General features: G+C 36.6%; 5 protein-coding genes across 5 annotated transcripts; all 5 read right to left on the bottom strand.

Moving 5' to 3' along the window:
• Positions 1 to 42,330: 42,330 nt before the first annotated feature.
• On the bottom strand, positions 42,331 to 48,978 carry LOC120413801 (regucalcin-like). Its single transcript, XM_039574751.2, has 6 exons — positions 48,946 to 48,978; positions 48,668 to 48,742; positions 43,348 to 43,455; positions 42,856 to 43,281; positions 42,661 to 42,799; positions 42,331 to 42,592 (listed from the first exon to the last, which is right to left on the bottom strand). Exons 2-6 carry the CDS (start codon positions 48,720 to 48,722, stop codon positions 42,391 to 42,393), a joined length of 930 nt encoding a protein of 309 aa, XP_039430685.1. The 5' UTR covers positions 48,723 to 48,742; positions 48,946 to 48,978; the 3' UTR covers positions 42,331 to 42,390.
• A 15,529-nt stretch (positions 48,979 to 64,507) lies between these two features.
• Positions 64,508 to 72,267, bottom strand: LOC120413773 (beta carbonic anhydrase 1). The gene is made up of 4 exons (XM_052710567.1): positions 71,789 to 72,267; positions 71,481 to 71,714; positions 65,072 to 65,344; positions 64,508 to 65,012 (listed from the first exon to the last, which is right to left on the bottom strand). Exons 2-4 carry the CDS (start codon positions 71,571 to 71,573, stop codon positions 64,611 to 64,613), a joined length of 768 nt encoding a protein of 255 aa, XP_052566527.1. The 5' UTR covers positions 71,574 to 71,714; positions 71,789 to 72,267; the 3' UTR covers positions 64,508 to 64,610.
• Positions 72,268 to 75,264: 2,997 nt separating this feature from the next.
• LOC120413772 (ras-related GTP-binding protein A) lies at positions 75,265 to 86,776 on the bottom strand. Its single transcript, XM_039574708.2, has 3 exons — positions 86,404 to 86,776; positions 86,148 to 86,247; positions 75,265 to 76,792 (listed from the first exon to the last, which is right to left on the bottom strand). Exons 1-3 carry the CDS (start codon positions 86,413 to 86,415, stop codon positions 75,822 to 75,824), a joined length of 1,083 nt encoding a protein of 360 aa, XP_039430642.1. The 5' UTR covers positions 86,416 to 86,776; the 3' UTR covers positions 75,265 to 75,821.
• A 3,292-nt stretch (positions 86,777 to 90,068) lies between these two features.
• LOC120413748 (GILT-like protein 1) lies at positions 90,069 to 102,261 on the bottom strand. Its single transcript, XM_039574680.1, has 4 exons — positions 102,106 to 102,261; positions 101,904 to 102,035; positions 90,251 to 90,556; positions 90,069 to 90,191 (listed from the first exon to the last, which is right to left on the bottom strand). Exons 1-4 carry the CDS (start codon positions 102,187 to 102,189, stop codon positions 90,102 to 90,104), a joined length of 612 nt encoding a protein of 203 aa, XP_039430614.1. The 5' UTR covers positions 102,190 to 102,261; the 3' UTR covers positions 90,069 to 90,101.
• Positions 102,262 to 102,547: 286 nt separating this feature from the next.
• On the bottom strand, positions 102,548 to 107,869 carry LOC120413786 (GILT-like protein 1). The gene is made up of 5 exons (XM_039574735.2): positions 107,637 to 107,869; positions 107,401 to 107,532; positions 103,089 to 103,250; positions 102,820 to 102,960; positions 102,548 to 102,760 (listed from the first exon to the last, which is right to left on the bottom strand). The coding sequence occupies exons 1-5, from the start codon at positions 107,718 to 107,720 to the stop codon at positions 102,671 to 102,673; spliced, it is 609 nt and encodes a 202-aa protein (XP_039430669.1). The 5' UTR covers positions 107,721 to 107,869; the 3' UTR covers positions 102,548 to 102,670.
• Positions 107,870 to 109,185: the final 1,316 nt, after the last annotated feature.

Genomic DNA, 109,185 nt, shown 5'->3' with positions numbered 1-109,185 from the left:
CTCTTAGACTGTAAGTGTTTTTTTCCAACCCCCTCCCTTCCACCCCGCTTTTTTCCGTAATTCTCTACAGCTGTCCAACTTGAATCATTCCTTTTTGTATTGTGACAAAAGTGTTGATGTATTTATCGTGTAAGCATGTAGTTGTGTAAATATATTAGCTCGTAAGTTGACCTAGGTAATCGAAAACTCAAACTGTAAACACTCCTTAAAGATTCTGTGTATTTTTTAAAAATATCTGGAAAATTACTCATTTCGTGTAGTGGTAAGAAATCAAAACCAGCGACAGCTAAAACTGCCCCTTATCCCAAATTTGGGAGAAAAAAACTGTTTCGTTACTCTGTTCAAGTGTCCTCTTTTCTCGACTTCTTGCAATTCAACAAAAATAAAAACCCTCGTTCCACAGTGTATAGAAAGTAATAAAGCACACACAATTAAAAAAAAAAAGATTAAATCAAGAAATAGTGTAATTGTAGAAAATGTACTCCACAATGACTGGTCTCAGCAAATATGATTTTAATTTATTTTTTTCAACGCGATCTTTTCTCAAATCGAAACAGAACATGTTGGACGAAAGCGAGAGAGCGAGCGAGCGAGCGAGAGAGAATGGAAAAAAATATCGAAAAAGCAGTCTATCTCCATTGATAGGAAATAAAGTTTATGATAAAATGTTGAACAAAAAGGTGGATTGTGTTTTGACTTGTTGACCGCAGTTTGAAGAAGCTCCAGTGCTGTCCGAAAAAGAAGATGATGTTACAAGACTTAGTGGAACAATTCTCTAAGATTTCGGTCAATCATTTTTTTGTGTTGTTTAATCCGGCTAAAACTTTTTTGGTGCCTTCGGTTTGCCCAAAGAAGCCATTTTGCATCATTAGTTTGTCCATATAATTTTCCATACAAATTTGGCAGCTGTCCATACAAAAATTATTTATGGAAATTCAAAAATCTGTATCTTTTGAAGGAATATTTTGATCGATTAGGCGTCTTGGGCAAATCTGAGGGTATGGATAAGGACTACACTGAAAAAAATATCACGGTAATTTTTTTTTTGTGATTTTCAATATTGCGGCTGTAAAGATAAATTGTCATTCTGCTGCGAGCGTATCCCGCAGCTGCGAATATCGCAACGGCCCCTTAGTAGGCCTTTCAGTGCATTATTTAGCTCATGTCAGTTTGTCTTCTATCAACATCTGGTAGGTAGTTTGCTCTAGTTTTGTTTTTTGTAGAGTTTTCAATATAATATTTTAATTTTAGTGGAAAAATGTCCGAGAATTGCACTGCCGTTTTCAAGCAACACGTCTCAATAAGGTGTATCACAACAATTGCGAACTAGATACAAGCGGGATGGCGTTTTCATCCGTACAGACAGGGAAAAGTGTTCTTTTGGTTCAGCCTAGTGCCAATTTGAACCGTATCCAGCGCACCCCAAGGATCAATTCCGTGTGGGTTTTAGATAGTGCTAGCATTCATAGCTTATGGGTTTTTCGACCCAAACAAAGGTCTATACCAAAAATTCGAGGAATTAGGATTTAAGCGTGTTTGATTATTGAAATAAAGAAATCATTGTAAACTGGTTGATTTTTTTATTCGCAGAAAAAAATTGTTTATCTTCACCAGACTTTCCTTTTGACGGGTGCGACAACGGTTTGCTATGATACCGGTTTTTCAATGCGCACCATTTCTCGTCACGAAAAAAACCCGACACAGCTCGGTAGCTTGATCGGTGCACCGAAACCAAAGTTTGGTGTGACGGCGGTGTGGATCGGGTACACAAAACTGACTTGGTTTCTGCGCCTACCACACGGGAGAAGTTTAGAACTCTTGATGCCTAGCAAGCCATCTGAAATCAACACTTCTTAATGGTGTGGTTGTCAAAGGCACTGCATTAGTATTTTAAAGGTTCTTGGTTCGAATCTCAACAGTTATTATTTTATTTTTTTGAATGTTTTTATTTATTCAGAATAATTCTTTAGGAATAGAATTTCGTAGTGTCATGAAATATAAACTCTAACTTCTAGTGCATATAATCCTGAAATAGGCATTTTCTGCCTGCATAATACAGAACGTTTTCTCTATTCCACTACAAAAATCCATTCATTTTTTTAACCCTTTGACTAGAGCGTCGCAGGCTCGAAGAAGTTTTTTTTAAATGTATATAATCACTAATTTTGATAATAAAAATTGAAAAAAAAAACCCTCAAAAATATTTAAGTCAAGATTGAACCAGGAACCTCGTGATTAAAAGACGGAGTTAACAACCGCCAGGCCACCCCGAAGATGTGAATGATGGCTGACAAACCTCAATCAAAACAATGTCGCCTCCGGTTTACTTAGATCAACCATTCTGTTGAGTTGCATCTTGGTATACAGTTGGGTGCACCGGTGGTGTACCAAGGTGCTTTCGGTACAGTTGCTATGGTGTGACAATAAACAGCTCGGTTTGGGTTCTAGAGTGACACGAAAACCGCACCACGGCGCACCCGATCTTGGTGTTCAGTGAAGCCTGATCTTCACATTCCGGCTCCTTTTTGCCCTACGTGGCTTCGTATGCGTTTTGTCCATATCACCCTAGAGAACAAACTGGATGCAATGATCTCAAACAGAACGCAAAATGTCATCAACGTAGTTTCCACCAATTTTCAAGGATCCACGTTTTTTGCTGGACTTTTGGCCTTTGAAGTTCTTCTCCAGAACCGATACTTCAAGTCTAAACAGGGCTTCATCCTCCTCCAGGTCACCTTCAATGTTGTACTCGATAGGCACGTCAGACGTAGGCCTTTTAGTGCGCTGAAAATTTCAAAAGTGGGTAATTAATTTTCTGCTTTGTTCTAACTTTATTGTATTATTACCTGACGGGATTCTTCGTCTCCTGAATCGCTAGAATCCGACGTAACGGATGCATTCCGTTTTGGAGTTGATTCCATTTTCTGAAGTGTTTGAAACTTGAACAATTTTTGCAGTTTTTGAAACTGCGCGATTTAGTCGCCGCTTGGTCGCCGCCGCCTACAGTTCAGACCAGACGACCGCACTTGGCGCAGTAGCCAGAACCGCAAAATGTTAAATTATCTCACCAAGCATAATACCACTTTTTTTTCTGTTATGTTTCAGAAGACATAATACAACTTTTCTGAAATTTCCAGAAAGTCCAAAAAATATTTGACCGAGTTATAAATTTTTGAACCAATACTGATTTAAAAAATCGAAATACAGGTCACAATTTTTTTTCAAATTCATTTAACGATGTAATTTTGAATTTACAATCAAAGAGTACTGCAGTGAAGCTTTGATAAAGTGTACAGTTTTCAAATTTTAGCTTTTATTTTTTAAATGTTAAGAAAATTCTTTATATTTTGCATTTTTGAACTTTGTTGATACATTTTTTTTCTGTTTTTAAATCATTGCAATATCTCAGCAACTGAAAGGTCGTATCAACAAAGTTCATAAAGCAAAATGTAAAGAATTTTCTTAGCCATTAAAAGGTATTTTTCAACAGTGGGCAAACATTTGCACTAATTTGAACAAAATGAATAATTGCGACCTAAAATGGCTATAACTTGAAAACGGTGCACTTTATCAAAATTTCACTTCAGTACTATTTGATTGCAAATTCAATATTACATCGAAACATGAAATTAAAACATTTTTGCGATCAAAATTTCGTTTTTTTTTTAATCAGTATTGATTCAAAAATTCATAACTCGGTTAAATATTTTTTGGAAATTCTGAAATTTTCTGAAAAGTTGGCAATTGGTGTCCCCGAAAACATATCAGAAAAATAGTGTATTTTTGCAAATCAAGTTTTAAAAACAAAAAAAGAAATTAAAAATCACCATTTGTTTTACCGTGTATCGTTTTTTTAGTGTATTCTTATCCATACCTACAACTTTACCGAAGACACCTAATGGCAAAATGGCTTCTTTGGGCATACCGAAGGAACCACAAAATTTTCAGCTGGATTAAAAAATATCAAAATTAATTGTCGTACTAACTTGTCGTACGTGCATTTTGGGCCAAATTGAGTTAAGAACGTCATTTTGTGCACCTCACAATGCCTCACCTTTTGACCTTCACATATCTCCGAAATTCGATTTAAATCCTGAGATGTTCAATAAAAACCGAAAAAAAACTCCGAGCGTTTTTGTCACTTTTCATATAAAAGAAGTTATAATCTCGTCGTGCTATCTTGACACAGCTTGAAAACTGCTGTAAGTGCGACAACTGGCCAAAGGGATTTCAGGTCAGAACGCGTTTGACACACGTACAAGCCCGACTACCGTAAACGTTTGTTATTATAACTCTGGACTCCGGCAACCAAATTGAGTCAAACTTCGGGACGAACCACAGAATGTTCAACCAAACAAAACATGTTTGTTATTGTTTACATTGCGTGCACTCGTTTTTGTTTATTCAAGGTCAAACATTGTCTTCATCGATTAATTCCGCTCGGATTGGGTATATTTGTCCATTATTTTGGTTGGTGTGTTTGGTGTCAAAATAACCAGATACTCCAGAAAACCGCCGCTCTTTGAATCACTAAATTCCACCGAATTCCTTAAGTGAAAATCTAAGTAGAAGTCTATTGACCGGCCAACACTCATTCAACAATAACAACATTTGGAAACATTTCATTTTACAGCGAAAACAAAAAAAAAATGTCTAAAAGTTTTAAAATACTTTAGAAAGAATCATAATCAAAAGATAGTCTTTGAACATTCTTCAAGAGAAAAAATCCGAAGGGAACATGGCTCTCCCCTCTTGCGCACAAAAATCCGGTAAAAGGAATCGAAAAAAACTTTGTTACTTTAATTTTTAAGCAAATTGAAAAATTGGTATTGAATTGAAATTGTATATAGAGCAATTCCAGCCCAAAACAGGAATTTTTTAGGTACTTTTTTCTTGACCCACTCCGATTTCAATGAAACTTTGTAGACATGTTATCCTAGGCATATATAAGCCATTTTTGTGTATATGGAGCCAGTTACACGCGGTAATGACATTTGAGAAGAGCGTAAGTGTTTAAAATATTTTTGTATTTCGTAATTTAAATATTTCTGTATCTCGAAGCCGTTGCATCGTATCAAAATGTGGTCAAAGACAAACTTGTAGGAAATTTGACGGGCTTTCCGAAAAAAATACACTGAAAGAAAAATACACGCCACTTTTATGAGATTTTTTGATTTTTAAGTATAAAAGTCAAATTTGAAGGTGAGCCCACGATTTTTTTTTCGTTCAAAATTTTTGTGGAAATAGCCTAAGATGTTACAAAAATACTCACGAAAAATGCAGGATGGAGCAATTCACCTAAAAAATTAAAAAATCATTTACTGAAACTGTTTTTTTTTTAAGTGCTCTAAACGTCATAATTTTCAAAAACCGAACTCGAGAATCGATTCTCCAGACAATTTTACATAAAAGTCTCCATATTGACCATGGCCCTTAGTCCAATCCTTGTGAAGTTACAGCGGTTTTAAAAATAAAAATGTTGAAAAAATAGGTTTTTTGATGGTTTTTGGCAATTTCTATAGGACAGACTTGATTTTTCAGTCTCGAAAGTATTTTTACCAGAAAGCTCGTCCAATTTCCCATAAGTTTGTCTTTGGCCACATTTCAATTGGATGTATAGGCTTACAGATATAAGCTAATTACATTGCTCATAACTGAAAACATAATATTTTTTCAGTGTAGTATAGTAACCTGGATAGTTAATTAGTGATAAAGTACATTAAATTTCCCATAAAATGACATGTTCCAAAATTTTTTACAGTGAAGTAACGGAAAATGGGAGAATTTTTAAAACTTTTTTAGTGTTTTTTTTTTTTTTTGATGAAAAATACGTTTTATCGGAATTCTGAGTACGCCATCAAATCGGGCGTCTAATTTTACATAAAAGTCCCTTTGACACCAAATTTCTATCTCATCACCGTTTCAGGCTGCAAATTATTGAACAACACATCTTTTTTCGCATGTTCAAAAATGGAAGGGGTCGTACCGCCCCTCCATCACGAGATGGGTAATTCTCCGCCAACTCACACAGCAGTTGCCCCGACCCCTCTTCGATTTGCGTGAAACTTTGTCCTAAGGGGTAACTTTTGTCCCTGATCATGAATCCGAGGTCCGTTTTTTGATATCTCGTGACGGAGGGGCGGCACGACCCCTTCCATTTTTGAACATGCGAAAAAAGAGGTGTTTTTCAATAATTTGCAGCCTACCGTTTCAAAGATAGAAATTTGGTGTCAAAGGGACTTTTATGTAAAATCAGACGCCCGATTTGATGGCGTACTCAGAATTCCGAAAAAAAGTATTTTTCGTCGAAAAAAACACTAAAAACGTTTTAAAAATACTCCCATTTTCCGTTACTCGACTGTAAAAAATTTAGGAACATGTCATTTTATGGGAAATTTAATGTACTTTTCGAATCTACATTGACCCAGAAGGGTCATTTTTTCATTTAGAACAAAATTTATCATTTTAAAATTTCTTGTTTTTTCTAACTTTACAGGGTTATTTTTTAGAGTGTAACAATGTTCTACAAAGTTGTAGAGCAGACAATTATAAAAAAATTGATAAAAAGACATAAGGGGTTTGCTTATAAACATCACGAGTTATCGCGATTTCACGAAAAAAAGTTTTAAAAAAGTTGGTCGTCATCGATCATGGCCGTTAATGGTCACCCGCGACAGACACGGACGACGAAACAAAGAGAAACGCAAAAAGTAACTTTTTCAAAACTTTTTTTCGTAAAATCGCAATAACTCGTGATGTTTATGAGCAAACCCCTTATGTCTATATATCAAAATTTTTATAATTGTCTGTTCTACAACTTTGTAGAACATTGTTACACTCTAAAAAATAACCCTGCAAAGTTAGAAAAAACACGAAATTTTAAAATGAAAAATTTTGCTCTAAATGAAAAAAATGACCCTTCTGGGTCAATGTAGATTCAAAAAGAACATTAAATTTCCCATAATATGACATGTTCCAAAATTTTTTACAGTCGAGTAATGGAAAATGGGAGAATTTTTAAAACTTTTTTAGTGTTTTTTCGGAATTCTGAGTTCGCCATCAAATTGGGCGTCTAATTTTACATAAAAGTCCCTTTGACACCAAATTTCTATCTCATCACCGTTTCAGGCTGCAAATTATTGAACAACACATCTTTTTTCACATGTTCATAAATGGAAGGGGTCGTACCGCCCCTCCGTCACGAGATATCAAAAAACGGACCTCGGATTCGTGATCAAGAACAAAAGTTACCCCTTAAGACAAAGTTTCACGCAAATCGAAGAGGAGTCGGGGCAAATTTTCCCGATTTCGTGTGAGTTGGTAGAGAATTACCCAATAGAAATAGTGAACAATGCATTATATAAGTTTATTCAGTGAAATTGTTTTTAACAATTATTTTTTGCTTCTTAATATTTCGTAAAAATATATAAGGGAGGAGACAAAAACTTTAAAAAAAGGTCTACTATTTTCAAAGAATTTATTCAAATCTCCTTCTATCCACATTCTAATGATATCATTTCGTAAGCTCTTCAACCGCGAATGAACGGTCTGAACTGCTGTCCACGACTGAAAAAAAATCTAACACGTTATTAGAAACAAATTATAACCATTACCATTTTTTCTTGGGAAAGTTTCGCTAATTGCAACTACACCTGGTAGTGCAGTATAGTAGAGAAGCATGATCTACTACACAGGTTCAAAGTTTCTTGAACCACAGAGTGGAGTGACGGTGCGGTTCAGCGGGCCCTTTATTGTGACGGTTGGGTTGTCACACTACGAGACCGTTTGAAAAATCTACATTCGTCGCCAATGTGCTAATCAATATCGGTCAAACCAAGTCCAGCTCGACAGTTAAAACACTGTTATAAAAGTTTGAAAATGAACTCTGCAAAGGTTAGTCCGATTTGGTTCCAAAACTTAATTCTTCTCACTAGGTAATTGAAATATTGATTTTAGAAAATTGTTCTAAATTGAGATGAAAATTGGGTCCATTTTTACTGTGCCGACCAACCCAACAGAATCAGAGATGTCGATCATGGTGATGTCGAAAGTGATTGACAAATTAACGACATCACCGACATCAGAAGAGCGAGGGGAGGGCTCCCACAGCGTTGATTTGTAGAGCACACGAGCAAACTAGACAACAATATCGTGCGACGGCGATATCCGTACTATCGGCTCATCGATGCGAACCGCCAGGGAGCGAAGAAAGTCCCCAAAACTGGGTCAATTTCTAAATTTGTATTCAGCTTCAGTGAAGACGAACCCGATCGGAATCATTGAGTTGCCTTGTGGAGGAATAGTTTGCTATTTTTTTGTTGCAGTTATAAAAAATAGTACATATCTTAAGAATTAAACCAAATTCTTTTAATTAACCAACGACTTCAACCGCAACGTTAGTAAAGCGACGAACCTTCAAATTTTCACAACCCCCCCCTCGGGTGGAGCAACAACAGTGCTGTGACTGTTCTCGCACCACCGTCGTCGTGTGGAGAAAGAGACTTCAACGCCGTTGCCACTGCTCAAGCGACAAACCGCGCTTGCCCAAGTGCCCTCGTGCGCGCTTAGTAGCCAAAATGATTTCGCCAGTAGTATAACTAAATTAACCGACGACGATCGCTGGCTCATTTTCCGACTCGCCGAAGAGAATGATTCGATTTTCCAAGTGTTGGCGCGAACTTCATTGGACTGTGCCGAAAATTGCACCATTTTAAGCGGCTCGCTGTTGGACGCTTTGTGTGCACTAAATACGATCGAAAAAAAAACTCTCAAAAAGTAAATGACGAAGCCAATACTAAACAAATGGCTTCGACAGGTGGCCTCAGAGAGCGCTAATACAATTTAGAGAGACGGTTGATGTGAACGGTGTTTCTTTATGGAGTTAAACGAAAAAAAATAATAAAAGACAAAGGGTTTCTAGAAGCGTTAATTACTTGCCAGTCTGCCAATCAATTACTCAAGTTACTGGTCCGAAATGATTAATTACATAAATTACTTGATTAATTTTCAATATGATAAAAAAACAATTAAGTTTAATTTTAAATCAATTAAAGTATTTATTTAACAATAGTTCTAAACTAAAATATTTATAAATAGCTCATTCGATTGCTCTTTTAAAAATAAAATTAAATAAAAAAACACTCAATATCAGGCAAAGGATAGACAGTACTTTTGGACAGGACTTTTGGACTCGACCTTCACCGATTTGGACCAAATTTGGAGGAAACGTTCATCTATCGATAACTAGTAAAAATCCCAAGTTTGGTGCTGATCTGATCATCCCTCTATTTTTGGCACCGCTCTCTTTTTTGACGATTTTCTAAAAAACTTTTTTTTCTTTTAATCATAACTTTGCAAATACTTGAGCAAAAGACTTTCTACAGGTTGCATTTTATACAAAATTGTCCAGAAATTTGATAAAAATAAAATTTTAACCTTTAAATGCCCACTAGTATTATATTTTAACGTTTTAAGAATTTAAATTCAATTTTAGCCTGTTCCTTATATTTTTATTTGATTTATTTTATCACCATCGTGTTCTCCAGACAATTTTACATTAAAATCAATGTAGACCTCAAACTAAAATGAACTATTGGCGAGATACAGCGATTATACTGAAAAAAGTATGATTTTGCGCAGCGTACTTTTCAACAAAAAGGGTTGAATCCCGCGTAGTTCGGATTTTATATGTGAGAAACTTATTTCGGATTTGAATTCATAGGACAGAGTACAGCGCAAAATCATACTTTTTCCAGTAAAATCGCTGTATCTCGCCAATAGTTCATTTTAGTTTGAGGTCTACATTGATTATTATGTAAAATTGTCTGGGGAACACAATGGTGATAAAATAAAACAAATTAAAATATAAGCAATTAGTCAAAACTGATTTTTAATACTTAAAACGTAAAAAAATATAATATTAGTGGGCATTTAAGAGTTAACATTTTATTTTTATCGAATTCCTTGGACATTTTTTTATAAAATGCAACCTGTAGAAAGTCTTTTGCTCAAATAGTTGCAAAATTATGACTAAAGAAAAAAAAATAGAAAATCGTCAAAAAAGAGAGCGGTGCCGAAAGTAAAGGGTTGATCTAATCAGCACCAAACTTGGGATTTCTGTTAACTATCGATAGATGAACGTTCCCTCCATGTTTAGTCCAAATCGGTGAAGGTCGAGTCCAAAAATGTACCCAATTGGCCTGGAATGACCCATATGTTTGTTAAAAGTATTAAATTGCAGAATATTTCACAAAAGTTAAATATACACATTGAAAATCGCCTCCAAGCTGGCGATCAACATCAAAATTGCCCCCACTAAAGGGCGCTGAAACTTGGGGTGAAGTTTACAAAATAACCTACACAGCAAAAAATCCGATGGTAAAACCTTCGTCAAAATAAACACTTAATATTACACACTGCATGTACAATTTTTGCAAATACAAAAAAAAGTTGCAGCCGACGGGATTCAAACCCAGCACCAATAGTAAGGACTGGCGCCTTAACCCACTCGGCCATCAGACCGAGGAAAAGCTGTAAGGATAAACGCATATATGAACTTGACATTTCGGTCAAGTAGGTTTCCCATAATGATGGGCTACATATTTCAGGGTGTAAAATCACATAACATTGCATAAAATAATGCAATATTTATTTTACACCCAGGCCTTTTACACGCAGCTGGATTACTACTTTTTTAGCTGTGTACAGGGAATAAATTGGTTTGAAATTGATTTGTTTTATTATCATATTAGTATTTAATTATGCCGTTTTCAGGGGGAAGAAATAAGTAGCTCAATTGGAATGAACCAGAATAATTGTTTTGTGGCTAAGTTAACCTGTTCATTATCTGATTCTAAATTCTATTATGTTTCACGTTTCAACCAACCAAACCCTAATCAATCACTTGCAAAAGAAGATTTTTTAAGTTGACTTATGTTTTTTCAAGTCGTATGTATCATAAAAGCAAACAAAAATGGAAAGCGTAGCTTTAAAACAAATGGCAGGCTTATTTTCCCTTAATATGTTGTATTATTTTATTTCGCCACAAAATATTTTTTTCTGTACTGTTCTACTTCAATATATGAAAAAATATTAAATTAATTAATTTTAAAATGTTTTTAGTTTATTGCAAGTCGGATGCCATTAAAATATTGAAGTTGTTTGAAAAGAGGCTGATTCATTTTTCGAGCCAAACATATTTGCAGCGGCTCTTTATGAAAACTGTGAAATTCATCAAAATAACATTAGGTTTTATAGTGTTTTCCAGACATTGGTTTGACTTTTTTTTATTTGTTTTTATTTTGTCAAGCATATTAAAAAAAATAGTTACCAAAAATACGGATAATGTGAATTGTAACATTTACATTGGATTTAACTTTTGCATCTAAATATTAGTCGATCCTGATTTCACTGAGTTTGATTTTAAGCATTGAAACATTTGTCTCAAAAATATTTGGAAGTCCTATTTCAGAGAAAATTCTCAGCTCTTAAAAAAAGAGATATTGCAGGACCTTTTTTATTTTAATTGATTTGAAATGGCGATCTCTTGAAAACTTTGCTTTTATCAATGATAACTAAGTTCATTTTGGTTTTAAATATTTGATCCACATAAACTTCAAATAATTTTGACTGCCTGTTACAAAGAAAAGCATAAAAATTAATCAGTTCTAATGTCATTCTTGCAAAAAGTTACATATTTTTACATTTATTTAATAAAATTGGCATTGCCTTTTGTTGTGAATCAGCTTCGCTAAATAACATGTTAAACATAAATTTTAGGAAATTTTTAGGAGAAGTCTATGCTATGGTGAATAAGGCCTTCTACATACATAACCAGTCTTTTTTTTAATTTTTGTCTTTATTTAATCTTTTTGTGACACACTTGGGCCGATGCAAATATTTAAAAAAGTGTTTGTCCCTCGGCCCTGGCCGTGGTAAAGGGGGGGGGAGGGGGAGGGCAAAAAAATAAAAAAATATAAAAATTTAAATAACAAGCCAAAGTCTTCACATTTAAATAAAAAAAAGTGTTTTAAAATGCATTTTACACTAGTTCAGTTGTTTTGCAATCATTAGTTTTCAAAAAATCTAAGATCTGACAAAAACAAAAATTGTATCGAAAAAAAAAGATTTTGCATCGAAAATTTTCAAAAAGTCTTAAGATTTTTTAATAAACCCAAACATGCTAAAAATGATTTTAAACGCAGAAGAATGTATTTTAATTTGATTTCAGCTGGTTTCACTTGAATTTTCATTGAAATTTTGAAGTTTATTGTAAAAATATTTTTTTGCCCCCTGATTTTTCGGGCCAATTTTGAAGGGGGGGGGGGGTGACAAAAACTTTTAAAAATATTTGTACCAGCCTTATTTGAAATTAAAAATATACTGTTATAATACAATATTTATAGAAATAAAAAAGTTTCGATAAAGAAGTACACTTTAAATAAAATAGCTTACTTACTAAAAAATTACTACAATTATCAATTAATTAATTTAAATTACCCTAATTAGCAGCTTAAAATCAAAGTAATTATTAACTACTTGAGGCCTTGCTGGAAACCCTTATCAAAAGGCACAAGTACAAGGTAATTTCTGGGTTCTTACTCTATTAAAGCAATATATGTTAATCTTAGTAAAGTGATAAAACAATCTACTAACCTTATAAATCTACCCGACAAAACACCGCGTCCGCTGGAAAATCTTTCAACACGTATTGTGGTCCGCATGGAAAACAGATCCTACAGCGCTAGGGACGGTGGCACGCGCGATTTAGGCTCGCGCTGAAATTGATTTTCGCCCTCCTCACTAGACAGGTGGGAAACCGCCCTCCTTCCCTCCCGCAATCGCCAGTGGCGGACGGAAAAAAATGTTTCATTTTCGATTAGCTTGGTTTCAATTTCCCCCCCCCCCCCCCCTCTTTTCGCAGCCCACAAGATCTTTGGGGTTTGCTCGAGCGCGCGCCAGTTTCACGCGCCGCGGTCAGATTGCGATTATTATGGTTATTGCTCAGTTTTTATGAGCTTTTTTATGTATACGTACATCGGTGCGGGTCTGACCCACCTCACCTCACAGCTTCCAGGGAGGCAACTTTGAAATGGTGCCCAAATCTCGCAAATGAGTCCCGGAGTGGGGCAATAATCTGTTTTTTTTTTCTCTATTTCTCGAATTAATGAAAGAAGCTAATCAGCACTAATTTTTCCACAATTTTAAATGATTATCATTTCCTCCTGGTCCATTATACGGGTTGGTGGTGGTGGAGAGTTTTGGGGCCGCCACGAATCCCCCTTCCGTGGATGAGGGTAAATTTTTATTGGCACTTGGCGGTGTGGCCCCGGCCGGTGGCCTCCAGGGAGACAGATCAATTCATGACGATTGTCCGATGTGCTAATTCGGGTTGGGGGGCTATAAAAGTCCAGGTTCTGGGTCCAGGTTTTTGGGAGGGACTCTTTCTGGAGCAATAAAGTGTCGCTGGCGATGCACCAGAAAGATTGTCGGGAGTAACTGTTGGAAACCGGAAACATTTTGCCTAATGGAGACATTTTAAAGCTTCTTGTGGCATAGCCATCGAGATCCTGGTGGAGGATTGCAAAATGTTGAAATAAAATCCGACAAACTTTGTTTGCTTAAAGTTTTTATAACGTTGACTCTATTTATTACATTGGGAGAATTTAGCCTTCATCGAATTCAAATTTAAGTGTAATTCAGCATGGGAAATGTAACTTTCAAAAAATGACACAATTTTCATCAACCTTTCGAAAAAAATATGATTTTGTAGTGAGCAATTTTCTACCAGAACCGGAAATAGATTTTATTTGTATTTTTTGATTTGGTTCAAACTTTGCGGGGGCCTTCCCCATGACCAAATAAACTATATTGTGTGATTGGTTCATCCATACAATTCTCCATACAATTTTGGCTGCTGTCCATACAAAAATTGTATGTAAATATTCAAATAGCTGTAACTTTTGAGTGAATTTTCTGATGAATTCGGTGTCTTCGGCAAAGTTGTAGGTATTGTTGAGGACTTTTGAGAAAAAAATAGGAACATGGAAAAAAAATTTGCAGATTTTTTATCAACTTTTTTTTCACTAAAACTCAATTTCTCAAAATATGTTTTTTTGATTTTCGAGATTTTTTGATATGTTTTAGGGGCAACTTTTGAGCCATAGAGAAACATGGTCAATAAATCTGCCGCCGAGTTATGCATTTTTGAAAAAATCGTATTTTTTGAAAAAAATCGATGTTTTATGCAAAAAGAAGTTTGACATTATTTTTTAATGCAAAATTGAATTTGCAATCGAAAAGTACTCTACAGATTTTTTGGTAATGGGCTCCGTTTTCAAGATATAGCCACCGAAAGTTTGATTTTAGCGAAATATTTGCAGTTTTTCAATTTTTAAAAATAGTGACCATGATTGACCGTTTCTAAAAATATTTTTTTGAAAAGTTCAGAAAATTTGCTATAAAGTTATCTAAGAGACATTGAAGATTGGATCTCGGGTTGCTGAGATAGAGCCGCTTTATGAAAAAGAAACACGAAAATTGAAGTTTTCTAAGTCTCACCAAAATAACCCACCATTTTCTAATGACGATATCTCAGCAAATAATGGTTCGATTTTCAATGTTAAAAACTGAAAAATTCGTGAAATTTTTCGATCTTTTCGAAAAAAATATTTTGAAATTTTTAAAATCAAGACTAGCATTTTAAATGGGCGTAATATTCAATGTTTGTCCCTTTTAAAATGTTAGTCTTGATTTAAAATATTTCAAAATATTTTTTTCGAGAAGATAGAAAAATTTCACGAATGTTTCATGTAATAACATTGAAAATCGGACCATTAGTTGCTGAGATATCGTCATTAGAAAATGGTGGGTTATTTTGTTTCTCTATGGCTCAAAAAATAGGGATTTTTGTCCCCTAACACATATCAAAAAATCTCGAAAAATCTCGAAAATCAAAAAATACGTATTTTGGGAAATTGAGTTTAAGTGAAAAAAAGTTGATAAAAAAACTGCAATTTTTTTCCCTGTACCTATGTTTTTCTCAAAAGTCCTCAACAATACCTACAACTTTGCCGAAGACACCAAATTGATCAGAAAATTCACTCAAAAGTTACAGCTGTTTGAATATTTACATACCATTTTTGTATGGACAGCAGCCAAAATTGTATGAAGACTTGTATGGGTGAACCAATGACGCAAAATAGCTAATTTGGTCATAGGGAAGGCCCCCACAAAGTTTAAGTCAAATAAAAAAATACAAAAAATGAAAATGGTCGAAATTGGCCGATTTCGTAGAGAGTTGCTCAGTACTAAAGGTGGTTAATTTAAAATACATTTCTTCGTCATGGTGCTTACGTCACAAAGTCAAATCAATGAAAACTATAGATTTTGCTTGTAAATTAATGTTATAAATTAATGCAAAAGGTTTGGAAACATATAAAATGCTGGTAGTAGCTTAAACAGTGCTGTAAATGACAAAATTGAGTTTTCATATGGATTTTTTGAAAATTCGTCGTCACTGAGGGTGACTATGGGTCTAACAACGATACAACTGTCGTAATTTTTTAATAACAAAAAAAAATAACATCAAAAAACTTTTAAAGAAGAATTGTACTTAGATAGCTTACTATCATTTTCCCAAAATATTGTGGATATCAACCTTAAATGCCAATGGTTTGAAAATTGACCCAATCTCACCTCTTAAATGGGGTGACATTAGGCCAAATGAAACTAAAATGATGATACAAAGATACGGTAAAACAAGTCATCCAACAGTGTTTCTTGTTCGAGGGAATAGTATTGAGATTTTTAAACAATTTGGTACTTTTCAAGCTGTTTAAAAAAAAATATTGAAAGGTCATTTTTTGGCAAAAAACGTACCTCAACATTAGACAGCTTTTTGACGGTTTTTGACAGTTGAGAAACGAAAAAAGGCAGTGTTTATGAATCTACTATTTGAGTACTATTTTAGGTGAAAAATGCGATTTTTCAAAATTTTGATTGGGCGTCTTATTTTAAATAAAAGTCGTTTGACATCAAATTTCTATCTCACCACTGTTTTGAGCTGCAGTTTACTAAAAAATCATGTCTTTTTTCGAATGCTCAAAAAACAAAAGGGGTCGTACATAACGAATTCGAAGTCCCTTTTGAATAGCTGGTGACGGAAAGGCGGCACGACCCCCTTCTTTTTTGAACATTCTGAAATAGAACTGTTTCAGCCTTAAATATTTTTTTATTTAATAAAAAATACCGTCAAATGAGACGAATCGGAACTAAAGTTTAAAGAGGGACAGCCGTTTTTGAAGCATTTCAAAGCATCAAATTAGGAAATCGATGTACTAATATAATTGATCTGCATCTGTTCTAATCAAAAACAATCAAAAATATCTAAATATTGTGCAAGAACTTGGCTAAAACAACTGTCGCACCATGTGTTCCGATTTACCCCAGAAGGGCCCCGAGGCGTGATGGTTAGCGACTTCGGCTGCAGATTCCTAAGTTGCAAGGTTGAAAGAAAATCATTTCTAGCGAATATGATTGCCTAAAGAAAGACCCTCTGAGTATGCTTTGATCTCGTTTTTCCTGACGGCTTGCCGAATGACAACTAGTCGTGGCAATTTCAGAATCAAATATTGACATTTATTTAGTAATATTTTGTTTTTATTTTAAAAAAAGCGCAACTGTTACTATGTATAAGGCACTTTGTGATACTATTTGTTTCCAAATTTTGAAAATTAGGCTTGACATTTAAAAATTAAAAAGCAAGCAAAATTTAAAAAAAAATAACTTTTTTTCTATTGTTTCGGAACAAGGGCTGCTTTAGGGAACCACTCAGGATATCTCAATTCTGGTTATAACAAACATATCATTTGTTAAAAAAAAAAGAAGTTAAACAAAAACATTGCCAGCTAGAAAATATAATCTTTTAAAACTTGTATGAATTATTAAAAAAAAATCTTAAAAATTCAATATCACTTTTGAACTCAACCAATGTTTTGCACTTGAACTCCACCCCGTTGGATTGCTCCTCAGAAACAAACACAACATTCGAATTCGCCCCACCCTGCAACAAGGTTTCCGCCGCGTCACTTCACTAGGTCAAAGAGATTTAATGGCTTTTCCGCGGTGTCTGTTTACTGTTGGGTCGTGCTAAAACATACCAAACATACATGCGAATTACCATAAAAGTTGCATTGACCCTACGACGACGACGACGACGTGTTAGGGGGCGCTAGGAGTTTCTCTCTCTCTGTCGGAAGGTGTGTTTGAATAATTCAGCATACGGTTTGGCGGTTTGTTTGGCTTGCAGAAACCATAAAAAAGGTTTGTTTGTTTTCCCCTGGGCCAAGTTTGCTAATAGTTTGTTGAGCTTAGATACCTGTTGGAATATTGATTTTACATCGAAGGAATTTGTATAAAATAAGAAAGCATTAAATTTTCTTTTTTTTTCTTTATTTTATCTCACTTGGCAAGGAAACTCCATTCAAACAAGATATGAATTTTATTATTACAAAATGATAAATTGCTTTCGGTCATCACTCTTAAACATCATGAAAACTTTTTTCTCTGGCTTCTAATAAATTAACCTTTAAGTGCAAGATGAAAGCAACGAATCTCAAAATTTTAAACAATTCAAAAAATATGTTGAAAGACTTGAAAAATAAATAAGCATTAATCAACATTACACTTTTTTAAACTCAATTTCAACATTCAAGTGCACCTCCAAGTGCTAGAGAACCTTAAGCAAATCAGACAAGCACACACTGGCAGACACGAAATGTGTCACTTGGGTTTACTGCTAATGGTGGAATCATGCGCGAAATTGCATGGTTCACCCTCGCCGTACTCTACACACTGTTGTATCTGGGCTGCTTAAGACACTGCACTCTGTGTCGTGCTCAAAGTTGCTTTTATTACCCAAGGGTGAACTGGTGGTTAGTTGACCTATGTTGGATTGGCCATGTCTTTTGATTTTTTCTGCGTTTATTCTTGAAAAATTAATTCACCTGTTTTAAAAAATCTTAATGAAACAAATCAAGTGTAATTTACATTAAAATAGCAATATTACCTCAATCTATAAGTTCCTCTGCTAATTCAACTAAAATTGAAATAATTGTTGTTAATTCATTTTCATACAAAGTAGTTAGTAAACTTTATATTCAATCCAAATCTTTTTTTTATAATCAGTCAAGGATGCCTATTTGGAGTTGAGAAACTGGATTTATGGTGATTTGTCAACAAATAACATTATTTATGTTAATTTTTCGAAAGGTGTACAAACTTTTTTTTGCACCTTTTTTTATTTTTGTAGTAGTATTTGTTATATAACTTTTTATAGAATGTCTTTTCATGCGCTTTTTGTAGCAAAATGTTCGGCATGAGTTTCTGAACAAAACATAGTACTAGGTTTCTGTCAAACTTTAAATTGTTTACATTTCATCACAAAATGTGCATAGTGCACAAGGGTTGTAAATACTTTTTTTACTTACTGTATTTTCGAAAAAAAACTCAAAAAAATTTTTTTTACTATATAAATATCAGTCGATCGGTTTTTTTTTAATACATTTCGAAAGATGTAACATTTTTTTTTTTGAAAATACTCAAATTTTTCACAAAATTACGTATTTTCGCAAAAATGCTAAAAATTTTAGTTGTTCACAATATGCATATCAAATGATCGAGATATTTTAATCAATTTCGAAAGCTGAAAGCTTTTTTGAAAATACTCAAAATTTTCATCAAACTACGTATTTTCTAAAAAATAATCAAAATTTCAAAATTTATTACTTATTATTAAATTTGAGTATTGTTAAAGAAAAAAAAAATTCGAGTTATCGCAGTTTTAGTCAAAATAGTTGATTTTTTGCCAATTTCGTCAATCTCCTGTCTTCTCGCGCGGCGCGTCGAAAAACCCGGATTTTATTTTCAAAAAATCATATCTCTGAATTCTGTGAATAAACCCCGTCCAATTTTTGAAATGTTATGTAAAATTGTCCGAGGAATCCGTTAAAAATATTTTCAGATATAGGCTCTTCGGTCCAGACACCGTCAAAATGGCATTTGATGTTTTCATAAGACTTTTTTAAATATTATGCTAGATTTTTGAATCTCCACATTATTTTTTTCTTGAAAGTCAAACATATTATCTTTTATTTGCGCCCAAGATAGCTAAAATCGGTTGAAATGGAGCAAAGTTATGATTAAAAAAAGTGGTTGTTGTGAAAATCGACGAAAATGGCAATTATCGGACCACCCTAACACGGCGTAGGCCACCCTAATGGCCAAACAAACAAATGTAAAATGTTGAGCCAAATAGAAGCACTTTTTTTTTTTTTTCTTATGGAACTGCTGTGTTACATTCGAAATTTCGATTATTTGGTACCCGTATTGTGAAAATTTGAAATATTTAGTATTTTTTCGAAAATACGTAGTTTTGTGGAATTTTTGAGTATTTCCAAAAAATGTTGTTTTTACATTCGAAGTGTATGAAAAAAATCCAAATCATTTGATACCATTATTCGAAAAAAGTGAAATTTTGATTTTTTCGATAATTCGTACTTTTGTGAAAATTTTTAGTATTTTCAAAAAAACTGTATTTCATTCAAAATGTATGACAAAAACACTATCATTTGATGCTCATATTACAATAACAAATATTTTGAGGTTTTTTAGATTTTCAAAATACAGGAAAAAAAAGTATCCTTGTTAAAATTTTCATGTAACAATGGATAGCTTCCATCATCCTTATTGCAACATAATGTAACTTTTTGACGTTTGCATGAGTTTTCATTCAATTATAGCAAATGTCTCCCATATAGCTAAAAATCCATAAGTTCTGTGTTTCAGTTATGCACGCCTCGGTTTTGCATCCCTCATAGGCGGTGCTTAACCGAGGCATGACTGTTAACATTTTTTACTGAGTTCCACGGATTTTGAAAACACAAACGTGCAACTTTCTCTACATTTTTAAAAATAATCAAAGATTTACAAAACTTAAACACGTCAAACATGATGTATGGTAAAAATCGTCGTTATCGTGCTAACTTGTCGCACGTGCATTTTGGGTCAAACTGAGTTTGGAATGCCATTTTGAGCAGCTCTCAATGCCTCACTTTTTGACCTTCACAGATCCTAATGACACGATTTCAATCCTGAGATATTCAATAAAAATCACTATTCATATGAAAGAAATTTCATCCTTGCCGACTATCTTGACACACCCTGCAAATTGTTGTGCGACAACTGGCCAAAGGATTTCAGGTCAGAACGTGTTTGACACAAGTACAAGCCCGTAAACGGAGTCGGAGTCAGAGTCCCGAGCTCCGACAACCAAATTCAGCCAAATTTTGGGACAGAATGGTCAACCAAACACAACATGTTTGTTATTGTTTACATTGCGTGCTAATTTTTTTGTCGATCGAAGGTCAAACATTAGAACGCGGTTTTCTCGGAACGTCAAAAAGTGACGTGCTTGTAGCACGATAACATCAAAATGTTGAAAGTTTCCATTTAGACAGTCTTTTTTTATTTTTTTTTCTTTTCAAAGCAGTAATCTGGCTTTCACTTTGAATGATTTTTTTTCCATTTGTATAAATTTGTTTCTATTCATTTCATTTGTTAAAAGAAGCAATTTGCATATTTTGACATTCCATATAAATCAAAGTTGTTGGTCAGGATTATTCAAAAAATAATTCCGAAATTCAAATACATTTTGATGATAGGCTAAATTTTTAAACATAGTTTGCTTAAAATTGTGCATTTTTCTTACACTATTGATCCAACCTAATACAGGAAAAAAAATCAAGTGTGTTTGTTCAAGTTTAACACATTTTGCTCACATGGTTAATCTTAGAAGGAAATAATTAAGTTTAAAATTTTCAAATTGAACCATTTGATGGTTTGAAAACTGACCAATCCAATCTATTTGGTCATCCAAAATGTCGAAGAAATCCAGCAAAAATTATAACATGCTCCGCAAAAATGTTCGGTCAGTTTTACAAAATCTGAAAATATTTTTATCGAAAATATCAGAAAATTTGATGTTGATATAAAAATGAAACACAAATTTTGAGCCAACATAAATATGTCAAACATCCAAGTCTCCCCCCTTTTGAAACCAAATACAAATTCACACTTGCTCCGCAAGCACCATTCAATACCCAGGAAAAGTGCACATGAAAAGCACTCCTCAGTGCATCTCTATTGGCATCGACTTGGCCACGAGACGACACAAGAAGACACAATGCCACGGACTCACCGTAATGGAAATGGCCGTGATAATGAATTTTGCTGTTAAGGTGATGACGGTGGCGGTTCGATTCGAATCTCTGTTGATGAGGTCGCCACCGCCAACGCCGCCACCTCGGAACGGGCGCGCGGATGATGATGATAGGCTTTGTGTGCCTCACTTTGGCTCTTTGGAGAGTGCGAGTGAGAGAAGGTGACCGTAATATATTGAACCGGGGCGTATGATTTTTCATTGCCAATGTTGCCACTCTACTTAACGGTAGCTCAAGGGGACCATCTGTCTGTCCTCTCCCCGCAGCAGTGAGGAAAGGTGAGCGGAATCGGAAAATGGGTACACCTTGGACGAGATTCGTTTTTTTTGTTGTTGTTTTCGTGGTCAGCTGGAAAGGCATTCCAATTCCGTGGTGATTGCTGAGTGGGTAATCCAATTTAATGTGTACGAAGAAATGAGCTTTTGGGTCGTAGTTTGATTTTTTATGGTTTTCAGAATAACGTAATCAGCCTAATCTGATGCATCGTTGTTATCGTGCAGTTGTGTTGCACGAGCATTTGACTATCACAGATCCCCAACTCGATTTCAACACTGAAAAAAATCAAATCAAATTGTTCGCTCTACAGCGATTGCGAGATATCTACTCGAAACAAGGTGTCCGAGGACCTGATTGTTGAGGCAATTGCAAACCTCTTTTACACCGGGATCGGGACCGGGTGTAGGGGTAAGCATGGTTGCCTCTCACCCAGTCGGCTTGGGTTCGATCCCAGACGGTCCCGGTGGCATTTTTCGAGACGAGATTTGTCTGACCACGCATTCCGTCGGATGGGGAAGTAAATTTTGGCCCCGGTCTAACCTAGAGGGTTAGGTCGTTAGCTCAATCCAGGTTTAGGAGTCGACTCCCTGGGTCCTGCCTCGGTGGAGTCGCTGGTGACAGTTGGACTAACAATCCAAAGGTCGTCAGTTCGAATCCCGGGGTGGATGGAAGCTACTTAGGTGTAAAAAGAGGTTTGCAATTGCCTCAACAATCAAGCCTTTGGACACCTAGTTTCGAGTAGGAATCTCGCAATGGAGAACGCCAAGGCAATGCTGTAGAGCGAATAATTTGATTTTACACCTAACCTTCCTGTTTTCAATATCCGCAAAATTGATCGACGCCACCAACATCGTTAGCACAACCGACAACAGTTATCCAAACGGCGAACAAAGCTAAACTTCATTTAATGCTTAATAAGCAAAACCTCAGTAACGTCCTGGTCGAATTCAAGGACGCTTCGAAACCCGGACACCTAATCTTGTTTTACCAATTATTTGGATATAAGTTCGCATAATTACTGTCAAAACTGTGTTATTTGATGAATTTTAACATCAACTTTCATTTCAAATATGTTGGATAATAATAATTAATAAAGTTTTAGTTAATAGTAAACGCGTGCATTAATTAGTCCGAGTCCGTACACTTCAACTTGGCGACGAGGATAAACGAAGTGAGTCGTAAGTAAGTTTTGATTATTTTGGTTGTCGCGTGTGCAAAAAGTGATAAAACGTCCGGCAAGTGAACACGTGGTGCGGTGAACATAACCTAGAAACATGCCGCCGAAAGAGGAACCAACAGCTGAAGGTAGCCAAGCCCCGGTCATCCGGACTGGTATGTTTGGACAGATCGAACAGTTTGTGGTTGGTGAAGACTGGGACGAGTACCAGAACCGTCTGGAGATGTTTTTCTTGGTCAATGAAACTTCGGAAGAGTTAAAAGTGCCAGTGATGTTTACGGTTGCCAGTCCAAGTCTGTACACTTTGGCCACAAGGTTGTGTGCTCCCGATAATCCCCGTAAGAAGACGTACAGTGCGTTAGTTGAACTGTTCAAGGCGCACCTAGCACCGACGACAAACGTGGTTTCGGAGCGATACGCCTTCGGGAAGTGTGAACAGCTCGCGTCCCAAACAATCGCGGAGTTCGTGGTTAACCTCAAAGCTAAAGCACAGTCGTGTGAGTTCGGGACTTTCCTGTCCGATGCTCTGCGGGATCAGTTCGTCGTGGGGGTCTACGACGAGAGCCTGCGGAAGAAGCTGCTGACGGAGTTCGGCTTGACCTTCGACAAGGCTTGCAGCATTGCTCGGAGCTACGAGGCCGCCCTGAACCAGAACAAGGAAATGTCGATCCAGTCCAAGGTAAGGTTTGCAAAAGTTCAGAAGGTAAGTGGTCAACAGTCTACGGGCGGAAGGAGAGGCGATGGTCAGGTGAGTAACAGTCGTTGTTTCGGACCATGTTTCCGGTGTGGACGCCATCATAACCCAGCAACGTGTCCAGCGCGTGACTGGAAATGCTACACGTGTGGAAGGAAAGGCCACATCTCTACATACTGCGAAGGTGAGTCTGAGCAATCTGGTTCGGAAACTGATGACCGCCGAAACGAGGATCGCCGCGTTGCAGAGTTGTCAGAAAGCGTGGAAGTACTTCGTCTGAACATGTGCTCGGAAGGAAGTGAGTCGAAGAAGAAGCAATAGTCTTAGTTTCAAAAGAAATTCAAGGTCGAGTCGTCAGTAGTAGTCGTCAAGAGTCGTCAGTAGCAGTCGTCAGTAATAGTCGTCAAAGTCAAGTCGTCGTCAAAATGCTAGCAAGAAAAAAATAACCAGATCTGGAGTCAAATGAAACGTTTCATAATGTCGTCAGTAGTCACTTAAAAAGTTATCCGGAAACTTTGGTGAGTCTTAGTTTGTCGTGGGAGAGATGTAGTATCCCTCGTTTACTATAAAAGTAGTGCCAGTAGAAGAAACCTAATTGTCAGTAGGTAGTGATATTTCAGGTACTTACAATAGCTTTTATAGCACAAGGCCTGGAGAGCACGAGCAGATCTCGAGTCGATCTCTTTCCTTGCCGACCGTCGTCGTGTAAAGTCGAATTTGTAAACCCTTCTTATAATTAATAAAGTTTTAGTTAATAGTAAACGCGTGCATTAATAAGTCCGAGTCCGTACACTTCAACAATCAATGCAAAAAAATAAATAAGCTTAAACAGCTGCCTTAATTCTTTATTTTTGTTCTAATTTGCTCCAGATGCCGTTTTTTGATGAAAAATTATTTTTTTTTTTTAATAATTTTTTTTTTCAAGTTTAAAATCATAAATATACGTGATATAATACTCACGTCTTTTTTAAATAAATAAAATTTATTAGAAAAATTTGCTAAAATTGATGCGGAATCCGTCAACAGTGAAATACCATAAATCGAGTATCTGGTCTTTTTGTATATCGAAAATAGCAATTCCCGAGCACACGGAAATAACTTGGGAAGGTCAGTTTTTGATATTGTGAGAAGAACGAAATATATTATTGGGATGATCGGATTAGTTGTTAAAATAACAAAAATCATTAACAAAGATTTTTTCGAAGAATAACTTAAACTGAAGGAATCATGAAGGAATAACAAGATTTGTTATTTTGTGCGGAGAGGTGGAGCAGCATAATAACAAAAAATGTTATTGAAATAGTATGTCTCCATAACAAAAAAAGTTATTGTTTTGGTTTATTTGTAATTTGCAAATAAACCTGCAGTTGCCATAACTCCTCTGTACTAGTCAGGGCTGCAGAGTCGGGTACCTCGAAGCGACTTTGAATCCATACTTTGAAAACAACTCCGACTCTGGATGCAGGATAAAATGAAAAGTGAAATAAATGACCGCGATGAAATTGGTCAAAACTATTTCATAGTTCTAGCCAATTTTAGTAAAATCCCTTAGGGGGTATATCAAATAATTTAAAAAATCAACGTTCAAAATTTCAACTTTTTAGAATAATTTTGGCTTAAGGACCCCATTTCATGGCCAAAATAATAAGGGAATGGTAGAAAGAGAAGAATCACAAATCCGTATAAATAATTTCAAGATTTTTCAGGTGTAAACCGAAAACGCGATCAAAAATTAAAGTGGAAGAATAAGGCTTTTAACTGCTAATTCAATTGTCGGTGTACAGGACGCCGCACAGTTTAATCATTTTCTGATGTCCATTCAATTTTTCAGTCCAAACCCAGTCATTGAATTGGAAAAATAAAATCTTTTTCAAATTTTCTTTTGTTGATTTGTGTGCACCTACGTCGAAGACCAAGATTATTTACTTTTTGCTCTTTGGTCTGACAGTCTTGGTCTGACAGATTTGGTCTGTCAGCTTTATCATGGATTTTGGTCTGGTCTGGTCTAGGCGAGGGATAGGACACAGCACCTTCCTGCAAAATAATGACTCTGACAAAATTGGTCAAAATTATCCCTAAGTCCTAGCCAATTTTAGCAAATTCCCTTAGGGGGTATATCAAATAATTAAAAAAATCAACTTCCAAAATTTCAACTTTTTAAAATAATTTTAGCTTAAGGACCCCATTTCATGGCCAAAATAATGACCCTGACGAAATTGGTCAAAATTATCCTAAAGATCTAAACATATTTAATAAAAAAAAATGATTGTGTTATGGATACTTAGAAACTTTTCCATTTGTGCGATTTATGGTAATTTTATTTCTAAGTCAGTATACCGAACGAATAAAAAATTTTGTTATTAGGAGAGTTTTTGAAATGTATTTCCTCTTATTAGCTTGTTATTAAACATTTTCAATATAATATCACTTCAATACCAAATTTTGTTATTTTATCAGAAACTGTTATTATTTTTTCTTCTTGAAGTTGCACTTCAGGATAAAATAATAACAATTTTTGTTATTTTAACAGGATTTGTTATTGAAATATTATTAATTTTGTTATTACCGTCTGCCCGGGTTAATTTTAAATCATATGCTTATATTCTTAATTTATTTTCCCCACACTTTTCAAATGAATTGACAAATGCAAATGCAAATTTCATTTTAGTTATTTGAACCCCACCCCCTCACCTTCAAAATGTTTTCAAAATAATCACGTGGGGAATTCCTGTATAGATAGGTGAGCATTTCTTATAAAAAAATGGATGATTGGATCTTAAGTAAAGTTTTCCAAATACAATGTTGTTCGCAAAAAACTCATAAAAAAAACTTGAGTCAAAAGGATGGTTTAGTAATTGAAATTGATTAAAGTTTCAATCGCTACCATGAAAGCTAAAAAGCATTACCTTAACCATCTATCATTTACCACTCCAGAGAAGAGACACAGGAATAAAAAAAAAACGATTGATCATCTCCCCAAAGAGCTATCACCAGATGGCATGGACTTCGTCTCTCATGATGGGCAAAGAGAGCAGAGATGAAAAAAAAGAGTCTCGACTTTTGATCGAAACGAGCGAGGAAAATTACAGGTCTTTGAACGTGGACCAAATCTGATACGGTTGGTTCATATTTGTTTGCAGTAAATTGATTTGATGAGCCATCAACAAGCATCGGGCCCACCCGATATGGGGGGGTTGGACCTGGCCCACTCTGGAACATGAACCGCGATAGTCTTGGGCAGACTGGTTTTTCTGATATCATGAATAAGGTTGAGAGTAATGTTTGTTTGGTTTTATTGACCTACAATAAAAAGTTATTAATTGATTACTTCAATTAAAGCTGTATATAATAATGGTGATTACATAATTCAACATCATACAAATTGATTAAAAGATGTAAATGGTCAATATTTTGAGTAACGGTCTAAAGAGATTGAATCCCTTGTTGTTGATAAACATTAAAAACGGTCTTGTTGACCATGTCATATTTCCAGCCATTGTTGAATCAACAACAATTATTCACAGAAGAGTTCCCAAAATCCCCCGTAACGCCCCTCTCTCTCTCTTCATCGTAACACGGCACATCAATCAGGTCCGACTAAAGAGCCAAGTGCCGCGGCATCAGCTTTGTCCCCACGACGCCAACGAGGTTCCCCAAGACCCATATGACAAACCCTGGACAACTCTGAATCCAACCTCAACTCCCCCGAGGCAAGACAACATTTGACCTCTTTCTCATCATCATCGCCGTCGCCGACGTCGTCGGTCGTCTCTTGTCGTCAACTTCTAATTCCCTCCCGTGATCTCTTGACACAGTCTCCGCCGGGTCCATGTGCGTCACTATTGTTGGTCTAGGCCCGCCGCGGGCCTGGAACTGGCCTGGGATGAATCTCGTCGGCGGAACAGGTTTAACTCTGAAGGGGAGTGTGTTTTATTTTCCCTCTCTTATTTGGGAGTTTTGAAGAATGGAATGGCGTTTAGTGGGAAAATTACCCACGTAATAGGTGTTGATGGAATCGACGCGGCGGAGTCTGTGAAGCGGGGTCGATGTGAACCACACCGGTAAGTAGGGTGGGGAGGAAATCCGTGGATTAACTAGGTTTAATGAATACGAGGAAATCTATTAATTTGATTGCTTTGCCAAATATGGGAAACAAGGCATTTATCATAAAAACTAAATTATGACTTATTCGATGTTATTAATCTTTTCCATTAAAATATATGAATTGTGTTTATTTTAAACAAATTGTCCAACAAACGCCTTTTGAATGGAATTCCAAGTGTTAAATTTAAAATTAAAAAAATAAAATTTCACTTATTGATAGTTATGAAAAGTTCAACTTTCACAAAAAAAAACTTTTGCAAAAAAACATATTTTAAAACAATCTTTAAGTTATTGCTTATTGCGAGATAAATTCACGATTCTCCTTTATTGTCAGTTACAGGAGATTATTGCCGCCTAAATACCGCAGTGTAAAAATCAACTGATTGAACTTGAACTGATGTGATGACTAGTTAGATATCTCAATCTTTTAAAAATAGCATAGCATAGCATAGCATTGGTGTCTACCCGTAGCTGCTACTTCGTTATTGACCAGGACCCCTAAACATTGCTCCGTGGACCACAGATGAAAAGTAGGAACCAATCATCACCCCTTCGCAATTTTCAAAGGTCCCTATCGTGCTGATCAATACCGACGCCGGCCACGACCAAAGGTAAGACACGGGGAAGTGGACGGGAATGTTAGCCGATACTTGAGTGATGGGACCGCTAAATCAGCTGCGTCTCCGACAAGGTATCACATGAGTTTTGAGGGGTTAGTAAGATGGGTATGAGGTCAGGATTCACTGTGGTAGGTGATGCGACCATGAGCAATTTGTTTATCGGTTGAAATTTTAAAAATCTTAGGCAGCCGGCTGCGGAAAGATACCTATCTAGGGATTTAAATATAGTATTAATTCGACCGCGATTCTCTAGAAATTCTCCGTCGGCGTGCCTTCCGATCAACGGTGATGTAGGAAGGACAAAAATCGGATCGTTTCTATCGAAAACTATACAAAGAGAACAAAAATAAAATTCATCGGCCAACGAACGCGCGAACTAAAAATAAATGAAAAAAGAAGATGAAGAAATCCGATCACCCCATGCACTCGAACAGCGACACAAAAGAGATGGAAAATAACACGAAAAAACAGGACTGCGCGTCCCCACAGGCACCGCACTACTGATGCCATTGTTTAATTATAATGACCAATCACCCCTGCACTCGAACAGCGACATAAAAGAGATGGAAAATAACACGAAAAAACAGGATTGCGCGTCCCACAAGCACCGCACTACTCTCAAAAGGATTTATCGAAAATAGTACGGAAAACTCTTCTTCTTTACCTTCTCTTGAAGGACTTTGCTCTTGCTATAAACTGTAGACTTTCTTGTGCATTATACCCTTAAACTGGGGAAAAAAAACACATAATATAACATCGACAAATAAATAACACGTTAAAATAAAACTTGAACAAATCATGCTTGCTTGACTAAGACACTGTGACTAGATATTTTCTTGCATGCTGATAACAAACAAAAGTTTATGTACTCGTTAAATCCATTTTTAGCATAAATTATTCTAGACTAGCTGGAAAGAACTTCAGCAAAAAGTTTCAAACTAGATTTTATTTCACTCTTGCACATATTATACGAAATCAATTTTCCTTGTTTATCATTCTCATTATTTATATCAGTAGTTCACCAGAACAACAAAAACTGGGACTAGAATCATGCAATAAATCTCTTAAATGTAGTTGTGATTCGGGTAAAGGAACTCACACTACGATCTGTTTACAAATTTCCTTTTCATTGTATTTGTTTACTACCACAAAATAGTCCTGAATTTGCTCTATAATCTCGTTGCAGACCGCTTAACTCAGTGGTCATTAAAACTCACCTTGCGTCTTCATTCATGCACACTCTTATTCTAGTAACTCGCTCTGCTAACTAATTGTTAAAACATGTTTTTGAGGTAATTTGCTTTAGAAAAAAAAACCAAAAACGCTTTAGAACCCTCATGCAAACATCATGCTGCTCTCAGCCATGCAACTTTTTTTCTTGGCAAATGATTTATCACAGATTTCATCAAATAGAAGGTGTGTCTCAACACCATGTTGAAGTCTTGGTGCAAGAATAACACAAAAATAAAACTTTTCATATCACAAATATTAGCACAATTTCAAATCACGACTACAGATTAAAATAATATTCTCTTTCCAATACTTCTCTCGCTACTAAACGATTACTATCGTATTTTTAGACGAATAATGCGAGCAAAACAAACTCAACTTCTTTATCATGCAATCTATTGTTCACTATGGTATCAACCAAAACGTTCTCAGATATCTCAATCTTTTAAAAATATATAAAATCAAATAGGAAATATTTGAAGCGCTAGGCATTTTGCAGATAGGTACCGTCAACTGGGGCGAATTGAGACAGCAGTTTTAACCATTTTAGAGCATAATATTTTTATTTTTCTGGTTGGTTTCGGATAGAACAGACTCAGACCAACAAAATGTGTACATCAATTTCCAAATTTAAAACCTTTAAGTGCTCTAAACACTGCTGTCCCTATTCAGACTGTAGTCCCGCTTCACCCCAGATGACGGTAAACTAAAATTTTAAAAGTTTTCCCTAATACACTAAATATGCTGCTGATACATGCCGACTACAAATTATAATGATTTAAAATTACTATCGATTATGAGGTGTTCAACTGTTCATATATTTCTACTACCAAATCATCTATTTTAGACCACAATTTGTTTTTTTTTATTTCGGGAATTCCCGGAACAAATAAAAAAAAATGGGATTCAGGAATTCCCAGTTTTGGAAAAATCACGAGAATTCCCGGGATGGACGCACTAGAATTGCTGTATCATTATATAATTATAATTTTCAAATGATTTTGTGAAAGTTTTCATAGAAACTTGCTTGCTCAGTGCCCGTTAAATAGTTTATTGCTTTATAGGAGCTTTTTGGAAGCAGGAATCGTCCGCCGAAGTGCTGGTATGCCAACATAAGGTACACGATGAAAATACATGGGTAATTCTCCGCCAACTCACACAGCAGTTGCCCCGACCCCTCTTCGATTTGCGTGAAACTTTGCCCTAAGGGGTAACTTTTGTCCCTGATCACGAATCTGAGGTCCGTTTTTTGATATCTCGTGACGGAGGGGCGGTACGACCCCTTTCATTTTTGAACATGCGAAAAAACAGGTGTTTTTCAATAATTTGCAGCCTGAAACGGTGATGGGATAGAAATTTGGTGTCAAAGGAACTTTTGTGTAAAATTAGACGCCCAATTTGATGGCGTGCTCAGAATTTCGACAAAAACTAACTTAATTTACCTATGTGGTTGGAGCCTTCCTCACAACAATGGCTGTACACAAGTTTCATCTATTTTTTAGATCTGGCTTCCAAAAAGTACATCGATATCACTTAAGTGGCCATATCTCGAGATAGGGTTGCCAGATCTTCAATGTTTTGGACTCGTTGGAAAGGTCTTTTGATAACCTAATCAACAATGCGTCGGATGGTGGATCCGGACATAGTTTACATACATTTAAGTGAGATCCGGCTTCAGAAAAGTACATAAATGTCACTTAAGTGGCCATATCTCGAGACAGGGTTGCCAGATCTTCAATGTTTTGGACTCGTTGGAAAGGTCTTTTGATAACCTAACCAACGATGGGTCGGATGATGGTCCCGGACATAGTTTACATACATTTAGGTGAGATCCGGCTTCAAAAAAGTACATCAATATCACTTAAGTGGCCATATCTCGAGACAGGGTTGCCAGATCTTCAATGTTTTAGGCTCGTTGGAAAGGTATATTGATAACCTAACCAACAATGGGTCGGATGGTGGACCCGGACATAGTTTACATACAGTTAAGTGAGATCCCAATATATGTGAAAACACATTTTTATACATAACTTTTGAACTACTTATCGAAACTTCAATCTGTATAAAACTCGATCTATGGGACCCTAAACCAAGTCGAATGCAACAAGTTCGGGTCAAATCGGTTCAGCCAGTGCCGAGAAACATGAGCTAGTTTGTTGGTCACATACATACATACACACACACATACACACAGACATTTGTTCAGTTTTCGATTCTGAGTCGATATGTATACTTTTTGCGTTTCTCTTTGTTTCGTCGTCCGTGTCTGTCGCGGGTGACCATGAACGGCCATGATCGATGACGACCAACTTTTTCAAAACTTTTTTTCGTAAAATCGCGATAACTCGAGATGTTTATAAGCAAACCCCTTATGTCTATATATGAAAATTTTTGTAATTGTCTGCTCTACAACTTTGTAGAACATTGTTACACTCTAAAAAATAATCCTGCATAGTTAGAAAAAACACGAAATTTTAAAATGAAAAATTTTGTTCTAAATGAAAAAATGAGGTCAATATAGATTCGAAAAGTGCATTAAATTTCCCATAAAATGACATGTTCCAAAAAATTTTACAGTCAAGTAACGGAAAATGGGAGAATTTTTAAAACTTTTTTAGTGTATTTTTCGATGAAAAATACGTTTTATTCGGAATTCTGAGTACGCCATCAAATTGGGCGTCTAATTTTACATAAAAGTCCGTTTGACACCAAATTTCTATCTCATCACCGTTTCAGGCTGCAAATTATTGAAAAAAAACCTCTTTTTTCGCATGTTCAAAAATGAAAGGGGTCGTACCGCCCCTCCGTCACGAGATATCAAAAAACGGACCTCGGATTCGTGATCAGGGACAAAAGTTACCCCTTAGGGCAAAGTTTCACGCAAATCGAAGAGGGGTCGGGGCAACTGCTATGTGAGTTGACGGAGAATTACCCACACTGATATGGCATTAATTTTACACAAATTTGTAACTTTGATTTGTTGTTATAAAACATGTTAAAACAATTTTTTTAAATCAATTTTAGCAAACAATTATGCGCAGTTAAATTTTGATAAATTTCTTTCTTGTGCCAGGAGAATTGAGTACAAAAATTTAATCCAGTTTCTTCCCCAATATTAACTCTTTCACCAGACCGACCGTTGGTCGCTTTTTTATCGCCACTTTACAGGACCAGCTCGTGGTCCTCGATAACCACTTTTGGGGAAGTTGCTCCAATTAAGTCACTCTGGGGCGGCTAATCGGCTTAACTGATACCGTCGCACCCCAAACCAGAAATCTCATTATGAGAACGAAACACCACCAACAAAAAAAATCAATCCTGTCGCGACCGAGGAAGAACCGTTAAGGCTGTCAGCAACGTGGACTTAACGAACCCAACACGCGTAGCCAAATTGAACGGTCATGCCACACCGTTCCACCCGTGGTCACCGTGGTTTTGGGTCAGGTGCGTGCGAGCATGCGCCCGAAATTGGGGTGTTATGATTTGATGATTGATTAGCGTCGTTGCTTGTAAGAATGTCGATTTATGGAGATTGGATTATGTGATATTGGCTCAATTAAAATTAGGGTTTCTTTCAAAACAAACGAATTGTTTGGAATGAATGAATTTCTTCTTAATCATGAGTCGTTCTCAAATTTTCAAAATTCCGTTTCAGGCAGCAAATTATTGAAAAACAGGCTTAATTCGAATGTTCCAAAATCTACAGGTCAAAGCGTCCAACCGTCACAAGAAATCGAAACATGGACCTCGGATTCGTAATTTATGACCTAAAATTACCCCTTATGACAAAGTTTCATGCAAATCGAAAAGGGTTCGGGCAACTTTTTCGGATTTCGTGTGAATTGGGACTATTTTTTGAATATAATTATTTTTCTTCAAATTATCTTAACTACAGCTTAGCAATACAAAAATCAAATCCAAAATGTCATTTTTGCTTTTTAAGTCTTCTAAACTCAGGATTCCGCAAAATATTTTGAATGTTTAATTTGATTCTGTTAGAAAAGAGTAAGATTTGTTCCATTTTTTTATACAGGGCTGCAAGGTTCACTTAAAATAATCACATTGTAGACCAAATTCACAATAATAATTCTTTTTAAATTTACTTATGTTTTTTTTAAACAGCATTAAATCTTAAATTGCCAACTTTTATTTAAATACATATTTTTTTTGTTTAGTTATTATGATTGTGAAACTTAGCGATTCTGTAACAAGTGCTTATTTTTTTATTTGATTTATATGCAAAAAAAAACAACATTGTACAAAAGATAACATTGAAACAATTTATGTTTACATTGGATTTGTACTGCCGAACCCGTTGCCAAACTTAGCATGAAAGCATTTCCAGGGCGCACACACACACACACACTTTTATTTGCCACATCAACATTAATACATCAATTATTGTGGTCTCGTGCGATCGAACGCCGCTGGCTGGCAAGTCCCAACACAGCTCCTCAAGCCAACCAGCCCCCCAACTTGGTATGCGCGAGTGAGCCAAACGAGTTTAGTCAGTCTCAGTGTGTGTTCGTGTGTGTGTGTGTGCTCCTACTCGGATTGTAGTTCCAAGGAAATAAGTGTGTCGCAACCTAGATTTTTCTTCTTCCCGCTGGTTTTGGCCCCGCGCGCGAGTTTCGTTGCTTCGCGGTTGTTGGGTTTCCTTCATTTTCCATTTCTTCGTCGACGTCGTCGTGTGCAGCAACCGCGGCAACACTAAACTATCTTCGCCTCTTGGTGGCTGGGGCTACACGGGAAGGGTCTTCCATAAAAAATATTGAAAATTTAATTGAATTATTTTTTTTTGATACTGGGATTAAAGCTCGGAAATAGACTTATCACATACGTTAAAACATGATTTAATTGATTCATTTATATTAAGAATTTTTAGACAAAAGCATAACTGAAACATTTAAAATTTAGTTTTTTTTTTTTCAACATCAACGAGTTGAAAATAGAAGTTCCAAAGCAAGCTTCTTATGAAAAATTACACATTTTTTCGGACTCGTTATATGTGAAGAATGATTTAGGAATAATTACGAAAGAAGGTACAGTCATCCCACATATTCGGAACGGTTTCCAGATCGGCCAATGTTCAAAAAATCATAGCAAATCGATAATTGAACTTAATGATTCGCTTTTGCCTTCATTTGAAAGCTTTTCTTGTGATCTTTCGAATGCTGTATCGAACATCTGCAAATTTTAACTTTTATATGAAGTTTTTGAGTAATTACTTAGACCCTTGAAATCCACAAATTCGGAACACTTTTTTCTTACGAATGTAAACAAACTTTGGATCTCTCCAGGAGTACATATTTATTACCAAATAATGACTTCACACACTGAAACCAATGAAACAAAAGCTAAGTTATGTTTTATACATGGTTTGATAACTTTTTTGTGAAAATATCAATTAAATTCAGGTGTTCCACAATTGTGGGAGGCACAATAACATCCCACAATTATGAATCAGGCCATTTGGAGGCAGTGTTTTGCTGCTCTGGACAAAATAGTCTTGGAATGAAGTTTTTTGTTCAAAAAAACTACTTTTACCAGTGAAATAGCAAGATAATGCCCAAATGAAGGTTCTAAAAATAGTAAGGTCGACAGAAAAGCTACTTTTGGCATGCTATTGACAAATTATCATAAAAGTGTTCCGAATTTGTGGGTGTTCCGAATATGTGGGATGACTGTACATTTAGGATACAATATTTTCTTTTGTGAAACAATTTCTTACAAAAGATTCAACCCTCTAATGCCCAATTTTATCGCAACTTTTTTATTTTCCCTTTTGTTCTATGAAAATCTATGCTTCTCATGTTTCATGTTTTCTTCATTCGTTTTGCCTTCCTCACTGAGGTAAGGCTATAATCCTGCTCTAAAAATGAACTTCGTATAAAAACGTCGTAGACCCACCTTCATGTATACATATCGACTCAGAATCGAAAACTGAACAAATGTCTGTGTGTATGTGTGTGTGTATGTGTGTGTGTATGTGTGTGTGTATGTATGTATGTGACCAACAAACTAGCTCATGTTTCTCGGCACTGGCTGAACCGATTTGACCCGAACTTGTTGCATTCGACTTGGTTTAGGGTCCCATAGATCGAGTTTTATACAGATTGAAGTTTCGATAAGTAGTTCAAAAGTTATGTATAAAAATGTGTTTTCACATATATTTGGATCTCACTTAACTGTATGTAAACTATGTCCAGGTCCATCATCCGACCCATCGTTGGTTAGGTTATCAAAAGACCTTTCCAACGAGTCCAAAACATTGAAGATCTGGCAACCCTGTCTCGAGATATGGCCACTTAAGTGATATTGATGTACTTTTTTGAAGCCGGATCTCACTTAAATGTATGTAAACTATGTCCGGGTCCATCATCCGACCCATCGTTGGTTAGATTATCAAAAGACCTTTCCAACGAGTCCAAAACATTGAAGATTTGGCAGCCCTGTCTCGAGATATGGCCACTTAAGTGATATTGATGTACTTTTTTGAAGCCGGATCTCACTTAAATGTATGTAAACTATGTCCGGATCCACCATCCGACCCATCGTTGGTTAGATTATCAAAAAACCTTTCCAACGAGTCCAAAACATTGAAGATCTGGCAGCCCTGTCTCGAGATATGGCCACTTAAGTGATATTGATGTACTTTTTTGAAGCCGGATCTCACTTAAATGTATGTAAACTATGTCCGGGTCCATCATCCGACCCATCGTTGGTTAGGTTATCAAAATACCTTTCCAACGAGTCTAAAACATTGAAGATCTGGCAACCCTGTCTCGAGATATGGCCTCTTAAGTGATATTGATGTACTTTTTTAAAGCCGGATCTCACTTAAATGTATGTAAACTATGTCCGGATCCACTATCCAACCTATTGTTGGTTAGATTATCAAAAGACCTTTCCAACGAGTCCAAAACATTGAAGATCTGGCAACCCTGTCTCGAGATATGGCCACTTAAGTGATATTGATGTACTTTTTTGAAGCCGGATCTCACTTAAATGTATGTAAACTATGTCCGGATCCACCATCCGACCCATCGTTGGTTAGATTATCAAAAAACCTTTCCAACGAGTCCAAAACATTGAAGATCTGGCAGCCCTGTCTCGAGATATGGCCACTTAAGTGATATTGATGTACTTTTTTGAAGCCGGATCTCACTTAAATGTATGTAAACTATGTCCGGGTCCATCATCCGACCCATCGTTGGTTAGATTATCAAAAGACCTTTCCAACGAGTCCAAAACATTGAAGATTTGGCAGCCCTGTCTCGAGATATGGCCACTTAAGTGATATTGATGTACTTTTTTGAAGCCGGATCTCACTTAAATGTATGTAAACTATGTCCGGATCCACCATCCGTCCCATTGTTGGTTAGGTTATCAAAATACCTTTCCAACGAGTCCAAAACATTGAAGATCTGGCAACCCTGTCTCGAGATATGGCCTCTTAAGTGATATTGATGTACTTTTTTAAAGCCGGATCTCACTTAAATGTATGTAAACTATGTCCGGATCCACTATCCGACCTATTGTTGGTTAGATTATCAAAAGACCTTTCCAACGAGTCCAAAACATTGAAGATCTGGCAACCCTGTCTCGAGATATGGCCACTTAAGTGATATTGATGTACTTTTTTGAAGCCGGATCTCACTTAAATGTATGTAAACTATGTCCGGATCCACCATCCGACCCATTGTTGGTTAGGTTATCAAAATACCTTTCCAACGAGTCTAAAACATTGAAGATCTGGCAGCCCTGTCTCGAGATATGGCCACTTAAGTGATATTGATGTACTTTTTTGAAGCCGGATCTCACTTAAATGTATGTAAACTATGTCCGGATCCACCATCCAACCCAACGTTGGTTAGGTTATCAAAAGACCTTTCCAACCAGTCCAAAACATTGAAGATCTGGCAACCCTGTCTCGAGATATGGCCACTTAAGTGATATTGATGTACTTTTTTGAAGCCGGATCTCACTTAAATGTATGTAAACTATGTCCGGCTCCACTATACGACCACACGTTGGTTAGGTTATCAAAAGACCTTTCCAACGAGTCCAAAACATTGAAGATCTGGCAACCCTGTCTCGAGATATGGCCCCTTAAGTGATATTGATGTACTTTTTTGAAGCCGGATCTCACTTAAATGTATGTAAACTATGTCCGGATCCACCATCCGTCCCATTGTTGGTTAGGTTATCAAAAGACCTTTCCAACGAGTCTAAAACATTGAAGATCTGGCAGCCCTGTCTCGAGATATGGCCACTTAAGTGATATTGATGTACTTTTTTGAAGCCGGATCTCACTTAAATGTATGTAAACTATGTCCGGATCCACCATCCAACCCAACGTTGGTTAGGTTATCAAAAGACCTTTCCAACCAGTCCAAAACATTGAAGATCTGGCAACCCTGTCTCGAGATATGGCCACTTAAGTGATATTGATGTACTTTTATGAAGCCGGATCTCACTTAAATGTATGTAAACTATGTCCGGATCCACTATCCGACCCATTGTTGGTTAGGTTATCAAAAGACCTTTCCAACGAGTCCAAAACATTGAAGATCTGGCAACCCTGTCTCGAGACATGGCCACTTAAGTGATATCGATGTACTTTTTGGAAGCCGGATATAAAAAATAGATGAAACTTGTGTACAGCCATTGTTGTGAGGAAGGCTCCAACCACATAGGTGGATTAAGTTAGTTTTTAGTATTAGTACAACCAGTTATTCTGATAAGTTTTAGATTTTTATTCAGGGCTGGGCAGTCGGGCCATATTTTTCATTCGACATCGATTCCGACTCCGACTCCGGTTTTTTTGAGTTTAGCCAACTCCGGCTCCAGCTTTCAGCTCCAACTCCAACTCGGCCAACCAACTCCGACTCGACTCCTATTCGACTCTAAACCCTGAAAATATCTACACAGAAAAAAATATGTGAATTTACTCGACACGGAAAAAATGAATCACATGTAAACTCAGTTGATGTAAACTTGAGATTCAACGTAAACGGTTGAATCACACGTAAAATCATGTTTTTACGTATAATTTGTTGCAAATTTACATCAAATTGAATTTAAATTTAAATGTTTAATGACGTGCAAAAGTGTTACATCATAAATGATGTAACATTCGGAAATATTTTTTTGTGTGTATGAATGAAACATTACAATTTGTTTTCATTACATCACCCACATGTTCAGCTCACACTTGCACTTATACTGTAAACCGTGGTGAAATTAATATGTAGATTGAAGATGTTTGTTTTGCAAAATAATCAAAACGAATTTAATACCAACGGAATATTACGCAAACGAGCAGTTTTCGGAGTTCCTCAAGAAGTAGTTTTGACCCATTTTTTTAATGTTTCAAAAGTTAAAAATTATGAATATAATGATAAATAGGACTTTTTGAAAACTCTTCAAGCGTTATGTTTTCTTCTCAGTTAAAATGAGTTCGATTCGCAACACTGACTGCATTATCGGATTCTTTGGACAATTTCACACTTAGAACAGCAAAATTTAGTTTATATGTTAAAAGTTTTCAGCGTAATTGAAACGAACATCACAAATATCTTCAGATTTAAAGACATTTTGAATAACAATTTTCTCAGTTACTTTGGATTTTGTTTTTTGAATCATTGGAACTTTTTATTTACTTAACCGCAAAATACATTCAATTTATTAAATGTAAACAAACTATCGCAATGATGATTTCAAAATTAGTTGCAAACTTATTTTTAATATTAATTAATTATTTACATACAAAATGCACATTAGACTGGCTCGTCGTTACATGGAAATTTAAAAAAAAAATCTAATTAAACCAGAACAAAGTTTTGTTGATGCGTTTCGCGCCTCAAAACAACCCCCTAAAATTTGAGAGCGATTAATTGCGTCCCAACTTTGCGTATTGCATTTCAATTTTGTATGGGAATTAGTATGGAAATAGCTTTCTTCGGGAAAGTTTAAGAGAATTTTCTCAATAAAAATCACAATGTGAAAAAGAAGCCCAAAAAATTAAATGCAATGCGCAAAGTGTGGACGCAACCAATCGCTCCCAAATTCTAGGGGGTTCTGAAAAATCGACCATCTCGAGCCATCCTAATGCACACGTTCCGCATGTTTCCAAAAACAGCGATTATAATTTTATTTTTTTCATATTTTTTGTATACCTCAGAACTTGTTTCTAGGATCTACATACCTCCAAGACATGCACTATCTGGCTAAAAAATGAATGAGTGTGTACTTTTTTTTAGAAAAAGTTTGATAAATGTTGGCCAAACAAGCAAAAATTGGTCTAGAATCAAGAATCAATTGAACATTAAAAAAAATACTACACAACCACAATTGTTTACTATTCTATAAGTAAACCTTCCTAGGTGTAATTCCATGAAGTTTGATATGTCGAACGATAGGACTTTACCAAAATAGCAATCTGGCCACTTCCAGGGTATCCGGAACCGGTTCCAGAGTGGCCAGATATGGTTCAATTGTCTTTTGGCTGGTTCCAGTGTCCATGGCATGTAATTCCATGAAGTTTGATATGTCGCACGATAGGCTTTTACCAAAATAGCAATCTTTCCACTTCCAGGGTATCCGGAACCAGTTCCAGAGTGGCCAGGTATGATCCAAATGGCATGCAACCTGTTCCGGAGCGTATGACTCGTATTTTTAGAGATTTTTTATAGTTTATTATGCATTAATCCATAGCTAAATCTAATAAAACTTATGAAAACCGGTTTGCCGGAAAATTTGTTCCTTTGGAATCGATTCCCAGGAACCAAAGTGGCCAAATCGGGCCCGCATAGCACAGGTGCCTTTTTAGACATCCATACCTTCCATTTGCGTCCAAAAGAACGAAAATCGGTTGCAAAATGGATTTTTGCCAGCATTTACAATTCAGGGGTCATATAGACCCCTTAACACCTTTAACGCAAGTTTTTTTTTAACATCCTAGGAAGGTTAAGATTAGTCTCCATCATAAAAAAAAATCTGAACAATAAAAACTTTCAATTTTTTTTGTTGAATTTTAGATAACTACGCCTCCGACTACGGGCTTATCAGGAACTTTTAACTCCAGCCCCAGTACATACAATTTAGCTGACTCCGACTCCGACTCCGACTCCGACTCCAGGTCCCAAAAAGACTCGACTCCACCGATTCCGGTTCCGACTCCGACTCCGCAGCACTGGTTATTAATGCTATAGTCATGATCATTTGCCAATTTGATGTTTTTCACATTTTTCAGCCACTTTTTCGATTTTCAATTCAGTGTTAAGTTTTAGATAAAAGTGATATTTGAGGCACTTTTAGAGCTCTGAAAAACGATCATTTTTATTTTTTTTCAGCGTTTGTAGTGCTAGATCTCCTCTTTCAAATGCAACCTGGCGCCTAAAATTTGGCTTGCTCCTTTTTGAGATATTTAGGTTTTATATTTGCATCTTTTTAGCTTAAAATTGCTGTTTCTTTTGACCCTTAAGTCCAAATTGACATGTCAATAAATAAAAATGTTCGTTTTTCAGAGCTCTAAAAGTGCCCCCAGTATCACTTTTCCTAAAAACTTAACCCTGAAATGACACGTTCAAAACACTGATTTTTGAAAGTTTGCCCAGATGCTTTCTATAAATTAGGTCGTAGAAGGCGTAGGTTACGAGATACAATTTGGGTGGCTTTGACAAAGTTGCAAGCAACAACAACTTTTCAGAAGACGAAAATATCCCAAAATTATTCCTGACAAGTTAGATTTTCAAAATCACCCTAATCGTGAACCACCCTAATTTTCAACCAAACCAAAAGTTGCCCACTTTTCATTTGCAACAACTTTTCTGAAGACACCCTGCGATTTGGACCACTGTGCAATGTGAATAAAAAAAAATAATGCATGCATTAACTTTGATATAAAAATAAAGGAAAATAAGTTTCTAAATCGACAAAAGATTGTTGTAGAAAACACTTATTTTTTTCAAAATATTGGCAAATCACACGAAACAAGTAAATCATCAAACTCCTAGGGTTCTCCCTTTCAATGTTATTTGCACGTTGAAAAGTAAAAAGCTTTGAACTTTGTTGCAGTTAGATTAATTTGAGTTATTTTGTTCACAGTAAGACAAATGGTTATTTTACATCAGTCAATATTAAATATAAAGTTTTGAAAAATATATTTTTTTAAATTAAATCTTTTTGTTCTGCTTACATAAATGCAATTTTTGACTTCTTTGAACAATGATTCCTGGCAAAAATATAACAGATTTATAATATTATGCTGAAATATCTTTTAATAAATTGTAATGTAAATTTTCTTATCGATTATCTGTAAAGAATCTGTAAATAGGTTTAAAAAATAAATATTTGGATCGGTTTTGATCTATTTTTATTTTATACAAGCTTTTCAAAAGTACAAAAAATAAATCTTTCAGTGCACCAACTTCAAAACAACATCAACCGAGCAAAGAAAGCTCCACTCGATCCATGGTGGACTTGTTTTGGAGAGCAAGAGAGAGAAAAAAAACAACCCCACAAGAGGAGTTGGGTTGGGAAAGAGGAGGGTTTGCACAGTCAGTGGAAGTACCCACTTGGCCGTAGAGGGTAGCTCGCCTGTTTTTTTTTTTGCTTATTCAAGACGTGGCGCGTCGTATACCGATCAGGTTCAGGTTCATGTTCACTTCGACGTGTCTGCTGCTGGGGGTCTCTGGGCCAATAGGTTTCAACGTGTTTAGAGGCTGCGACTAAGACAGGGTGGTGGTTTGGGAGTTAGAGTAGAGGAGATGAATCTGCTGATTTCGTTTTCTTGGGGAGGTCTTTTGCTGGGAGATGCTAATGTCTGCATGGTCTGGCATAACTTAGATGATAAGGTGAGCTTTTGAATACTTTGTTGTTTAGTATCGATTCTTCAGATCAATGAAATTTTTAAAGGGATTTTTCTTTCTGAGAATTTGGTAACAATTTTGTGAACAGATACGAATTTATTTAACCAAAATGTGTCATGAAGTTGGAACAAAATATTTACAACTCAACGTCGAACATTGGAGTTCCAACGGCTCCCAGCCCAGTCACTCTGAACAGGGCTCCGGCCGGTGGCGGTTGGGGCGACTTGAATTCCTTCGCTGCCGTCGTAACGAACAGCTCATCCAGCTGGGGTCCTCCAAAGGCCACTGAGGTGACCTGCTCGGCTGGGATCTTGATCTCCAGGACCACTTTGCCGGTGCTAGGTTTGAGATTAGAAAATATGTTAATTTCAGTTTGAATCATGATTGAGATGTTTAAAACACCAACCTTGGATCGATCTTGTAAACTGTAGATCCTCCAAAGGTAGCAACATAAATGCATCCAGCCTGGTCAATCGTCATGCCATCAGGAACAAATGGGGGTCGTTCGCCGTTAAGGCTGAAGTCGTATACAACTCGTTCCTTGGCTAAAATAAAGTGCAATTTTGACACAATTCCAGTTAAATTTTCAAAAACCACTTACACAAATTTCCCTCAGCATCCACGTGGTACTCCTTCACGTCCAAATCACACGAGTCAATGTAGTAGAACAGATTGCCCTCCTTGTTCCAGCACAGCCCATTAGACACGCCAATCTTCTCCTTCAGCACTACAAAGTTCTTGTTCTTGGCATCGTACCGATAGAAGGTACCGAGCCGCGCCTCGAAAATGTCACCCTTTTCCTCCAGACGCATGGTTCCTCCGTAGAAGCGTCCCTTAGAGTCGGTTTTGGCGTCGTTAAACCGGTTATCCAGCAGATCGAACTCGACCTCGCCAACGGTCTCCACAAAGCTGGCCTTCGACGCCTTTCCGTCCCACTCGACGAGCGTAATCTTGCGGCCCGTGCCGATGATGAACCGAGTTGGGTTGTTTTTCACCGGGATGATGAAGGAAATGACTGGGTAGCCATCTGAAAATTATTTTTAAAAAATCTCAAATTGAAGATTTTTGCTTGATTTGTAATTTTGTGTCTTACCAACACTTGCGGTATAAGTCTTATTTTCGGCATAATCGTAACGATGGATAGTTCCTCCGTAAATGTCATTGTAGTACAGACTCTGCCTTTGGATGCACCAGTGAGGACCTTAAACGAAAACAAAGGGAAGGAAATGAATTAAATCTCTTTTATGTTGGATAAATATCAATATAAAAAATATATGACATTGCAAGCAGATTTCAATAAGAACAGTAGTTAAAACGCTAAACTTTGGTAATCGATGCACTAATTTGGTTGTTTCTTGGCATTCTAAACAGAAATCAACCAAAAGCAATAAAATATTGTGGTGCTTTTGAAGTTTTTATGAACATAGTCCTTAAGAAAAAAATTTGGTAAATTGTGCGTTTTCAAATTTAATTTAAAATTTTGTTCTTCGGCTCTGATCGAGGTCAAGAGGAGAGTCAAAAAACTAAATTTCAAGCATTTGCATTTTTTTTGGGCGAAAAGAATCTCAAAATGCATATACAGTTATGCCTCGGTTTAGCACCACATATGGGAGATGCAAAACTGAGGCGTGCATAACTGAAGCACAGAGCTTATGGGAGACACTGGCTATAATCCAATGAAAAATCATGCAAACATCAAAAAATTATAATGTTTTGGAATCTTAATGATGGCAGCTATCCATTGTATTAATAGTTGCATGAAATTTTTCACAAAAATGCGTATTTCTCATGTATTTTGAAAATACATGTTTTTACTTTTAAAAAAGAATCAAAAAATATGTTTATTGCCATATGGGTATCAAATGATCCTGTTTTTGTCATAAATTTCGAATGTCATTTATTTTTTTTTTTTTTTTTTGAAAATACTGAAAAATTTCACAAAACTACGTATATTGATAAAAATACTCAACAATTCAGGTTTTTGCAATATTGCTATCAAATGAGTGGGATTTTTTCATACATTTCGAAGAAAATAATAACATTTTTTGAAAATACTCAACATTTACATAAAACTACATTTTTCGAAAAAAAAAACTACTCAAAATTTCAGTTTTTCACAGTATGGGTATCAAATGATCAGAATTTTTTCAAACATTTCGAATGTAATAAACTTTGAAACATTGAAATTTTGATTTTTTTTCAGAAAATACGTAGTTTTGTGAAAGTTTTAAATTTTTTTCCAAAAAAGGTTGTTATTACATTCGAAATGTATGAAAAAATTCCGATCATTTCATACCCATATTGTGAAAAACTGAAATTTTGAGCATTCTTTCGAAAATATGTAGTTTTGAAAAAAATAGTATTTTCAAAAAATTGTGTTACAACTTTGGGAATGTATAGGAAATCCCGATCGTTTGATATTGATATTGTTAAAGACTGAAATTTTGAGTTTTTTTGCGAAAATATGTAGTTTTGTGAAAATTTTTAGTAGAAATTTAAAAAATTGATACTATATTCGAACCGAGGCAGCGAATCAAAACCGATGCAGTGCAAAACTGAGGCGTGCAAAACCGGGGCATGACTGTACATCATCACAATGATGAAACTATAAAAAAAATGCAAAATATCATTGAATTTATAAACATATGTTTTTAAGCTTTTATGACTATAATCGATCAATGGTCCCAACATAAAAAATAATAATAAATAGCCTTATATAGTGTTAATTTGATACGCAAATTAACAAAATACAATGAATTTTGAATAGTTTTCAATCTATTTTAATTTTTTTTTCAATTAAAATTTAAATTAAAGTAAATAATTTTCTATTACCCCCTCAGTTTGAAGAAGAGCAATTCTCTACCAACACCGGAAATGGATTTTATTTGTATTTTTTTATTTGGCTCAAACTTTGTGGGGGCCTTCCCTATACCCAAATATGCTATTTTGTGTCATTGGTTCACTCATACAAGTCTCCATACAATTTTGGCAGCTGTCCATACAAAAATGGTATGTAAATATTCAAACAGCTGTAACTTTTGAGTGAATTTTTTGATCAATTTGGTGTCTTCGGCAAAGTTGTAGGTTTGTTGAGGACTTTTGAGGAAAAAATAGGTACACGGAAAAAAAATTTGCAGATTTTTTTATCAACATTTTTTTTACTAAAACTCAATTTCCCAAAATACGTATTTTTTGATTTTCGAGATTTTTTGATATGTTTTAGGGCACAAAAATCCGCAACTATTGAGCCATAGAGAAACATGGTCAAAAAATCTGCCGCCGAGTTATAAATTTTTGAAAAAATAGTGATTTTTGGAAAAAATTAAGTTTTATACAAAAACAAGTTTGACATTACTTTTTAATGCAAAATTGAATTTGCAATCGAAAAGTACTTTACAGATTTTTTGATAAAGGGCTCCGTTTTCAAGATATAGCCACCGAAAGTTTGATTTTAGCGAAATATTTGCAGTTTTTTCAATTTTTAAAAATAGTGACCATGAGTGACCATTTCTAAAAATTTTTTTTTTGAAAAGTTTAGAAAATTTGCTATAAAATTGTCTAAGAGACATTGAAGATTGGACCTTTGGTTGCTGAGATACAGCGGCTTAAAGAAAAAGAAACACGAAAATTGAAGTTTTCTAAGTCTCACCCAAACAGCCCACCATTAAAAAATTTTCATTTCATTTCAGCCCACCATAAAAATTTTCATAGTATTTTTTTCGAAAAGATCGGAAAATTTCACGAATGTTTCATGTATTAACATTGAAAATCGGACCATTAGTTGTTAAGATATCGTCATTAGAAAATGGTGGGCTGTTTGGGTGAGACTTAGAAAACTTCAATTGTCGTGTTTCTTTTTCTTTAAGCCGCTGTATCTCAGCAACCAAAGGTCCAATCTTCAATGTATCTTAGACCATTTTATAGCAAATTTTCTGAACTTTTCAAAAAATATATTTTTAGAAATGGTCACTCATGGTCACTATTTTTAAAAATTGAAAAACTGCAAATATTTCGTTAAATCAAACTTTCGGTGGCTATATCTAGAAAACGGAGCCCTTTATCAAAAAATATGTAAAGTACTTTTCGATTGTAAATTCAATTTTGCATTAAAAAATAATGTCAAACTTGTTTTTGCATGAAACTTCCATTTTTTCCAAAAATCACTATTTTTTCAAAAATTCATAACTCGGCGGCAGATTTTTTGACCATGTTTCTCTATGGCTCAAAAGTTGCGGATTTTTGTGCCCTAAAACATATAAAAAAATCTCGAAAATCAAAAAATACGTATTTTGGGAAATTGAATTTTAGTGAAAAAAAAATTGATAAAAAAATCCTCAAATTTTTTTTTCCGTGTACCTATTTTTTTCTCAATAGTCCTCAACAATACCTACAACTTTGCCGAAGACACCAAATTGATCAGAAAATTCACTCAAAAGTTACAGCTGTTTGAATATTTACATACCATTTTTGTATGGACAGCAGCTTAAATTGTATGGAGACTTGTATGGGTGAACCAATGACACAAAATAGCATAGTTGGTCATAGGGAAGGCCCCCACAAAGTTTAAGTCAAATAAAAAAATACAAAAAATAAAAATGGTCGAAATCGGCCGATTTCGTAGAGAGTTGCTCAGGAGAACTTTAAAGGGAGGAAATTTATATGGCCTGAAAAGACTGAGCAAATTGATTTATTTGACCTTCAGGGTCCAATAAAAAAATAAAAAAAATATTGTTGACTTTAAATTCCAAAGATATTCTGGTTTTAAAAGTAATTACGCAATAATTGTTAAAATCATTTTTTTTATAATTAAAATTAAGAGGCAGTATTTGTAGATTCTGCTCGGTTTGTTCTAGAGGTCGTATCGAGGTGCTCCGATTTGGATGAAACTTTCAGGGTTTGTTTGTCTATACATGAGATGAACTCATGCCAAATATGAGCCCTCTACGACAAAGGGAAGTGGGGTAAAACAGACATTGAAATTTGAGGTCCAAAAAACATGAAAAATCTTAAAATTGCTCGCATTTCCGTAAAACTTCATCAATTCCAGCTCTCTTAGATGCATTCGAATGGTCTTTTGAAGCCCTTCAAAATGTGCTATAGACATCCAGGATTGGTTTTACTTTTTCTCATAGCTTTTGCAAATTACTGTTAAAAATGGATTTTTTTAAAACCTTAATAACTTTTCCCAACAGCCTCCAACACCCATACTCCCATAGGTCAAAAGTTAGGGAATTTCATGGACTATAAGCCTACGGTACTAACTTTTTGGCCAATCGCAGTTTTTCTCATAGTTTTACGGGTTTTCTAGAACAAACATTTTACAACGTTAGTTTTTGCCCTGTAGACCGAGAAGACGGCACTTTTTGGTCTCAATTTTGTCATATTCGGAATCCTCGGACAAATTCACGTAAGTTAGAAGTATTGGAGTTGTAATATTTCTTTAAAAAATAATTAAATAAAACATTTTTGAAAAAAGAAATAGATCTTATTAACCCTATGACCAATACGTCAAATGCTGTATCAAGTAGGCGAAAACCTGTTTTACCCCCAATCCAACAAATTGTTAAAAAATATTTTAATTCATTCTAAACGGCAATTTTTCCAATCAAATTTACAACTCCAATACTTCTAACTACGTGAAATTGTCCGAGGATTCCGAATATGACAAAATTGAGACCAAAAAATGCCACTATGGCGGCCTACAGGGCAAAAACTAACGTTGTAAAATGTTTGTTCTAGAAAAATCGTCAAACTATGAGAAAAACTGCGATTGGCCAAAAAGTTAATACCGTAGGCTTATAGTCCATGAAATTCCCTAACTTTTGACCTATGGGAGTATGGGTGTTGGAGGCTGTTGGGAAAAGTTATTAAGGTTATAAAAAAATCCATTTTTAACAGTAATTTGCAAAAGCTATGAGAAAAAGTAAAACCAATCCTGGATGTCTATAGCACATTTTGAAGGGCTTCAAAAGACCATTCGAATGCATCTAAGAGAGTTGGAATTGATGAAGTTTTACGGAAATGCGAGCAATTTTAAGATTTTTCATGTTTTTTGGACCTCAAACTTCAATGCCCGTTTTACCCCACTTCCCTTTGTCGTAAAGGGCTCATATTTGGCATGAGTTCATCTCATGTATAGACAAACAAACCCTGAAAGTTTCATCCAAATCGGAGCACCTCGATACGACCTGTTTCACATCGGTGAAAAACTCGCTCTTAATACCAATTTAATGATGATAAAGCTCTAATAAGTTGTTGGCGACTTTGATCAGAAATTTGCTCTTAGAAAATTTATTAAATCGCGAAAACTGTTTATTTAAATAATGTATTTATTTTATTATTCAGCCTCATATTTGTGAACATTCAGGTTTGAACTTTCATCTACCAATTGAAATTATTGCACTTAAACTTACCCTCTCCAAGAACATTTAAAGGTGACGGCAGTTGTTCGACTTTGTAAGACGTCATGGTGAATCAAATGATGGTGCCTAAGAAAGACAATAAGGAGGATATTTGAACTCGTCGAACTATGATCTATTTATTTTTTTTTTTCATCATGAAATTATATTGAAATGTAAGCATCTATCCTTCTAATTCACTTTTAGTAAAATAAAAATGAGCAATTCTTTTGTCACTAGCACAAACTGCACAAACTTTCCCCAGCACTTAGTCTCTAAACGGGAGCACTCACTTGGAAACTGTTACTAAGCCACAACGACTTTCCACTGAATGAAGTGAACCAGAACTAGCGCGCGTCTTAAATATGGTTGGTACCTTATCGGGACGTATATTAATGGTGCTTATTCCCAGAATCCAAAGACCTCTCAGCATTTCCAACTGAAATCAGGATGTTTGAAATCTATTATTTTACTCAGAATGATAAGCCCCCAGAGCTTTAGTGTCGTTAGGGCGGTTCTGACATTCTTGCAAGAAACCTAGCTTTTTTTCCTTCAGTATTTTTTGAATTTATTCGAAGTTATAGGAATTTTCTACTAACCTTTTTAAAATAAAAATTAATAATTAACAAATAATCAAAAACAATTTTAATAAATATCCAAATTCATATTTTTCGTTATTCATACTACAAAGATCAACCAAATCAGGTAATAAAAAAAATCTGAGCCTGATTAAACAAAATTTCATCCAACTTTGAATTTCTTCTGATTTCAACCATGCCTGTTTCACATGGAATAACGGTCAAATGATAAGAGTAAGCCGAGATTCATTAAAGGATGTTGGGCGTGGAACGCGACGACGTGGCCGTTGAGATAATCCTCGAGCGTTCTTTTTTTTCGGTTCGTCGATAAGCTAATGTGTGATTTTCGACAATCATTAAGAAAAAGTGTCGATGTATGAGTAGAATTTCAGTCCCTATCGTTAAAGAAGTACATAGCTTGGGATTTCATAACATTACGAAAAAAAGTAAAAAAGTTTTACAACGGAATACTGGCAAATTTACACATTTAAAATTGCACATTCTGACACATTTTTTTCCACATATAATTTTATTATGATTTTAAATGTACATTTCTAAAAACATAAAATAATCCCAAATGTATCATAAATTTAATAAATAAAGCAATAAAAAAAGGAACAGTATTTTTTTTATAAAACATGTATTTTTCATAATCATTGATTTGACAATATTCTAAAATCTAAAACATCTTCAAAACTGATTTTCAATCAAAAACGTTTTATTAGTTTAGAAAAAAAAGTTACAACAAAATTCACAAATTGTTTTACCAATTTATGATCATAAAAAGAAAAATATTACCATTATGAATTATAAAATTTATGGATTTGCGTTTAATATTAGAATTTTTACGCCAAAATAATTTATTTCAATCGTTGTTTAATAAAATTTTTGTTCTTAAATTTTATTTAGCTATTCTTCAGCGTTTAAAAGAGGAAAATAAAAAAAACAGCAAAAGTTCTCAAATAGAAACAGAGCTATTTTTCGAGATAGATGATAAATGATATATTGGAAAATCTTATATTTGGCATAACAAATAGGGTACCTCCTAAAAATTTTGCGAGATTAAGAATCGAAATATTACCTCTAGAAGTTCAGTGAAGTTTTTCAAATGGATTTAATGGAATTGTCCAAACGAATATATCTAAATGTAGCCGTTTTTCATGATTTTTTCCAGTTTTATTTTCTTTTAATATACACTTAATAGTTTAAGCACTTGCCAAATACATAATGAGATAATGAGATTCGATATTCGTAAGAAAAAAAAACATTATCAGTTATGAATTCTGTGATAATCTAGATATGACCAAACTTATTGCGATTGCGGCAAAACTCCGACTTGGAGATACCAAAAAGTTAAATTTTAGACAAGTATTAATAGTGCATCTTGACACTTGGACAAATCTCTATCATTCAATGACAAAAAGAGCCTATTTATATCATTGCAGCATGATTCCAATCGATTTTCGAAAAAAGAATCCAAAAAGTATAATTTTCAGTAAATTGGAAAGGGGATGCAAGAAGGTGAAATGTTCCTAACATCATAATTAGGCTTAGTGATTTTTCACGCTCAAAAATTGCAAATTTCACGGGGTCCTCAATTTCAAAACACAAAATTTCACGCAAATTTCGCGGAACTTGAAAAATGTTGAAATGACTCTGAAAAATCTATGTTTTAATCACAGAAACTACTTTTTATGCTTCATTATATATTATTCTTCAATAAGGCCGATGCAAATATTCAAAAAAGTTTTTGTCCCTCGGCCCTGGCCGAGGTCAAGGGGAGGGGCAAAAAAAAATTAAATAACAAGCCATAGTCTTCACATTTAAATGAAAATAGTGGTTTAAAATGCATTTTACACTAGTTCAGTTGTTTTGCAATCATTAGTTTTCAAAAAATCTAAGATCTGTCAAAAACAAAAATTGTATCGAAAAAAAAGATTTTGTATCGAAAATTTTCAAAAAATCTTAAGATTTTTTAATAAACCCAAACATGCTAAAAATGATTTTAAACGCAGGAGAATGTATTTTAATTTGATTTCAGCGGGTTGCACTTGAATTTTCATTGAAATTTTGAAGTTTATTGTAAACATATTTTTTTGCCCCCTGATTTTTCGGGCCAATTTTGAAGGGGGGGGGGGGTGACAAAAACTTTTAAAAATATTTGTACCAGCCTAAACTAAAAAAATCTTCACTAAATTTGAATGCGACACAAACAACACTTCTTATTTTCAAAAAAAAATCCTCCTGGTTTATGGATAATATTTTGAAACAAAATGTAGGGCACGCGTATTCTCATTGACTGAACTTCTCTTTTAATATTTGACTAATAAAGAATGAATGTTTTCAATAATTTGTTTCTGTTACATCATTTTACATTTTATTGAATTTAATATCGAAGCAAGATTTTAACAATTTTCTCTGGTCAAAATAAGTAAAATATATTGAATTTTCTTTGAAATTTAGCCCATTTAACATATTTTTTAAGGGTTTTAGCTCACTTTTCAAAAGCCTAATTTGACAATTTGCAAAAATAATATAATTTTCAACAAATTGTTATTCTAAATGAGAAAAGAAAACAGAAAAACTAATATTTGTTTACTTTCGCGAGAATCATCCACCCAAATAAACAAATATTGTTATAATTAAACAGGCCCAAATAGAAAATTTGATATGTTTGTTAAAATGTGATTCCAAAGATAAAAAATACTCTTCATTTTATTTTGAATAGAAAAAAGCTTAATTTCTTGCAAAACTATACCTTTCAAATAAAATAGCAGTAAATTTTGTAATACAGCGATGAAAATATTACTAAATTTAGTTACTTAAAAAACTCAAAAATCTGAACATTTCTTCAAATGGTTCATATCAACTTGATATACATATATATTCAAGCTTTTTAATTGAAAACTAATAAAAGTTAATGTAATAGTCTTTTTGGATGAAATATTTATTAAGTTGATAATGTTATTTTAAAAAATGATTTAAGAAAATTGATAAATTTTACGAATTCCTCGCCGTCCACGAAATCATCAAAAATCACCAACCCTATATAAGTAATTAAACTCGCTTAATTCTACAGTAGTTCATAAGATTATTTTTATTCCTTTTCGAGTTTGATAAAAAGAAAAAAAATCGATACATTTTCACACAAACATACAATTTCACGGGATTTCACGGAAAAAAGCTGTCCGCGAAATCGTGAAATTTCACTAACTCTAATCATAGTCAATCATTTAAGAACTGAGCATCTAGAAATTCTCGACATGAGCTCAAAATGGGACAGGCTTTTGAGCACAATTTTGAAGTCAACGTTGCGTTTAAACTATTCAATTTTGAACACAATTTAAGTTAAGAAAAAGTGTTTTGAATCTGAGAATTTTTTGTAGTTTTTCAACAAAATAATTATTTTAAGTGTAAAAAAGGCAGTTGATTAAAAGACCAATTGAAAAATTAAGTGAAATGCTTTCTATTTAAATCTAAAACAAATCTTTGTAACCTTTTGAATATTTCAGCTGATGATTTATGTGATTAGTTTCATGAAACTTATTTTTGTTATTTTTTGTTGCAATCATCCACCTGTCAACAATCCGAGGAAATATCATAACAAATCGATCACCATTGCATTGGCCAATGACCGCCTCGATTCCATGACCCTGGTGTTTTCCTCGTGGTTCAAGACCATCGGTGCAGCAATCACAACAATCTCCAACACGCAACTTCTAGGACCATCAGCCGGCTACCAGCGACTGGCTCTGTCGTCCAACATCCGGTCTCCTCGCAGTTCCTTCGATAGCTCACAGACCGTTTGTTCGTCCGTTCCGCTGTCGACGCTGGAGTTACTTAATCGCACCACACCGTTGTTGTTGGTGGTGTTGCATCGATTTCGAAAAAAAACGGCTTCCAACATCACACCCGCACACACGCCTGCACGCTTCAATTAATCCCGCGTGCAATATCCGTTTTAGCCGCGAGCTGTGTTCCGTTAGCTTGAGCAGAAGTTCAACGATTGCCGCTGCACATTCTTCCGAAGGTCATCTTCTGTGCGAGCGGTGTGTTCGAGAACCGACCTTTGCATGCCGTTTTGCGCCGTTTTTTAGAAGCTACCACAACGGCTACTTCAAGTCGCGTTACAGGTGCTGCCTGCACGCAGCAGAGCCCCCTAATCGACGAAGAAGCGCTCAACGCCCACCTTAAGCCGCTCAAAAGGTTATTCACCGGATCAAGGTCAATAGTCTAATAAAGCGTTCTGTGTTTACTCCTCCCCGGCGGTTCTACACGCCCTTCTCGTTACATAAGACAGAGGGGGAGATAAAGAGCAGCAGCAGCATCAAAAGGAAGAGAAGCAATCGGTTCTAATCGCTACAAGAATCCTGTGCCGTAGACCGGCCCGACGTTGGTCCAGAGAACATCACGCAATGTATGCTATGCTATCTCGTCGGCGGGATGAGGTAGCATAAAATGAGTAGGGCGCGTAAAGCCATGTCCCAATCTTGCCGCGCTCTGGGGCGAACTCTGGACGGAAAACTGCATCGTAAATCCTGCTCGGCGATGTTCGGCGACCAACGAAGTCTTGCTCGGCGGGAAGGCTCTTGGGGTCACATTTGTAGGAGCAAATCACCTAACATCAATTGAGAGCTTTTGACTGCCAGATTTTCTACAATAATGTTCAATTTCGTTTGATTCAGAAACAACAAAAAACGGAACTTTGGAAAAAACGTATAGATTTACAGTTGAAACATGTCCCTAAAATCTGAAGCTATGGTAAAAATATTGATTAGTCATTAACGATTCTTTTGTTTTGAAAATCCCCGTAAGTTTTTTTTTTCATGGACTTCAACAATTAAGCTTTCGTAACATTCTCAGATCCACTTTTTTATAATTTCGAAATCAAGAATCGAGGCATTTTCATAACACACTTATATAATAAAAAAAATTAATCCACCTTTGTGGTTGGTGCCTTCCTCACTCTTTACAAACGATGGGTGACATGGACACACATTTGAGCACAAATTTCATCTATTTTTAATATCCGTAATAAAAAAGTACACAAATATCACTGCAGTGGTCATAACTTGAGATCAGATCATCAATTACCTAACCAACGATGGGTCGGATAATGGGTCCGGACATAGTTTACTTACATTTAAGTGAGATCCGGCTTCAAAAAGATACATAAATATCACTTAAGTGGTAATAACTCAAGACAGGGTTGCCAGATTATCAATGTTTTGGACTCGTTGAAAAGGTCTTTTGATTACCGTAAACCGGGGTGACTTTGATAGGATTTCAATTTGCTTTTAGAATATTTTCCAACAGGTAAGATTTTTCTCAAGATTATTATTTTTAAAACATGTACTGTGGCCTACACAAAGTCCATGCACTATTTTGGAAAAAATGTTTTTTCCAATAGTGTTTAGAAAAATAGTTACGTTAAAAATTCTTAGTTTTAATTCCGGGGTGACTTTGATAATCATAGTTTTTCTTGTTAAAATCATATTTAAGATGTTCAAACTTTATTTGTACGCTAAATGTACCATCACTAAAGTAGCTGATATAGTTTGTAAGAAAAAAAATCAATGTTTATGTTAAGTTAACTAAGTTTATAAGCTTTTTAACAAAATACATATAAATTTTAGGTAAAATTGTTAAAAAGTTGAAATTTTGCCTGAAATTTGTTAAAACTAGTTTTGTTAATAAAATTATCGATTTATATTGCATTTTATACTGAATTCGAAGCACGAATCACAAGTTTTCACATTTTACATGAAATTTGTTCAACTGAAATTGCCTATAAATTTGGAGATTTTTTTAATTGTGTTTCAAAAACACATATTATCAATTATTTACAAACTTATTTAACCTTCTCCTAGTGGAAAATTGTCCAAAGAATCCGAAAATGCATTCCGTTTTACGATTAAAAATCATGTTCATTGAGAAAATCATGACACTTTGAGAAGTTTAAAATAATGACTTCCATCAACATTTTCTTAGCTATAGTTAACTAACTTTATAAACCTTTCAAAAATTTATGAAAAGTTCTTCTTAAGGTACTTCGAACACTTCTCTACCACGGTCAGTATGTTTCTGAACCATTCCTTACGTATTTTAATTGTTCTCTTCATTTTACAGGAAAATCGCAAACCTATCAAAGTCACCCCGGCTATCAAAGTCACCCCGTTTTACGGTACCTAACCAACGATGGGTCGGATGATAGATTCGGACATAGTTTACATACATTTAAGTGAGATCCGGTTTTAAATTAGTACATAAATATCACTTAAGTGATCATAACTCGAGACAGGGTTGCCAGATCATCAATGTTTTCGATTCATTGAAAAGGTCTTTCGATTACCTAGCCAACGATGGGTCGGTTGATAGATCCGGACATAGTTTACATACATTTAAGTAAGATCCGGATATTTGTAAAAACACATTTTCATACATAACTTTTGAACTACTTATCGAAACTTTAAACAATTCAATAGCGACGTATGGGGCCCTAAACCGAGTCTAATGCAACCAGTTTGACCTAAATCGGTTCAGCCAGTGCTGAGAAAACTGAGTAAGAATTTTGGTTACACACATACACACACACACATACAAACAGGCATTTGATCAGTTTTCGATTCTGAGTCGATAGGTATACATGAAGGTGGGTCTACGACGTTTCTGAAAGAAGTTCATTTTCTGAACAGGATTACAGCCTTCCCTCAGGTGAGGAAGGAAAAAAATAGAGAAATGCCATGAAGGTTTTTATCATTATCATCATATTTTTTTAATTAAAATCGCACATTTCACTTCAAAAGTCTTCAAAGCCTTAAAATTTTCAAAAATTTGTAAATACAGTTATGTTTTTGTCTGTTGAATTTATATGAGAGAATTTCCAAGTTGTCAAAAAAATTAAAAAAATCGATAATTTCCGTATTCAAACTAGTGCTCCATTTATTGCCAATTGTTATGCGATTTTTCTACCAGAGGATTCAAAACATTCAAAAAAATATTAAATAGTCTTAATGATTTATTTTCGGATCAATTTAATGCTTTTAGATAAACTGGTGGTGATGACATTTAATTTTTTTTTCTAACCATTTTTTTAAACTCAACAGATAAAACTAACTTAATCCACCTATGTGGTTGATGCCTTCCTCACTTTTTACCAACAATGGGTAATATGAGTGGTTTGGACACATATTTCAGTTATTTTTTTTAGGTCCAGAAAAATAAGTACACTGATATAACTTCAGTTGTCATAACTCGAGACAGGGTTGCCAGATCTTCAATTATGTGGACTCGTTGGAAAGGTCTCTTGATTACATAACCAACGATGGGTCGGATGATGGTTCCGGACATCGTTTACATACATTTAAGTGAGATCCGGCTTCAAAAGAGTACATAAATATCACTTAAGTGGTCATAACTCGAGACAGGGTTGCCAGATCTTCAATGTTGTGGACTCGTTGGAAAGGTCTCTCGATTACCTAACCAACGATGGGTCAGATGATGGATCCGGGCATCGTTTACATGCATTTAAGTGAGATCCGGCTTCAAAAAAGTACATAAATATCACATAAGTGGTCATAACTCGAGACAGGGTTGCCAGATCTTCAATGTTGTGGACTCGTTGGAAAGGTCTCTCGATCACCTAACCAACGATGGGTCGGATGATGGATCCGGACATCGTTTACATGCATATAATTGAGATCCGGTTATATGTGAAAACACATTTTTATACATAACTTTTGAACTACTTATCGAAACTTCAAACAATTCAATAGCGATGTATGGGACCCTAAACCAAGTCAAATGCAACTGGTTCGATCAAAATCGGTTCAGCCATTGCTGGGAAAACTTGGCAAGATTTTTGAACACATACATACATACACACACACACACACATACACACACACAGACATTTGTTCAGTTTTCGATTCTGAGTCAATATGTATATATGAAGGTGGGTCTTCGAGCTTTTAATAAAAAGTTCATTTTGAGAGCAGGATTATAGCCTTACCTCAGTGAGGAAGGCAAAAAAATGGAACAACAACTTATTTGTAAGTTTGATTTCTAAAGTTTTTTTTGGGTCCTTTAAGCTATTGTGTTTTATATGTTTATACTGTACCTTATTGCATAAATGTCCCATATGCATTTTCATCGCTTTTGAGTTATTGATGCTACTGCCCATGATCGCATAAATGTCCCATATGCATTTTCATCGTTTTTGGGTTAATGATGCAGTTTGGTTCAAAATCGTGTGTTCTTTCTGAAAAGCATATAACATCCAGTACATTGTTCTAGAAATCAGGAGGAAATCCAGTTTTTTGCGCAAACTTAACATGTAGCTTTATGTGTGGGACAAACTTCCCTCGCGTTTTCTCAGCTTTCTTTTTTGCATATTTGACATTTATGCAACAAGCAGTAAGGTCTTAAAAATTCAAAAAATATTCTTTTCCAACAAATGATATGATATGATCTTTCAATGTGTAAAGAATAAAACAATTGTATTGAAAAGATCTGCGAAACTCCTTAAAAAGTAATAGTAACAAGTAACAGAAAAAAACGATTAAAAAATGCCAGGATATCTCAGTCAAAAATTGACTTATTCTTCGTATACCCTACTTATTTGGAGGTAATTCAGTAATCAGTTGTCAGGTCATAAATCCTAAATATAAAATTGCATATAATTTTCAAAATGTCTAGGAATTTCAGGGATTTTATTTTCATTGGGGCTCATCCATCAATCACGTGGACTTTTGTAAAAGGGGGAATAAAAGATTCCAATTTAGAAATAACGTGGTTTATGCAAGATCCCTTATGAAAATTAGACAAAAAATTAAAAAAAAAATAGGTTTGAATATCCTTATACTTTTTGTTGGCAAAAGCAGATTAAAAGAGAATTAAAATTAGTTGTTTTGAAAACTTTATTTATAATTATCTAAATTAAATCGACATTTTTGATGTGATTATGATATCATAATATCATTTAGTAAATGATTTAAAAATGCAAAGTACGGTTTCCAGAAGTGCTGTAAAATTCGTTCTACAGAGGACTCTCTCTGTGTCGATATTGAAGGGATCGTCGAGAGCATAGGGTATCAAATTATAGAACGAAGAAATCAGGGCATGCTTTTGAAGGTACTGAAAAAATCATTGACAGGGGGAGCAATATTGAGATATTGACAGCCAGAGAGTCGACTGTATGTAGTGCTGATGATTACAATCATTACTTTTCATTTTTTATATTTCTTCGACCTTAGTCAAGATTGAGAAGGAAGAAGGAACCAAACATAGATTTCAATCATGATTTTCAACATATTGAAACAAAAACAATCTAGTATTGCTTTTAACATTGTAGTAGTTAGTAGTTATACTAATGTACAAAAATGCATGGTGTCAATTAATTTATGAAACAAAATTTTTGGTCTCAAAATTCGAAATTTTCAAAAAGTCTAAAAGTTCCTGATTTGATTTCAAATGTTCAAATGATCGATAAACAGTGTTACATTACTCAAAATAGTTTACAAACGACTGTACATTGTGCAATGCACAAGTTTTTGAAATGAAAATGTCTGTTCATGCCATTTTTTTGCCCAATATTAAAGAAAATATTTATTGCAACGAACTTAGTGCAAAACAAAAAAAAAAGATCTTAGATAGCCAATGAATTTTAAGAAAAATAATATTTTATGGGATGAAATGGGAATGAATTTTGTTTTTAGAATCATGCAGGATCATTGTTTATGTTACTTTTAAATCTTAAACAAGGAAAAAGACCCAAATTTTGCTGATTTTATCACCGATTCCATCCTAAAGTAACACGCCACTATTGACAAAGGAGTCAATAAACCCTAGAATTCATCCCCATCCCAAAATTTTCCCGCGCAGACCCAGTCCGTGCTGGTCATCCTCCTTAGTTTTGTTTTTGATTACACCTTCCCACCGAATCCCATCCCATCCACTGGTCCAGGTTCGTTCAGGGATGCCTGGACCTTCCTGGGGCCAATCCTCAATCATAAAATAAAAGAAGCAACAGTTGAATGTCGAACGTGAATAACCCCGCGGGACTCCCGGGCGCTGCAAACGTCGAGGAAAAGGAAGGAACAAGAATCACCTATTAACACACTGGCCTAAAGGTAATAATTTTTTCGTTCGTTCGTTGTTTCCCTGTTCACCTTTGGATGCTGGGGGAACCGGCTTTTTTGGGCCGGTCAGACCCTTGGTTTGTGCCCAAAAAAAATATGGGGATTCTACCTTTTGGGATGATAAGTTGTAAAAATCCAACGAAGAATGCAAACGTGAAAAAAAACCTGCAGTCAGTCAGTCAGTGGTTCAGGGAAGGATGTTGACCCCTTTCGATCGATGGTAAAGATTTATTGATTTGAAGTTGAGCCTGCTGGACTGGTTCAAGGAATTATATAATGCTGGATCTGGAAGCTTCGCTGTAATCATCATGCAGGGGGGGTTCTGATTCTAAATTGTAATTGGAAGTATATCCTCGATAGTTGCAGGTCAATTGATAACACAAGCCTATTTTATTAAAAGTTCTGCACTGCACATTTTAAAATTATGGGGTAACTGCAGGGTGTGATCTCCTGCAATTTAAATTTTATGTGAGCCAAGTGGTTTTTTTTTTTCAAATACTATAGGGATAATAAGTGTGGTTCACATCTCGTAAATATTTCATGCATTTGCTGAGATGTATGCGACAGCGACAACCTACAAACTTAGTAGCAAACCCATTTGACCCTCCCAAAAAAAAATGAATCGCAAGAGATTCTATAGTTCATCATCATGGTTTGAGAATGAGCAGCAACATTTTTTAATGATGTTTTATTCCGCAGCATTTGTGTCTGAATAATGTTTTATTTTATTTTAAAACTCCATTGTGTATCAGTTTTTGATTTACAATCGTTTAAAATTTTATAATATCACATGATTACCAATACAACATACTTAAAATAATTGAACATAAAATATATATTACTCATAATTTATTATGAATACTATTGTAAACACGCTACGCTATATGCAATTCTCCAGTTGGTAACAAAGTAATATTAAAATTTATCAAAACATTTAAGTGGCATTACAAAATTTTCAAATTTATACAAAATCAATTTCAAATCTTATTGCATTATTTGGTCGATTTTTTAATCATTCTTAAAGAGCCATTACACTATCGCAAACAAACAAACAAACTCGCCCCTTTTCGTGTTTGACAGTTTGCCAAACTAGCAAACTTGTTTGCAACAAACTCGCAAATAATGCAAATTGTATGTAGACTGACGTTTGTACTAACAAATCCTGGCAAACAAACAAAGCAGGCAAACTGGCAAACTGTCAAAAAGTGCGAGTTTGTTTGTTTGTTTGCCGTAGTGTTATAGCTCCTTTACTGAACATTTTTCACTGTGCAGTATTCAATTCAAAGCAAATATAGCATAAAAGTGCCTTTGGTATAATTCCTAGGGTGGTTAATATTTGACTTTTTGCCTTCCATTGCAGGTTGACCGAGCCACGTAGCCCAGTGGTAACGCTTCCGTAAGCGGTAGATCGGGGTTCAAATCCCGGCTCGGACCAATACAACTGGTGATCTTTTCCCTTTTGGAATCGATTGCTTAGTAAAGGGAAGGTAGTGTATCGTCACAAACTGGACCTTATCACGACACCTTAGGGAGGCGACCTATGGAATGTTAACATTAACCTTAACATGTTAACATTAAGTTGAGAATAAAACTGCCACTGAATCCGCTTTGTAAATGCCCGGCCCCGATACTCTTCAAGGGTGTTCCCCTCAGGAACTAGGAAAGATTTACTTTACTTTACTTTATTGCAGGTCTGAATAGTATGAAGGGAAAATCGAGCAACTTAAGCTAAATACTTTTTAAACACGATTTTTTAAAATAAAAGGGTAATTCTCTACCAACTCACACGAAATCGGGAAAAGTTGCCCCGACCCCTCTTCGATTTGCGTGAAACTTTGTCTTAAGGGGTAACTTTTGTCCCTGATCACGATTCCGAGGTCCATTTTTTGTTATCTCGTGACGGAGGGGCGGTACGACCCCTTCCATTTTTGAACATGCGAAAAAAGAGGTGTTTTTCAATAATTTGCAGCCTGAAACGGTGATGAGATAGAAATTTGGTGTCGAAGGGACTTTTATGTAAAATTAGACGCCCGATTTGATGGCGTACTCAGAATTCCGAAACAACGTATTTTTCATCGAAAAAAACACTAAAAAAGTTTTAAAAATTCTCCCATTTTCCGTTACTCGACTGTAACAAATTTTGGAACATGTTATTTTATGGGAAATTTAATGTACTTTTCGAATCTACATTGACCCAGAAGGGTCATTTTTTCACTTAGAACAAAATTTTTCATTTTAAAATTTCGTGTTTTTTCTAACTTTGCAGGGTTATTTTTTAGAGTGTAACAATGTTCTACAAAGTTGTAGAGCAGACAATTACAAAAAATTTGATATATAGACATAAAGAGTTTGCTTATAAACATCACGAGTTATCGCGATTTTACGAAAAAAAGTTTTGAAAAAGTTACTTTTTGCGTTTTTCTTTGTTTCGTCGTCCGTGTCTGTCGCGGGTGACTATGAACGGCCATGATCGATGACGACCAACTTTTTCAAAACCTTTTTTCGTAAAATCGCGATAACTCGTGATGTTTATAAGCAAACCCCTTATGTCTACACATCAAATTTTTTGTAATTGTCTGCTCTACAACTTTGTAGAACATTGTTACACTCTAAAAAATAACCCTGCAAAGTTAGAAAAAACACGAAATTTTAAAATGAAAAATTTTGTTCTAAATGAAAAAATGACCCTTCTGGGTCAATGTAGATTCGAAAAGTACATTAAATTTCCCATAAAATAACATGTTCCAAAATTTTTTACAGTCGAGTAACGGAAAATGGGAGAATTTTTAAAACCTTTTTAGTGTTTTTTTCGATGAAAAATACGTTGTTTCGGAATTCTGAGTACGCCATCAAATCGGGCGTCTAATTTTACATAAAAGTCCCTTTGACACCAAATTTCTATCTCATCACCGTTTCAAGCTGCAAATTATTGAAAAACACCTCTTTTTTCGCATGTTCAAAAATGGAAGGGGTCGTACCGCCCCTCCGTCACGAGATATCAAAAAACGGACCTCGGATTCGTGATCAGGGACAAAAGTTACTCCATAGGACAAAGTTTCACGCAAATCGAAAAGGGGTCGGGGCAACTGCTGTGTGAGTTGGCGGAGAATTACCCAAAACGAATTCCGCATTTTTTGAAACAATAAAAATTGAAGTTGCACAGCAGTGATGACACTAATTTCAGAAAGCATTTTCTACATTTTGGAATCGATCCTCATTTTATGAGAAATTTGCTTAGGTGTTAGACAAAAATTTAAATTTAAATATGTTATCAAATAACTTGAAAATGTTAAATGACCAAAAATAAAAATAAATCTTATGAATTAAATACTAAATTATATTTTGAACAGCATTCATAAGAAACTACAGTATAATTATTTTTGATCATATTTTCTGTCGAATGAATAATTTCCTTTTGCTTTTCCTTCTCCTCCAAGCATCTTCCCAATCAAATGCGTCGCAACGATCAAAACGGTAACTCTGTAACATTTAGCATGCTATAATATGACGCTCTTTTTCCGAACCACTGACCTGTTTGCTATAATATACCATCAGTGTTATCGTTTATAGTTTAGTTTACTATAATGTATAACACTATCGCTGCTTTGCTCGAATGCCATACAGCGAGAGTGAAAACTGCTCTCGAACAGAAAACATGGTTTATTCGTCGTTGTCATGCTATCTTGCATTTTGGGCCAAATTGAGTTCAGAACACCATTTTTTGCAGCTCACAATGCCTCACATTTTGACCAATACAGATCCCCAAAATTCGATTTCAATCCTGTGATATTTAATAAAAACCAAAAAGAAAACTCTGTACAATGCTGTGACTCTTCATATGAAAGAAGTTTCAATCTTGTCTTGCTATCTTGACACACCCTGAAAATTGATGTAAGGGCGACAACTGGCCAAAGAGGTTTCAGGTCAGAACGCGTTTGACACACGTGCATGCACGACTGCCGTAAACATTTGTATTTTTAACTCGGGACTCCGGCAACCAATTTCACCCAAACTTCGAGACCAAGAACATAATGGTGAACCAAACAAAACGTGTTAGTTATTGTTTACATTGCGTGCTCTATTTTTTTATTTATTCAAGGTCAAACATTAAAACGTGAATGATTCAGAACGTCAAAAAGCTACGTGCGACAAGATAGCACCACAGCGACGAATTCGTGAAAAGGTTATTTTGAGAAAAATAGAAGCAATATGTTTCATATATCTAAGGCTAGTTTATTATATTACAATGAATGAATGAATGAATGAATAATTCTCATACCCACTGGCAGCTTGGTCCAGTTCACAGGTGTTCGCTTGATTAAACAGTTCGTCATCTTATGTTCAGTAATCTGTACACCCACGTACATATATTTTTTTGTACGAATTTTGTTGTTACAAATACCAGTGCTTGAATCAAAAGAATTTTCCCATCCCATCCCCAAAGCAACGGAAATTTGTAACGGGTGTAGGGACACATCTCACAGACGCCCTTGTTTAACCGTTACGACATTAAGGGTATGAGATGTCGCAAAATTAATAAGCATACTACCCATAGCCGAACCGGCTAGCCGGCAATCGAACACTCACAGCGAACGACCAGGGTAGTAACCTACAGCGTATTTAGTTATATTGGCGTGGTTTGACTTTAGTGGCGTGTGTGTCTAGCCTGAGTAAGTGAAAGAATATTTGTATTAATAAAGAAACGGGTTCACCGAATCTGGTATCCTTAAATCCCAATCTTCAAGAGTTTTTCAAATCTTCAGATCTTCAATCAGATGAGCTGAATACGTCCGACTTGATTTGAAGATGTTACGATCATCATCTCAAAGAATCTGCAGCAACGACGTCGACGTTTCAGCCAGTTGACCAGAAGCACCTTCTTAGATTTCTGATTACGATGATCGAAGCGGGACCGGAACCACAGGGAAATTACTCTCCATGGCCACACGCCATGGATGTTCTCGGCTGCCTTGAGGTATCACTTCAGAACCGACTAGTACTGCTACAAACGCCAAGTTTCTGCCTCAAGAATCACAAAGGGCCTTCTAGTAAACACTTCTACTGGCCATCATAGAGAAAGAGACTATGGCATAAGGCTAGTTTATTATATTACAATTAAGAAAATATCATTCGAAAAATAAGGTTGTATAAAAGCTTCCAGTTTCAAGCAAAACAAGCAACAAATCTTGACACAATTTCTAACCTAGACATCTTGTAACTTCGAGCTTCCCACCAACTCCATCACGAATAGAACTGGTTGACCTCTTTCAGCAGCCGCTCGATGGTGGTCTCATCGACCGGAATGAATCGCTTCGAGTTGCGGCTAAAGTAGTAGATATCACCCGTGTAGATGTCGAACCACAGCGCGTGGATGTGCAGATCGTGCGATTCGAGCCGCTTCTTCAGAAAACCGTACGAGGCAATGTTCTCGATCTGCTGCAGCGTGTTCACCTGGGACAGCTTGTCCTCGATGGCGAACTGGTTCTCCGGATCGATGTACGCCACAAACTTCCGCAGAGGCGTTTCCGACGAGAATATGATGGGTTTGTCGAGGCCGGTTTCCTGCAGGTTTTGGAACTTTTCCAAACTCGTGTCGGCGTGCTCGCAGAGCCAGGCCCGGAGCGGGGAAATTCGACGATTTTTCTGAAATTAGATGAATTTATAAATTGGTCTGATCAAAGAAATCAACTAAATTAACTTACCCTCGAAGCAAACTGCGGATCCCGCAGCTGATACAGCAAGTTCATGGCTTTGCAATCGCTGTGGCCGCACACGATGATGTGCTTGATGTTGTTGACCACGCAGCCCAGCTCCAGCGCTGCCGGTTCGCAGCTAAAGTACTCGTCCTGGAAGTGTTCGGCGTGCGGGACCAGATTGCCCGCGTTTCGCACCACGAACATATCGCCCACGTGCGTGTCCGTGTACCGGGTGGGGATCATCCGACTGTCCATGCAGGTGAAGAACACCGCTTTGGGCTGCAATCAATTTATAGGTAGAATTTCAATTCGAAATATTTCTGTACAATTTTTTGAAACATTGTGTTTTCTGCGATGTATTGATTCATTTGAAATTTTTATTCATTGATTCTTTTAACTTTGAAATTATGTACATATTATTATGATGACAGAGTATATGACACATTCTGCCGTGGCGTTACAACGGTAGGACGTATCATTTTTTTAGTTTTTTCAAGAAAACACCTCAATATTTTTACATATTATTAAAGTTCGTTAAAATAGCCATAGTAATCAACTTTGGGATTAAGATTTGACCTCTTTGCTTATCAACATCAATAAGATTGTTTCATGTTTAAACGAAAAATTGACTGCTGACTCAAATGCCGTCATTAGTTTTTGAAAAAAAAGTTAAGCTGTTTTTTTGCATCCGCTTTAAGTTTCGCATTTTTTTACAAAAAGGTTGTCACGGCAATTCTTAATGCTGTATCTTTGCGAAAAAAAATGACAAATTTCGATCCACACAGTTGCATTAAACGGGAAATTAATCCTTTTTTTTAGGGTACACACTAAATCAGGAGCGCGTTGCTCGGTAATTTTTTTACCGAAATTGCGCAGTAAAACTTGAGTTTTACCAAGCAACCGGTAAACTAAAATCATTTTACTGAAAAAATGTAGAGTATTTTACTGTAATCGGTAAAAAATACCGTAACTCGGTTGTTTTTTTGCCGTAATTCCTCAGTAAACTGAAATTTCTAGTAATTCATTCAAACTCGGTAAAAAAATACCGGTAACCCAGTAAAACTTGACATGTTTACAGCGCACTCAGTAAAATTTAACCGAGAAGCTCAGTGAAATTTATTTTGACATTTCGTTGCCATTTACCGCCATTGTTAAGCAAAATATTCGACGCTTCGGCTGCTCGCGTGGTTTTCCATCGGATTATAGGTATAAATGAAGTGATTTTGCAGCGAAGGTGAATAAAATGAATGGAATATCGAACGATCTTCAAAAAATTGACTCGTCTCAAGTGGATGTTTTGCGTCAGTTTTTCAAACTCCTTTTTTTACTGTTTTTTAGGTGGCAGACATTAAATCTTGCATTTGTGAACGAGTTGTGTCCGGATTTTTGCCACCACATGTCATTTCATCTTAAAGTTGGTGACATTCAGGATGAGATGGTCTTCTACGATTGCACTTTTCCAAAGTGTAACATACGATTCTTGAACTTTGCGAGCTTTGGGGAAAAACACGCAGTACCACAAACTGTGGACGAATCGGAAGTAATCGAACCGGAAGAGACAGCCAGCGTCTCGGAACCACTAGCTGAAAAAGATTTGAACAGTAAACCTCAAGTCATCCAACGATTCGATACGATCTCTATTCACAACATAAAGCAGAAAAAATATTAAATAATTGTATCTTCTTCTCAAGTATCCTATTTTCAATATCGTCGCTTTTGTACTATTTTGTGACACGTCGGATGTAATCAGTTTGGATGTGTCACAATAAAGAACCCAAGTGACGATATCTTTAAATATGTAAAATACTGAAAACTGAGAGTTCGGTAAATATTACCGAGTCTTCAGTACAATGCCCCAGCTTCTGTCAAAATAACTTTAACTGAATACTCGGTAAATTTTACCGAGCTGTCGGCAAATCATCCCTTCCATGGTCAAAATATGTTTTACTGAGTACTCATTAAAAAATAGTTTTACCGAGCTGACTACCGAGCGCTCGGCTGTTGAGATTTCGGTAAAAAATTTACCGAGTACTGTAAAAAAATCTTAGTGTGTATGATCAGCTTTGACAAAATGGAAATCAGACATCTGAACCAATTTCCAAAAAAAGATGTAAACTTTCGAAATAAGATTTTTAAGATCATTTTGATGCTGAAAACAACTATTTTTCCTACAAATTGATTTATTTTTTGATAAATCAACTCCAGAAACAACACTTTAAAGACATTTCTCAGCAACTATATATTTATTTATGCGACTTTGAACAAATATATTTTGTATTAAAAAATTGAGTTTGCAAAGTTCTAGGATCATCCACTCAAAAAAGAATCGTTCCGATTGATTGAGATATGCCCGAAATCCAGCGAATTGAAGTTACCGTTCCAACTTTTTTTGGGGGTTGGGAGTTGTGATGTTAAAAATTGTCGTTTTTTTTTTTTGACTTCCTTATTTTACTAAGGAAAGGCTGTAAAATCCAGCTGATTGCACTTGAATTTCCATTAAAATTTTGAAGTTTTTTGAAGAAAAAAAACATTTTTTTGGCCCTCTGATTTATCATGCCGATTTTGAAAGGGTTTTGAAAGGGGGGGTACTAGCTAATTTGAAAAACTTTAAAACAACAACAACGCAGCAAATACAAAAGGGACACAGGCATGGAAATATTAAATAATGTTATGGTCAGGGCTGTGGAGTCGGGTCATATTTCAAACGACTCCGACTCCGACTCCGACTCCGGCTTTCTCAAATTAGCTGACTCCGACTCCGACTCCGGCTCCGGCTTTAAACAAATGGTTGGCTCCGACTCCGACTCCGACTCCAGCTTTCAACAAATGGTTGGCTCCGACTCCGACTCCACATATTTTAAATGTTTCAAAAGTTAGTTAACTATTATTGGTAAATTATTTTTAAAACATAGATAAATAGGATTATTTAAATACTCTCTAAGCGTCATGTTTTTCTCAAGAAAAATAAGTTAAGTAAAAGTAAAGTAAAGCAAATAAACGGAAAATAGTTTCTAGGTTACAAGTTTTATACGTTATGGAAACAGAAATCAAAAAATATCTTCAGTTTTAGAGGCATTTTGAGAAGAACAGTTTTGTAAGTAAATTTGGATATATTTGCTTAACCTCAAATTTGAAAATATTTTTTTCAAAGCTAATAAATTTAAATATTAAATTGTTATTTTTGACTGAATAACTAAAAGAAATCTGGCCTTAATGATCTATTGAACATTAAAATTCAATTTGCTCACTTTCAGGCTGACATTTGTAAGAAGCACAGTGACAGGCACCTTGTTTTTTTAATGACAATTTTAAACGAAACATTTTTTTTTTAAGACGTACATAGACATCACGTCATGGCTGAAGGAGAGCAAATCAATGTATCTAAACAATTTCTTCAAGGAAAGGACGCTTGAGATGTCCTTTTCAAATAGCTGTGACATGAAAAATATGTTAACCTGGAAATTTGTAATTTACATTCACCTACTCTATTCGGAGTTAGGCTCGGTTTGTCTTATTTTTCATATTCTGATTATTTCTTTTTTTATGGAGTAGGGCTACATGCCCTCTCATCTTTTCATCGATCTTTACATTTTTCATTAATACTGCAGCACGTGCCAGTGAGCCAGAGCTCCTTTAAGGCAGTGCTTAAGGTACATTGATTTGCAATAATTATCACTTTCCGTCATATTGGCGTGAGACATACAGTATGAGAAAATTCACACCAGTTGATAATATTTTGATTCTGTTTTTTTTAATAATATTTGAAAAATAAATTTAAGTCCTATATTTTGTTCTATACATTTTTTTAATAATTCATTTTTGTACTGAATTCTTGAGATTTGTTCAACAATAATTTGCAATGATATCAAAATAGTTTACCTAAAATCAACATCAACATGAATAATTAATCAATGATAATTATTAGGCTTAGTGATTTTTCACGCTCAAAAAATGCAAATTTCACGGGGTCCTCAATTTCAAAACACAAAATTTCACGCAAATTTCGCGGAACTTGAAAAATGTTGAAATGACTCTGAAAAATCTATGTTTTAATCACAGAAACTACTTTTTATGCTTCATTATATATTATTCTTCAATAAGGCCGATGCAAATATTCAAAAAAGTTTTTGTCCCTCGGCCCTGGCCGAGGTCAAGGGGAGGGGCAAAAAAAAATTAAATAACAAGCCATAGTCTTCACATTTAAATGAAAATAGTGGTTTAAAATGCATTTTACACTAGTTCAGTTGTTTTGCAATCATTAGTTTTCAAAAAATCTAAGATCTGTCAAAAACAAAAATTGTATCGAAAAAAAAGATTTTGCATCGAAAATTTTCAAAAAATCTTAAGATTTTTTAATAAACCCAAACATGCTAGGGTTGCACTTGAATTTTCATTGAAATTTTGAAGTTTATTGTAAACATAATTTTTTGCCCCCTGATTTTTCGGGCCAATTTTGAAGGGGGGGGGGGGGGTGACAAAAACTTTTAAAAATATTTGTACCAGCCTAAACTAAAAAAATCTTCACTAAATTTGAATGCGACACAAACAACACTTCTTATTTTCAAAAAAAAAAATCCTCCTGGTTTATGAATAATATTTTGAAACAAAATGTAGGGCACGCGTATTCTCATTGACTGAACTGCTCTTTTAATATTTGACTAATAAAGAATGAATGTTTTCAATAATTTGTTTCTGTTACATCATTTTACATTTTATTGAATTTAATATCGAAGCAAGATTTTAACAATTTTCTCTGGTCAAAATAAGTAAAATATATTGAATTTTCTTTGAAATTTAGCCCATTTAACATATTTTTTAAGGGTTTTAGCTCACTTTTCAAAAGCCTAATTTGACAATTTGCAAAAATAATATAATTTTCAACAAATTGTTATTCTAAATGAGAAAAGAAAACAGAAAAACTAATATTTGTTTACTTTCGCGAGAATCATCCACCCAAATAAACAAATATTGTTATAATTAAACAGGCCCAAATAGAAAATTTGATATGTTTGTTAAAATGTGATTCCAAAGATAAAAAATACTCTTCATTTTATTTTGAATAGAAAAAAGCTTAATTTCTTGCAAAACTATACCTTTCAAATAAAATAGCAGTAAATTTTGTAATACAGCGATGAAAATATTACTAAATTTAGTTACTTAAAAAACTCAAAAATCTGAACATTTCTTCAAATGGTTCATATCAACTTGATATACATATATATTCAAGCTTTTTAATTGAAAACTAATAAAAGTTAATGTAATAGTCTTGTTGGATGAAATATTTATTAAGTTGATAATGTTATTTTAAAAAATGATTTAAGAAAATTGATAAATTTTACGAATTCCTCGCCGTTCACGAAATCGTCAAAAATCACCAACCCTATATAAGTAATTAAACTCGCTTAATTATACAGTAGTTCATAAGATTATTTTTATTCCTTTTCGAGTTTGATAAAAAGAAGAAAAATCGATACATTTTCACACAAACATAAAATTTCACGGGATTTCACGGAAAAAGCCAAATTTCGCGGATTTCACGCTGTCCGCGAAATCGTGAAATTTCACTAACTCTAATAATTATAATTATATTATAATCAATTATAATCAATGATTATTTCAAATTTGTTGCAACTTCTTTCGACATTTTTTGTTAGTTTCAATTATTTTAAATGCAACACTTTGATTTCTTGTACTCAGTTATAAACAAAATGCGCATGTTGAGTTTCAAGTAAGAGATTGTTATTATCGTTGATTATTTGTTACAAAAGTTAAACTGTCAGTGACTCTTTTTCGATCTGCAAAAACAGTGATTACTTTTTATAATCTTTTTATGTACCTCGTAATTTTTTCCTAAAAAATGGTTTAACTTAAAACCTCTCAGACATTCACTATCGAGGTAAAAGATGACTTTGTGTGTAATTTTGGCAGAAATAACTGCATGAAATTTGGTCAAATTTGAATTAAAAGGGCACATAAATGTAGTCGGACTACATAACCAATATTTTTTTTATTATTTTTTGAATTATGATACTACATACTTGGGTAAGAGGTTATCATCTAGTGATTATAGTGTAATAACCCAATTAGGGCTTTTCAATCACAATAAAAAGCTTCAAATACATAATGGCATCTGATAAATCAATTAAAAATATAAGTTGTTTTGTAAATTATGCTGTTATATAGGAAATACTGAAAAAAAAAACATATTTTTTCCCCTGTTAAAAAACGACAGCAAACTTTTAAGATTTCGCCCTAAACGTCTACAATAAAATACTTTCCTCAACCAATCAAACTGCGCATGCCTCAAAACACAAACAACTGCTCGGTTATCAGCGCATCACTCTCGCTGAACGTGCGAAGCACTACAAGAACGCCGACAGCAGACCGCGTTCCAAGCGCTCGACCTAGAACTCACCTGTGGATTGTCCCGGACTTTCTGAAACTCCTTCACCATCTGCTCGCGGGTGGTGTTGCGATACCGCATCACTCCTCGCAGTATTCGATCCATGACTCACAGCTACACTTTGTAGAGGTACAAACTAACTTTAAGGCGACGTAAAACTAGTAGACAGCAGCGTTCACAGTGCGTTTGGTTTCGGTGGATGGCATTCTCCGGTTGTTGCCGATGTATCACTCCATTTTGGACAGTCTAAAATTAGCGTACAAATAGATTTATTAACGAAATCATCCCGAAATCGCTGGTAATGGGTCCGACAAACACACTTCTTCGCGGTGACCTGCAAGTCAGCAGCTCCAATTGACTGTAAACATTGAGTGCGACTAGTAGAGGAGTTCGTGTGGCAGACACACAGCTTGTGCTTGGAGAGCTTCACCAATACAGGCAGTGATGCACGTGCTGGCCGCTCGTATCAAGACGATGTCGGTTTATAAGTTATGAACACACAACGACTGGACGACTACGACGACCAATACGGCCGATAATTACGTCACACGGACGGCGCGGCGTTGACTTCACTTTCACGTCAACAAGCTCGCAACGGTCAACTAATAGATGCAAGGCGACACAAGTGGACACGGGTTCAGCACGGTTCATGCAGCGGCCAAGGTCATCGGACGGCGCCGGAGAGGAGGCGTGCCCCAAAGTGTCACAAGGTTACGTCCAAAGATAACTCACGCACGCACGCACCAACGGGATGGGTGTTTTCCGTTTCAACGTTCGACAGTTACTAATATCAGTCCCGGGGTTAGCATAAGCGCTTATCGCTTATCAGTTTGTTTCTTACTTTCTTTTCCTTCGTGGCGTTGGAATCGCGTGCAGAGCGAGCTACGTATAGATAGTATTAAGGAGCAAAGTCTCGACGAGTCAATCAGCTTGATCGGGGGTACTGATAAGAAAATGTGTTTTAATCAATTTCGGTTATGAAAAACTCTCAGTTATGTTTCGTAATCAGTGATAGTTACGTTCTAAAAATACACTCATACAAAGTCAGGTTTTAGAAAAAAAATTATAGCTCTGTAAAACTTTGCCCTCGACTGAAATTTGCTCAAGATTTGGGGGGAGGTCATTCACAAACGACGTAATCAAAAAAATTCCATGCGTGTGCCCCTCTTCTGTCAGAGCCTGGTCACGCTACTGTTTCGGACCCAATGTCACCCCTGATGACGGTCGTCCAATAAACCTGAAATAAGTGTACAAAACAAACTAAATCAATTACCAAATCTTTAAATTGAATATTTAAAGCTAAGCAATGTAAATAGATCAAGGTTCGTTAACAATTTTGTTTGACTTTTTTTCTTGCTGAACTTATTATTTTGAAATGGTTGGCTTCATGCAAACGTAACATGTGATAGGTTACCCCTTCACAGCAAACGCTTGAACATTTCGAAAACATTTTCTAACGAAAAGTTTCTTTTTGTTGCAGCCATTCAAAATTTTAGAACAGTCCAATGCTGAAAATTTCAGAATATTGATCAATTGAAGCTTTTCACGTAATCTTTTGATTGATGTAAGCAGACATGCATCGGCACTAAGAGCTCTTCTTAACAGCACTCGGCTTATTCTAAATGGCATTTCCATTTAAAGTAATGTTATGCTTGTTGCCCTTTGTTAACGACTTGTTTTTTTAACATTTATAAAGTGTAGAAAACATTGGTTAATTGTAAAACAAATATGTTAGCTCTGTTTTCATGTGAATGTGCTCATAAGCTCTCAAGGAGAACTTCTTAAAAGTTCTTTGGGAGCTTTTAAAGGTTCTTTCCCCTTCATCTCGCTTGGTTTTCAATAAAATCTCTCCGGATCTTCGGGAGCCTAAAAGATAAGCGTATGGTACGCTAATCACTGGCACAACATTTTGGGAATCATCTACGCGAAATGTCAAACAAGTTCTTCTAAAAGAAGAGTTAGAGCGGATGCACGTCTGAATGTTAGGGAAGGTGGCTAAACGATAAGTAAGTAAGTATGCAAGTATCGCTAAAGATAAGTGGTATCGTTGCTGAAGATTTGCGTCAAGTCCTTTTTAAGATTTTTACCATTAAAAAAAAAACAAAATTGTTCGAAATCATATTTTTTGGGAACCAAGTACATAAAAATGTAAAAAAAGAATTGTCACGCCTAAAATATCATGATTTTTTTCATTTTCTTGCTTTGACATCAAATTCGAGTTTTGATCCATATTTTACTAAAATTTTATTTGTCGATTGTCTGTTTATGGCGTGTTTTGTAGAACAAAAATTGCCGATTTGTTTTATCTTATGTTTGTTCTACAAAACACTCTGATATTTGGTACCATGAAATGAGAGCTATTCTACGGCGGAATTTTTGTTCAGAAAAATGGCAAACCCTAATAAAAATCGGTGTGCCTAAAAATTAATTTCCCATATTGTAAAAACTATTAATGGTACAGTTAACTATATCACAAATCATTTTTACTATATGGGAAATTAGTTGTTAGGCACACTGATTCATTCAGGAATCGACGGATTCATCATTTTCCTTTTGAATATGGGTAATTCTCTACCAACTCACACGAAATCGAATCAAAATTGGGAAAAGTTATTTGCGTTAAACTTTGTCCTAAGGGGTAACATTTGTTCCTGATCACGAATCCGAGGTACATTTTTTGATATCTTGTGGTGGAGGGGCGATACGACCTCTTCTACTTTTGAACATGGGAAAAATATATTTTAAATAATTTGCAGCCTGAAAAGGTTATGAGATAGAAATTTTGTGCCAAAGGGACTTTTATGAAAAATTGGACGCCCGATTTGATAGTGTGCTCAAAATTCAAAAAAACGTATTTTTTATCGAAAAAACGCAACAAAAGTTTTAAAACTCTGCCAATTTTAAGGGAAATTCAATGTACTTTTCGAATCTATGTTAACCCAGAAAGATATTTTTTAACCAAATTTTTAATCTTAATTTTTTTTAAAGTGTAAAGTTGTAGAGCAAACAATTACAAAAAATATATAATATAAGGGATTTGCTTGTAACTACCACGAGTAATCGTAATTTTACAAAAAAAAATAAGACGAAGAAATTATCATGAAACATAAAATTTTCACTAATCCAGTCGACATTTTTTTTCCTGATAAAAAAATGACTGGAAATCTCGCTTTAATAATTCAATATCATGCATAAATGCATGTCAAAACTTGACTGGCTGCTAACAATAACAGTCGATAGCCACCAATGACGCCCGCCATGTCGGTTTGAAGATCTTAGGTGAATGGGATGAGAATGTTACTTATTTACGATGGGATTTGGGTAAGGTATATTCAATATTAGTGGCAGTGCGTGGCCGAATGGTTACGCTGTCCGCTTTGTAAGCGGATGATTCTGGGTTCGATTCCCATCTGCTGCAACCTTCCATCAGATGAGGAAGTAAAATGTCGGTCCCGGCCTTGGTTGTTAGGCCGTTAAGTCATTCCAGGTGTAGGAGTCGTCTCCATGCCATAAGTACAAACAACACACTAAACCAAGCCTACTCCGGTGGAATCGTTGGCGGCGGTTGGACACGCAATCCAAAGATCGTCAGTTCAAACACTGGGGTGGAAGGTTCTTTGGAGTAAAAAGATGTTTGGGTGCTCTCCCCATTCAAGCCTTCGGACACCTAGGTTCGAGCAGAAACTTCCAATAGAGACCACAAATGACCCGGGGGTCGTTAATGTGGATGGTTTGATTTTGATATTCAAACTCTAGTTTGGGATATCTTTCTTCGTAATATAAGCTAACTCACACATCTTTTCCTTATAAAAACTCTTTATTTCCTCATTGCGACCTACAAATTTGCTTTGTTCAATATTATACAATCCCTTTTCTCGCGTTAATCACTTGTAACAGTGTTGTGGTTTGATCCTATCGTTTGCCTGATTCGGGTTTTTTTTTGTTTAAATTCATCCTCGATGCTAAGCGAAACCAAACATCGCAAGTCAACGGAAAGTGGTAAAAACAAGATCAAATCAATTGCGAGTTCAAGCAATGACTCAGTTAACAGTACAATTCGTTATTTTTTGTGGGGAAGGGAGGGGAGGTTGATAAACATCGTTCTTAAACATTAAAATATTACATAACAGTGAATTGGATAAACTAAAACTCATCGGTTAATCTTTTTAAGTCCTTGCGGACTGAGTTTTGATTTGATCTACGGAGAACGCGCACGCTTGGGGTTGGATTTTGGGGGGGTCGACCAGACTGATTTGGCGGGGGTAGCGCGTTTTTTGTAGAGGAGCAGATAACCTGGGGAAGATCGTCAACGGAACGTTACTTGAAATAGAAGTACTTCTTCTTGATTAAATATCAGTGATACGGGTTGTTGGCGTTGTGGTATTGCTGCTGCTGTTGCTGCTGAAGGAACTGTTGCTGAAGCTGCTGGTGCTGCTGATGATGGCTGTAGTAGTTGGACGAACCGCCGTTGACCATGCCGTGGGCTGCCGCCGCGTGGTTGGCCGCCGAATGGATGGCATTGCTCGCGCTCAGACTGTTGTTGGGATTCTCCAGCTCTTCGAAGTATTTCCGCGCGTTCCGGATGTTGATCAACGTAGCCTCGGAAGGGATCGACGGGTCCGACATGATGACCATGACGTACGTGTTGCTCGTGAAGGTATCGATGAAGGCCGCGAATATGCTGTTTCGTACTTCCATGGAGGAGAACTTGGCGCCCAGCTTCGAGCAGGACAATTTGAACTGTTTGATGATGTTGGACACCTTCTCAAACCGGTGACTGTCCCTGTGCTGCTTTCGCTGACAGTGCGAGATCACCAGGAAGGTCGCCCGCTCGAACAGCAACACCTCGTCGGCGTCCACCACGTTGGCAAAGTAGTTCAGCGAGTGCTCCAGCGCCTTGACATTCGGGATCAGCTGGTACACGATACTACTCCACGCGCGGTACAGCGTTTCGTCCCAGATGCTCGTCCGGAAGGCCGTGCACTCCAGTGGCTTCGATAGCCGCTTCAGGTCCTCTTCGCGCTCCTTAAAGATAATATCACGCTGCTCCTCCGCCACCAGATCCATCTTGTGAACCAAACAGAAGATCTTTGCATCCGGCGAGTTCTGCAGGATCGCCTCCAGACACGACTGATAGTAGTGCATGTCCTTGTCCAGCTCGCGGCTCTCCACGTCGAACACGTAGATCAACACCTCCACGTTGCGGAAGATGTTGTCCTTCTGGGAGGCGAAGTACTGCTCCATGAACGATTCCTGGCCTCCGCAGTCCCACAGGTTGAGCACCAGGTTGCCCAGGAAGCGCACGTGCGAGTGCTCGACATCGACTGGAAAGAGGAAAATCTTTGAGATTCTAAATCAAAATTCTTATCGTAATCCTAATCCAAGCAACCACATCCGCATTCCCTCTACCTAAACTGTCATTTTTACCCCCACGTTCGACATGGACTCGCTGTATGAGCGCTGCCGCCAGAACAAGCTCATCTTTACCAAATTACAACCGGCGGCATCGCCGGAACCCTCATCCGATCAGCGCCGGCTCCCGCTGCCAAACTCCGAACTGGAGGAGATTTTTAACCGGCGAGTGCCCACCCCGCGGATGACTTCTTCCAACGGAGTAACAGGACGGTCCCGTCTAACGCCCGGCGAACGAGATCTGGACTCGGACCTGGACGAGGAAGCCCAGTCGGAACTCGGGTCGGACATCTATTCGGACGCCGGAAGCATCACTCGACGTGGCACCTCCAAGATGAACCGACTGGTGAATTTGATCCAGCGAGATAAGGTCACTCCGACTCGCGGACGAGACCCAGAGTCGACACCCGTAGCCAGCCCACAGCTAACCAGTCCGAACGTGACCCTAACGGCTCCAGCTGAACCGGTCCCAACCCAGCCCAAGGTATCCACGACAAGCGTGACGGATTCTCCATCAAAACTGAGCAAAATTTACGACAGTTTCTACTGGAACGTGCTGACGCTGGTTTCGGTGGCCATCGGATTCGTGCTGACCGAGCTGGTGCTGAAGCAGACCATCAAGCTGTTTCAACTGCTCAAAGACCAAACCGAACGGCAGCTCGGTTCGATTTGGATCGGATATCTGGCCACACTGGGAACGTCCGAGGGTCCGAAGAAGCACGCGTGGTTCGGGAGACACCTGAAGGGGTTTAAGGTACGAGGGATCGAGCTGGAGTACGTGCTGACCGTGGCGATCATGATTCCGACGGCAGCGTTTCTTCTGGTGGCGTACGCGTTGGTGTGGATTTTGTACATTTTGCATGTGGCGATGCTGACGGAAATTCAATTGTTTTGATCGTTACTAATAACTGATTTGAGAGAATAAATGATTCATGGTTTGATTGTCTGGAAATGTTTACTTTTTACTGAGTTATTTCTCTTTAAAATGATACCGCCAAACCTGTCCTCACACTCAGGATTTTAGAGCACGGTGTCCAGAAAACCGTTATTCAAAATAAAAACACTAGTTCTAGATTTAAACACCATGTGATTAGTATGGCCCTAGAGCACTTCTGGATGATAAATGAACCATTAGGGTGTACATGTACATGTGTACATATCTACTCAGAATCGAAAACTGAACAAATGTCTGTGTGTGTGTATGTGTGTGTGTGTGTGTGTGTGTGTGTGTGTGTGTGTGTGTGTGTGTGTGTGTGTGTATGTGTATGTGTGTATGTGTGTGTATGTGTATGTGTGTGTATGTGTGTGTATGTGTATGTGTGTATGTGTGTATGTGTGTGTGTATGTGTGTGTGTATGTGTGTGTGTTTTTTTTTTTTTTTTACAAGGTCGGAATCTGCTACCAGACACCTGAGAATTCATTACTCAGGTAGTGTGGGGTTGGGAAAACAAAAAAAAAGGAGTTTTCCCGACCCACTAAACCAGTCCTTGAACGCCGTGCCCTTGTCCCCCCGGGACCACCTTTCGGTATAACTTCGGGGGGAGGCGTTGCATTTTCTGCACTAGTCTACTTACAGGATCCATGCCGGGTACTAGAACCATTTCCTGTTCCACATACATATGAGTCCATGCGAGGGTTTAACCGCGCCCAAGAATCGCGTTGCTTTTGATCGGCTAGTCATATGCAGCCCTCTCCTTGGACCATCGAGACGTGTACCGATTTGGTAGAGCCAACCGTCATAACGTGCTCTCCTTCACAGCCACACTCGTGGGTTCTCGACTCCTGTGACCATCGAGACGTGTACCGATTTGGTAGAGCCGACCATCATAACGTGCTCTCCTTCACAGCCACACTCGTGGGTTTTCGACTAGGCTCCTAGTCGTTCCTCCTCTGATCGTCTCTCCATTTCCGCTGGAGAGCCGAAGTGATCTGCGTCACCGCTCCGACGACCGCATTCCACTTGGCGATGTCGCTGCACATTCTTCGCACCACATTATCCGGGCTGGTGTCCGCTCCGATAATGGCCAGCATTTCGCTTCGCGCTACCTCGAAGCGAGGGCAGGCGAACACCACGTGCTCCGGTGTTTCCTCGCAATCGACGCAGTCCGGACAGAGAGGAGACTCTGCATGTCCAAACCTGTGCAGGTACTTCCTGAAGCAGCCATGGCCCGACAGGAACTGTGTGAGGTGGAAGGTGACCTCTCCATGCCTTCTGCTCACCCACGTGGATACGGACGGGATAAGCCGATGCGTCCATCTGCCTTTCTCCGTGGTGTCCCACTCACGTTGCCACCTTGCCAGCGATTCTGCTCTCGCAGCTTCCCGAATACCTCTCGTGCCTCTCCGGGTGTAGCGCACGGTGTCCTCCTCCAGTGTGATGCCGATGGGGATCATTCCGGCTATGACGCCAACTGCTTCCGACGAAATGGTCCTGTACGCGCTTGCAACCCGCATGGCCATCAGTCTCTGCGTTCTGTCGAGCAGCGCTCGATTTCGCTTCGTCCCCAGCGCCGTCCACCATACCGGTCCGCCGTACCTAAGTATGGACGTCGCGACACTTGCCAAGAGGCGGCGCCTACTGCTCCTGGGTCCAGCGTTGTTCGGCATCATCCTCGACAGTGCCATGATCGCCTTAGCCGCCTTCTCGCAGGCGTAATCGACGTGGCTGTTGAAGTTCAGCCGGTCATCCACCATCACCCCGAGGTACTTGAGCGCTCTCTTCGAGTGCACGACGTGTTCTCCAACGTGTATCTGGGCCTGCTGCACCTTCTTGTGGTTACTAACCAGCACCATCTCCGTCTTGTGGTGAGCGATCCGCAGCTTTACCCCGAGCATCCAGTTCTCGATCATTGCGATTGCCTCCATAGCCAGCACTTCGACCTCCTCGACATTTTCGCCGGTTACCGTCAGCACTATGTCGTCTGCAAAGCCAACAATCTCTACGCCGTTGGGTAGTCCCAGTGTCAACACTCCGTCATACATTCCGTTCCACAGTGCTGAACCCAGAATGGATCCCTGCGGAACTCCCGCGGTAACAACAACGGTTTTTTGTCCATCGGCAGTGTCGTAGACCAGCACGCGGTTCTCGAAGTAGCTCTTCAAGATCCTGCACAAATAGTCAGGCACCTTCATTTTGTGTATGTGTGTGTGTGTATGTGTGTGTGTGTATGTATGTATGTGACCAAAATTCTCACTGAGTTTTCTCAGCACTGGCTGAACCGATTTTGATCGAACTAGTTGCATTCGACTTGGTTTAGAGTCCCATACATCGCTATTGAATTGTTTGAAGTTTTGATAAGTAGTTCAAAAGTCATGTATAAAAATGTGTTTTCACAAATACCCGGATCTCACTTAAATGTATGTAAACTATGTCTGGATCCATCATCCGACCCATCGTTGGTAAGATAATTGAAAGGCCTTTCCAATGAGTACAAAACATTGAAGATCTGGCAACCCTGTCTCGAGTTATGACCACTTAAGTTATATTTTTGTACTTTTTGAAGCCGGATCTCACTTAAATGTTTGTAAACTATGTCCGGATCCATCATCCGACCCATCGTTCAAATGAGTACAAAACATTGAAGATCTGGCAACCCTGTCTCGAGTTATCACCACTTAAGTGATATTGATGTACTTTTTGAAGCCGGATCTCACTTAAATGTATGTAAACTATGTCCGGATCCATCATCCGACCCATCGTTGGATAGGTAATTGAAAGACCTTTCCAATGAGTACAAAACATTGAAGATCTGGCAACCCTGTCTCGAGTTATGACCACTTAAGTGATATTTATGTACATTTTTGAAGCCGGATCTCACTTAAATGTATGTAAACTATGTCCGGATCCATCATCCGACCCATCGTTGGATAGGTAATTGAAAGGCCTTTCCAATGAGTACAAAACATTGAAGATCTGGCAACCCTGTCTCGAGTTATGACCACTTAAGTTATATTTTTGTACTTTTTGAAGCCGGATCTCACTTAAATGTTTGTAAACTATGTCCGGATCGATCATCCGACCCATCGTTCAAATGAGTACAAAACATTGAAGATCTGGCAACCCTGTCTCGAGTTATGACCACTTAAGTGATATTTATGTACTTTTTTAAAGCCGGATCTCACTTAAATGCATGTAAACTATGTCCGGATCCATCATCCGACCCATCGTTGGATAGGTAATTGAAAGGCCTTTCCAATGAGTCCAAGACATTGAAGATCTGGCAACCCTGTCTCGAGTTATGACCACTTAAGTGATATATTTGTACTTTTTTGATGCCGGATCTCACTTAAATGTATGTAAACTATGTCTGGATCCATCATCCGACCCATCGTTGGTTAGATAATTGAAAGGCCTTTCCAATGAGTCCAAGACATTGAAGATCTGTCAACCCTGTCTCGAGTTATGACCACTTAAGTGATATTTATGTACATTTTGTACATCGTTGGTTAGGTAATTGAAAGGCCTTTCCAAAGAAAACAAAACATTGAAGATCTGGCAACCCTGTCTCGAGTTATGACCACATAAGTTATACATTGTGTTCTTTTTTTCTGGATCTAAAAAAATGATGACCCATTTTTGGTAAAAAGGGAGGAAGGCATCAACCACATAGGTGGATTAAGTTAGTTTTTTCAGTTCCTTTTGGGGTCCTAAACAACTCCTCCTAAGTCCTCACTTTGCACAAAGCGATTCAATTTTCCATATAAATTTGTATGGGGAAAACCATTTTTTTTATTTTCATATTTATCAAATCCACGTTTCATGCTATATCAAAACCGGACTCATATTCGGATGCTCTGGAATGTGCTCTACAAATTTGCCGAAGAGTGTATAGTGCTAACTTGCTCCTGAAAGAAGATATAGCGTCCTCAAAACTCGTCTAAAACGTGATTTTCGAGCAAAAACACGTTTTAGACGAGTTTTGAGCACGCTGTATCTTTTTTAGGGGCAAGCTAACACCATACTCTCTTGGGGAAAGTTGTAGAGCACATTTCAGAGCATATGAATATGAGATCCATCATCCGACCCATCGTTGGATAGGTAATTGAAAGACCTTTCCAATGAGTACAAAACATTGAAGATCTGGCAACCCTGTCTCGAGTTATGACCACTTAAGTGATATTTATGTACATTTTTGAAGCCGGATCTCACTTAAATGTATGTAAACTATGTCCGGATCCATCATCCGACCCATCGTTGGATAGGTAATTGAAAGGCCTTTCCAATGAGTACAAAACATTGAAGATCTGGCAACCCTGTCTCGAGTTATGACCACTTAAGTTATATTTTTGTACTTTTTGAAGCCGGATCTCACTTAAATGTTTGTAAACTATGTCCGGATCGATCATCCGACCCATCGTTCAAATGAGTACAAAACATTGAAGATCTGGCAACCCTGTCTCGAGTTATGACCACTTAAGTGATATTTATGTACTTTTTTAAAGCCGGATCTCACTTAAATGCATGTAAACTATGTCCGGATCCATCATCCGACCCATCGTTGGATAGGTAATTGAAAGGCCTTTCCAATGAGTCCAAGACATTGAAGATCTGGCAACCCTGTCTCGAGTTATGACCACTTAAGTGATATATTTGTACTTTTTTGATGCCGGATCTCACTTAAATGTATGTAAACTATGTCTGGATCCATCATCCGACCCATCGTTGGTTAGATAATTGAAAGGCCTTTCCAATGAGTCCAAGACATTGAAGATCTGTCAACCCTGTCTCGAGTTATGACCACTTAAGTGATATTTATGTACATTTTGTACATCGTTGGTTAGGTAATTGAAAGGCCTTTCCAAAGAAAACAAAACATTGAAGATCTGGCAACCCTGTCTCGAGTTATGACCACATAAGTTATACATTGTGTTCTTTTTTTCTGGATCTAAAAAAATGATGACCCATTTTTGGTAAAAAGGGAGGAAGGCATCAACCACATAGGTGGATTAAGTTAGTTTTTTCAGTTCCTTTTGGGGTCCTAAACAACTCCTCCTAAGTCCTCACTTTGCACAAAGCGATTCAATTTTCCATATAAATTTGTATGGGGAAAACCATTTTTTTTATTTTCATATTTATCAAATCCACGTTTCATGCTATATCAAAACCGGACTCATATTCGGATGCTCTGGAATGTGCTCTACAAATTTGCCGAAGAGTGTATAGTGCTAACTTGCTCCTGAAAGAAGATATAGCGTCCTCAAAACTCGTCTAAAACGTGATTTTCGAGCAAAAACACGTTTTAGACGAGTTTTGAGCACGCTGTATCTTTTTTAGGGGCAAGCTAACACCATACTCTCTTGGGGAAAGTTGTAGAGCACATTTCAGAGCATATGAATATGAGATCCATCATCCGACCCATCGTTGGATAGGTAATTGAAAGACCTTTCCAATGAGTACAAAACATTGAAGATCTGGCAACCCTGTCTCGAGTTATGACCACTTAAGTGATATTTATGTACATTTTTGAAGCCGGATCTCACTTAAATGTATGTAAACTATGTCCGGATCCATCATCCGACCCATCGTTGGATAGGTAATTGAAAGGCCTTTCCAATGAGTACAAAACATTGAAGATCTGGCAACCCTGTCTCGAGTTATGACCACTTAAGTTATATTTTTGTACTTTTTGAAGCCGGATCTCACTTAAATGTTTGTAAACTATGTCCGGATCGATCATCCGACCCATCGTTCAAATGAGTACAAAACATTGAAGATCTGGCAACCCTGTCTCGAGTTATGACCACTTAAGTGATATTTATGTACTTTTTTAAAGCCGGATCTCACTTAAATGCATGTAAACTATGTCCGGATCCATCATCCGACCCATCGTTGGATAGGTAATTGAAAGGCCTTTCCAATGAGTCCAAGACATTGAAGATCTGGCAACCCTGTCTCGAGTTATGACCACTTAAGTGATATATTTGTACTTTTTTGATGCCGGATCTCACTTAAATGTATGTAAACTATGTCTGGATCCATCATCCGACCCATCGTTGGTTAGATAATTGAAAGGCCTTTCCAATGAGTCCAAGACATTGAAGATCTGTCAACCCTGTCTCGAGTTATGACCACTTAAGTGATATTTATGTACATTTTGTACATCGTTGGTTAGGTAATTGAAAGGCCTTTCCAAAGAAAACAAAACATTGAAGATCTGGCAACCCTGTCTCGAGTTATGACCACATAAGTTATACATTGTGTTCTTTTTTTCTGGATCTAAAAAAATGATGACCCATTTTTGGTAAAAAGGGAGGAAGGCATCAACCACATAGGTGGATTAAGTTAGTTTTTTCAGTTCCTTTTGGGGTCCTAAACAACTCCTCCTAAGTCCTCACTTTGCACAAAGCGATTCAATTTTCCATATAAATTTGTATGGGGAAAACCATTTTTTTTATTTTCATATTTATCAAATCCACGTTTCATGCTATATCAAAACCGGACTCATATTCGGATGCTCTGGAATGTGCTCTACAAATTTGCCGAAGAGTGTATAGTGCTAACTTGCTCCTGAAAGAAGATATAGCGTCCTCAAAACTCGTCTAAAACGTGATTTTCGAGCAAAAACACGTTTTAGACGAGTTTTGAGCACGCTGTATCTTTTTTAGGGGCAAGCTAACACCATACTCTCTTGGGGAAAGTTGTAGAGCACATTTCAGAGCATATGAATATGAGTCCGGTTTCGATATAGCATGAAACGTGGATTTGTTAAATATCAAAATCCAAAAAATGGGTTTCTCCATACAAATTTGTATGGAAAATTGAATCGCTTTGCGCAAAGTGTGGACATAACCAATCGGTCCCAAACTTTGGGGAGTTGTTTAGGACCCCAAAAGGAACTGAAAAAGCGCTGTGTTCACTAAATTTGGATAACTTTATTTTTTTCCATACAATAATATTACAACCTAATGGGCCATTCTACACGTATATTTCATCAAAAAAAATGTTTTAAAAACTCTACCATGTTCCATTACTGAACTGTAAAAATTATTGGAACATATCTGTTTAAGGAATATTTTTGAGGAATATATAAAAGGTCATTTTGTATTTAGAACCAAATTTTGCATTTTAAAATTTCGGTTTTTTTTTAACTTTGCAGGGTTATTTTTGAGAGTGTAATATTTAATGAAAAAAACAATTGAAATAGTTATGTCCTACGAGGAACCATAGCCGGTTCCAATTGGTCACCAATCGACATTAGTTTAATTCACAGTTTCTTATAGGAAACTGTTCCGGTGCCCCGATGGTATTAATCGTGCCATTTATTTATCCAAGATAATGTATTCGGACGATGCCTTCAAGTTTTGTATCATTTCTGGCCTTGTTTTGTGGAAAAGTTTTTGTTATATTGACCCAAAACGCCCATACCCAAAATAAGAGAGTTGAAGTACCCCAACGGCATCCGGAATGTCTCCGGTAAAAATGGACCATATTTGTGTCCCATCTTACAGCTAAAAATATAGGCAAATCTGGAACTTTTGCAACCGGAAGCATCCAATTTGGTCAATTTTACTAGTATTTATAAGATTTTTAAGAAAAAAGGGGTCAAATTACTACCCGAGCGATATAAACATTCAAGATCGGTTTAATTTTTTCTCATAGCTTTTGTAAATTACAGTAAAAATTCATATATTTAAAACTCCAATATATTTTTGCAACAACCTCAAACACCCATACTCTCTCAGGTCAAACGGTAGGGAATTTCATGGGCTATAAGCCTACGGATTTAACTTTTTGAGCAAAAGCAGTTTTTTCTAATAGTTTTGTGATAGTCAAAAAATCTCAATTGATGTTATACAAACTATCACCAATTGGGTTGATGTAAAACATTTTCAACATGTACAAAGTTATAGAGTACATATATGTAACAAAAATCATATTTTGGTGGACATTCAGGGATGTGTTCCGGTACGGCGTGGACGCATCAGAAGCTGACGCTTTGCACTTGAATTTTAAATGGAATTTACCTCGTAAAACGTCACTCTTAAAAAAAATGTCAGTTTAAAGGCACTTTGCCCCCAAATGCGTTTACTTTCAACATCACTGGCGTGTAGGCCAGATCTTTGCGTAAGTTTTGGTACATAACATTGAAGTTTTGAGCATCCTAGAGCTCGGTACAGGCTTTCAATGTTCGGATCGTATCCGGATTATGATTATCAGTTGTGTATGTGTCGGTACAAATGCGGAAGAACGGCGAACTCATTTCTTTTCTTTTAGGTATTTGTAGGTAAATTAAAGATAAATTGAACCTAAATTCAACGTCAACTTACTTGTCGCCCCAAGTCTTCTGGTATCCCGTGCGATATAGTTGGCAAAGATGATGGACCGCATGCTGGTCTTGCCCGAGCCACTCTTGCCCATCAGTAGAACCTAAAAGAAGGAAATCCTTTGGCATTAGTCATCCCCACATTTGCTTCAAATATGCTCCACCATATGCCAAGGCAGCATCCCACATTCCTCGGACAGAAGCAGACTGCATTGTGCAATTCTAGGCCTTCAACTGCAGACAAAAACATTATCACGTACCTTCTTCTTCATGGTGACGTCTTATTCTTTATACTCTTCCTGGTGAACTGCTGTGAATATACACTCCGCACCCTGTCCGAAGGTTGAAATTTGATCCGTCGCAATAGCTGCGTACTCCGCGCGCACTCCTCGGAATCCGTACAACACCCGGATGCCCAGAATTAAACCCTAGCCGAACGAAACCAATCCGCAAAGCGCGGATCCACGATCACTTGGCCAATCTCATGCCCAGCAAAATCAAAGAAAATTTTGTGTAATCTCTGAACAAACTCTGGTCTTTCTGTCCTGTGTGGTGTGTTCAGAAGGTATTATTTGACTTTTGTGGATCTCTTCTTGGCGCACCAACACCATCACCACCTCTCTACCTCTCTCTTGCGTCGTGGAGAGCCAGTTTTCGAAAACTTGATAACCTTTTTGACGTTTCGCGTAGAAAGTTATACGCAGCACGAAGAAAATCGAAACATACTTGCCTTCACGAATACATGCGAGCACGTGGATGACAGAGTGCTATATGGTGGACTGTGAGCAACGATAAGTTGTAGGTGGATTGACAAACGATAACTTGAAACTATTTAGTTTAAATATGTGTAAGTAACTGTTAAATAAAGTTTGATGATTAGTTCATTTTTAATAAAATAACATATTTTGTAAAAAATCTTCTATTTTTCCTGCCCGAGCAGACGGAATTAACTTGGGAATAACATTTTTTGATATTTGAAAATATTAGACCAATAAAATTTTATATCATTTATAACAAGATTTGTTATTCGTCGTTATGATTTTTTTGTTATTGGATTGTTTTTGGAATAATGGACTCATAATACTTTTAGTTATACTTCGAACAAATCAATGTTATTATTTTTTGTTATTTTAAAAAAAATATTCGACCATCCCAATAACAGTTGGAGGTATACTTCCATAACAAAAAATGTTATTCCAAAGTAATTTTGGCTTTCAATCAATATCAGACGAATAACAAATTTTGTTGAAAACATGAACTGATATTTAACAATTATGCAAAAATGGATTTTCCAGAAAATTCCATAGCACTTTCTGTTATTTTAAAAATATTTGTTATTGAAATGGCATGATTTTTGTTATTACCGTCTGCCCGGGTGGTTGGATTATTTTTTTACTTTTTTACCTTACATTAACAGTTTTTTTTTCATTTCTTCTTATATATATAAGAAGATATTATTAATTATTTTATTTGATTATGTTTCAATATCATTTAAATAGTTTTAAACTTTTTTTTTATTATTTTAGGAACTTTGGAGAATTATTCGTATTCGTTAGTATTTTTTCATGGCCTGTTCCAAATTTTGTTGATCATGTGTAAACCTTTTGAAGAATATTTAACATTTTAAGAGAACCAAAGGTATCATTTAACCCTAACAAAATTTTGAATTAAAATTTTAGTCGATCACTGGAACTACCATGAGTGCATGTGGGTGTAAAATTGTATAATCAATCTTAGGATACACCAAGTAAATCTGAACATTGTTTTATAATTGCAATAACATCAAAGTTTGCTTCTGTTAATAATGAACAATAAAATATGTTGTTGAATCTACCCTCACACAGAAGCTACATAATATTGTTATGCCTTCTAAATACGCATACTCGATTATCCAAGCGATTATCCGAAGTCCTTTGTAAAAAATCCACTTTGGATAATGAAGTCTGGACTGCAACAATATGGATATTAACAGAAATTTAAAATATGTTTGGCTTACAAGGGATAAAAAATATGTTTGGCTAACAAGGGATAAAAAATACTATTCTTAAACTGCTCTTAAAACTTCAACTGATTTTTTTTATTGGTTTAGACTTATTTTTAGCTGAATTATAATTTGAAATATTTTTTTCAAATATCGTTCAATCATAGCTTCTCGACGCATTACATCATCTTACATTCTGAAGACTCCCGTTCCAGCTCAAATTTGCTAATCTCAACATCAAAATGTCCACCTTCTTCTTCTTCGTCCCCATCTACCCGCAAGCACCGAAACTTGATCGCAATCGCATTCTCGGTATCCGCGTCCAACGATCCGAACCCATGCGCCATGCAAGAGCAAACGTAGTTCCCCGTGCGGATATTACGGATCCAGAATCGCTGGTTTCGTTTTGGCACCAACTGCCACCGATCTCCTTCCCCGGCAGACCACCTCAAATGCTGATCCTTTTCGACCAAGCGCAGCTGCGTGGTCACGTTCCTAAGCTCGAACTCTTCTCCGTGGTTGAACGGGATGAACTCGTGCCTTCCGGCCTTACTGGACAGGTAGTCCCAATCCATTCCGTGGTTGAAGTTACGGTGAACGGCAGTGGATTTGACCTCCATGTAATACTGGCCAAACTTGAGTCGGACTTCGTGCCAAAATATGTCGATTATTGGTGGTGGAAGTTGGCTTTTGAGCGTGATCAGTTCGTTGGCATTCGTGGCGACTTGGAAGTTCGGGAGATCCATGGTTGATTTGATGAGATTCGCCAATATTATGATTCCGTGTTCTGAGCAGTGGTCCTCAGAATCCAGCTTTTGGAGGAGGGATGTACAGCATTGAATTCTTTGTTCGATTTTGGGTAGTTTTCTGACGAACGTGCATGCTGGACGAAGATCCTCTTGATAAGATTCCATCATTAGAAGATCAAGACTATCTAAGGATAGATGAGCGCAAATCTCCTGGGTGAACTGATCTTGACGTGAAGATCTGACTAGTTGTCCTAAAAAATGTACTGAGGTATGCAGCTCCTGTTTTAAGTTATCAAGTTCTTCCGTCAAGGTACATTGACTAATCAATCCTAGCATGATCAACGCAACTGGATGAACCAGATGATCGTACTTGGATAAAAGATCAAACAGCAATCCCAAACCAACAACTCGTTGATCTTCTTGCAACTGTTCAAAAAACAGGATCACTTTCAAGGCTTCTTCAGTATCTCCAGTATAAACTTCATCCAGAATATCTTTCAGTTCCTGACCAACATCACCCTTCAAACTGTCCAACTCAACCACAGCATTCTCGTACTCCTGATTCTTCACATACTCCGCCGTCAGCTTGAGCTGCTTCTCCTGCATCCGCCTCACCAGCACATCCTTGGTCAGCGTCAACTCCGAGTGACAGCTATCCAAATGCACCCTCAACTCTTCCCAGTGCTTCATGGACTTCTGGTTATCGCTCCTCTTCGCATTATGCAACCTCGCGGTTGCTCCATCCAGATTGGTCCTTAACGCCGTCAACCTAGCATGCAAGTGACAGTTCTCATCCGAAAGTTCGTTCAAGATGCGATCGATTGCATCGATGTTACCGTTCAGCTGATGCAGGTGTTGATCTACCACCAGGCTGTGCTCGTCCAGCTCGTCGAACGCCACGAACGGATCGTCCGACTCCAGCGATCTTTGCTCGATCGCTTTCATCTGGTTGGCGCTGTGCTGGTACAGCTGATCCAGATGCCGGTGAACCAGCTCCATCAGGTGGTGAGCTTCCGCGGTGTCGGCCATTCTCGTGTCTTGTGTGTTGTTAATTACTTTATTGAATGGAACCTTCTGGTTGGCGGTTTGTGAACTTCGTTGAGCACAATCTTATCGATGCGTTTTGCTCCACCGAAGATAATGCAGGCTGATTAGAACCGTTGAGATCGAGGACAGTGGTGAAGGAAACGCAACCTTAACATTTTCAACGTTTTTATTAACTTCAGCTTTAACAACCAGTAACTCTCTTATTGGTGAGCTCACACATGACTCCACGGAAGTCCTTTAGTGCTCGATCTTGTAGCGTCTGGTCGAATTTCTGTAAGAAAAAAAAAACAATTAGAAACCTTTAATTCTTGACGCCATAACCTCACTCACCCCATTGAACACGACGGTCGGAACAAAGGTCAGCGGAATCTGCTGCGTTCGGCGTTCGGCTTCCAGCAGCAGTTGCGTTCGCAGCACACCTTCGTCGCAGTTCCGAACCGATTGCAGATTTGCCTCGGACTGTTCGGCGCACTGCCAGCCGGCTGGGTCGGCGTTGAAGTTCATCTGGCAGGCCACGTACGAAACTTGGCGGTCCTGCTGTTCGGGCAGGTAGTGCAGCACACAGGCCTGCAGCATGTTGCCCTGGCACTCTTTCGGACCGTGCTGGCACTGGAAGGATTCGCCACCGTTGATGCTCTGGAGAAATGGATGATTTTTTTTAAATTTGACATAAGCATGTCATAAGCAAACTTCTTTATGAATGATATCCGAGATTTGAAATTATTTTAGAGGTTAATTATTTCGCATTTGTTTCGCTTCTCTAAGAAACGGTGATTTTAGAGAAGCTCAATTTTTTTAACAGGATAAGGGAAATTCTCCACGATATCCTCAAGCAAATTTCACATGCAGTTGGACCGTTTTTTGAAAGGGAGCAACTCTCTACGAAATCGGCCGATTTCGACCATTTTTATTTTTTGTATTTTTTGATTTGACTTAAACTTTGTGGGGGCCTTCCCTATGACCAACTAAGCTATTTTGCGTCATTGGTTCATCCATACAAGTCTCCATACAATTTTGGCTGCTGTCCATACAAAAATGGTATGTAAATATTCAAACAGCTGTAACTTTTGAGTGAATTTTCTGATCAATTTGGTGTCTTCGGCAAAGTTGTAGGTATTGTTGAGGACTTTTGAGAAAAAAATAGGTACACGGAAAAAAAAATTTGCAGATTTTTTTATCAACTTTTTTTTTACTAAAACTCAATTTCCCAAAATACGTATTTTTTGATTTTCGAGATTTTTTGATATGTTTTAGGGGACAAAAATCCGCAACTTTTGAGCCATAGAGAAACATGGTCAAAAAATCTGCCGCCGAGTTATGATTTTTTGAAAAAATAGTGATTTTTGGAAAAAATCGAAGTTTCATGCAAAAACAAGTTTGACATTATTTTTTAATGCAAAATTTAATTTGCAATCGAAAAGTACTTTACAGATTTTTTTGATAAAGGGCTCCGTTTTCAAAATATAGCCACCGAAAGTTTGATTTTAACGAAATATTTGCAGTTTTTCAATTTTTAAAAATAGTGACCATAAGTGACCATTTCTAAAAATATATTTTTTTTTTTGAAAAGTTCAGAAAATTTGCTATTAAATTGTCTAAGAGACATTAAAGATTGGACCTCGGGTTGCTGAGATAGAGCCGCTTTAAGAAAAAGAAACACGAAAATTGATGTTTTCTTAATCTCACTAAAATAACCCACCATTTTCTAATGACGATATCTCAGCAACTAATGGTCCCATTATCAATGTTAATACATGAAACATTCGTGAAATTTTCCGATCTTTTCGAAAAAAAATACATTTTAAAAGGGCCAAACATTGAATATTACGCCCATTTAAAATGATAGTCTTGATTTAAAAAAAATCTAAATATTTTTTTTCGAAGAGATCGGAAAATTTCACGAATGTTTCATGTATTAACATTGAAAATCGGACCATTAGTTGTTGAGATATGGTCATTAGAAAATGGTGGGTTGTTTTGGTGAGATTAGGAAAATTTCAATTTTCGTGTTTCTTTTTCTTAACCCGTACAAGCTAAACGTCTGAATGGAAGAATCGAAAAATCTTTAAAACTGCCGTATTTTTGACCTGTTTGACCAAATCCTTGACATCCGGTAGTCAAAAGAACGGGAAAGATCTCTAGTTTTCGATTCCGGGGAGAAATCCGAGTTTGGACCATTTTCACCGGAGTTATTCCGGATCGTAGTGGGGTACCTTTTTGACTGGCCGGCCGCATCCATACAGAAAATTAATTAAAATTGACAAAACTTACTGTAAATAAACAGAACATGCCCCAAAACATATTTGGATCAATGTTGGACCATCCTAGCAAGTGTGGCAACCGGTTCCGGTTCTGGCCACCCTCGGAACCGGTTCCACGAGTGGGTAAGACTATAACACATTACAAGTCACATTTTGCCTTCGTTGTGTTCGTAAAAATATACAAAAAAAAAATATATATATTCAGATACAGATCCCAAATAATAAACAGGCCTTGTATGGCCACTATGGCTTGACCCCCGGAACATCCGGAACACGGTTCCAGAGGACCATTTATACGAAACTTGCACATATAGCTTGCGAAATGTCGAAAATCATGGTTTTGTATCGTAAAAGTCAACCAACCCACTGAAATAAAGTTTGGACACAATGTGGCCACTATGGCTTGACCCCCGGAACATCCGGAACACGGTTCCAGAGAACCATTTATACGAAACTTGCACACATAGCTTGCGACATGTCAAAAATCATGGTTTTGCATCGCCAAATTCAATCAACACACTCAAATAAAGTTTGGACATAATGTGGCCACTATGGCTTGACTCCCGGAACATCCGGAACACGGTTCCAGTGGACCATTTTTTGTAAACTGGCACATATAACTTGCGACATGTCAAAAATCATGGTTTTGCATCGCCAAATTCAACCAACCCACTGAAATAAAGTTTGGACACAATGTGGCCACTATGGCTTGACTCCCGGAACATCCGGAACACGGTTCCAGAGGACCATTTTTTGTAAACTGGCACATATAACTTGCGACATGTCAAAAATCATGGTTTTGCATCGCCAAATTCAACCAACCCACTGAAATAAAGTTTGGACACAATGTGGCCACTATGGCTTGACCCCCGGAACATCCGGAACACGGTTCCAGTGGACCATTTTTTGTAAACTGGCACATATAACTTGCGACATGTCAAAATTCATGGTTTTGCATCGCCAAATTCAATCAACACACTCAAATAAAGTTTGGACATTATGTGACCACTATGGCTTGACTCCCGGAACATCCGGAACACGGTTCCAGTGGACCATTTTTTGTAAACTGGCACATATAACTTGCGACATGTCAAAAATCATGGTTTTGCATCGTCAAATTCAATCAACACACTCAAATAAAGTTTGGACATTATGTGGCCACTATGGCTTGACTCCCGGAACATCCGGAACACGGTTCCAGAGGACCATTTTTTGTAAACTGGCACATATAACTTGCGACATGTCAGAATTCATGGTTTTGCATCGCCAAATTCAACCAACCCACTGAAATAAAGTTTGGACACAATGTGGCCACTATGGCTTGACCCCTGGAACATCCGGAACACGGTTCCAGTGGACCATATTTTGTAAACTGGCACATATAACTTGCGACATGTCAAAAATCATGGTTTTGCATCGCTAAATTCAATCAACACACTCAAATAAAGTTTGGACATAATGTGGCCACTATGGCTTGACTCCCGGAACATCCGGAACACGGTTCCAGAGGACCATTTTTTGTAAACTGGCACATATAACTTGCGACATGTCAAAATTCATGGTTTTGCATCGCCAAATTCAACCAACCCACTGAAATAAAGTTTGGACACAATGTGGCCACTATGGCTTGACTCCCGGAACATTCGGAACACGGTTCCAGTGGACCATTTTTTGGAAACTGGCACATATAACTTGCGACATGTCAAAATTCATGGTTTTGCATCGCCAAATTCTACCAACCCACTGAAATAAAGTTTGGACACAATGTGGCCACTATGGCTTGACTCCCGGAACATCCGGAACACGGTTCCAGTGGACCATTTTTTGTAAACTGGCACATATAACTTTGCGACATGTCAAAAATCATGGTTTTGCATCGCCAAATTCAACCAACCCACTGAAATAAAGTTTGGACACAATGTGGCCACTATGGCTTGACCCCCGGAACATCCGGAACACGGTTCCAGTGGACCATTTTTTGTAAACTGGCACATATAACTTGCGACATGTCAAAAATCATGGTTTTGCATCGCCAAATTCAATCAACACACTCAAATAAAGTTTGGACATTATGTGGCAACTATGGCTTGACTCCCGGAACATCCGGAACACGGTTCCAGTGGACCATTTTTTGTAAACTGGCACATATAACTTGCGACATGTCAAAAATCATGGTTTTGCATCGCCAAATTCAATCAACACACTCAAATAAAGTTTGGACATTATGTGGCCACTATGGTTTGACTCCCGGAACATCCGGAACACGGTTCCAGAGGACCATTTTTTGTAAACTGGCACATATAACTTGCGACATGTCAAAAATCATGGTTTTGCATCGCCAAATTCAACCAACCCACTGAAATAAAGTTTGGACACAATGTGGCCACTATGGCTTGACCCCTGGAACATCCGGAACACGGTTCCAGTGGACCATATTTTGTAAACTGGCACATATAACTTGCGACATGTCAAAAATCATGGTTTTGCATCGCCAAATTCAATCAACACACTCAAATAAAGTTTGGACATAATGTGGCCACTATGGCTTGAGTCCCGGAACATCCGGAACACGGTTCCAGAGGACCATTTTTTGTAAACTGGCACATATAACTTGCGACATGTCAAAATTCATGGTTTTGCATCGCCAAATTCAACCAACCCACTGAAATAAAGTTTGGACACAATGTGGCCACTATGGCTTGACTCCCGGAACATTCGGAACACGGTTCCAGTGGACCATTTTTTGGAAACTGGCACATATAACTTGCGACATGTCAAAAATCATGGTTTTGCATCGCCAAATTCTACCAACCCACTGAAATAAAGTTTGGACACAATGTGGCCACTATGGCTTGACTCCCGGAACATCCGGAACGCACAACTGCCACAACTGTGGACGATACGTATGAGTTGAAAAAAAAAAAACACAACCGAGAAAGTGTTCGATTCTTGCTGTGTGCAAATTGTAAGTGCTGAGCACGATCACTATTTGCCAACCTGACTACTACCTAAAATAAATCCCAAAAATGTACGACAGTGTTTTGATTTTGGAAATAATGATGATGAAATAAATGGTTTGAAAAATGCATCAAAACCAATGGCACAAGCTGTGCAAACTATTTGTATACATAATTCACGTGAACCGTGTTCCAGATGTTCCGAGGGTCAAGCCATAGTGGCCACAGTGTGTCCAAACTTCATTTGAGTGGGTTGGTGGAATTAGGCGATGCAAAACCATGATTTTTGACATGTCACAAGCTATATGATCTAATTTTGTATAAATGGTCCACTGGAACCGTGTTCTGGATGTTCTGGGGGTCATGCCATGATTTTTGACATGTCGCAAGTTATATGTGCCAGTTTACAAAAAAGGGTCCACTGGAACCGTGTTCCGGATGTTCCGGGGGTCAAGCCATAGTGGCCACATTGTGTCCAAACTTTATTTCAGTGGGTTGGTTGAATTTGGCGATGCAAACCCATGATTTTTGACATGTCGCAAGTTATATGATCTAATTTTGTATAAATGGTCCACTGGAACCGTGTTCTGGATGTTCTGGGGGTCATGCCATGATTTTTGACATGTCGCAAGTTATATGTGCCAGTTTACAAAAAAGGGTCCACTGGAACCGTGTTCCGGATGTTCCGGGGGTCAAGCCATAGTGGCCACATTGTGTCCAAACTTTATTTCAGTGGGTTGGTTGAATTTGGCGATGCAAACCCATGATTTTTGACATGTCGCAAGTTATATGATCTAATTTTGTATAAATGGTCCACTGGAACCGTGTTCTGGATGTTCTGGGGGTCATGCCATGATTTTTGACATGTCGCAAGTTATATGTGCCAGTTTACAAAAAATGGTCCACTGGAACCGTGTTCCGGATGTTCCGGGGGTCAAGCCATAGTGGCCACATTGTGTCCAAACTTTATTTCAGTGGGTTGGTTGAATTTGGCGATGCAAAACCATGATTTTTGACATGTCGCAAGTTATATGTGCCAGTTTACAAAAAATGGTCCACTGGAACCGTGTTCCGGATGTTCCGGGGGTCAAGCCATAGTGGCCACATTGTGTCCAAACTTTATTTCAGTGGGTTGGTTGAATTTGGCGATGCAAAACCATGATTTTTGACATGTCGCAAGTTATATGTGCCAGTTTACAAAAAATGGTCCACTGGAACCGTGTTCCGGATGTTCCGGGGGTCAAGCCATAGTGGCCACATTGTGTCCAAACTTTATTTCAGTGGGTTGGTTGAATTTGGCGATGCAAAACCATGATTTTTGACATGTCGCAAGTTATATGTGCCAGTTTACAAAAAATGGTCCTCTGGAACCGTGTTCCGGATGTTCCGGGGGTCAAGCCATAGTGGCCACATTGTGTCCAAACTTTATTTCAGTGGGTTGGTTGACTTTTACGATACAAAACCATGATTTTTGACATGTCGCAAGCTATATGTGCAAGTTTCGTATAAATGGTCCTCTGGAACCGTGTTCCGGATGTTCCGGGGGTCAAGCCATAGTGGCCATACAAGGCCTGTTTATTATTTGGGATCTGTATCTGAATATATATATTTTTTTTGTATATTTTTACGAACACAACGAAGGCAAAATGTGACTTGTAATGTGTTATAGTCTTACCCACTCGTGGAACCGGTTCCGAGGGTGGCCAGAACCGGAACCGGTTGCCACACTTGCTAGGATGGTCCAACATTGATCCAAATATGTTTTGGGGCATGTTCTGTTTATTTACAGTAAGTTTTGTCAATTTTAATTAATTTTCTGTATGGATGCGGCCGGCCAGTCAAAAAGGTACCCCACTACGATCCGGAATAACTCCGGTGAAAATGGTCCAAACTCGGATTTCTCCCCGGAATCGAAAACTAGAGATCTTTCCCGTTCTTTTGACTACCGGATGTCAAGGATTTGGTCAAACAGGTCAAAAATACGGCAGTTTTAAAGATTTTTCGATTCTTCCATTCAGACGTTTAGCTTGTACGGGTTAACCCCCTCAGCAACCCGAGGTCCAATCTTTAATGTCTCTTAGACAATTTTATAGAAAATTTTCTGAAGTTTTCAAAAAAATATTTTTAGAAATGGTCACTCATGGTCACTATTTTTAAAAATTGAAAAACTGCAAATATTTCGCTAAAATCAAACTTTCGGTGGCTATTAGAGCGTCCAATTTCCCGGGGTTTCAAATTTCCCGGGAAACGGGAAATTTTCAGCCAATTTCCCGGGAAATCCCGGGAATTCCCGGGAAATTTTAAATTTATTGAAAATTGTTATGATCTTGGTTTTAATTGTTATTATGCAACAAAATTGTATACGACATCAACATTAATGGTTTAAATAAGTGTGAAGATCAATTAACAGCTTTGAATAAACTTTTGCCTTTTTTTAGAACAAACAATAGAAAGTAATTTTTCAATGACTTTTTTTTATTATTATGCAATATGATTTAAATTATACGATAAATTAACAATATTCCACAAAAAGTCTTTACCTGTAGTTCATCAGTGCTCCATAATTCTTTTACTCTAAATTGTAATTTCTGTAGTACTAGGTATTCAGCCAATTGAATTAATTCTTTTTGCACAAATTCGATTTTCATCTCATTTGATCATGGTAAACAGAAACGTAAAAAATTTCAATTTTAATTTGGAGGTAAGGAGTTAATATTGTTTTGATGAAATAACATCAATCTGTTAAAAGCTTACCTAATTGTAATAATTCAATACTCATTAAGCAATATCTTTTCCCAATTGCTTCAAAAATTGATATTTTCAGAAATAATTCTGATATCATAATTTTGATAATCTAATTAATTATATATAAACCAAACAATACATTCAATTGAACAAAATCATGTTGAGTTTGTTCATTTATTATTTTTTCAGAGCATTTTCAAATAATAGTTCCAAAAATTTAAGAAATTGTATACTTCCGCTTGAATTTCGGGAATTCCCGGGAAATTTACAAATTTCCCGGGAAACGGGAAATATTTTTTTTCGGGAAATCCCGGGAATTCCCGGGAAATTTTTTCCCGGGACGGGAAATTGGACGCTCTAGTGGCTATATCTTGAAAACAAAGCCCTTTATCAAAAAATCTGTAGAGTACTTTTCGATTGCAAATTCAATTTTGCATTAAAAAATAATGTCAAACTTGTTTTTGCATGAAACTTCGATTTTTTCCAAAAATAACTATTTTTTCAAAAAATCCTAACTCGGCGGCAGATTTTATGACCATGTTTCTCTATGGCTCAAAAGTTGCGGATTTTTGTCCTCTAAAACATATCAAAAAATCTCGAAAATCAAAAAATACGTATTTTGGGAAATTGAGTTTTAATGAAAAAAAAGTTGATGCAAATTGATGCAAATCTGCAAAAACAAAATTTCCGTGTACCTATTTTTTCTCAAAAGTCCTCAACAATACCTACAACTTTGCCGAAGACTTGGTGTCAAAAAATTGAGAAAATGATCAAAAATGATCAAATCACTCAAAAGTTACAGCTGTTTGAATATTTACAAACCATTTTTGTATGGACAGCAGCCAAAATTGTATGGAGACTTGTATGGATGAACCAATCACACAAAATAGCTTATTTGGTCATAGGGAAGGCCCCCACAAAGTTAGAGCCAAATAAAAAATACAAATAAAATCCATATCTGGTTTTGGTAGAGAATTGCTCAAGGTGAAAAAATAACAACATTCAAAGGTATCACGAAGTGGTTACAGTATAAGTCTAAAAAACAAAATATCAAAAAATATTAAAATATCCTTTTGAAATATCAAATTGATATATGGCATGATAAAAAAAAAGTCAAGCAAACAAATTTCAACATTTTTGTATAGCCCAATCTCACCCCTCAGACCCAATGTCACCCCTTGAGACGGTTCCTGAAAAAATATTCCCGAGGTTTCACATCTTCTTCCGATCTGTGCTCCAAAAGTTATTTTTGTTAACTTTGAAAGTACCCTGCTTCCTAAAAAAATGTTTTACAATTGCGCCGAAATATATGGTGCTTGTGCAAAGTTTGATTCAACAAAATTGAATTCATTTCTTTATGTAATCCTTGAACTATCTCGATGCCACAAAAGTATTTTGTAGTTTTAAAAGGAACAGCTTCAACGTTTAGAGTTTAGCGTACAAGTTTTTGTATATATTATAAATAATTGTATTAAAATTTTACTGCAAATCATTCGATGCAATTAAAAAAAATATATTTTCAATAAATTATTTAGGATAAAGTGCTTTAATTTTTTTTTCTTTTTATAAAAAATATTGATTTTTGACGAGTCCTTCAGAAAAAGGTTGCTAACTAGAGCGTCCAATTTCCCGGGGTTACAAAATTCCCGGGAAACGGGAAATTTTCAACAAAATTCCCGGGAATTCCCGAGAAATTTGAAGTTTAATGAAAAAATTTCTGAACCTGTTTATGATTAATATCTTGCAACAGAATTGCATAGAACAGCAACTTTAATAGTCAAAATGAGTGTGAGGATCAATTAATGACTTGACTGCTTGTAAAAAAAAACATACAACTTTGAGAAAATGAGTAAAATTTCTGATTTCAAATTCAAACATAAAAAATATTATCAGTACTTTTTTGTTGAGAAATATTTTATTTAATCAAAGTCTTTGGACAGCGAAAATCTATGCTCCTCAACAGTAAAATTGCTTTTAAATTTGTCTCAGTGATCATAAATTTGAAATGGAATAAAATTAATGCAGAAATATTGTTTGTCATGGCAAATAACTTAACTTAACTTGTGAATAAATAGAATTTGTCATTGAATTTGTCTTAAAAATCTAATTTCTAGCACCATTTAACTTGAAACACTTTTCATGAAATCACAACTAAAAGTATAAAAATATTTGAAGCGAGTTTGTAAAATATGGTTGCATTCGTTAGGTAAATTTCATATAATACGAAGTTGTTTTTTAACATTCAAACGCTGAAGGCTCCAAAAAAGTTAGAACGGTAACTTCAACACGCTGGTTCTAGAGCATATCTAACCCAATCAAGACGATTCTTTTTTTCAGTGATTTGGTTGGATGTCTAGATGATCCTAGAGCTTTGCAGAACTCATAACAAAATATTTGGTTAAAATAGGTTGTCGAAAATAAAAAAGTTAATATTCATTCCACAATAGCGTAATTTTTGTTGCCCAACATATAAGCAAACAATATTCCTAGTTGTGAATGCTTCAGAAATAAATGTTATCTGAACCTTGACAGGAGATTTACGGACAAGCCGATTAATTCAATATGAACAGTAGATTGAAATGAATAAAATCAAATCAGGTTCTCTAATTATTTTTTTGTATATTTTCAAAAACTTTGTATTTTGGGAATTCCCGGGAAATTTACAAATTTCCCGGAAAACGGGAAATATTTTTTTTCCGGGAAATCCCGGGAATTCCCGGGATTTTTTCCCGGGACGGGAAATTGGACGGTCTATTGCTAACGTATGTTTTGAAATTTAATCAGTTTGAGGTTTTAACTTTTAAATTAACAGTGAAATGCCATCAGGAAAAATGTGTAATTTTACCTCTGATTGCCACTACTGTAATGCCACCATTTCAGGCTAAATTTAAGTAAAATTACAACATTAAAGAGGTAAGATTCAACTTTCCAAAATCACACCTGGGTAATTCTCTACCAACTCACACGAAATCGGGAAAAGTTGCCCCGACCCCTCTTTGATTTGCGTGAAACTTTGTCCTAAGGGATAACTTTTGTCCCTGATCACGAATCCGAGGTCCGTTTTTTGATATCTCGTGACGGAAGGGCGGTACGACTCCTTCCATTTTTGAACATGCGAAAAAAGAGGTGTTTTTCAATAATTTGCAGCCTGAAACGGTGATGAGATAGAAATTTGGTGTCAAAGGGACTTTTATGTAAAATTAGACGCCCAATTTGATGGCGTACTCAGAATTCCGAAAAAACGTAGTTTTCATCGAAAAAAACAATAAAAAAGTTTTAAAAATCCTCCCATTTTCCGTTACTCGACAATAAATTTTTTTTGGAGCATGTCATTTTATGGGAAATTTAATGTACTTTTCGAATGTAGATTCGAACACCCCTTATGTCTATATATAAATTTTTTTGTAATTGTCTGCTATACAACTTTGTAGAACATTGTTACACTCTAAAAAATAACCCTGAAAAGTTAGAAAAAACACGAAATCTCAAAATGAAAATTTTTGTTCTAAATGAAAAAATGACCATGGGGTGTATGGGTAATGGGTAATGGGTCAATGTAGATTCGAAAAGTACATTAAATTTCCCATAATATTCCAAAAAATTTTACAGTCGAGTAACGGAAAATGGGAGAATTTTCAAAACTTTTTTAGTGTTTTTTTAGATGAAAAATACGTTTTTTCGGAATTCTGAGTATGCCATCAAATTGGGCGTCTAATTTTACATAAAAGTCCCTTTGACACCAAATTTCTATCTCATCACCGTTTCAGGCTGCAAATTATTGAAAAACACCTCTTTTTTCGCATGTTCAAAAATTGAAGGAGTCGTACCGCCCTTCCGTCAAGAGATATCAAAAAACGGACCTCGGATTCGTGATCAGGGACAAAAGTTACCCCTTAGGACAAAGTTTCACGCAAATCAAAGAGGGGTCGGGGCAACTGCTGTGTGAGTTGGTGGAGAATCACCCACCTTCCAAATTTATACATTTTTTTACTGTGAACTCCTGTTAATTGTTACACCTACCTTCGCCTTCCCGAACGGAATAAACTCAATCTCCATGAAGTCTCGCAGAGCATCGTAGTTTGGCGCCAGCTGAGCGCTTACCCAGCGAATACTATCCGGACAGAGGTGCTCGTAGTACAGCGTCACCTTAACCTGTTAAAAGTTCTCACTTTCAATCAGTATTTTTAAACCCAGAGATAATTATGGTGTCGTTAACACTCACTCTGTTAGTAGCTGCTCCTAACACTGCTGTATTAACAGCAGTTATAGCAGTTAGTACAAATAGCACCGACACAACGCGCTTCATCGTGGTTCAGCGATAGACTGAACACCGAGAACAACTGCCGGCTAGAACTAACTTCATCAGCGTGCTGTATGCTACCATAGAATGCAACGTCATGATCAATTGATTCGTTCCGCAGGTAGATTAGCCGGGTTTAGGTTCAGTACATTTAGGTTCCACTGATTAACGAAGTGATTTGGTATAGTATTATGACGCTATTTAATAACGTGATTGATTTAGTTGAACTTGCAACAATTTTGGCAATTGTGGTCAGTTTTACGTAACTGATAAGATTCCATAGCTGACGTACAAGAAGCGAAATGATACAATTTGGACATGGATTTTTCGGTAATAAAAAAACGAATCATTTTAAAAACGAAGATAGTATTATCAATTTATTTCAAACCATCACTTTGTCACTGGACTTGGAGACATGAATCAAATCAGTTACTGATATTTTTACGTTAAACCTTGGTAGTTTGGCACCATTCCCGTGCTTGGCACCTTAACAACCCACGGCTCCGTTGTTGGTAAGCTCGCACATGACTCCGAAGAAGTCGGTGAAGGCACGATCCGTCAAGGATTGGTCAAATTGCTGGAAATAAATCTTGAGTTTTAAAAGTACTCATGCCAGAGTTTCCAGACAGAACTCACATCGTTGAACACGATGGTCGGCACGAAGGTCAGCGGGATCTGCCGGGTTCGGCGTTCAGCTTCCAGCTGCAGCTGGACTCCCAGCGGTCCTTCGGCGCATTGTTGGGCATTCACCAGGTTGACGCCGGAACGGAAGGCGCACTAGGACACGAAAATTTTGATAAGAAACACAGCTTGCGATTGGCCTTTTTGGCAGTCATAAAATCGATTGTCAATGCTTCGGGGTAATAACTGATTATTCGAGCACGTCGATAATCAGTCAAACTCACCTCCCAGCCACGTGGATCGGCGTTGAAGTCCATCTGGCAGGACACGTACGAGACCTGGCGGTCCTGTTCGGGCAGGAAGTTCAAAATGCACGACTGGGCCATGTTGCCTTCGCACTCCAGCGGCCCGTGCTGGCACTCGAAGGATTCGCCGCCATTGATGCTCTGTTGATAAATATTGATAATGTGACATGTGATTTTACCATATTTTTACAAAGTTAAAATAAAGAATTAGAGCGACGCGTCACTTTCAAATTTTCACGTGGTTTTTGGAATGTAATCCTTTAAATCTGAAAATGTGCAAAATACAGTCGGTGTTATCGACTTACAATCAATGCCGGGTTTTCTACCAAACAATCACAAGAAACAGCTGTCCGTTTTGCAAAAGTGGAAATTCGATAAGAAGCTAGCGAGCTCGTAAATGCCAATCAGTTAATTTGTCACGGCTGATAAAAAGTTAGAGGAAACCAATAAGTTATTTCACAACTACCAGAGTTAGAGCTTCATTTTGCAGACCTTATGTCCAGGGCTATGGCATCGGAGACGGAGTTGGAACCACAGTCAAGAGTCGTCAAATTTCGTAAATTTTAAAACCCGGAATTGGAGTTGGGAGTTCGTAGTCGGCTAATTTTTAACAACTTTGTATGGGAGATGTTGTTGGAGTCGGAGAAGTCGAGTCTTTTTTGAGAGCTGGAGTCAGAGTCGGAGTCAAAGTTGCCCAAGCTCATAAGTTGGAGTGGGAATCCGAGTCGAAGTCACAACATTTTCAGAAGCCAGAGTTGAAGTCGGAGTCGTCTGACAAACCCGATGATGACTATCTAAGTAAGATTTCATAATGTGTTTCAACAGTCATGTTTATCTCCCGGACAGGTAGGAATAACAAAACCGAGATCATTTTGAATAACAAGTCCTGTTAAAATACATGATTTTGTTATCAGAAAAGTCATGACTAGGCTTAGTGATTTTTCACGCTCGAAAATAGCAAATTTCACGGGGATCTCAATTTCAAATCAACAAATTTCACGCAAATTTCGCGGAACGTGAAAAATGTTAAAATTTCTCTCAAAATCTTATGTTCAAATCACAGAAACTACTTTTTATGCTTCATTATATATTATTCTTCAATAAACAATAAAAATCCTCACAAAATTTGAACGTGACACAAAAACAAATCTTCTGATTTTCAAAAAAGTTTCCACCTGGTTTATGGATAGGCTCTATTTATATTTTGAAACAAAATGTAGGGCATGTGTATTTTCATTTATTGAACTGCTTTTCTATATTCGACTAATAAAGCTAACAAGTATTCGCTGATTTGCTTCTGATTTATCAGATCACATTTTATTAAATTTTAAATCAAAGCAAGATTCAACAATCTTGTTCAGCCAAAATTAGTAAAACAGTTCGAATTTTCTGCGACATTTAACCCATTCAGGATATTTTTAAAGGATTTTCATAATATTTTACATCTCTTTTTTCAAAAACTAATTTTAAAATCAATAGGCAAAAATAATAAAATTGGTTACGAAATCGAAATATTTTAATACCAAAAAAAACAGACTTAACTTTTACGGGAATCATCCACCCAAATAATCAAATATCGTTAAAATTAAACAGGACTCAGAAAAAATATGAAATATTTTTAAAAGGTGATTTCGAAGATAAAAAATACTCCTTATTTTATTTTGAATTATACAAAACTTAATTCTTTTCATTGCTTTTAAAATTATACCTTTAAATAAAAAAAGTAGTAAATTGTTTACTACAGCGAATGAAATTATTTCTTAATTAAGTTAGTTTTAAAAAAACGTAAAAATGCGAAAAAATCCTCAAATGGTTTATATCAAGCTTTTTAATTAAAAACTTATCAAATTTGCTCAAATAGTCTTTATGATTGAAATATTTATTATAATGTTAGGCCGTTGCAAATATTTTTAAAAATTTGTGTATTTAAGTTTGATAAAATGTTATGAATCGTTATAGTTTCACACAAACATAAAATTTCTTGGGGTTTCGCGGAAAAAGACAAATTTTGCGGATTTCACGCTGTTCGCGAAATCGTGAAATTTCATCAACCCTAGTCATGACCATCAGCAACGAGAAGAAAAATAATAACATCCTAGAGCGTCCAATTTCCCGTCCCGGGAAAAAAATCCCGGGATTTTCCGGAAAAAATACTTCCCGTTTCCCGGGAAATTTGGGAAATTTTTCTCGGGAATTCCCGAAATTCAAGCAGAAGTATACATTTTACTAACTTCTTGGCATTTTTTTTTTAATTTACAAAAAGTAATAATGAAAAAACTCAATTTTATTTTATTCAATTCAATTTACTGTTCTTATAACTTATCAGTTCGTTAGATAATATTAGTTTCTGAAGCTTTCACAAATGGGATCTTGTTTATTCGTAAAGCAACAATAATTACGATATTTTGGAATGAACATGAACTATTATAATCGTGGGTAGTTTTTTTTTAACAAAAGATGTTGTTATGTCATCTGAAAATTAGTTACCTCTTTTTTCCAAGATCAAAATTAAGTTTTTTTCCTGATTATGTTTACCATAGCCAAGTTCCATGAAAATTGAAAAAAATATCATTTTATGTCTCAAAGAGGGCTGTGTTAGAAAAATTTGGTTAATTTGTTTTAAAATGCGTAAGCGTAAGCGGTTTTAATATGAAATAGCGTCTTAACTACTTTTATTGCTTTGATAATTCTTTTAGCCGAAGTAATTTATTAAGCTGAATCATTAAAAAACTTCTTCGTATTATGTATATAGAAGGTGTCGAAAAAGCAGCATATTTCAAAATCTAGCTACAAACATTTAAAAACTTTGAGTTGTGATTCCATAAAAAATATATTTCTAGTGAAAAAGCAGCACAAATATGATTGGTTATGGAAAAAAAATTGCCAACAAATCCATATTTTCTTCATGATTTTTTTTATTTCAACGTCGTCTCAATATTATTCTTTATGATGTTCTCTCAAACTGTTCACAGAGCCATAGTTAATAGCAGTTTTATGGTTTTGAAGCATGGATTCATTTCGCTGTCCAAACACTGTGATTAGACAAATAATACTGCACAAAAAATACTAATGATTATTTTTTTATAGTATGTTGTACAAATTGCAAGACAGCCAATAAATTTAGAATATCTATATATTTTCTTGATTTTTTTTTTCTGCGAACGGTTAAGGCATTAATTGACCTTGCACTAATTTTGATTAAGTTGCTATTTTATACTATTTTGTTGAAGAATAATAATCAGAACCAAGATCAGAACAATTTTCGATAAATTTACAATTTCCCGGGAATTCCCAGGATATCCTGGGAAATTTGTTAAAAAATTTTCGTCTCCCAGGAATTCTGTAACCCCGGGAAAATGGACGCTCTAATTTATATGAAAGTATGAAGTCCGTTTGTTTGGCCAACTCTAAAACCAAAGCAATGTCGAATAATATAACTTTTCGATACATGTGTTGAAAAACAGAACATTTCGTCTTAATAGTAGTGCAACAAGTTGCAACAAAGTTCGCCGGATTGGATTCAGACAAAGTTCTGAAAAGATTAATTTTTAAGCACTCAAATGGATACTTAAAAGTACTGTTAACAGTAATATTACTCATGGCGATGAAAAGAAGGCCATTTCGTCATTTGAGAACGACAGAAAATGTGAGATATTTCACAACGAGACTGCAAAAAAAAAACATTTCTACATTAAATCCTATGTGAAATCAAAAATGATAATGTAAATAGTGGAAAAAATATTAAAATATCGAAACAAAAAAATCCCTATGAGATGAAAACTTTCTTTGATCTTAACTTAAAAACCCAATCATATGAGAGGAAAATATTGCATCCACGCACGTCATACTACATCGAATAAAAAATCAATCGTTTAAATATTTCAAAAGAAAAAAATATGTCATAAACCGATTTGATGGTCTTTATGGCTATAAGACGACAATAGATTGCATTGTCCATGAGAATGGAAAATTTTCACACAATGCATTACATTGCAAAGCATTTAACATAATTGATCCACTTGGCTTAATCTTCATCAATAGAAATATTTTTTTTAAGATTACATGTTTCTTAACACTGCGTGCCTCAAACGGGCTTCCATGTTATGTTGTTATTCACAAAACTTTCAACACCTTTTTTCCGGCTCAACCACTTTAATACATATTCATAAAAAAATATCCACGCACTTAATAACATTCTTTCAGATCAGCAAAAATATCCAAGGTCGCATCCAAAAGCCTTTCGTTCACAAAACAAGCCTACGTCCACGTTGCACGGGCGACTTCAACTTACCCTGGATTTTCCGAACGGAATGAACTCGATGTCCATCACGTTTCGCAGCGCGTCGTAGTTCGGCGCCAGCTGATTGCTGACCCAGCGAATGCTGTCCGGGCAGAGGTGCTCGTAGAACAGCGTCACCTTGACCTGTGTGCAGGATGAGGTCACAACAATGAGAAACATTTTTTTTTTTTAGTTTTGGGGACACAAACAAAACCGTTGTTCAAGCTCGGCTGCAGCTGTTTACTTACCCGGGTGGTGTCAGCACTCAAGACTGCGACATTGGTGGCCACGACGGCCAGCGCAAGAACGACAACGGGCACGACTCGCTGCATGGTGGATCAACAGAAGACTGACTGACTAACCGAACCGAACCGCGACTTAGCCTCAACCACTAATCGGGGCTGGAGTACTCACGATACCCGAAAAAAATAAATAAAACTCGATCAAACCAGCTCAACCTCGGGCAGTTCTACTGAGCTCTCAAAGTCTGCTAGACTAGTTAGCTATGGAGACAGCAGCAGCAGCAGCTTTTGAGTGGTACGGAGACTTTGGTTCTTTCTCTTCGCAAGTCGACGAACTGTGGTCGGTCGGGTGTTAGGTCGGTATTTGTCGTCATCGTCGTTGCGTAGATCTACAGAAGTTGTACACAACTGGTTGTGTTGATGTTGAGACTAACGTGTGAACTGGTGGCGCTGCATACGGATCTCGTGATATCAATTGTCTTCAGGGTTGAAGGTGTGGAAATGAACCAAAATTACCTTTCCTTGCCCAATGATCATATTACCCGAGCATGGATAAATAACAAGGGAAATGCATTCCTGGACCCTTTAAAATTTGTCTTAAGGATTATGCAAGAGCAAAATATGGTATTATACCAATTAAAGGTATTGTTTTGATATTGCAAAATTGCAGAATTTGTCAATGGGCGAACACCACATTTTGGTATTCTTTTGGTATTACAGTATTTTTTCAAATTCCTCTGAAACTATGGGAAAATTTTGACCAATTTTGACAAAATAATTAATTTTGTGCTAAAATTATGTCTCAAAGCGAATGCTTTTATTGAAAACCGGAAATTTCACACTTGATTTAAAACATTTTTGATATTCCCCCCAAAGAAATGACTTGAAATTGTAGTCAATTTTCTAAGTCAGGATGCCACATTTTGGTATTATTTTGGTATTGAAGTGTTTCATCAAATTCCTTTGAAACTATGGGAATTTTTTTAATAAATTTTGAGGAGATGATTAATTTCGTGCTAAAATGACTTGAAACCCAAAAATGTTAAAGCTGATTTGAGCAACTCTCTACGAAATCGGCCGATTTCGACCATTTTTATTTTTTGTATTTTTTGATTTGACTCAAACTTTGTGGGGGCCTTCCCTATGACCAAATATGCTATTTTGTGTCATTGGTTCACCCATACAAGTCTCCATACAATTTTGGCAGCTGTCCATACAAAAATGGTATGTAAATATTCTAACAGCTGTAACTTTTGAGTGAATTTTCTGATCAATTTGGTGTCTTAGGCAAAGTTGTAGGTATTGTTGAGGACTTATGAGAAAAAAATAGGCACACGGAAAAAAAAATTTGAGGATTTTTTATCAACTTTTTTTTTTACTAAAACTCAATTTCCCAAAATACGTATTTTTTGATTTTCGAGATTTTTTGATATGTTTTAGGGGACAAAAATCCGCAACTTTTTAGCCATAGAGAAACATGGTCAAAAAATCTGCCGCCGAGTTATGAATTTTTGAACAAATAGTGATTTTTGGAAAAAATCGAAGTTTCATGCAA

This window comes from Culex pipiens, chromosome 3 (genome assembly GCF_016801865.2).
Source record: "Culex pipiens pallens isolate TS chromosome 3, TS_CPP_V2, whole genome shotgun sequence".
NCBI classification, from domain to species: domain Eukaryota; kingdom Metazoa; phylum Arthropoda; class Insecta; order Diptera; family Culicidae; genus Culex; species Culex pipiens.
The sequence above is the reverse complement of the archived record's forward strand: the minus strand, read 5'-3'. Positions and strand labels throughout refer to the sequence as shown.

Bases quoted from the DNA above. Each gene is read 5' to 3' on its own strand.
- LOC120413772 (XM_039574708.2), bottom strand. The intron at 76,793-86,147 runs GTAAGTTGACGT...TCCTCTTTCCAG, and splicing joins CAGAAGACTTGGGGCGACAA to TCGATGTCGAGCACTCGCAC.
- LOC120413748 (XM_039574680.1), bottom strand. From the start codon at position 102,189: ATGAAGCGCGTTGTGTCGGTGCTATTTGTACTAACTGCTATAACTGCT. The intron at 102,036-102,105 runs GTGAGTGTTAAC...AACTTTTAACAG, and splicing joins TAGGAGCAGCTACTAACAGA to GTTAAGGTGACGCTGTACTA. The intron at 90,557-101,903 runs GTAGGTGTAACA...CCATTTCTCCAG, and splicing joins TTCCGTTCGGGAAGGCGAAG to AGCATCAACGGTGGCGAATC.
- LOC120413801 (XM_039574751.2), bottom strand. From the start codon at position 48,722: ATGACGTCTTACAAAGTCGAACAACTGCCGTCACCTTTAAATGTTCTT. The intron at 42,800-42,855 runs GTAAGTGGTTTT...ACTTTATTTTAG, and splicing joins GGATGCTGAGGGAAATTTGT to CCAAGGAACGAGTTGTATAC. The intron at 42,593-42,660 runs GTTGGTGTTTTA...TCTCAAACCTAG, and splicing joins GTTTACAAGATCGATCCAAG to CACCGGCAAAGTGGTCCTGG.
- LOC120413786 (XM_039574735.2), bottom strand. From the start codon at position 107,720: ATGCAGCGAGTCGTGCCCGTTGTCGTTCTTGCGCTGGCCGTCGTGGCC. The intron at 107,533-107,636 runs GTAAGTAAACAG...TCCTGCACACAG, and splicing joins TGAGTGCTGACACCACCCGG to GTCAAGGTGACGCTGTTCTA. The intron at 102,961-103,088 runs GTGAGTTTGACT...TTCGTGTCCTAG, and splicing joins CCGATCCACGTGGCTGGGAG to TGCGCCTTCCGTTCCGGCGT.
- LOC120413773 (XM_052710567.1), bottom strand. From the start codon at position 71,573: ATGGATCGAATACTGCGAGGAGTGATGCGGTATCGCAACACCACCCGC. The intron at 65,345-71,480 runs GTGAGTTCTAGG...AATTGATTGCAG, and splicing joins AAGTCCGGGACAATCCACAG to CCCAAAGCGGTGTTCTTCAC. The intron at 65,013-65,071 runs GTAAGTTAATTT...ATCTAATTTCAG, and splicing joins ATCCGCAGTTTGCTTCGAGG to AAAAATCGTCGAATTTCCCC.